Source organism: Dreissena polymorpha, chromosome 9 (genome assembly GCF_020536995.1).
Source record: "Dreissena polymorpha isolate Duluth1 chromosome 9, UMN_Dpol_1.0, whole genome shotgun sequence".
Classification (NCBI taxonomy): Eukaryota; Metazoa; Mollusca; class Bivalvia; order Myida; family Dreissenidae; genus Dreissena; species Dreissena polymorpha.
The window spans coordinates 80687783-80825976 of NC_068363.1; the positions used below are offsets into that span (position 1 = coordinate 80687783).

Consider the following 138194-nt stretch of genomic DNA (forward strand, 5'->3'; position numbering starts at 1 on the left):
CTCTACCTCTCTCTATTTCTTTCTCTCTATCTCTAATCTCTATCTTCTCTCTATATCTCTCTCTCTCTCTCTCTCTCTCTCTGTCTCTCTCTCTCTTTCTCTCTCTCTCTGTCTCTCTATCTCTCTCTACTTTTTATAAAGGTTGTCGCATATTATTCTATTTAAAACATCGTTTATTGTGCAAACTTTGTCATAAACAAATGCTTTACTATATATAAACACATTATTTTGATTTACATTATGTAAGACGATTGTCTTTTTGTCAATGCAATTAAGAGCTTTAAGAACAAATCAAGCGTTTGTTGTCATTTCTGCATTACTATCACCAAATAAGGTTCGTAAAGATTCATGTCAGCAAATGAATGTTCGCGAAAAGATTCGCTATGTAAAGCTGTTTATGATATAACTTGTAAATAAAGCATATTACTTGAGACAGTGATGATTAAATATTTATCATATTTTCCGAAGTCGTCGATAAAATATTAATTACTTAATAGTACATTAAAGAATATATGCCTAATTGCCCTTCGAAATACCGAAAAGACATGAGCTTAAAACCTTATACTTAAATAATATTTTATTGAAACCATTGTGATCGTTGGTTTCCTGTCATTCACAAAAGTATATCTTTATGTTATGTGCTAATTTGATCCCGTGTTTACAAATATTTGTTTAGCAAATTTAAATGTAAAAGTTTCATAGCATGACAAAATTCATAGATTACGATGTGCTATAGGCATAATGCGCTCTGAACATAATTAACTGTCTGTATTGTCAGAAAAGTTCATGTTGTATTTTACATATACAGATTTAAATTATAATTTAATCAATATGTTACATCTAGTTTTCATGTGTATTTTATGTCAGAAGTTGGAGGCATGTGATATCATACTTATCACTGGCACTATTAAACGTGAACTGTTTAACCTATTGAAATTCACAGATACATATTTATATACTGATTATAACTTTTTCCGGGTGTATTTACTCTTAGAAACTAGAGGGCTGAGTTTGTTTACCGCTGACACTATTAATTTTGTGCAAGTGCTTCGTCAACTATTGTTCAAGAGAAATTTTGTATTGGTAACTTTATAAAAGTGTTAACTTTAAGAGGACATATGTATGATATATTTTTATAAAGAGGCACATAATAAAATAAAACATTTCCCTTTTAAAATGCAACATGTAATACAAGTAATCTGTTTTGAGGCTTGTATTCATATTCAACGTATTAATCAGTTGTTTAGAAATGTTACAGACATTCAGGGTAGAAATATAACAATGTAAATCTAACTATTTCTTTAAGTGTTGAAATAAAATATTCTTAAAGTGTTGAACTTTAACAAATGAAGTTGACGTTTTATTTATTTATTTTCTACATCCACAGGAATACCATATGCATCATTCCCCAAATGGAAAAAATAATACAATTAATAATGTATTAAATTGTATGTTTTCTTATAGCCTAAGATTAAATAAAGTGTGATTTTATTTTTCGTTACATTTGAAAGTTTGTTTTTGTTATAATTAAATGCAGTCAACTATATGATTTCATTTTCAGTGAAAGTTCTTGTTTGTGAGAGGTGTCTTCCAATGTGAATTGGAAACGTCGCAGTCATTTTAAAATTATATTGCCTGTTTCGAAGTTTACTTTGTAAAGGAACTTTGCAAATTTAAATAGTATTAATTATTTTCTCGTTTCTTATAGTTTTCCAAGGTTCTCGATGATGTGTTGACGTTGTATTATATTCAATCACAATAATCAATTCAAACTTCTTCACTGGATACGTTTATTCTCTTTCCACTCTGCTATATTTCTTTGTCCGTTTTTTAATTATTTTTAGAAAATTCTAAATCAGTTTTTTTAATTATTATAAAAATCAAATACATGCATAAAAGGGGATCTATTAACGTTAAAATATAAATCAAATGCGCATTCATATTAAAATGATATGAGTGAATGACACCTACGTCTTGAATAGGAGAATGGTTGATAATGTGCGATATACAATTTCAGTGCCAACTGAGGAGCAGATTCAAGGAATGCCTCCGTCATACTGAACATGCAACAATCCCGATGTAAACGGAGGACTTCTAGATGGATTTCTGTTGTGCTTGTTGAAGCCAGTTCTGGTTTTATCCCGAATATGATGTATTGGAAAGTCCTGTAGAAGAAAACACAATATGTCACTACTTTTGAAGATTTTAGTTATTTGTCATGCTTAATAATAAAAAAAAAACATGTAGGTTGTTTTCCAAATATTGTGTAAAGTGTACATGTATGTGTTTTGTTGAAACCCTGTGTGACTGTCTGAAATTACTAACGTATTTGTATCGATGAAATGAACAGTTCCTTCTAAACATAGTTAAATTGTTTTTCAACATTGATTAACATGTTAATTATATGTATATTATTTTAGTTCTCATTCTCGGTATTAACTTTGTTATGGTGACATATAGTCCGTTGTCAGGGCTTTGTCTTAGATAGTTACTAAAGTCAGCGTGTTTAGTATGCCAAATTATAGACACGCCACATCAACGATATGTAATGAATCCGTTTTAAATTTTCTGTTTATTTCTGTTTAAATATCTTCCTTATTGTAAAACAAGTATATTAACATATGTTAATAACTACTTGTGTTCAATTTAATTAGCAGATACTTGTCTTTGAGAACTCTTGTCAATGCTGACATTTATAACACATTTATCTATTATATATAGTAAACGCGAGCGGAGCATACAGATGTAAGTTTAACGTCATCGATGTCTAAAGCCCAGCAACGTTATCCGAGAAAGAACCAGTACACGAGACACGAGCCCAAAGCACACGGATTTTCTCTTCGTAGACAACAGATTGCCGTTGGTCTATTTTATCATTGATATTTATTTGTATCTGAGTTAATAATTGTTATTTAGTGTTAACGTCAATATACAGTTCACTCTCATCATCTAAAAAGAAGCTCTTTAAAGCATAAAGTACAACCCGACAAAGTTTCTGGACAAGTGGCTTGACGCCACCATGAATCAAGAAGAATATGGGATTAAGGAGCATGGCTTAAAGAACATAAAACAGTCATCGCCACTAGGCCAGTTAAACATATAAATGTCTCTGAATGGCCTTTACCCGACAAATATCTAGATTCTTATGCTATATGAGGGCTTAACAACTACAATCGAGTCCCATGAGCCGGTAATCATCCCGCACCTCCAATGTTGGCTAAACCTCCTCCAAGTTATCGAGGCATGGGCATTAATACCACATATGGAAAACTCTAGCTACTTCTGTCGTCATCGGTATAGGAGTTTAAGCTGGTAAAACTGAAGTCATCATGACACTAAAACAATTTCGCTATCAGTATATCAATTCACTCGGGATAAAGCTGATGAAAAAGATGACGTCGTAAATAAGCAAAGCAGTAGAGATGTCGCAGATCAGATTAGTGTATCAAGATATAATTGCCATCACAACTAGAGTCAGACGAAGGGCAAAGGCTCAAAGCAAGAGATAGTTGGAATAGTGCTTTCGTCCAAAGGCAAAAACGGAAAGAAGTAGAATTGGGCGTCGCAGATGGTCTAGCTTGTTAGTCAAGCAGCAACACACGATGAAATGTACAGACAATATAACTCACAGTCCCGTGAGAAGAACGATGTATCGCGACCCACGAAAGTATGCAAAGCTGATTGAATAAGGTTTGGAAGGTCAGGACGCGTTTGAGTACCTGGGTCCGGTTTAATGAGAGCGACCATGGTCGGGCGACTATGGTTGTACCAGCGAATAATCGTCGTGCGACGATAGCCGTGTTTAATGGAGAGCGACGGTCGTCAATCGACCGCGCGTTGTTCGACATAATGTCGAGCGACCGCAGTCTACCCCTCACACCACGACTGCTCGTCGCTTGACGCTTTGTCGGCATTGAAAACCCGTGCAAAATAAACGCGGATAGTTTCGAGTTTAATAATGGCGGCCTCCATGCGACTTGTTCATCGAATGCGAAGACATTTTCGAAGAGAACGAGTTTTTAGAGATAGGTCGAATCCATTAGACATGTACAATGATGTTGAACTTTTCCGTCGATTTCGCTTACCAAGGAGAGAGCTGTTGGAGCTCATAGACACCTTTGCTGTAGATCAAGAATACGTTTCCGAAATTTATACAATATTATATCATCAATATGCGTATTTCCCATCCAATACACGGATGTCTCGAGCAAGGGAAAGTAATACATATCAGTAGATTAGAAGAAATGCACTTAATTGATTTACCTTCATAACAATGGGATAAATATGTTTTATGATGCTAAACGTCGCGTCATTTATTTTTCTCCCGGCTTATAAAGAGTAGTATTAATACAAGAGAGGAGTGCAAACTGTTCACTGAAAGTTAAAGGTTAGTCCCACAGGAAGGCAATGCGCAAATAATCCCGGGTTTATGTGCACCAATATCATTCAATAAACTGCTCATTAAGGGCAACTTTCTTTGGAACTTATCTTGGCCTATAATTCGCAAATTGTACACGTACGTTGAGATGAATTCAGTTGAAGGCACTGATTTTACATTCAACGTGTCCCGTTGACGCATTACTCTACATATGGTCCGTGCTCTGTAAAAAGGGGGTTTAATCCATGTGCGTAAAGTAGCGTCCACTATTAGCCTGTGTAGTCCGCACAGGCTAATCAGGGACGACTATGTGTGCCTAAAATAGACTTTTGTTAAGGAGGCACTTTCTTTAAACGAACAATATCATAAAATCGGAAAATATCGTCCCTAATTAGCCTGTGCGGACTGCCTAGGCTAATATGGGACGACACTTTACGCACATGCAATTAACCCACTTTTGACAGAGTACGGCTCATATATATGCTGAACTATATGGAATGACAACATACATGTATATTGATAGCATTCTTTTAAAATTGTAAAAATACACCATGGTATAAGAAACGGCAATACTTATACCATACGCACAAATGATTTATACATGCAGTAAAGTGTAAAGTAAAATGGTGTCGATACTTAGTTACATGTGCACAACTTTAATGTTACTCCAACAATAGCTTCATCACTTCGTGTTTATATATAAGAAACAGTACCAATTTAATTTTGTAATAACAATATTGATTGAGTCATATAACCTACATCAATATTAATAATGAATAATGGCTTTTAGAAGAAAGAATTTGTGGTTACAACGAATGAAGGGAAAAACAGAAACAAATATCAACAAATAAAGGATAAGTATTTTCCCTCATGAAACATTACGTCATTTTTGTAGGTTGAGAAATAAAATGATATATTGATAAAGACATCAATAATAAAATTAAATCACAAAAATAATGCTAAAAAACACTCGGATTACTAGATCAGTTTCGAGCCATCAATAACCAGACTAATATCTTAAATACTGACAACATAAGTGTAAGTAAACTTTTTTTTAATACTGACAGATGCTTCAAATATTCATTTGATTAATCTCCTAGTACCGACAGTACGAATTCATGACGTTTTTCTTCAGATCAGATGTGAAATATATCCTGTATAAAAATACCGTTTACTTTAGACAAAACAGCATGGTATCAATAAAGCAAATCTCAGATATGTTGACAGTATTATAAAATATGCAGGAACGAACTCCCCGAAATACAATTTTCTCAGCACCATGTACCTAGATTTATTTAGAAGAGTCCCATACATATTATTCGAGTATGTGTATCAAGTTGAAGTGAAATTTACAATGAAATATGAATAATTAACAAAACGATCATTGCCCAGATAAAGTGTCATAAGTTCAATCCTATAAAATAGAAATATCAACCTTATTTAGATAGATTCTCATTAATATGAATTTTGCAGACGATAATGCAATGTATCAAACCTTTAAGCGCAATAATTATTGGGCAGATTAAGAAGCCAGATATAAAAGAACATTTTAACAAAAATGTCTCAGCAGTATGTCCATAATCATTAGTGAATTGCAGAGCTGATTGCAAACCCGTTATTTGGTTTTAAAGACTTCCGTAGACATCCAGACTCCACAATGCAGTTTTTGCACGCGTTTTCCTCGATCTACGAGCATTATTCAGTCGATCCTTCCTTCCGTCCGATTTGTTGAGCGCACTAATTCATATTGGTATATGGTGAATATTCATATAAATGTACGGTCTTTAGAACCAACATCTTGAAACTGCGTTGGCAAGTATGTTTTAGGTTCTGCAATTTTGACACGCGAAAGGACATTGTCCAGAGACACGTGAACCATAGTGGTAGATTTTATTTCATTGCGTCAGATTTTGTATTTGAACTTTTAACACTTAATGAATATTATTACAAACACACCTTTGACGAAGAATCCGCAAGCAAATTCTGTTTAAACAAATAATATCATATTATTTTAACAAATTTAAGATTTACTTTTCGTGATATGAGTTTTCGCACAATAAATAAAAAAATGTTGATGGCGGAAGTGATAATTTTCTAAAAATAGCGACTACAACGACCGCAGTCGACTGACCACACAGTCATGCGACCACAGTCGCGGCAAATTTCTCCGTGAACGCGACAATTTGTCAGTTGGCGGCCGACAACCGTCGGTCGACCGCACAGTCGCGCGACTACAGTCGTGTTTTGTAGTTTTTTATTAAACCGGACCCTGGTGGTTAGCTGTAGAAGTATGGTTCAGCTATCCGAGCAGTGAACAATTCGTCAAGATAGATATGGCTCCACATGAACCACACGAGCTAGAGCTAGCTGCCAAAACTGATCCTGACAGAGTGCTTCACAAGCCTAGGATGTTCGGGGTTTTAAGAACAAAATACTCGATGATGGATGGCACTCATCTAATTATGTGTTATTTTTAGTACGGACACTGTATTGTTTACTTGATAAACATGTGTGTGCCTCTTCATAACTGCCGCTCTTTACTGCTGCATTTTGACAGAGAATAAGTCCACTAACGCTTTTGTTTTTATAATAACAGGTATTGTAATATTTCATCTTTTTATATCGCATAATTATTGTCGTTCCTCATTATTTCAAAGAAACTTTATCACATAACCTTGAATAATTCGAATTGTATTTATAAAAAAGAATAGCAAAAGCGGATGAAATATTATTGTTTATTTGCGATACTTGTAATGTAAATGTAATCGCTGTCGTTGCAACCAATGAAAATATGTGTCGTGTTCTGACAAAACTGGGCATAATGCATGTGCGTCAAGTGTCGTCCCAGATTAGCCTGTGCAGTCCGCACAGGCTAATCAGGGACGACACTTTCCGCCTAAACTTGATTTTCGGTAAGGAGGGACTTCCTTGAAACTAAAAATACCATTAAAGCGGAAAGTGTCGTCCTTGATTAGCCTGTGCGGACTGCACAGGCTAATCTGGGATGACACTTTACGCACATGCATTATGCCCAGTTTTCTCAGAACGCGGCTCAAATAGTCATAAGAACTATCTACTTACCGACAAACAACACCTAGTGTTCCCAAAGATATTACACTGAGCATCACTCTCATCTACCAACGGAACCCAGATTGATCGCACCATGATGTATCTATGTAGTACCAGGAGACATCCATACACATGATAATGAAAGCTGGTATGCACAGGAATGCAACTGTTAGGTAAAAAAACTCCTCTTCTCCTGAAATTATTATATAAACCTCGATTTATCTAAGGAACTTGTACTCTTAATACGAGTCTTTATAACTGATTACATACATATACATGCAAAAGGCGTGCTACAAGTCGATCTCCAACATCGGTCTACGATGGACAGTAACAATTTCATAAATTGACAAATTTAAATGAAACTTTGGTGTACGAAGTCATGTTTAATAAGGAACAACAAATATACAACATCATGCAAACTCAAATATAATGACAACATAAACACATTATAACCTATTTTCGAAACATAGTTGTAATTTGCGAAAAACAAATGTGGGAATTTTTCAAACCGTATATAGGAAGGCAATTTTTATCCTACAGCTAAATTATTTTATAGAACAAATACGACTCATAAAGAAAAGAAGGATTTCTTTATTGCTATTTTTAGATCCGGTTTATAGCATAGGGACTACTTTTTTGGCCTTTCACCACTGGTTAAAGGTCAAATGCAGTTAAGACTAGTAGACGATTTTACTTGTTAAATGTATCATATTTAATTATCATTGTATTGACCAAATAAAAAAAAGAAAAATGTAAAAAAAATAATATTTTATTAAATTGTTATCAATGACAATAATCATAAGACTAAAATAAATAAATAAATCAATCACTATTACACACTATTACACACAGAAGTACTGTCGTCTGCTTCAAAAAAAGTATTGAGCAAATGAAAATTCTAAACAGAAAAATAACATGTCAGATAATATTAATAATATAACATTTAACATTTTATGGGATGATATTATGAAAAATGACATGGAAGATGACTCACTTAAAACTACAAACAAAACAGCGAAAATGAAAATTGAAGAAAACGGAACGATAAAATCACAAAGTGCAGATCAAATTGTTCAAAAGGTATCATTTGAAGATTTCATTAAATTGTATGGATTTGATGCAAGGGCTCTGGACCATAAATTTGAAAATGTAACTTCTAATGAAGTAGCCAGCATTCCGATTCCTGAACTAAATAACGAATTTAAGGACATTTGCACGGTTAAAAAACGTATTTTAGAACAAGAAAACAAAGCAACATTTCAAAAACCAAAAAATGATGTTGAAAAATTTAGACGATTCCTAAAATTAAAAGGCGAGAGCAGAGAACTGCATGTACTTAATGTTGACATTTTAGATGAATATGTGGCAAATTTCATTCTTTCATGCAATACTAAGTCGGGAAAAGATTACGAACCCTCTAGTATTCGAAACATCATGTCAAGCATAGATAGGGAACTAAAACACCACAAATATCCATATCTGATCATGTCGAACACTGGCCCCGAGTTCAGTCTATCGAGGGATGCCTTCGCTGCTAAGTCCAAGAGTCTTAAGAGACAAGGCAAAGGTAACAAACCAAAAGCTGCTTCTCCGTTGACTGACGACGAGATTGAGGCTTTATACCAGAAACAGATTCTTGGTTGTCAGACTCCCAGTTCCTTGCTGAATACCATGTGGTATAACAACTGTGTCCACTTTGGACTTCGGGGAACCACGGAGCAGTATAATCTATGGTTTGAGTGATTTATAATCGTTAAGCCATTTCCTTTGAGTTTTCTATATGTCCTGAAATAAAAAAAAACATTAAAGTAACATTGAGAGATTATTCTAAACAAATAGTAAAAAATAAAACACCAAATAAGTCTGCAAAGTACTATTTTTTATTGAACACGGTAGAGCACAAAGTTTTGAAATTTATTATTTTAACAAGAATTTTCCAAATGATAATTTTCCCCATAGGTGCAAACAGGCACCATCTGCCATTTCAGTGACACATTGTACTTTTTGGCACCAATGAGGCGATATTCAACTAATATTTGTTTTTATTTCTTAAAAAACTAAATTGTCTCACTTTTCAAGGTTTCTAATGTTCATTATTTTTAGCTGGGAAGACGTTACTCTCAGAACGGCAGCAGATGGCACGGAGTTCCTTGAACTGGATGAGCGCCAGACCAAAACAAGGACAGGGGGTGACATTTCAAACATCAGGAAAGTGCCACCTAGGATGTATGCGACACAAGACGACAGATGCCCCATCGCAGCCTACAAGTTGTTTGCCTCCAAGCGACCCAGTGGATATTGTCAACCAGGAAGTCCATTCTACATTGCGCCTAGGACTCGGGCTTTGACAGGACCAGATGACCAGTGGTTTATTATGCAGAGGGTCGGCCTCAATCAACTTGGACACATGGTTCAAAGGATGGCTGAGCAGTGCGGGCTGGACCGTCAGCGCCTGACTAACCAATCTGTTCGCAAGCGAATGGTCCAAATGCTTAGGGACGAAAACGTCGCACCAACTGACATTATGCATTTCACTGGTCACAAAAACATCCAATCTGTATTGAATTACAGTGCGATTTCTGAATCCACACAGAAGGCCGGATCACATATCCTGTCTGGGAAACGACGGTATCCAGTCATTACAACTGTAACGTCCCCACCATCACCATCAAGGCTTGAAAATCACGATGATCGCGATGCAGCACCATCTCTCACGTCTAGCGCTTTCAAACCAACACCCGAACCTCGACCCGTCAATATTCCAAACATTGATGTTCATTCTTTCCCCACGCACTCGGAACAGCATCACGTGTCCGTCTCATCTTCGATGAATCTCCTTCAGACACACTCTCAGTTTAATGGGGCAGTTTTCAATGTTACCAATTTCAACTTCTACAGCAATTAAATCCAACGCTCTGTGTAATTCGCGTGATATTTGTTTAATTTTTCGTTCCAGTTCCATTCGTTGTGTAGTAACACTGCCACATGTGCTGTACATGATTCATTTATGATTGCAAATGGCGACCTTCACCTTTTATGACGGAAAATTATTTGTTAATTCTCAGTTAATACTTAATATTTAAAAATAAAAATGTGTATTGCAATAAATTGAATAAATTTGAGAGGTATATGATGTTTAATCCCTTTTTTTCAGCAATCGTACGTTTAACTTTCGAACTATTTCGCGTTTCTGCGCAAGAAGATCGACATGTTTGTAAATTAATACGCGAGTAAAAATAGGTTAAAAACTTAAAGGTACAGCCCCGATTTTTGTTTCATTATCGTTTCATATACATTCGTAACATTTTTAAAATTATTTTGTAGGATAAATAGAATACTATGTTTGTGTGTTTGTGTACTTAAATTTATCCCACTTGTCTCAGAAAGGCTTACAAGGCTCGGCAAGCCTCGCCATGTAAACCTTTCTTCACTCGTGGGATAAATTTAAGTACACAATCACACTAACATAGTATTCTCTATATATATACTGGCGTCAGGCGTTTTCAGATCTTATCTCGCGTAATTAAATGTATTCATTTTTATAAAGCATAACAATCTAATTAAATTTAACTTCTTGTTTGTAGTTATCTAGCTTTCATTCATATTAAGGCCAAAGGCACATGTGTTTCCACTCACGATAACCGACTTACGTAATTTAAAACCAGTGTATAAAAATCCAATATCTTGTATAAATATCAAGCTAGGTTTAATAGGTACATTCTGATTTGTTGACAAAGAAACGAAAACGAGCACAATCAAATGGCTTAGCATGTTAGAAATAAGTGAAAAAGTTCTGAATCGACTAAATCTTTTTTGCATGCACTTCGTTTTTCAAAGCAACAACTGCTGACTTAAAATGTATTAGTAAAGACTAAAACACAAGAGGGCAATATGTAAATATTACAACTCTGGGTATGATCGCTAAAAACAAGTAATACAATTTTTTGTCCAGAGAACAGCTAAATCACGTTGCCTGTTTTGACTAAGGGTCACAGTTTTAACATGCTTTATGAAACCCCCTAAATGATGTTACAAACCAAGCCCGACACCACTGGACATGTCTTTCAGTGAAGACCTTTTTATTTTGCAAAGCAAGGTATATTGTGATCCTGGGTAATGCCCGATTCTCACTACAGATAATTTGACAAACGTTGTATACATATACTATTCGATGCCATTTAAATCAAAGTTCTTGAATTTTTAAGTTTAGTTTATAACACTACAGTAATACCTATCGTGTATTATTTGTCAGCTTTGTTTCAACGTTCTCATATAGCTGACTACAATTATCGAACAATTTGGAAAGAATGTCACCCGGGATTAATATGCCGTTTGGTGAAAGGCTTCCTTGCAATTAAAACTATGATCAGTAGCCGGTTTCTTTTGAGGAAGATTGTTAATGAAGGTCGAAATGCGACGACGGTCAAACAAGCAACGCAAAATTGACAACAATATTATTAGTGTTCAAATGCTTATTTGGATTTGAATGCAAATACATTTAAGTCAGTAGCCGGTTAAGGCATTGCACAAGTATATCCTTTGTATTATTGTTACATGACTTAATAGTATCAAATACCCAATATTTAATACAGATGAATTGAAATGGCGAAATAATGTGTCCGAAACTTTCAAAGCAAGCAAAGACCATGTCATTTTATTGAAATATATTGCAATGGCGACATAATATGTTTGAAACTTTCAAATCAAGCAAAGACATTGTCATTGTATTGAAAAATAGTACCGACTGACGCTAGAACTAATCCATTAACAATTTACTTAATTTATGATTATGTGAACACATTTTAAAACATTAAATAGGTTTTAATAAAATTGATTTCATAAACAACATATACTTTATTTCGTAAACACTGCTGAGCGAGTCATAATTATATCGTGCAATATTATGCATTTGTATAAATATACAATATAGAAATTCACTTTCTCACCGCACTGTATGTTTAAAATGAGCATATGTTAATAAGAATTATATTTTTGCTGCACCGACTTTGAAAGCGTGACAAACTGCGTTGTTCATAACATTAAAATAAAGTGTTTACCTTCGTTTTTGTATTTTATTGCTAGCATATTATCCGTATAAATGTCAGCTCCATATAAAATCAAACCACATAAAGGCAGACCAATTTTCTTCAAATATTCCGATGTCGAATTCATATCTTCTTCTACCTGAAGCGAGTAACTCACATTTACAGGTAGTCTTTCACACATTACAACTATAACCATGCTTATATGTGAACTTCAATCTGAAACAATGTCGTCCCGACCAGATCAGTGAGTCTCATGCTTTTCGAACATTATCTCAATATTATGATACTTGAATAGGATTTGTTGTATGTATAGTTTAATGATTGATAATAAAACAAGATGATATAGACATTTATTGACGTTGTAAACACATTAATTCAGTAAAAAATCTTTTATTGTCATTGAGGCGTTTTATACGTTTACTGTATGATATTATGTCAAGAGCGTGCTTTTGTATAAAGTGTTTTAAGTATTGTGTTGAATTCTTTTTAAGGATGTTTAATATCTTCTTTTTAATATGTGTATCCTTACCTTTTCGCGTGTTTTATAACTAGGACAAACACTGAATATCTATGAAAACAGTATTTCTTGATAAACTTTATCTTGTTTCTACCAGACCGGAAGCCGGAATTAACTTATAATAATATCTCATTTTGATATCGTCGTTATTAAGTGAGTTCAACATCTAATCCATCAGTTACATATTTAAGCATACGCACAATTGAACTACTACATGGAAACTATGCAATTTCAATAATAAGGTAAGCTATATGAATGGAACATTTTTAACTATTTCGGGTCGAATTGCTTACGATTACAAATGAGTTTCTACACGCTATTCATACGTGTAAGCAATTTATATTATTGTATATAAATATGATACCATTTGTGTACATTATTACATTACTGCAACATCGAACTGTCTCAGTTGGAGCATGGTTACGGCAAATCCATTTGTACAAATGAGGTTACCCTTGCAATTGAAACTTTTACTTAAAATTTGTGTAGTGAAACTAACACAAGTTTCCATTTCTCCAACAAAAGCTAATCGGACAAAATTACTATGCTCAAACTTGTATTTCACTCCTGCGTTTATTTTATTTTTTTTAGAAATTATTTTAAGAATTTCTTACGTCTAGGGATTGCTATTTTTCTGTTTTTCTACGGGGATATAACCACACGTATGTGGTTATATTTTCTTTATTTCACTTGTTACACCTCATTTGATATCAATTATATATATCAGTTGTAGTTATATACGTAAAATGTAATGATCCAGATCATGAATATTGTATAATAAAAGTAAAACCACGTTTCTGGAATTTTAAATATATATTGATATAGCCAACCCGTATAACAAATAATTAGTTTTTAATCAATATTTCATAAGACTGACTTTTTAATTCTAATTAAATGGTTATCAACAAAATAGGGGGGGGGATTGAGGTTTGGTAATTCTGAATTTCTGAGATTTTTTAATTATATAATAGTTTTTTCTTAACCTTTTTTGGGTGCAGAAAACCCTCGCAATAAGAAATCTGCAAATAACCAACAAGAAAATAAAAATGTCGTATAAGAGTTCAAACACTTAACTGTTAAACATGTATTATTGCAATATTTTTACTAAATAAGTGAGCGCTCACTAAAGTTCAATGTACTCATATACTTGAACGACATCCTAACGTACCATTGAAGTTGGCAAGCTAAACATCAACGTTGAGTAGTTATAAATGTTACTTCTAACGTGTCACAGATTTGACCTGGTGACCTTTTATTCAGACATAAATAACCCGGATTCTAACGTAGACTATATATTGTCAATACAAACATTAACAGTTAGTAATCTTTGTGAACAAGCTTCATCAAGGATGATTAAACAGTCTGTCATTTAAATAGGTAACGAGATTACAATGCAGTTACAATATCTTTTCCAAGAGTGCAATAGTAAAGTAGTTTTTAGCCCCACTTTTAAACATAGATTAGATATATTAAAGATAATCATTATGCAGACGTTTCATTCAGATTTAGTCATCAATGTTCCCTATAGAAAGGTAGCAAGGACTACAAAAAGACATTGCGACATTGTATTTGAAAAGACTGGAGTGCTGACCATATTCCATTAACAGTTAGTAATCTTTGACGTAATTTAAAATGTTATAACTTTTGTCTAGGATTCGACCTTAAAACCTTGTTTTTTTTTAATTCAGCTAAACTCAAATTTGATATTAATAGTGTAAAGATAAAAAATATGACCAAGTTTGCTCAAGCTTTAGTCCTGAATGTTTGTTCTAGAATGGTAGCAAAGTTCTGGGATTTGACAATGTTTCTGAACATCCGTGACACACATTTAAACTTAGCCGTGGTATTGTCGAGGTAAACATTATGAACATCGTTTATCAAAATTTAATCATAGATGCGGCTCCCGGGACTGGTAACAAGGTTGTTTTAAGTTTTGACATATTGACATTGTTTGAATACACTTGATCCATATTTTAAGTTTGCCTTCATGTTGTCAAATTAATAATTCTCAAAACATTATTAAGATTGAGTCATACGTATGACTGTTAAAGCGGTTAACATGCTTTTGAAGATTTGTATAGGAGTTAAATATTCCAATATGCAACGTATGTCTATTGTGCAGGAATTGTCCTGCTCTTGTTGATGACAAAAATGATCAAAATTATGATGAATGTGTGTTTGTATGCACGTTCTGGTTTTAAACCGTATTTCCGGTTTATCTGGTGTATAATATAAAAGCGCAATACATAAACTGTGCCGTATAAATTTGAGCTTTTAAAGGGGCCTTTTCACAGATTTTGGCATTTTTTTAACTTATTCATTAAATGCTATATATTTATAAATGTAAACATTGGATCATAAAAGCTCCAGTAAAAAATCAAGAAAAAAATTAAAAAAAGGAAAAGAACATTGCCCGGAGCAGGTTTCGAACCAGTGACCCCTGGAGTCCTGCCAGAGTCCAGAAGTAAAAACGCTTTAGCCTACTGAGCTATTCCACCGAGTACACATTCGTGTCGTATTTTATACCTTATATAAGCAATCTTCGTAGTTTCACAAAATTTAACGACAAAAACAGAACTCTCCAAATTATTCAATCGTTTCGCGTTGCAACGCTTTATATTTTTTAGGTTTTAAAATCGTCAAAAGATACATATAATGGCTATATTAGAGCATGGTTAATGTTCAGTATTACTGTTTCCTCACACATATCATAACTAAAACGAAAACTTACGGATCTGAAACAACTTTTTTCAATTTTGTCAATTTACCAAAGCGTGAAAAGATCCCTTTAATATAAAATATTAAAATCTTTCAACAATAAACTCTGATTCCGGATATATAATACACAATCTGATACTGAGCTATTTTAACTTCATAAACACTTTGTACACAGTGTGTATATGGAAAATCTTCATTCATATAATTATTACATCAAATAAACAAGTTTTTAAAAATGAGAACGTTAACATATTTTAATGAAACTCTTCTTATAAAGTACACTTGCTTTTAAGGTAAAGGTTTCTTGAGTATTTTGAAACCAAATATTCATCTACCAAGACTTCTTTTGAATAAGATTTTACATAAATCCAAAATATATTTCCTCTTAGATTGTAAGTAATGAATTCCAATTTCTTATGCGAACGAACACATACGACTCCTTCCAAATAACCCGAAAATTAACGAGTTAATGGTGCGTCAGATTTGCTCAATACATTTGATTCAGATTCGAAATTCATAAAGGTATTCACAAGATAACATTCATCCAGATTAAATCATAAATGTGGTATCTAGCGTCTAGACAAAGTTTTGCTAGGATTTGAACTACGCCGACGCCGGACATGGGGTCATGACAATAGCATTCCATTAGCACTTTTTGTCCATTTAAATAATAAATAGGCTATTGGTATACTCATATTTTTCAATATATGTCAAAGTATTTTATCCTTAGACAACTGTGCGAAAAGAAATGATATGTTTTCTTGAATAATTGTTGACTGTTTTATACTTGCGGAAAATAATACGATGATTGAATGAACTAATTTAGGAGTGTTATTCTTATTTCTGACTGATAACCCTTGGCAAATCCCTGAAGATTTTTCCCGCAATATGTCATTTGACCACAATCATTTATAGTACAAATGTGTTCTTATTTTATTGAAATGTTTCTTTTGATCTGTGCATATTTCGATAAAAGTATTTTCTTGATGCTTATAGTGTGTATCATTAGTACGTGATTTGTGTTAAGTGGCTTGCGTATATTTTGATTGAGGTCAATCATGTCATGTAACAGCTTATAACATATCGTTTATTCTTATGAGTTTATTCTTATGACGGAAATTAATAAGGGGATATTTCAATAATATGTATAGGCAATGATAAGATGAAGTTTGAGAATTTAATAATACACCTTGGGAGGTATTTGCAAAACTAAGACCTGATTTAAGATTTATTTAAAGTCAGAACGCAAATATGTTTACACTCAGGTGGGGTATAATTGGAATCAATAAAATGGAAAGTCAGACCTTATTTAAGATTAAATCCAAATAAGAACACAATGAGTCCAGAGTCAGCATATAGATACGAGATTGTAAGTAACACACATGGTCAACAAACAGCACAGATGAAAAGGTCACCTATTGTCTGGGGTACAAAAGTTATAGTACTGACGAACGTAACGGGATTACTCTAAACCAATATAAATTGATTAGATTTTAGTGCATTTGGCAAGCAAGTAAATAGATTGTTCCTTCTAGAACGTTCTAATAAGTCAACCAATCCGTAATAAGCCCAGACCTTGATGACCAATGAAATTACAAGTAGATTTTATGTAAATTATCCTGGGGATAAAATGCAGTGTTTTAGTTAATAAGAAAGGTCTGCGGTTAGAGATTTGTCACGTCTTCTTGACGTGGTGGCCATGTCGGCCGCCGCGCTGTAAAATTGTACTTCATGAACATTAGAAGCGTTGTGTTAGAAATTATTAATCAGAAATAAATCTCGATGAAAACAGAAATGAACTTTGTTTGTTACTGTGTGTTCTCCACGAACAATGTGTAATTACGCGACACAGTACATTTTATGGTTGCCGTGACTTCAGGACGAACATTGAAAAACATTGGGAAACGGAGTACAAACAACACTATACGGAATCACAGGCCAACGGATCAAAAAAACAACGCGACATGGAAAACGGTCAGTTTTTTCATAAATTATGGCAAACAGGGGTTTATTTAAAATGTTATCAAGTAAGAAATACAAAGTAAAAGGCGTTATGACAACGAAATTTTTAAGAATTGTTTTAAAGAATTTTACGTAGATAGGTGTTTAAGAAATGATTAATCATGTACGGAAAAATTATGCAAGTATCAAAATCAATACAGTTTTTCATTGATCAGTATTTTTTCTAAAATATCGGTAAATTGAGAATAAAATAAATGAATAAGAAAGTATTTGAAATTTACATAATTATATGAGTTATAGAAATACTGAAATTAGATGCGCACAAATAATTGAGGGTATTTAAAGAGTTTTCTATATTTTTTGTATTATTGGAATATATAATTATGTACGGACACATTTTGGCATAAATAAGATTTATAAGATACATTTGTAATTGATGGTATTTTTTTAATTTTTGATATTTTTGCAAGTTTTCATGAAATTTGAACGTATGAGGAAATTAGAATATTTGAAGAATGTTTCATTAATTTGACATTATAGGAATACAGATATATGAGGCATATACATTTTTATAATTAAGGAATTTTGAAGGCAGTTTAATATTTTGATATTATAATGTAAATGTATTTATAAGATTTTAAGATACGAACGCGATATGTCTGTTTAAAGTGCAATACCCTAGGTAAATAAAGTAGCCCATACCTGTCACAAATTTACTGATAGCACGTACGTAAAATATCGAACTGTTATGTAATGTTTAAAGGAGTGTTTCGATAGTAATTGGTGTAATAAAGGTTGTATTTACAAAGGCGTTCTATTAAGTTGTCATGACGGTATTTAAGAGGAACTTAAGGGGATATTTATAAATGTTTGCCATGATTTTGAACAACTGATACTTGTATCACCACAACGCAGATGAAATATCGAGATTTGAAGACAACGCCGAAGAAGAGCGACTTCGTTAGACAACGCCTTCCAGAACGAATAGAAGAAACAAACAACATGATTAGGATGGAACATCACGGTGTTTACTCTCAAAGTGAATACCTGGTTCTATTGCTAAAAGAAGACCCAACGCCAGACGTTTTCGAAGGACAACAAGTGACGCAACACTGGACACAATACCTGTGACGTTAAACACTATAGGGTAGATGCAGCCGTTCAACTGTTTGACGTGCGTAGATAACGCATTTGGAATGATACTTCCGAGGCCTAAGACATCAAGGAGAACACTGCTATAGTTAATACCTCGTGAGCATTATGGCCAATAGAAGATCTTAATGTCCCGAGAGAAATGAAGACGCTGGGACCATCAACAAACGACAACGAAAACAACAACAACGATGAATACAACGGAAACGACGATCGACGACGCAAGTTAAACAGCGGAAAGCAGAGCTGAATCAACAAACGCATTACAATTTTCACGGACGAACCTACAATCGGCTTATCTTCAGGACGGCGGCAATGACATTAAATAAACATCGTATTCGCCACGTGACGACTTCAACACTACATGGACGACACCAGACGTATTGAAGGCCAACGACCAACAGATGATGTACTCCGCTACATACCGATTGACATTTATATTGTGTAACAATAACTTATGTTATCTATTTCAGCAGAGACGCTTGTAAAATAAAAATAATAATAATAATAATTTTTTAATATCATAAATATTTTTTTAATATCATAAAATATTTAAAAAAATTAAAATAAGGGAAAAGTTGTGTCATGTAACAGCTTATAACATATCGTTTATTCTTATGAGTTTATTCTTATGACGGAAATTAATAAGGGGATATTTCAATAATATGTATAGGCAATGATAAGATGAAGTTTGAGAATTTAATAATACACCTTGGGAGGTATTTGCAAAACTAAGACCTGATTTAAGATTTATTTAAAGTCAGAACGCAAATATGTTTACACTCAGGTGGGGTATAATTGGAATCAATAAAATGGAAAGTCAGACCTTATTTAAGATTAAATCCAAATAAGAACACAATGAGTCCAGAGTCAGCATATAGATACGAGATTGTAAGTAACACACATGGTCAACAAACAGCACAGATGAAAAGGTCACCTATTGTCTGGGGTACAAAAGTTATAGTACTGACGAACGTAACGGGATTACTCTAAACCAATATGAATTGATTAGATTTTAGTGCATTTGGCAAGCAAGTAAATAGATTGTTCCTTCTAGAACATTCTAATAAGTCAACCAATCCGTAATAAGCCCAGACCTTGATGACCAATGAAATTACAAGTAGATTTTATGTAAATTATCCTGGGGATAAAATGCAGTGTTTTAGTTAATAAGAAAGGTCTGCGGTTAGAGATTTGTCACGTCTTCTTGACGTGGTGGCCATGTCGGCCGCCGCGCTGTAAAATTGTACTTCATGAACATTAGAAGCGTTGTGTTAGAAATTATTAATCAGAAATAAATCTCGATGAAAACAGAAATGAACTTTGTTTGTTACTGTGTGTTCTCCACGAACAATGTGTAATTACGCGACAATCAATAGAGAAATCGTAAAATGTAGATTACTTGCTTTAGGTGAGGTTAGTTGGGACTTACTTTTAAGGTGGCGTCGTTTTCGTGCTTTTTCCTGCAAGTGAAGTGGATATTTTAACCTGGTAAGCCACTTTATATTTATATTTCTTTAAAACGGAGACGCCCGTTCGGCTCAATGATATTTGTACATCCAATATCTCGAACGTCACGTAAGGAGACAACAGATTTATGGACGGTTTTCTTTCAATAACCTTTGTATCCCAACGGCTTCGATATTGAAACAAACAGCCGAGTGAAGCACAAACACCGTACGTAGAGCCAAAAGGGTACATTCATTTAAATGAAATATATATGAAGTGCCTTATTACTCGGACTAGTACAACCATTTTTCTGGTCCGTTAACAAATATGGCCGCCATGAGTGGGACAGACTTTCTTATATCGATTTTGCTAAACCATATTGCAATGGTTATGAAACATTATTTCAAATCTTTCTTAAACTCGCTGAGTGAAATTGTAAACAACCAATATTAAGTTCCGTTGAAAACTCGGCTGCCACGGACGCGGGATAGTATTCCTAAATCGTTTTAATGCAAGGTGTTCTTCGAATCGTTATGAAAATGTATCTCATGACTTGTTTTAACAATTCTAAGCTCTATAGTTTCGGACCCGTGAAAAAAGCACCCAGAAGGTAGGACGATTTTCTCGATATGGATGTAGTGAAACATAATGAACACTGTTAAAGTCGGATGATATGCCTACTTATGATGCAATTGTCTATAAATATTTGCTCCTATGATGTCGTGGCTTGATATTTCGAACGACTTCTTCAAGGCTGTATGTATTAAAAATGCCAAAAGATGGTCAATTGGTCATCACGGTCCAGATTTTTCAGTTCTTAATTAAGCGACCTATGTCATTCGGTCATATAGACCCGAATAAATAATTGGAAGTGTTGAATTGTTTAAATAATACGTTCACTGGACAAATAAGAATTGTTGTGTGCTATGTTATCAATGCAAAAAGTAATCATGTATGTATTTTGGAGAAAATAAATTGATTGCTAGGAAATCGCCAGTGTGCCTATTTGTTAATTGGGCCTGTCATTGGAATGCGGCAGTTTATATGGAATTATATTTTTGTTCATCCACTTGAGGGGGAAGTTTTTTGTGTATTAATTATAACAGTTTTTGTCGAAGTTACTATTTTTTCCACATTTAAATAATTAAATAATTATTGCAGTGGAAATGCTACTGTGTTTATTCATGGTCTTTTTGAAGAAACGCAACTTATTATAACCTTTGCTCAAGATTTACTACAGTCGAATCAGTATAATATCAGTATAACTTATCTTATCGCCCGAAACATGTACCGAGAGCCGTTCAGGGTACGTATGCTTCATATAAGCTTTCGGCTTAATGATAACAAATTCTATCACACTGATTTGTACTATAAAAATGCGATTATTATTTAAAACGTGTTATCTAATCTGATATAATTTATTTTTAAGATCTCCCAGTAATTATTCTCACAACACAAACCTGAACAATTACCTATGTTTTTGTTTTCTCACAGTATGCCGCATTTATTATATCAAATGCACGTACAGCAATTATATTATTTAACCGCATAATAGACGGTATGACGTCAGAAGTGAGAGTAAAAACAACGCAAATCGATTTGAGTGTTAATTTTTCGCAACTCGATTTGACTGCATCATGACCGCATAACACAGATTCAAAAAGCGCTCGCGATGTGATATATACTGGCCGCTTACGGCAGTTGAAAGCTTAACTCCTGTAACAAAGACTGATTTTCGTCGTGGAGGGGGGGGGGGGGGGGGGTATAAGCTGACCACAAACGTCGTATGACCGCTCTACTAAGGTGACCTCTAAGTCAGGTTTAACTACACTTGCAAAAAAAACAGTCGATTAGTCACTTATACATAAACTTCCTATGTTACCATTCTGTCAACTTCTTAAGGATTTCATTATGTTTCGTAACTCGTGTGAAATGAAAACAGGCGATAATAATGCATATTTTAGTTAAAAATGGACAACACAATTTGTTTATCTGTAACATTCAATTTGATAAAACGTATCGGTATCGGCGTCATGATATCAAACTCGTCGTTATGAATATCACGGGGCATTTAGTGTGCATACTTGTTTTAATAAGCAGTTAAAATATAATATTATTCATGTTAACATACAGTTTTGATATGAAAGTAATTTCCGTGTTTTATATGATAAAAAAGCGAAGCGCATTCATATCAACACATGGCAAAAAGTCGCTTGTTACCTCTGAGATTGTACATAAAAACTTCATTTTCCTAACTTGTTTACCATTCAACAATTTCATGAGCATTGACGTGCACATGTCATTAAAACCTCTACATAGCATTTGTTTATTGATTGTCAAAGTTAAGTTAGCAAATAAGATCAAATTCAGCAGTTGTTGTTGCACACTTTACAATCGGTTGAAAGAATATGATCGCATTTTGCAAGTGATCGAAAACTCACCATTCAGTACAAAAAAACGAATCACGGGTCAAATCCAAAACTAAGTGTTGGTCGGTTTCGAACAATTAAACCACATTTATTTTACGCCCTTGAACTAGGCCTGAAATTCGAGAACAATACTGTGGAAAATCTTTATTTGTACGATGAGCTAACCTCTATCTACAGACTGTATTTAATTGTTTCTTACAAAAATTGTAAGTTATAGTTTTCTGTATTTGAAAATAAATACTCGAAGGAGTATGAGCAAATTTGTTGGCTTTGAGAGACTGTTGATTTTTATTTTTATTTGTATTCTTCTTTCATGATCTTGTCTAAAATTAAAGTCACTTTCAATAATGAAAATTGCTGAAATACCAGGTAAACGAAAACAATTACTATCCCTATTGCTAGGAAACTATGATAAAAGCGAACATGTCGTCAATCTCTAAACGAAGCTTTATATTTCTTCACATAATTTTATAAGAAAGCATTTCTCATATAAATAGTGGTAAATATAATTAATCCAAACTTACTTGTTATGTATCTGTGACCCGAATATAACTGTTAGCGCATTCAACAAGCGTACTGCTTTACACTACAAAATTACGATCGTAATCAGTTAATCGAGATTTTATTTGCAGGTTTTTATATATTATCATTTATTCAAGGTCATCGTATTTTGAGCGGGTGGATTGTGAGAAGAGAGATTATTTGAATTTCAGCTTGACAGAAAAGGCGATGGAATACTACGCCTTGTTGATGAATGTAGAGCTTACCGCGAACAACTTAAACCTCAGAGGTAACTGGTGTAAGTAGGGGTTGAAGAGTCTTTGGATAACTGGGCAGAGGGGTTGTTGAGACTCGCTGGGTAGGCATTTTGGGAAAAGCTAGAAGAATCGATATGTTGCAGGTTAACAAACTGAGTTGTGCATTAATGCGAGAGAGAAGGCATATTAGTGGGTGATTAATCCCAGGCCTTAATTCAAAGAACAGACCAAAGGCAATGTGACGCCATATACAGTTGCGACTTGATGTTTAAAGATGTCACACATGGAGATCAGGTGTGAGCAAATTGAACCTTTTAACGTCACCTGTTGTAAGTCGTCAACATTTATCTTCATTAAAATCTTAAGGAATACAATGCCACGTTGGAAATTTGTTCTAATTGGAACAAAAACTAGGTCCTGTGGTAAAATTTTAGAAAGTGCTTGTTATTGCGCTTATGGCCTAACACAATCATAACACAATCTTCATAACCATTTGTTAAAATTTTGTTGTTTTTAATATACGTCCAATTTAAAACATGGGCTTCAAATCTATGTAGCTAGGTTAAATCTTACACAAATGTATGAACACGTTAAAGGTCGCTTATTTACCATAAATCTTGACGAGCTTGATCACAAAGTTTGTCTCGTTAAAATCTAGGTGGCATGGGCACCTTTTTATCCGTTTGATTTACACTTCGAAGTTGGTTCCTTTTTCCTAGTTCCTTATTTCTTTTTCGAATAAGGAATAAGGAACTGTTCCTTATTCCTTATTCACGCGTAACATATTTGTTATAGGGTTTTAAAGAACAAAAAATGCAATCATTTCTGAAGTAAATTTAAACAAAATAACTCGAATACATGTACTTTATGTATTACGTTACATATTCATGTTTCTTCTTTGCGCTTACATAGGATTTCTTGTTTAAACTGAACCGATATTTACTTATTCGAATACTAATTTTACATCAACAAAACCTCCAGCATATACTATTATTTTACATGAATGTGATAAAAAAATAAATCTTATAAATTTAAACATGTTTGTTTTTATTTATAATCCAGTTTCTTATTCGAGGCTAAATAAGGAAAAAGGAACCAGTTCCTTATTCCTTATTCAAGTCGAATAAGGAACTGACATTTTCTAACTTAAACATCACTGAAATTGATCCAAAATTAACCACATATAAATGAACATATTGTCTATATATGAGTTGTATATGTAAAATTATAACTGCAATACATTTCTACTATGATTTAAGTGATGATTATCCAGTTCCTTATTCAGTGTGAATAAGGAATAAGGATCTGGTCCCTTATTCCTTATTCAAATCGAATAAGGAACTCGAATTATCTGTCTATAAATTATAAGTCAAAATGAACCAACGAGACGAATAACTCAACGAAAATTATTGTAAATGGAGGTCGGGTGTAACAAATGTTAATTGCAGTACATTTCAACTTTGTTTCATTTAATAATAACATAGTTCCTAATTCGGTTTGAATAAGGAACTTGAATTTTCATACTAAACAAAATATTAAAATGAACCAAAGGGACCAATAAATCAATGAAAATCATTGTAAATGGAGGTTGGATATCGAAAAACATTAATTGCAGCACAGCTCTATTAAGTTTCATTTAATTATAATATAGTTCCTTATTCGGATTGAAACAGGAAAAAGGAACTGGTTCCTTATTCCTTATTTAAATCGAATAAGGAACTGGAATTTTTCTTATAAACAAACTATAAAAAATGAACCAAAGAGACCAATAAATCAATTAAAATCATTTTTAATGTAGGTTGGGTATAAAAACATTATTTGCAGTACATCTCTAATAAGTTTAATTTAATAACATAGTTTCTTGAAAAAGGAATAAGGAACTGGTTGACCCATTGAAATCGCTTTGCATCCTTAATCATATCCCCTTGTAACTGTTTAGGTATAAGAACGGAATGCGATAGCTAAATTATGACTGGGATTCAGCAATAGGAAAGTCTTCTCTAGATTAAGGGTCAGACAAAACTTCAAGAAATGTATCAGACATATAAATTTTAAAAAAATCTTACATTAAAAATAGCCAATAATTACGAATATATAGATATGCTTTTCTAGAATGCTCCGAATTTAAACATCCGAAAGTATGGCCTTTAAATAAGGAATTGGCGTAAAGTAAGTTCCTTATTCGGAAGCCTGTATTTCGGAAAATCACTTTCGGATATGGTATATTTAAGATGTAGTGTGGGTTATTTAAGCATGATTATGTGATATGGACGTATTCTGTCACATTTTTTTTTATATTCTATGTCACTATACACGCTAAAAACAAGTATTATGAAGAGGATAATTAGGAAATGGTTTTGCCTTTCTCAAACATAAATTAACATTAACCAGATAATATAAAATGTCGATGAAAATCATGGTTTATGTAGGTTCGAAGTTAAACATATTTATTGCAATATATTACTTACAAGTAGTATTTAAGAATAACACAGTTCCTTATTCAGTGCGAATAAGGAATAAGGAACTGGTTCCTTATTCCTTATTCAAATCGAATAAGAAACTGGCTTTTTCATACTAAACAAACTATTAAAATGAACCAAAGAGACCAATAAATCAATGAAAATTATTGTAAATTTATATTGGGTATCAAAAACATTAATTGCAGTACATCACTACTATGTTTCATTTAATGATAATTTGTTCCTTATTCGGATTGAAAAACAAACAAGGAACTGGTTCCTTATTCCTTATTCAAATCGAATAAGGAACTGGTAAGTTCATACTAAACAAACTATTAAAATGAACCAAAGAAACCAATACATCAATGAAAATCATTGTACATTTAGGTTGGGTATCAAAAACATTTTATTGCAGTACATCTCTAGTATGTTTCATTTAATGATAACATAGTTCCTTATTCGGATTGAAAAAGGAATAAGGAACTGGTTCCTTATTCCTTATTTAAATCGAATAAAAAACTGACATTTTCATACTAAAAAAACTATTAAAATGAACCAAAGACACCAATAAATCCATGAAAATAATTGTAAACTCAGGTTGGGTATCAAAAAACATTAATTGCATCACATCTCTATTAAGTTTCATATAATGATAGCCTAGTTCCTTATTCGGAATATATTCAAATCGAATAAGGAACTGACATTTTCATACTAAATAAAATATTAAAATGAACCAAAAGACCTACAAATCAATGAAAATCATTGTAAATTTAGATTTGGTATCAAAAACATTAAATGTAGTACATCTCTACTATGTTTCATTTAAAGCGAGATTATACTATTTTTTATATGTGTTAAATTGTAATATATTGATAAAATATGTTACAATAACACAAAATAGGCGAGAAAAATTATTTCATAAAATGCAGCAAAGACAAATTAGCGCCCCGAGCCGATTGTGACGAAGATATTGCGTGCATATTTTCCAACAATAACACAAGCATTCGTCTTTTTAGTCAGTGTTCGTGTTTCGTATGAATAGATATCGTTGCAGGAATTTAAAATAAACCGTTAAACTAACTTTAGATTTACAGCGTACATGCATGATATACACGCTGGCGAATTCGACTGTACAGTCATTTTTTATTTTAGAAATAAATATCTGGCTTATTTCGCATTTTTGGACACATGTTCTTCTTAATTTTTATTTGTATTTATATTGAAATATATGTTTAATAAGTTTTTTAAACATTTTATATAAATTAATAAATATTCGACAAAATCGTATCATCTCGCTTTTATCAAAACCTAGTTCCTTATTCGGATTGAAAAAGGAATAAGGAACTGGCTACTTATTCCCTTTTCAATCCGAATAAGGAACTGGCATTTTCTTACTTAAACATCAATGCAATTGATCCAATATTAACCACATATAAATGAACATATTATTTATATATTGGTTGTATATGTAAAATTCTAATTGCAATTCATTTCTACTAAGTTTTAAGTGATGATTATCCTTATTCCTTATTCAAATCAAATAAGGAATTGGAAAGTTCTTTCTATAAATTATAAATCAAAATGAACCAACGAGACGAATAACTCAACGAAAATTATTGAATATATTGGACGGGTATAAATTTATTAATTGCCGTGCATTTCTACTTTGTTGTATTTAATTCTCACATAGTTACTTTTTCGATTTGAATAATGAATAAGGAATTGGTTCCTTATTCATTATTGAAATCGAATAAGGAACTGGTATTTTCTTACTTAACAAATAAAATAATATGAATTAAGAGACGCATAAATCAAGGAAAATCACTGTATATGTAGGTTGGGAATAAATAATATGTATTTATTTCAGTACATTTCTTTATAGTATTCTTGTTTAATGATAACCTAGTGCCGTTTTCGCGGCTGAGTAAGGAAAGAGTAACCAGTTGCAATATCTAAAGATATCACTTATAATCACCGAAAACAGTGCCATTTTGTCGGTTCTCACGACGTTTAATCGTGCGCCAATGTTGAAGGTGGCCGGATGTAACGTAGGCATCCTAGAGCGAGGAAGCGCGCTTTCGGCGATAGAAAATCTATTGAACTAAAAGCTACCAATTTCAGCTATGTACGTTTTGGTTTTTAATTGAAAAAAAATAATAGCAACAACGAAATACAGAGGAATTTCGATTAAACTTTCCAGTCTAATAGAGGAACCGTGGCCGCTGCTTCCGGTTCAGTCTCGCTTTATTGTGACATCAGTGACGTCGCACTGATGACAACTCTGTCCGAAACATTGGCATTCGTCTTGTGCCGAGGTTGAGTCGCCAAATGTACCCACGGTTGGCATGAACGAGAAAACGCGTATTCGCACTAAACTATTTCAGAAGAAAACACACTTTTACAGCTAGGATGCGCGCTTTTTTCGTTTCAATTATAAAATAAAATATTGAGGCATTTCGATGAAACTTTTCAGTCTTAGTTTCGAGGCACTTGGGCCGCTGCTTCCGGTGCAGTCTTCCTTTTTATGGAGACGTGTTAAAATCATTTTGCATTCTTAATCACATCCCTTCGTTACAGTTTTCGTATGAAAAAGGAACAAGATATCTAAAACATTTAGTTTTCAGCTATTATATAGTCTTGACCAAAGTTCAGGGTCAGATAAGACTTCAAGAACTGTACCAGAGATATAAGTAGCAAACCTTACACAAAAAGTCGCCAATAAAAACGAATATAAAGCTGTGCTATCCTAAAATGATCCGAATGAAAGTATCTGAAATTATGGCCTCTGAATAAGGAATTGGGCGTAAAAATACAAAATTGCTTTTGCTGGTGAAGTTATAAATGTTGCTTTCCCAGGTTTAGTTATAAGTATTGCATTCCCCACTGAAGTTATAAGGCTACTTTACTCCGTTGATATAATAATGTTTCTTTTCCCGATGCAGTCATTAGAGGTTCTCTCACCGTTGAAGTTTAACGGATTGCTTAAGGATAGATTTCCTCGGTGAAGCTATAATGGATACTCTCTCCGTTGACGTTATAAGGGTAAATTATAAGGGATCCTTTTTCCATTGAACTCATAATGGCTGCGTTTCCTGTTAAATGATAACGGTTGGTTTCCCCGGTGATATTTTAAGCAATGCTTTTCCAAACGAACAACTTTATAGTAACGATGCATGGCGATGATGAGTTATTTATGAAAAATGTTTACCACGTCTAACACATTTTACAAGTTTTAAAAAGGACCATCTACCACACATTTATGGGAGCTGCTGTTAGAAATCTTTATATTAAAAAGTCAGTTATAATTTCTTGATAAATACCAAGACTAACAATTTGAAGATTTTTATCGGATGAAAAAATTAGGAGTTTTGGATAGTCAACAATACACAACACTCTTAAAATGTGTGATGGTTTTAGTGCAAAACCCTTGTGTCAAATCATCGTAAAAAAATACAAGTAGTACAATCTTCTTAATTAACCACAAGTCAATTAGACAGTTTTGCGATTGTTAATTGGAATGTTTATTACATGCAATAATTTTACTGTTTAGAATAAGAGGATGCCTAAAAATGTTTACTCACAACTCAGGGAAACTGTGTTTTTTCGTTTATTTTCACGCGGGACTATAGCAAATAACATAAATCTATGTTTTGTCATTCACTCTACAGTGAGCACACATATGTTCTTTATTTGTGAATATTCGTGTGAACAATATATTTAACAGTAAACCGAGTTCCAAAAGAGGTCTATGCAAAATTCCGGCTCATTGATGAGAACATCTGTAATTTCGGCGAAATTTCTGGTCAAATTTATCTTATTTTTAAACATCAACAAATCAAAATAAAGGCCATTACTTGAACATGTTAGCGCTGACTTGTTTTAGTTTATCATTGCATTTTGAAATAATGCTGGTTATTGTTCCTGATAATCGCTGCTTCGAGGCGCTAGGCACCAATACTTGTAAACAATAACAGTTTTTAGAAGTTACCTTTTTGCAAAGTGTTGTTTTGGGGATCTGTGGTTACGGACCCTATACCTATAATGTTTTGAGTGTGTTATGGTTTGACTCAATGGATTATGTAAGTGACTTTTCCCCTCATGTTTACTCCTTCAAGCCACAAACTGGTGCAAAAGTTGAGTTATTGGTTTGTTCATCGGTGTGTGTGTGTGTGGGGGGGGAGTTGTATTCTGTATCGGCATTAATTTCATCAAGTAAGCTTCCAAAGATTGTATGACATATATTGAAGCACCGGAGAAAGTATCTTAGTATCAAGTCCCAGATTACCCATAAGCCAGAGTAGGCAACTGCCTATGGGCCCCGCGACTTTTAGGGGCCGCATGAGACCGTACGATTTGTTTTCTTGCTTTGCCTAATAAAATGACTTGACAAAGCCAATCATTTTATATGAATGTTATGTTCCGATGAAAGGCACTTTCAATATTTAAATCTTGCAAGCCTTGGCATTTGGTAGGCTAATTTTAACGATTGAAATCAACTGAACACTGGCGCTCTAGTAATCACTTAGCCGACTACGGGCCTGGGGAGTGAGCCCGACAGTTTCATTGCTTATGGGCCTCCACGGTGAAAATTCAGCACTGTTAGTATCGTGTCATGCGTATGCACATGGCATTTAAAAATACAAATACTACGATGGCTATGTTCAAGGGTGTAAAACGAGTTAAAGGCATTATGTTCAATACGGGATGTGTCTGGCTTTAACACAAAAGGTTTACACGTGCCAATCAATTGGTTTGACCGCCCATATCACCAACGCGTGAATAGAACTATTTAGAATTGAAGTTATCCCTAGGTTAAAGTAATATGTTATTGGTGTGTGCATTTGTGTCACATGAGAATTATATCAAATACCAATAAGAATGAAGGTCACAATAATTTTAATTACTTTACATTACTCCATGGATTAAGGTAATGTGTATATGCACGCGCTGCAAATTTGCAGAATTAAATTGCCACTGTCTGATTCGTGCGTTTTTTTTTGGGAACATAGTTGTCATTTCATCGTCGTGTTTAAAGGTTAGATATATTGGTGTTTAAAGGTCAGAAATATTGAAGTCATTTCTTAACTCTGATTAAATTATCTTAGCGCGAAGTTCGGCACAGTACAAATGGAAGAAAAAACAAGTTTATTTCGAACTAAAGTGTGCAAAGCAATACGATATGTCTGTCGGCATAATATAGAGCCACATTCCAAATAAGCTGGACATTGACATCCAAATTAGACTGCGACTATATACAATGTGCGCATTACTTGTGCGAGACACGCTTTCTCCTCATGTAACCGTTCGTGCTTAATTAGTTCCCTACCGGTTTCACCGGAGGGGACTTATGGTTTGCGCTCTGTCTGTCTGTCTGTCAGTCTGTCCGTCACACATTTCTGGATCCTGCGATAACTTTTAAAGTTCTTAATATTTTTTTCATGAAACTTGAAACATGAATAGATGGCAATATGGACATTATGCACGTCATTTCATTTCGTTCCTACGTCAAAAATTCTGGTTGCTATGGCAACAAATAGACTAGAAATACTGCTGAAAATGGTGGTTTTCTGGATCCTGCGATAACTTTTAAAGTTCTTAATATTTTTTTCATGAAACTTGAAACACGAATAGATATCAATATGGACATTATGCACGTCATTTTATTTTGTTCCTACGTCAAAAATTCTGGTTGCTATGGCAACAAATATATATAAAAAATCTGGAATTTCTGACAATGGTGGAGCCGGTAGGGGACTTATATTGCTTGGCAATAGTCTTGTTCTTTCAAAATTGCACTAGGAAACAGTCCGAATAAGCTGTATAATGCTCGAATATGACATTTGATCTTTAATTATTACCTTGACATTTGAGATAAGGAGACAGGTCGTACAGACGAAAATTCATCTGCATAGGTAAACATTTGTTGTAAGTTGCGATAAAACTGAAATGTCAATGATAAAATGTAAGTCTGGACGATACTCAAATTTCACCTTTGATTTCTAAGCGTCTTGTTTCCACATATTTCAACATTTACTTTATAATTGCTTGCCGAGTGATGGCGTTAGATTTTGCACTTGACCTTTGACCTCTAAATGTGACATTGACCTTTGATATTGGGAGACGAGGATTACACCTGACATGTTGTCTCCTCATTGTTAACATTTTTGTTAAGTGATTTAAACATTGCAAGATGATGAAAAACGAACTTCCAATCAGGACAAGCAGTATTATGAAGAAATTTGATTTCCTTATCTGACAAAGTATTTAGATCGAAATATTTTCACAGGACATGTTGCCTCCTAATGGTGACAATTTGTTGTAAGTTCTTATTATATTGCATGAAGTATGGCAAAGTTGCAGTCCACCCAAGCTAAGACAAACTAACCTCACACATACAATCGACCATTGTGTTCCCTTAATGAGTTTACTACAGGCGTGCTTGACAAAAATGAACCTGTACATTCTTTGAGCTTTCACAAACTAACTGATTACCAGAAATCAAGGACAACACATATAGGCACACACATTTTATTGAGGTAAACATATGAAGCAAATTTGAAGCAAACATATGTGACAAATTTAAAAGATTAGGTTTGAATATGCCCACCATATATTTATCACAAGAAACCTAACAACTCTTTTTTTATTGGTTAATATTAATACAAAACACTTGTTTTACTGGAACAAAACATTTTTATTTGTTAAAATAGAAAGCTTAACAAAATGTTGTAGGGTTGAGGCCTGCTTTAAGGTTAACCTAAGACATAGGTTAACCTAAGACATACACTTTTAAATATTTCTATGTAAAATGTAAATAATTTCAATGAAAATAATACTGGCAGTTGCGTTTTATGTTCATGTCTTAGATCAGTTAATCATTTTAAACCAACACCGTTCAATGAAAGGTAATACAAACAGTGAATCACATTAACAATTCTGTATTACCATGTGCTTCCATAACTGTATATGTGTCCATCTGTCATGCAGTATGCCACTGGTTTAGACTTCATTTACCAGTAATGTACCATCTTTAACCTTTTCTGCGCACTACTTATAACCCATTCTTTTGGGAATGTTTCCAATTTTCATCAGCCAAGATGACAAAAGCAAACTCATTTCTTTCCTGCACATTTGCCCTATTGTTGTTCTATTGATTTGGACACACGCCAGCTAGCCTGCAATACAATAATTCGTCTACAGTCCATGAGTTTTAAATGATATTCACATCCTTAACACCCAACATGCTGATGTTAGTTCAGCCCTCTGGCTTCTGAGGAGAGACAAACAGTTGACCACAGTCCCTTATGATCTTGTCCTCATACTTTTTCCCGCGATTAAAAATACCCATTCCATGATCGCCCTCGTGCGACACCATGCTCAATAGATTCTCAAACCTATTCCTCTCATCCTCCAGGCTCAGGTTCTTGGGCTCCTTAAGACTCATCCTCAAACTCTTCTTTATCATCTGAAGTGAAAGGAACTGGCATTTGAAAACATTTATGAATTTAAGGCATAATTTCTTACAAACATGTCTTCTGGAAATTGGGAAAATAATCTGAAATTAATCTAAAATTATGTCAAAATCCTCCTTATCATAAAAATACCTAGTAGTACAAACGTAAATAAAAGTTCATAACCTTTGAACTTAAATTATGACTTTGACCTTTATATAAGGTGCCCTAAGAATGGACCTTAACATTCTTGTCGTGGCAAATAATAATCCCAAGTAACACATTGGCATTAACATCCTCTGAGGCATTAACATTTAACAGGTCAAACCAAATTATTTCAGACCTTTGACCTAGGAGCATGGAAGTTCAACATGATACAGGAGAATAATAATCTGAAGTTAAAATTCACCAAGGCATCGAAAAGTTATATTGCACAAACAAAATCTCGATAGGAAAACAAGATGTGTTTGTGAAACACTATGTGCCCCCATATATTTTACCATTGACCTTTGACCTTGAGGGATGACCGTGACCTTTCACCACTAACAAGAGCATCGATAACGGGTGCCAGGCTCGGCTGCGAAAGCTTGTCAGATTTTTTTTGTTTTTAGAGGTCAGTGACCTTGACCTTTGACCTAGTGACCCAAAAATGGGTGTGGCATGTAGAACTCATCAAGGTGCATCTACATATGAAGTTTAAAAGTAGTAGGTGGAAGCACTTTGATTTTAGAGCCAATGTTAAGGTTTTAGCATGACGCCAGCGGACAAAACGACACGACAACAACACGACACGACGAGCTGGCTATGACAATAGCTTGGGTTTTCTCCAAAAACAGCCTTGCTAAAAATGTGCAGCTCCATCAGATACACATGCATGCCAAATATCAAGTTGCTATCTTCAATGTTGAAACAAATTTACCTTGATATTTAAGGATGACCTTGACCTTGACCATTCACCACTCAAAACGTGCAGCTCCATGAGATACATATGCATGCCAAATATCAAGTTGCTATCTTTAATAGTAAGAAAGTTATGACCAAATTTAACGAAGGTTAAAGTTTGAGGAAAGAACAATACAATGATGTTTGACCTTTGACCTTGAAGGATGACCTTGACCTTGACTTTTCACCGCTCCAAATGTGCAGCTCCGTGAGATACACGTGCATGCTAAATATAAAGTTTCTATCTTTAATAATGAAAAAGTTATCAAACTTGACTGACTGACTGACTGACATACTGACTGACTGACTGACAGACAGACAGACACAGACAGACAGACACAGACAGACAGACAGACAGACAGACAGACAGACAGACAGACAGACAGACAGACAGACAGACAGACAGACAGACAGACAGACAGACAGACAGACAGACAGACAGACAGACAGACAGACAGACAGACAGACAGACAGACAGACAGACAGACAGACAGACAGACAGACAAGCAGACAGACAGACAGCCAGGCAGGCAGGCAGGCAGACAGACAGACAGACAGACAGACAGACAGACAGACAGACAATATACCCCCGATCTTTTAATCCGGGGGCATAAAAAATCAAAAGATTGGAAAGAAACACATACTTCATCTGTACAAGAGGGCCTGAAAGGCCCAAAGTCGCTCACCTGAGATAAAAAAATGACCTGTTTTTTGCAGCCCAAGATATCAATGGAACAAATGTTCTAACCTAGTTTTATTTAGAATGAACAACAAATGGCCCCCTGGCGGCCATGTTTTTCAACAGACCTGAACCATTTTTGAACTCATCCAAGATATCATTGGGATAAATCTTCTGACAAAGTTTCATGAAGGTCCGACGATAAATGTGGCCGCTACAGTATTAACAAGGCAAATATTCATGACGCACAGCAGAAGACAGAAATGACAAAAAGTGATCACAAAAGTTCACCATGAGCAAAAAATATTATGCTCATAAAGATTGTCACCATGTTTGAAGATGATATTATTAAAACTAATTGAGTAAACTAAATCAAGATATGATAACATTTGCACTCAGCAAGTGTCATTCAGATTGAACTAAAATGTGACCAAAAGTATTCACAATGTTTCACTTATCAACAACAGTAGAAACACAAAAAAATACCACCCCACTGAGAGCCTAGTTTATAAACAATAATGAACTATTTTCAAACTCACCATGAAATTATATTTCCAATTAAAAACTCAATAATTCCGTTTTAAAACACAAATCTTTGATAATGTGGGTTATTGTATTAAACAATAAAACCCAGTTTATTTTAGCAGAAATGTTGATCCTTCAAGGGAGAGTATCTTGAGCATACTAATATGTTGATAAACAAAGAGTTCTCTCAAATTCCTGAGTAAGAGTTACTGCCCATTCTATAAAAAAAGAAAGTTCTAAGATCACTTCCCTTCTGGCATTGGAGTCCAAGGATTAAACCTACAGAAAAAATCGAAATTAAAAAATCTACATTAATCTGCAGAAATATTTCTTAGTTATATAACAAAAGCATCACAAAATGTCTGGAAGAGGTAAACCAGCAGGAAGGAAGAGGAAAGCTCAGACAAAACTGCCAGAAAATCAGGAAACTAGTGTTCACAAGCTTTTTTATTATATAAATATAAGGGAAAAGACCCCCCCCTGGTGGCCATGTTTTTTTACTGATCCAAACCATTTTCGAACTCAACTGTCGTATCCAGAAAACAAATGTTCTGACCGAATTTCATGAAGATTGGGCAAAAAATGTGTCTTCTAGACTGTTCACATGTTTTCACTATACACATATAGAGAAAACTGCCCCACCCCATGGTGGCCATGTTTTTCCACCCATCATGACCCTTTTCGAACTCGTCAGATATTTATCAAATCGATGTTTAGAAAAAATTATGATGATTAGGCAAAAAATGTGACTTCTAGTGTTCACAAGCTTTTTTTTACTATATAAATATAAGGAAAATGACTCCTCCCTGGTGGCCATGTTTTTTTCTGATCCGAACCATTTGTGAACTTAACCATCTTATCCAGAAAGCACATGTTCTGACCAAATTTCATGAAGATTGGACCAAAAATGTGACTTCTAGAGTGTTCACATGTTTTCACTATATACATATATATAAAACTGCCCCGCCCCATGGCGGCCATGTTTTTTCACCGATCTGGACCATTTTCGAACTCGTCGGAGATATCAATGAAGAAAATGTTTTGACTAAGTTTCATGATGATTGGGCAAAAATTGTGACTTCTAGAGTGTTCACAATGTTTCTCTATAGCCATATAAGGAATACTGCCCTGCCCCCTGGCGGCAATGTTTTTCAACGGACCGGAACCATTTTTGAACTCAACCAACATATCATTTAGACAAACATTTTGACAAAGTATCATGAAGATTGGGCATCAAATGTGACTTCTACAGTGTTCACAAGGTTTTTCTTTTTTTTGACCTAGTGACCTAGTATTTGACTCAGCATGACCCAGTTTCGAACTCAGTCGAGGTATCAATGGGACAAATGTTCTGACCAAGTTTCATGAAGATCGGACAATAAATGTGGCCTCTAGAGTGTTCAAAATTCAAAATGTTGACGCTGTACGACGCACGACAGACGACGGACAAAAGGCAATCACAAAAGCTCAACATGAAAACGTTGTGCTCAGGTGAGCTAAAACATGTAGGTAGACTCACATACCAAAAATCAGCTCAAAACCTGATAGAAACCATCCGAAAACGAAAAATTTCGAAATCCAAGGCAAATAACTTGGCCAAAAATCAATGGACCGGCTGAAACTGTCACTGCCATTTGTAAATCATGTAGGACGACTCACATACTAAAAATCTTCTCAATATCTGAAAGCTTTGGGTAAAAGCCTCCGGAAGAGAGAAAACCAGACGGACTGACGAATTTACGGACAGAGGGACTGCTATACAACACCCTAGCAGGGGCATAAAGGCACTTGAAAACAAGTTATACCTCCTGCAGAGTTTTCTTCTCCGATATCAGAATTTGTTCAGCTTGCTTGAAAGCCTTCCCTATCAGTTGTTGAGCTTCTCGGTCCCTTATTTTGTCTCTGAACTGTTGCGATGGATACAGCATGTTATGTTGATCTCCAGTTGTTTTGGGTGCATGCTCTACTGAATCCTGGCTCTTCTCGTGAATGGATTGGGGCAAAATGCATTGGAGTGCAAAGTCCTTCATTTTATGTAAAGTGTCAACTCCACCTAAAATTATTATAAACGTATGACAATTATCTGTATACACCCATCAAGTAGCTGTACATTAAAACTTTGTGTATGAAATTCTTAATACTATATAAAAAGCTTTGTCTGTCTCTCTGTCTGTATGTATGATTGTATGTATGTACGTCTGTCTGTCTGTCTGTCTGTGTGCTTTCATGCGTGCGTGTGTGCATGCATGCATGCATGCATGAATGTATGTAATTTTCTAATTTCTATACTACGGCAAAAAAAATTCATTGGAAAAAAAATAACAAGAGTTCCGCGGTCGGAGATGACCGCATTGAAGCCGGATTTTTTATTTAAATGACAGGAAAGTACCTTTCGTGTTTTTGTCAATGCAATACTTAAATTACTGAAATATTGTTCAAAGGTCAAAATGAAATGTAAGTACTTTTCAAGGCATGAGCAAACCTTGTGTTATGTTTTGAATGCATGCATATACATGAACAACAATAACATTTAAGGTCACAAATATGAACTTGAATTGACAATTAGGAAAGTTACCTTGACCTTAGAATGAATGACCTTGAAATGACCAGTGGTCATCTAAGTGTGCTTGCAAACCTTCATGTCAAGTTTGAAGACTCTATGTCCAAGCATACCAAAGTTATAACAATTTTAACATTTTAACATTTAAGGTCACAGTGACCTTGACCTTCAAATGAATGACATTGAAATGACCAGTGGTCATCTTCTAGTACTGGCCAATCTTTATTTCAAGTTTGAAGACTCTAGGTACAAGCATACCAAAGTTATAACATGAAATAAGAACTTTAACATTTTTACATTCAAGGTCACAGTGACCTTGACCTTCAAATGAATGACCTTGAAATGTCCAGTGGTTACTTACTAGTTCTGGCCAACCTTCATGTCAAGTTTCAAGACTCTAGGTCCAAGCATACCAAAGTTATAACAACTTTAACATTTTTACATTCAAGGTCACAGTGACCTTGACCTTCAAATGAATGACCTTGAAATGTCCAGTGGTTACTTACTAGTTCTGGCCAACCTTCATGTCAAGTTTCAAGACTCTAGGTCCAAGCATACCAAAGTTATAACAACTTTAACATTTTTATATTGAAGGTCACAGTGACCTTCACCTTCAAATGAATGACCTTGAAATGACCAGTGGTCATCTGTTAATCCTGGCCAACCTTCATGTCAAGTTTGAAGACTCTAGGTCCAAGCATACCAAAGTTATACCATGAAATAAGAACTTTAACATTTTTACATTCAAGGTCACAGTGACCTTGACCTTCAAATGAATGACCTTGAAATGACCAGTGGTTACTAACTAGTTATGGCCAACCTTCATGTCAAGTTTCAAGACTCTAGGTCCAAGCATACCAAAGTTATAACAACTTTAACATTTTTTATATTGAAGGTCACAGTGACCTTGACCTTCAAATGAATGACCTTGAAATGACCAGTGGTCATCTGTTAATCCTGGCCAACCTTCATGTCAAGTTTGAAGACTCTAGGTCCAAGCATACCAAAGTTATACCATGAAATAAGAACTTTAACATTTTCGAGCACGCCGCCACCCCGCCCGCCCCCCCCGCCCGCCCGACAACATCAATCTATAAGCCGAGATTTTTTCGAAAAAAATCCGGCTAATAAAAAAATATATATATATAATAAGCCACATTCTGTGAAAAATGTGCATAATGCATGAGATTAATATTAGTCTGCATATGCTAATCAGGGACAACCCTTTCTGTCTACAATAGATTGCCGTTAAGAAAAGACTAAAATTCCATAAAAGCAGACAGTGTTGTCCTTGATGAGCCTGTGGGGACTGCACAGGCTAATCTTAGATGACACTTGAGGAATATTCGTTAAGCCCAGCTGTCCAACAATGCAGCTCAAATAATTTTGTGGAGAGATGATTCAGATGGATGTCTTCATACTCCACAATGTATCTAGTATGAATTTCACTTGATTTTTTAGTTTGAAATGTTTAATTTAATCTAAAAATAAATACAGTACACACGTGTAGATTTAAGGTATTCTCTGGATTGATAACTCTTCTGCATGAGGTTTTTATCTAAGGTGATTTGTGAATGACTGCAAATGCTTTACATACAAGAATGGAAAAATATTGAATTCTGCACTACTTAGTATAACATACAAATTGTTAAGTTAAATAATCATTGTACTTTAAATGTAAATGCTTTGTTAAAGAGATATGAAAACATGTTGCAAAGAGAATGACTGTAATGTCTGTCATTACATTATGTTTTGAGTGGAAACCTACCCCTTGAGCTTGTGTTGTACATCACCGCCTCTGCAGCCCAGCCCGCAATGTAGTGACACAAAATGTCATCCAAGGTCTCTCGTGAGCAAGTTTGGATTCTCTTATCCATGTGATTATAGAAACCTTGGAAACCAATCCGACTATAATTTTTCTTCTGAAAATGTTAATTTTATGTTTCTAAATAGAATAGCCCCAATACGCATTCATTAACTTAACTGTCAGTTGTTCTAGAATGAGAGAATTGACGTCCTTTATTCTTCTTTTTCCTCTGTCCCATTAAAGGGACCTTTTCACTTTGTTAATTGACAAAATTGGAATAAAATTGTTTCATCTTTGCAAATTTTCGTTGTAGTCATGTATAATTGCAAGGAAACAGTGATACTCATGAGCATTAACCATGCTCTATAATATCCAAAGTATGCATCTTTTTGCAATTTATAAACCTGAAAACCATTAAGTGTTACAAAAGCGAAACGATTGTATAACTCAGAAAGTTCTGTTGTTATTGTTATATTTTTTGACATAACAAGGATTGTTTATATAAAGTATTAAAATCCTCTAGTGCCAGATAAGCACGGTTGACCAAGTGTTTCAGGCGCTAGAGGTTTGCTCCAAGGGTCAATGGTTCAAGCCCAGGCCCGGATAACTGTTTTTCCTTTTTTTAATTTTATGTTTAATTTATACTGGAACTCTTTAGTTCCGATGTTTAAATGTATAAATTTAAAGCATTTAATGACAAACTTCAAAACATGCCAAAATCTGTTGAAAAGGTCCCTTTAAGTGCAGTGCTTGTCAGGAGCATCGACAAACTTTGACTATACAACAAGTATCGGGACCAGGTAAGCACCACTACTTGGTGTCTTAAGGGAGAGATCTAATGAATGCTCACACAGTGGGGATAACAACAGTATCCAGAGCACTAGGCAGACACCATATCGACTAAGCCATTGAGACCTTTATTTATCGCAAGGAAACCATTGCAAAACATTAGGGCACAAAACAAATGTACAAGACACCCATCCAGGTATTGCAAACTAATTGTTGAGACAGAAATTTTCAGATGGACACCTGAAGCAGGATGAAATAACAGACAGTGCTAACGCTATATGCTGCCTGCTTTTTTTCTAGGGCATAAAGGATCTACACTTTCAACATCACACAGGTAAATACCTACAGAAAAGAAAGGTATGAAGTCTGTATTTTTTAGATGAATAGCAACCAGAGCGTGTCCCAATTTGTGGCATGTGATAACTTCATTCAGGTCAGGGTTAGATACCGTGGCCTCAGGTACGCTTGGTAGAATGGGGTTCCCTGAAGTGATACAAGCGAGTCTTGCTCTTGGAAAATGGGTCTTTATGCATGAGCGTTAAGTGTTGGCCCAGATAAGCCTGTGCTTTGCGCATAGGCTATTCAGGGACGACACATTCTGTCTTAACTGGATTTGTGCTATGAAGAGACTTCCTTCTATTAAAAAAATCTATAAAAGAAGAAAAGAGTCGTAACTTATTAGCCTGTGCATACTATTGTCTAATTTGGGACGATATTTTACGCACATGCATGAAACCCCGTTTTCATAAAGCAAGGTTCAAGTAAATTCACTGAGTTTTCGAGTCATTATTAGTTAAAATTTGGAATGAAATGTTGAAAGGTGTAATCAAAATTGAGACTCAAGAACAAGTATTGATTGAAATAGACACATTAGAATATTGCTAGTAAGTGTTTTGTTCATGTTTAAAATTAAACAAAAGTTGAAGAGCAACCACTTTTTTTGTAAATCTTAATAAAGCAAGTTCAATTGGATGAGCACTGTACGGAAAATCCAGGGATTGTTAGTTTCGATACAATCCTTCCAACATCACTTGCCAGCGAACTGTTTTTTATACTGTCATTATTGTCCAAACTCTAATTTAAAACGACAGGTGTTAATTACTTGCATACGTATATGCATCTTTTATTGGTAAACCAACTTGCTGAGAACGCAAAAAAAAGTAGAACAATTGGGTTTAAGTTAACTGACATTCGTTGATAAACCTCATAAATCCTGTTCAAATCGCAAACAGTCAAACACAGAGTAGGTAACAAAGAGTCACACACAGAGTAAGAAACAAAGATTCAAACACAGAGTAGGTATTAACAAGGGACAAAATTGTCACAAAACCAGGTTTTCATTGTGAAAAAAAATGTGATAAAGGGAGAAAACTCAAACTGAACTTTTGAAATGAACAAACAAAATTAACCCCCTTTGTAAGTTTTTTTTTTTTTTAAATCTATTTTTAGTCGTGGCGACCTTGACATTGGAGATATTGACGTGATTCTTTCGTGCGACACACCGTCCCATGATGGTGAACAAATGTGCCAAATGATTTTAAAATCTCACAATGAATGACATAGTTATGGCCAGGACAAGCTCATTTATGGCCATTTTTGACCTTTGAACTCAAAGTGTGACCTTGACCTTGGAGATATCGACGTAATTATTTCGCGCGACACACCGTCCAATGATGGTGAACAAATGTGCCAAATGATTTTAAAATCTGACAATGAACGACATAGCTATGGCCCGGACAAGCTTGTTCCGCCCGCCCGCCAGCCCGCCAGCCAGCCCGCCAGCCAGCCAGCCAGCCCGCCCGCATTCGCCAATCTAATAACCAGTTTTTTCCTTCGGAAAACCTGGTTAAAAAGTCAAACACCGAGTATGTAACAAAAAGTCAAACAGATAGTAGGTAACAAAGAGTCAAACACAGAGTAGGTATCAAAGAGCCAAACACAGAGTAGGTAACAATGATTCAAACACAGAGTAGGTAACAAAGAGTCAAACATAGAGCAGGTAACAAAGAGTCAAACACAGAGTAGGTAACAAAGATTTAAACACAGAGTAGGAAACAAAGAGTCACACAGAGAGTAGGTAACAAAGAGTCAAACAAAGAGAACGTAAAATAAGAGTCAAACACAGAGTAGGCAACAGAGTCAAACACAGAGAAGTTAACAAAGAGTCACACACAGAGTAGGAAACAAAGAGTCAAACACAGAGTAGGTATCAAAGAGCCAAACACAGAGTAGGAAACAAAGAGTCAAACACAGAGAAGTTAACAAAGAGTCACACACAGAGTAGGAAACAAAGAGTCAAACACAGAGTAGGTATCAAAGAGCCAAACACAGAGTATGTAACAAAGAGTCACACACAAAGAATATAAATAAGAGTCAAACACAGAGTTGGTAACAAAAAGTCAAACACAGAGAAGGTAACAAAGAGTCAAACACAGAGAAGGTAACAAAGAGTCAAACACAGAGTTGGTAACAAAAAGTCAAACACAGAGTAGGTAACAAAGAGTCAAACACAGAGTAGGTAACAAAGAGTCAAACACAGAGAAGGTATCAAAGAGTCAAACACAGAGTAGGTAACAAAGAGTCAAAACAGAGTATGTAACAAAGAGTCAAACACAGAGGAGGTAACAAAGATTCAAACACAGAGAAGGTAACAAAGAGTCACACGCAGAGTTGGTAAAAAAGTCAAACACAGAGTAGGTATCAAAGAGTCAAACACAGAGTAGGTAACAAGAGTCAAACTCAGAGTATGTGGCAAAGATTCAAACACAGAGTAGGTAACAACGACTCAAACATAGAGTAGGTAAAAAGAGTCAAACACAGAGTAGGCAACAGAGTCAAACACAGAGAAGTTAACAAAGAGTCACAAATAGAGTGGGAAACAAAGAGTCAAACACATAGTAGGTATCAAAGAGCCAAACACAGTATAGGTAAAAAAGAGTCAAACACAGAGTAGGCAACAGAGAGTTAAACACAGAGTCGGTAACAAAGAGTCAAACACAGAGTAGGTAACAAAGAGTCAAACACAGAGAAGGTAACAAAGATTCAAACACAGAGTAGGTAACACAGAGTCACACACAGTGTAGGTTACAAATAGTCAAACCTATAGTTGGTAACAAAAGTTAAACACAGAGTAGGTAACACAGAGTCAAACACAGAGTAGGTATCAAAGGTCAAACACAGAGTAGGTATCAGAGAAGGAGAAGGTAACAAAGATTCAAACACAGAGTACGTAACAAAGAGTGACACACAGAGTTGGTAACAATAAGTCAAACACAGAGTAGGTAACAAAGAGTTAAACACAGCGTAGCTAACAAAGAGTCAAACACAGAGTAGGTATCAAAGAGTCAAACACGAAGTAGGTTACAAAGAGTCAAACACAGAGTAGGTAATAACAAGTCAAACACAGAGTATGTAACAAATAGTCAAACACAGAGTAGTAATCAAAGAGTCAAACACAGAGAAGGTAACAAAGAGTCAAACATAGAGTAGGTAACAAAAAAGCAAACACAGAGTAGGTATCAAAGAGTCAAACACAGAGTATGTAACAAATAGTCAAACACAGAGTAGGTATCAAAGAGTCAAACACAGAGAAGGTAACAAAGAGTAAAACACAGAGTAGGTAACAACGAGTCAAACACAGAGAAGGTACCAACATTCAAATGCAGAGAAGGTAACAACAAGTCAAACACAGAGTATGTCACAAATAGTCAAACACAGAACAGGTTACAAAGAGTCAAAAACAGAGAAGGTAACAAAGATTCAAACACAGAGTAGGTAACAAAGAGTCACACACTGAGTAGGTAACAAAGAGTCAAAAACAGAGTAGGTAACAAAGAGTCAAACACAGAGTAGGTATCAAGGAGTCAAACACAGAGAAGTTAACAAAGAGTCACAGACAGAGTAGGAAACAAAGAGTCAAACACAGAGTAGGTATCAAAGAGCCAAACACAGAGTAGGTAACAAAGAGTCAAACACAGAGTAGGTAACAAAGAGTTAAACACAGAGTAGGTAACAAAGAGTCAAACACAGAGTAGGTAACAAAGAGTCAAACACAGAGAAGGTAACAAAGAGTAATCACCTGGGCTCAGTCTCTCACATGCATACTGGAAATCAGAAAGGTCATCAGGTCGCAGTTTCAGTCTGGGACTCAATGATTTACTCATTGATATTTGACTGCACAACGAATCAATGTCTTCACCTTAAAACATACATATTGAGGACATTAGTGGTTATTTCTGCAATACAAATATAAGCAAGATATTTTACATCATTATCAAGTGTTTTAATAAAATCAATTAGACAAGAGTTGTACTAAAACATGACTAGTACAATGATAAGTAATGTACATTTAATGTAACTCACCACATAAATTGACGACACAAACAAGTTTGAAGGTCAATATCTGCATTAGTTTTATGGCATATGCGAACTTTCATTTAATATCTCATATGTAACCTTATAGCATAAAAGTTATCAATAAATCTTTTTAAATGAGACCATGCCTAGAAACAAGATTGTCAACTTTTCCCCATTAATTTAGTTGAATTTAATTAACTTTGCAATCAAGGTCCTTAAACTGAACAAAATGTACTTTAGGGAAACTATTTGTCTATTTTTAGTAAGAATGCCCTTGACCACAGTAGTCCAAAAATTCAATCCCAGCCGAAGGCTACATTTAAGCCACCTACAAAACAAAATAATAAATAACATCACAATACCTCCATCCAAAGTAAAGTGATTTAGCAGAAACTATTTTTCTTTTTTTAGCAACAGGGACCATGACTCAACAGTCCCCAAATTCAACCCAATGCTAAGTTTGCATGTCAGCTAGAGATAGGAGTTGTTGCATTATATTTGAAATGTATTTCCTTATTACAAAAAGTGAAAAAAGGGGCATATTGTTGGACTATTTGGTGAATATTTGAGCTAACAATGATGAGATGAATAGAAATAAGGTAAGTTTTAAGCACAGACAAGTTTATTTAATGGCCCAAAAAAGTGAATGACAGACAAAGGCGAATGATTCAGTTTTTTTTAAAGCTTCTTCCAATACCCTTCTGAATTCAGCAACAACTTGAAATACTATATATACTATATATAGTATTACAAAATATCATTTCAATACCAAGATTTGACTTGAAACCACAATAGGATAAGAAGTGTTTAGATTTAAAAAAACATATCAAGGGTTTAGTATTAAACTATTGTGTATCATACACAAATGTTAAGCAGATACAACTCCTTTTAAATGTTGATACAAAATAATGGTATGACTATATCTGTGAGACTGTGATGATATAATAGGTTAAAATGTTCAAGTCAATGCATTGAAAAATATTGAATAACAACATGTGTTTGTGAAACACTATGCCCCCCCCCCCCCCATATATTTGACCTTTGACCTTGAAGGATGACCTTGACCTTGAATTTTACCACTCAAAATGTGCAGCTAAATGAGATACACATGCATGCCAAATATCAAGTTGCACTCTTCAATATTGCAAAAGTTATGGCCAACGTTAAAGTTTGACGCAAACGAACAAACCAACAAACAGACGGCAAAAACAATGACATAAAAAAGACAAACTTGAAAATTAAAAAGATAAAAAATAAAAAAAATTGCCTGATAAAATCAAATGTAAGGGATGAGACTTATCATAAATAAAAATAAAATTTGATAAAATAATTAAAAACCTGTTTTTCCATCCATCAATTGGACCACAGTTTTTACAACATTGTCAGGCAGCTTGGGTGTCACGGTGTATTTACTCAAACACACCTTAGCAATCTCTAGCCTTTCCTCGTAGTTAGGCATTTCGACCTTAATAAGTCGACTAAACATTCCCTTTGAAAATATAAACTGAAAAAAAGATACAAAATCACAACAATGGTCAAATACATTTTGATCTGGTGGACATAATATAACATTTCTAACAGAAATGAGCTTTACAAAATCATGCTAACAAAATAAATTCAACTTTATGAGACACCTAATAAGATAAGAAAAACCAAAATTACTTTCTGCAAATTTTTAAACATAAACATGGATGAACGTAAGGGCATTTTGAGTTCTATATATCCTAGCAACATAATTGTTGAAATCTGCCTTTTAACTTCTACTCTTCACATGATTAATATCATTATCATTTGTGCCAATTAACTTTGAAATCCAATCATGATCAATAAATGTAATGAGAAACAAGAGATGTGTTTGTCAGAAACACAATGCCCCCTTAAAGCGCCGCATTTTTCTTTTTTTTTTTACCTTTGACCTTGAAGGATGACCTTGACCTTGACATTTCACCACTCAAGATGTGTAGCTTCATGAGATACACATGCATGCCAAATATCAAGTTGCTATGTTCAATATTTCAAAAGTTATTGCAAAACTTTACTGTAAGGTTAAAGTTTTGGGACAGAATGACGTAATGACAGACAGAAAGAAAGACAGACAGGCCAAACACAATATACACCCGATCGTCCGGGGGCATAAAAAAGGCACATTTTTTTATTTTCCGCTTTATCCATGTAAGTAGTACGCTGGAAACCATGTTACGGTTAAAACGTTTACTGGTACCAAATATTTCATCTCATATCATCTGGAACATAGGCCACAGACCAGCGTCCACTCTAGCCTCTCCGTTTTGAGTGAATCTCACCAGCTGTCCCCATGTTTGGCCCATCTGATTGGCATCTGCATCTAGGTCTGCGGGCAAAGTTTTTCTAGGCCGCCCTCTATTCCGTTTCCCTTGGGGACGTTAGGTGAGGGATGTAGGCATCCAAAAGTGACCTATCCATTACCAATGTCTCTGATGGATGCCTTTTTAACAGGCTGCTGCTTTGTTCTTCTCCATAGGCCTTCACTGGTGATCTTGTCAGGCCAGATCTTCCTGGGGCAGGTGTTGATAAAGATGTGGGTTTTGTTCATGTAGGGAATAGTAGTCCTTCAGGTATCTTCTCCACAAAGTAGAACTGGCTTCACAATGGCATTGAAGAGTCTGATCTTGGTGTTGAAGCCTATCGCGCAGGATCCCCAATGTTCTTCAGCTCATGAAAGGCTGATATTTCTTAACTGATGCGGGTTCTGACGTCGGCATCTGTTACTCCATGATTGTCCAGAATGCTGTCGAGATAGGTGAAGCTGCCCACCTTCTCCAGTGCCTACCCTTGGATTGTGATAGGTGTGTCATTGCATGCGTTGGTCTTGAACACCTTGCTCTTCCCTGAGTCAATGGCGAGGCCCAGTCTAGCTGATTTCCCTGAATCAATGGCGAGGCCCAGTCTAGCTGATTTCCCTGAGTCAATGGTGAGGCCCAGTCTAGCTGATTTCCCTGAGTCAATGGTGAGGCCCAGTCTAGCTGATTTCCCTGAGTCAATGGTGAGGCCCAGTCTAGCTGATTTCCCTGAGTCAATGGTGAGGCCCAGTCTAGCTGATTTCCCTGAATCAATGGCGAGGCCCAGTCTAGCTGATTTCCCTGAATCAATGGCGAGGCCCAGTCTAGCTGATTTCCCTGAATCAATGGCGAGGCCCAGTCTAGCTGATTTCCCTGAGTCAATGGTGAGGCCCAGTCTAGCTGATTTCCCTGAGTCAATGGCTAGGCCCAGTCTAGCTGATTTCCCTGAGTCAATGGTGAGGCCCAGTCTAGCTGATTTTCTGGCAATAATGTGTTTTTCCCCTGCATCTGTTGTTGGATGTGAGAGAAAAGAGCTCGATTGTCATCAGAATTCAGGTCGTCTTACTGCTTCCAAAGTGACCAAATATCAATACTGGTAGATCTCTTCAAGAATATAATAAAATTTTAGTTCAAAATCTTTAATAGAAGTTAATATATTACCTTCTGCAAATCCTTCTGCGAAACAGTATCATCCTCATTATAAACGCCAAGCTGGACAAAATGACTAGTGTTGCCTATATGTTTCAACCAGAATTCGCGAGATTCAATATATTCGTTCAGATCCCTCTCCCTAAGAATACAATAATATTGGCAAGTATTTAGATACAACATTCAACAAAAACATTGAAATGTGTTTAGATACATTAATTAGCAATAAAATATAGGTATTTTAGCAATGAAGTACATATAAACATTAGAATGTTTTCAGAAACAATAATCCACGATAACATTGAGGTGCATTTAGACACACTAATTATCAATTGCATTGGTATATGTTTATTTACATTAATGGACATTAACTTTGGGATGTATTTGGATACATAAACTGTCAATTACATTGGTAAACATTAAGAAACTTTAATAAAAACAACAACACAGGGATCTTTTTAAGTTACATAAATAAACAATACCATCAGATGTGTTATGATACATTATTTAATAATAATATTGGGATATATTTAGATACATTATTTGATAATAATATTGTTATGTGTTTAGATGCATTATTTAGTAATAACATTGGGATGAGTTTAGAAACATTAATTAATAATAACATCGGATGTGTTTCGATACATTATTTAACAAGCGATGTGTTTGTGAAACACTATGTCCCCATATATATGACCTTTGACCTTGAAGGATGACCTTGACCTTTCACCACTCAAAATGTGCAGCTTCATGAGATACACATGCATGTCAAATATCAAGTTGCTAGCTTCAATATTGCAAAAGTGACATTAAATGATTTTGACCCATATATTTGACCTTTGACCTTGAAGGATGACCATAGACCTTTCACCACTCAAAAAGTGCAGCTCCATGAGATACACATGCATGCCAAATATCAAGTTGCTATATATATTTTGCAGAAGTTATGGCAAATGTTAAAGTTGGGGCAAACAAACAAACCAACAGACAGGGCAAAAACAATATACCCCCACTATAGTGGTTGGGGACATACAATAACATTGGGATGTCTTTAGATACATTATATAAAAATAGCATTGTTATGTGATTTAGATACATAATTTAATAATAACATTGGAATGTCTTTAGACATATAATTTAATAATAACATTGAGATGTGTTCAGATACATTATTTAATAATACCATTGAGATGTGTTTAGATACATTATATAATAATAACATTGAGATGTGTTTAGATACACTATTTAATAATTACATTTGGATGTGTTCAGATACATTACATAATGTTAACATTGGGGTGTGTTTAGATACATTATTTAATAATATTATTTGGGTGTGTTTAGATACATTTTTTTTAAATAACATTGCTGATTGGGGTGTGATTAGATACATTATTTAATAATAACATTGAGATGTGTTTGGATACATTATTTACTAATACCATTGAGATGTGTTTAGAAACATTATTTAATAATAACAGTGGGATGTGTTCAGATACATTATTTAATAATACCATTGAGATGTGTTTAGATTCATTATTTAATATTAACATTGTTATGTGTTTAGATAAATTATATTATAATAACATTTGGATGTGTTTAGATACATTATTTAATAATACCATTGAGATGTGTTCAGATACATTATTTAATAATACCATTGTTATGTGTTTAGATACATTATTTAATAATAACATTTGGATGTGTTCAGATACATTATTTAATAATACCATTGAGATGTGTTTAGATTCATTATTTAATATTAACATTGAGATGTGTTTAGATACATTGTTTAATAATAACACTGGGATGTGTTTAGATACATTATTTAATAATAACACTGGGATGTGTTTAGATACATTATTTAATTATAACATTGGGATATGTTTAGATACATTATTTCAAGCCACACACTTTGCCTCTGACCTTAAAATGAAATACATGTTAATCAATACATATAGGTGCAATTTAAAAGTGTGCAATATTGTCATTAAATCTATATCCTAGTTAGCAAGTAATTTATCATTTTTCAAACGGTACCACTTTTAAAAACCGACAGTAGGATTTCTATACGTATATGTCCATCTCGACAAACTCGATTATTTTTAAGTTTTAAAATACAAAAAGACGGATTTCTACTGTGTAACCACCAGATATATTCTAATTGGCATAGATAAAATTAAATTTATAGCCAAGTTAGCAAGTAATTTATAATTTTTTAACCATACCGCTTTTAAAACAGAAAGAAGGATTTCTATACATAAACGTCCATTTCGACAAACGCGATTATTTTTAAGTTTTAAAGCGCAAAAAGACGGATTTCTACCTTGTTACCACCAGATATATTCTAATTGGCATAGATAAAATTTAATCTATAGCCTAGTTAGCGAGTAATTTATTGTTTTTCAAACGGTTCCGCTTTTAAAACATAGTAGGATTTCTAAACGTATACGTCTATTTCGACAAACATGATTATTTTTAAGTTTTATAAAGCCCAAAAAAGACCAGATATATTCTAATTGGCATAGATAAAATATGTTCCTTATTTATACTTAAATTTACTATGCCAAATAAGTTGTGTGGCTTTAATAATAGCATCAGGATGTTTTTAGATACATTATTTAATAATAACATTGAAATGTGTTTAGATGCATTATTTAATAATAACATTGGGATGTGTTTAGAAACATTATTTAATAATAAAATTGGGACATGTTAGATATATTATTTAACAAGCAAATTTGTTGAATTGATATCCCCCGCCAATATGCTTTTGGACACAAAAGTGTTATATCTGACACTCAAAAAGCATTTTTTCAAGATACAAAGGGCCATAACTCTGTTATTAACAGATGGTGTACAATGCCATTTGGCGTGCACCATCCTATTATACATATATATACTCATACCAAGTTTCAATGAAATCCGCCAAAGCACTTCCAAGATATGGCTCCGGACACAAAAGTGCCTATAGTAAAAAGCATTTTTTCAAGATACAAAGGGCCATAACTCCATTATTAACAGATGGTGTACAATGCCATTTGGCGTGCATCATCCTATTATCCATATATATATACTCATACCAAGTTTCAATGTAATCCGTCAAAGCACTTCCAAGATATGGCTCCGGACACAAAAGTGCCAGGCGGACGGAAAGACGGACGGACAGATGGACGGACAATGCCAAAACAATATCCCTCCGCCTATGGTGGGGGATAATAATCAATGATGAGGATGTCTTCAGATACGTTAATCAACCATTAAATCAGGATTTGTCTTTATGATACACTGTTCCATTGTAACATATAGGTTGTGTGTGATACATAAATAAACTTTAACATAGGAATAAGTTAAAATACACGTACCAACTTAGACATAATAATAACATAAAATATTTGTTATTGCATAACTTATTGTTGGGTGTGTATGATGAAGTATTTAGCTTGAAATGTATGTGCTTAATCTAAAGATCTATCTTCAGTGCATAACATCACTCAGTTTACAATTCATTATTTTGAGTATGTTTTTAAACAATGCACACATGAAGTATTAGAAAACTCTGTTACAATTGCAATACACAAAACTGGTAAATAATGGTAATCAGAGTCACTAAACTGTGTTCATTTAAAACTAAAAACAAACTTACGTCATTCTATTTATGTCTCTCAGCAATCTGACGATGGCATCGACATCAATGTACAAAATGAAGGACTCAGGCCAGGCAAATTTGGTTTCAGCCAAAAAAAGGAGCTTTTCTGTGAGTTCAATGAAATAAAAACAAGTTGATACCTTGCTTATAGGAGATCTAACTTGAACAAAATATATACCCCCCATATGTCAATTTCACAAAGCGATCCCATCTGAGAGTCTGACAGGTTCAAATAAGTTGCACATCATGAACGTGCATGTCAAAAAGGTAATGATTACAAATGATGAATCTTAAATCAATTTTCTAACAAACAATATCATTATAACAAGAGGGCCATGGGCCCTAAGGCGCTCACCTGAGACCCGAAGGAACTAGCTAAAAATGTGACCTAGAGTGTTCACAGGCCATTAACGATCCAAACCATTTTCGAACTCAACCCTCGTATCCAGGAAACAAATGTTCTGACCAAATTTCATGAAGATTGGGCAAAATATGTATCTTCTTGATTTCTTGACTGTTCACATGTTTTTATATTGAGAAAACTGCCCCAACCCCTGGCGGCGATGTTTTTCAAATGATCACGACCATTTTCAAACTCATCTGAGATATCCACAAAACCAATGTTTTGACCAAATTTCATGATGATTAGGCAAAAAATGTGACTTCTAGAGTGCTCACAAGCTTTTTTTCCTAAGTAAATATAAGGGAAATGACCCCCCCGGCGGCCATGTTTTTTTTATGGATCCGAACCCTTTTCAAACTTAACCATCGTATCCAGGAACCAAATGTTCGGACCAAATTTCATGAAGATTGGGCAAACAATGTGCCTTCCTTACTGTTCACATGTTTTCACTATATACATATAGAGAAAACTGACCCACCCCCTGGCGGCCATATTTTTCCACCGATCATGGCCATTTTCGAACTCTTCTGAGATATCTATAAAATCAATGTTTACACAAAATTTCAAGATGATTAGGCAAAAATGTGACTTCTAGAGTGTTCACAAGCTTTTTTTACTATCTAAATATAAGGAAAATGAAATGACCCTCCCCACTTGCAGCTATGTTTTTTTACTGATCCGAACCATTTTCGAACTCAACCGTCATATCCAAGAAACAAGTGTATGTTCTGAACAAATTTCATGAAGATTGGACCAAAAATGTGACTTCTAGTGTTCACATGTTTTCACTACATACATATAAAGAAAACTGCACCGCCCCCTGGCGGCCATGTTTTTTCACCGATCGATACCATTTTCAAACTCGTCCGAAATATCAATAAAACCAATGTTTAGACCAAGTTTCATGAAGATTTGGCAAAAATTGTGACTTCAAGAGTGTTCACAAGGTTTCTCTATAGCCATATAAGGAATACTGCCGTGCCCCCTGGCGGCAATGTTTTTCAGTGGACCGAAAACATTTTCTAACTCAACCAACATATCATAAGGACAAACATTTTGACAAATTAACATGAAGATTGGGCATCAAATGTTACTTCTACAGTGTTCACAAGGTTTTTCTTTTTTGACCAAGTGAGCTAGTTTTTGACCCAGCATGACCCAGTTTTGAACTCAGTCCAGGTATCATTGGGACAAATGTTCTGACCAAGTTTCATGAAGATCAGACAAGAAATGTGGCCTTTAGAGTGTTCGCAAGGCAAAATATTTATAACGCACAATGGATGCACGACGGACGACGGACAAAAGGCGATCCCAAAAGCGTTGTGCTCATGGTGAGGTAAAAATGGTGCAACAAAAGCTGTCCTATGATAAAGCACTTATCTATACTTCCACTCTGTTAATGTAATGTTCATGTTTTGTCAATCACCAGATATTTTGAGCACAATAACTCTTTTTCTCATAACAGTGACCTCGGCCTTATTGGCCTAAACTGCATATAAATAAACATATTGATGCAACTATCCACTTGTGCCCACTGCAATAGCATGCCGACGTTCTTGGCAAAATGCAGGAAAAATGTTATTTTAAACAAAATTCGAAGGCCCGTTACTTCATAAACAAGGGCTGTTTGTAAAACATGCATGCCCCCCATATGGGCTGTCAGTTGTAGTGGCAGCCATTGTGTGAATACGTTTTTGTCACTGTGACCTTGACCTTTGACCTAGTCACCTGAAAATCGTTAGGGGTCATCTGCCAGTCATGATTAATGTACCTATTAAGTTTCATGATCCTAGGCCTAATTATTCTTGAGTCATCATCAGGAAACCATTTAACTGTTGCAAGTCACTGTGACCTTGAACACCTGAAAATTAATAGGTGTCATCTGCCAGTCATGATCAATGTACCTATGAAGTTTCATGATCCTAGGCGTAAGCATTCTTGAGTAATCATCCGGAAACCATCTGGTGGACGGACCGATGGATGGACGGACCGACGGACGGACAGACCGACCGACATGTGCAAAACAATATACCCCCTCTTCTTCGAAGGGGGACATAAAAAATAAATGGACCAAAACAAAACTAACAAGAGCACCGCCTTGCGGGTGCAGACCGCTCATCTATTTTCTTTTTAAAGGTGAAGGGACTCTCATTTTCAATCACAAAGGAGGGAGGAGTGGAGTGAAGAGGGGTGTATAGTGTGGGGTTGTGGACATTTATTACATTATCTTCCAAAAAAGCGAAAAAAAAAAAAAAAAAATCGGGGGGAGGGGGGGGGGGGGTTGGGGGGGGCGGGGGGGGGGGGGGGGGGGGGGTTGGGTGCGATGGTTGGACGGTATTTCAAACATAACAGTTTTAAAAAAGAAATGGGAGGGGGGGGGTATAGTGTGAGGGTGTGGTGGTAATTTGTGAGATGATCTTAAAAAAAAAAAAAAAAAAAAAAAAAAAAAAATGGGGGGGGGTGGGGGGGGGGTGGGGGGGGGTATAGCGTGAGGGTGTGGTGGTCATTTGTGAGATGATCTTAAAAAAAAAAAAAAATAAATAAAAAAAAATAGGGGGGGGGGAGGGGGAGGGCACGGGGGATGGTTTGGGTGGAGTCTATTGTGGTATGTCAGGTAAGAGTAGTTTCATCAAAGTATCAATCAAATCTAATCATAAATAAAGAAGTTATGGCAATTTTAGCAAAATTTAATAATTTGACCTTGAGAGTCAAGGTCATTCAAAGGTCAAAGTAAAATTCAAGTTTCCAGGTACAGTAACCTCATGATAGCATGTAAGTATTTGAAGTTTGAAAGCAATAGCCTTGATACTTAAGAAGTAAAGTGGATCGAAACACAAAATTTAACCATATATTAAAAGTTACTAAGTCAAAAAAGGGCCATAATTCCGTAACAATGACAACCAGAGTTATGCAACTTGTCCTTTTACTGTACCCTTATGATAGTTTGTGAGTGTTCCAAGTATGAAAGCAATATCTATGATACTTTAGGGGTAAAGTGGACCAAAACATAAATCTTAACCAAATTTTCAATTTTCTAAGTATAAAGGGCCCATAATTCCGTCCAAATGCCAGTCAGAGTTACATAACTTTGCCTGCACGGTCCCCTTATGATAGTTCATAAATCTTGCAAGTATGAAAGCAATAGCTTTGATACTGTAGGAATAAAGTGGACCTAAACACAAAACTTAATCAAATTTTCAATTTTCTAAGTATAAAAAGGGCACATAATTCTGTCAAAATGCCAGTCAGAGTTACATTACTTTGCCTGCACAGTCCCCTTATGATAGTTAGTAAGTGTTGCAAGTATGAAAGCAATAGCTTTGATGCTTAAGGAATAAAATGGACCTAAACACAAAACTTAACCAAAATTGTCAATTTTCTAAGTATAAAAAGGGCACATAATTCTGTCAAAATGCATGCCAGAGTTATCTAACTTTGCCTGCCCAGTCCCCTCATGATAGTAAGTAAGTGTACCAAGTTTGAATGCAATAGCATTGATACTTACTGAGAAAAGTGGAACTAAACGCAAAACTTAACCAAAATTTTCAATTTTTTAAGTATAAAAAGGGCACATAATTCTGTCAAAATGCACGCCAGAGTTATCTAACTTTGCCTGCACAGTCCCCTCATGATAGTAAGTAAGTGTACCAAGTTTGAATGCAATAGCATTGATACTTTCTGGGAAAAGTGGACCTAAAGGCAAAACTTAACCGGACGCCGACGCCAACGCCAACGCCGACGCCGACGCCAAGGTGATGACAATAGCTCATAATTTTTTTTCAAAAAATAGATGAGCTAAAAAGGTATCTGTTACTACTTTAGTTACACTCACATGCTGGATCATCCCGGATATGAACCATGTGTAACGGGCATCTGCATGGGACTGGGGCTTTACCTAGTTCCTCATGAATGCTTTAGGCTTTATATTATATGTACATAATATGCACAGCTCAAAATTCTGTCTGATAAAAGCTTTTTACATTAAAAAAAATACGTCCCAAGAATGTCTCTTAAATCAAGTTCAATCAACCCAATACATCGTTACAAATAAACTACATGTTGCCATCGACATCAATGTGTGTGTCATTTCTGGAGAAATGCTCAAAACATGAACGTGATAAAAATCTGTTATCAAACACAAAGCTAAAGTTTTAAATTGACGATTTGATGTATCTAACTGAGGTTCTAGAGATAGACCATGTATTCCGATTGGTTGTTTACAAGACCTATCTCGCAGAAGATTCCTAAGATAGTTGTTGTCATATTTTCAAATTCGGAATACTCTACGCAGTCTATTTCAAAACTTTTCACATTTTCATGCACCACCCAGGGTTCATTCAGAAATTCTCCAATGAAATTCAAGCACTTTTTAAGCACTTTTCAAGGGAAAACAAGAGATGTGTTTGTCAGAAACACAATGCCCCCTATTGTGCCACTTTGAAGCCATAAATTTGACCTTTGACCTTGAAGGATGACCTTGACCTTTCACCACTCAAAATGTGTCGCTCCATGAGATACACATGCATGCCAAATATCAAGTTGCTATCTTCAATATTGCAAAAGTTATTGCAAAACTTTAACCTTGGTTAAAGTTTTGGGACACACTATGACACAATGACAGACAGACAGGCCAAAACAATATACCCCCGATCTTTCGATCCGGGGGCATAAAAATCCAAATTCAAGCACTTTTTAGTCCGACCAACTAAAAACTGTATATTATTGTGTCCAATACTGACAACCTTTTTCGTTAAATTGGTATCTTCTTGCTTAACATTCTAAGTGACTTACAACAGTCTGCACTACCCTGCTAAAGTAACACTGTTTAACTAAAAGTAAGATATTTCATTATGATATAGTATTTGACCAAAGGCATTACACATACCAAAACAAAACCTGTTATTTGTATTGAATATGTATTCTAAATGTTCTATATGCACTCTTATGTGGCCTTCCAGTATAAACAGATCAGAACTGTCATATAAAATTGTGAAAAAAAACAACGAATTTGGACTAATGAAAAATATATGAAATTATATATTTTTACCCTTGGTACTTTTTTCAAGCACTTTTGAAGCCCAAAATAAGCACTTTTCAAGCATTTTTAAGTTTATATGCAAATAAGCACTTTTTAAGCACTCCACAGCCTTTATAAGCACTTTTCAAGGAGAACATTGAAATTCAGGCACTTTTCAAGGTCTGTGCGTACCCTGCCACCGAAGTGTTTGAAACTTGGATTAATATCATTATTATGTGAGCCAACCATATCAAATTATTTGTTCTTATTCGCTTTTAAGGGATATATTTATGAATTGTGTCTATTTATGCAAGAGCATAGTAAATGTTTCTGATATTACCAATTGAAGTGCCGCCTGGATATCCAGGCTGCGAGCTGACATTGAAAAAACCTTTTAAATTTGCATCTCCCAGCGACCCGGAGGGTCAATACCTGGGATTTGGATTATTGCAACTTCACATTTACCTTACCTAGAGCAATTGACCAACACCGACATCTGGGTGAGTTGTATTGTTAATAATAGTGAATAGTGAATTCACTAAATACTCAAGCATATTAATTGCAATTTAACGTTTTAAAAGCTAGTTTTATTTGGATGTCGTAAAGATATAAATTCCAAACAACAATCAGAATCACAATATTGAAAAATTACCTTTACTATTTAAATCCAGATAGAAGTCCAGCAAATGCATGAAAATCTGCAGTTCCGATATCAGTGGGACTTGACATTCCGAAGCAAGGGCCCTTATAAGAGATCTCTTTCCTGTGCCAGCTGTCCCTGTCACTAAGATGTTCCTCGATGCTTGGAAAACCTTAAACAACATTGTACAGGTCTTCACACACAGAAACAGCTATTCTGGTCTTAAAATCAAAATCTCCCACATTGTATGTGATTTTTTTGGTCAATTTAGAAAAGTACCGGCAGCACCCCAATTGGAAAAAATATGCACGAAAACCCCTTACATTGGGAATATTCGCCTCTTGAAGTCTTTATATATATGGTGTATTTTATTTTTTGCTCCCAAATACTTAAAATTGATAACTAAGTGTTGTCAAGTTGTCAATAGTATATTTACTTGGGATCAAGCCATAGAACTGCATAGGGAAACTAACTAAATGTGACTTAAAAAAAAAAAAAATTCAAACCTTCAATTGGATTTTTTTACAGCAATAATTGACTTTTCATAATTGGGAAAGTGCCGTTTTCAGGTACTTTGTCAAGAGGGGAAAAAAGTGCTGAATTGTACTTATGAAATATCAAATGAATCAGTCAGACACCCCCTTGACACATGTTGGTATTTGTAGCTCAACAAATGGTCCTATTTCATATGCAATGAAATTAGCAGGTATTCAAAAAAATCTTAGCCTCTCTCTGTAAAAACCAACCTCAATGCGTGTGTTATATAGTGTCATCCAATATAAGCCTGTGAAGGCAACACAGGCTCAATGCGTGTGTTATATTGTGTCATCCAATATAAGCCTGTGTAGGCAACACAGGCTCAATGCATGTGTTATATTGTGTCATCCAATATAAGCCTGTGTAGGCAACACAGGCTCAATGCATGTGTTATATTGTGTCATCCAATATAAGCCTGTGAAGGCAACACAGGCTCAATGCGTGTGTTATATTGTGTCATCCAATATAAGTCTGTGTAGGCAACACAGGCTCAATGCATGTGTTATATTGTGTCATCCAATATAAGCCTGTGTAGGCAACACAGGCTCAATGCATGTGTTATATTGTGTCATCCAATATAAGCCTGTGAAGGCAACACAGGCTCAATGCGTGTGTTATATTGTGTCATCCAATATAAGCCTATGAAGGCAACACAGGCTCAATGCGTGTGTTATATTGTGTCATCCAATATAAGCCTATGAAGGCAACACAGGCTCAATGCATGTGTTATATTGTGTCATCCAATATAAGCCTGTGAAGGCAACACAGGCTCAATGCGTGTGTTATATTGTGTCATCCAATATAAGCCTGTGAAGGCAACACAGAGTAATAAGGGACTAGGATAACAATAAGCTTTTATGGAATATTTGATTTCAAGGGATTCCCTTCTAAAGCAAACTCCAGTAAAGATGGAGTGTTATCCCTGATAAGCCTGTGCAGACCACACTTTAAATTATGCACATGCATTTAACCCATTTATGCCAAGTGCACTCTCCCATCCTTCAAAATTGGATCAATTTATTTCCAAAATAAGGGATGTCTAGTATATTTATTTCTATATTTAGAATATTTCTTACAGAAATTCCTTTAAGCAAACAGCGCAGACCCTGATGAGACGCCACATCATGCGGCGTCTCATCTGGGTCTATGCTGTTTGCCAAGGCATTTTTTCTAGACGCTAGACATAAATGGGTTAACCCTGTTGTCCTAAGATGCAGTTCATTTTCAATACACATAAACAGCAGATCCAGTGAGATTTGGATTTTTCTGATAGCAAGTGTTGATTTCAAAGTTATAAAATGACTGAACTCTAGAGACAGCGTTTCCAACAGAACATTAAATTTAATTGAATGTACATACCGGTACATGTATATTTAATTAAATTCAAAATCAAAGTCGCACCTTACATATATTTACAAAATTAACATTGTTACATTTAAAGTTCAAAACAAGGTGTGTCACTAGATATGACATTTTAATGTTTGTTAAACTTGTTCTGTACAAGGAGCTTATAACAGGTACATGAAATAACAAAAAAACAAGAGTGCCAAACTGTCACAAGATACGCCCATTTAAAGGTTTTGAACAACTTGATAACTTTACCATGGCCCATATTTGAACTTGACCTACATATCATCTAGACACAACTTCTGACCAAATTTGGTGAAGATGGGATGAAAACTACTTCAATTAGAGAGTGGACACCATATTTAATGCTTGAAATGTACTACCGTAAGTGACCTCATGACCTAGATTTTGACCCGGCATGACCAATATTTGTACTTGACCTAGTTATCATTTAGACACAACTTCTGACCAAATTAGGTGAAGATTGGATGAAAACTACTTTAATTAGAGAGCTGACACCATGCTAAATGCTTGAAATGCACTAAGTGACCCTGTTACCTAGTTTTTTGAGCCAGCATGACCCATATTCGAACTTGACCTAGATATTGTCTAGATACAACTTCTGACCAAGTTTGGTCAAGATCGGATGATTCCTTCTTCAATTAGAGAGCTGACACCATGCGTAATCCTTGAAATGCACTTAGTGACCCCGTGACCTAGTTTTTTAACCGATATGACCCATATTTGAACATGACCTAGATATTGTCTAAACACAACTCCTTACCAAGTTTGGTGAAGATCAGATGAAAACTACTTCAATTAGAGAGCGGACACCATGCTAAATCCTTGAATGCACTAATTGACCCCGTGACCTAGTTTTTGACATGACATGACCCATATTCGAACATGACCTAGATATTGTCTAGATACAACTTCTGGCCAAGTTTGGTGAAGATCAGATGAAAATTACTTCAATTACAGAGCGGATCCCAATCTAAATCCTTGAAATGCACTTAGTGAGCCCATGACCTAGTTTTTGACCCGGCATGCCCTATATTTGAACATGACCTAGATATTGTCTAGATACAACTTCTGACTCAGTTTGGTGAAGATCTGATGAAAGCTATTTTAATTAGAGAGCAGACACTGCTGTGGACGCCGCCTGCCCGCCTAGAAACGGTGAAACTATAATATTGGGCGTATAAAAAGGAACTGGAAAAAAGGAGCATGGGGATGGTATAAAACAAATTGTACAAAAATTGGGAAAAACATGTATATTTATATTGTCTCACCCATTTAAATTATTTATAATTCATTACTTTTGACCATGTATTTTGACACCTTTACATATCACTGAGGAGCATGATAGTTGAACAAGATACTCCATCTGGCCCAAGCATCTTGTTAAAAATCATAGGAGTTGGGCACGTGGCCAATTCACTGAAAAACTATCAATTTGTCATAAAACAACATTTTTCATTGGCCACACGCCCAACACTTGTGGTTAAAAACCATTTTATAATATTTAAACCGTTGCAGACATTGAAAAGTTACTGAGTCTAAAGGAAACAAGGGACAAAATTGTCACAAAACCAGGTTTTCAGTTGAAAAAAAGTCTGATAAAGGGAGACAATTCAAAATGTGTATTGTTAACCCCCTTGTGTAAAATTGACCTTGATTTCAATTAGAAAAAAAAAGTCTGATAAAGAGAGACAACTCAAAATCAAAATGTGCATTGTTACTGATTGCTCATAGTTACATAGTTGTTTCAAAATCAATCTATTTTTAGTTGTGGCGACCTTGACCTTGGATATATTAACGTAATTCTTTCGCGCGACACACTGTCCAATAATGGTGAACAAATATGCCAAATGATTTTAAAATGTCACAATAAATGACATAGTAATGGCCCAGACAAGCTCATTTATGGCTATTTTTGACCTTCAAACTCAAATTGTGACCTTGACCTTGGAGATATCGACGTGATTCTTGTCTAATGATGGTGAACAAATGTGCCAAATGATTTAAAAATCTCACAATGAATCACAAAATAATGGCCCGGACAAGCTCATTTATGGCTATTTTTGACCTTCAAACTCAAATTGTGACCTTGACCTTGGAGATATTGACGTAATTCTTTCGCGTGACACACTGTCTAATGATGGTGAACACATGTGCCAAATGATTTTTAAAATCTGACAATGAACGCCAAAGTTATGGCCCGAACAAGCTAATTTATGGCCATTTTTGACCTTCAAACTTAATTGTGACCTTGACCTTGGAGATATCAACGTAATTCTTTCGCGCGACACACCGTCTAATCATGGCGAACAAATGTGCCAAATGATTTTAAAATCTGACAATGAACTACAAAGTTATGGCCCGGACAGGCTTGTTCCGCCCGCCCGCCCGCCTGCCCGCCCGCCCGCCCGCCGACATCGCCAATCTAATAACCAGTATTTTCCTTCGGAAAACCTGGTTAAAATTTTTTAAAAGTCATGAACTTTGACTTTATTTGATACCCTGACCATCCACTAAGGAGAACTACAGTAAATCTAAAACATTTTCCAGCCATACAGAAAAATAATCTGAATTTTAAAATCCTTCAAGGTAGGATCACAATGTAACTGACCAGAAAATTTGTAATACCCGACACACACCTTACCTTCTATGGGGCATAAAACACACTACAATTGGCAATAGATTATTTTTGGGTCATGTAAATTTTGCATTAAATAGATGCTGTTGATCGCTGTCTTTAAAAAAAATGTCATTTACGTCAACTGTAACTTTTGGTGCGAATGTCACACATGAAATACATCTATTTGGGACATGTTCTTGGAAAACAGGGCTTAATGTATGTATGTAAAGTGTTTTCCCAAATTAGCCTGTACTGACTGCATTTTCTGCCAATACTGGATATTCACTAGGAACAGACTTCCTTTAACCCTTTGCATGCTGGGAAATTTGTCGTCTGCTAAAATGTTGTCTGCTGAATTTCTAAAATTAGCATTTTCTTCGATTTTTTTCAAAGAATATTATCAGAATAGCAAACAGTTTGGATCCTGATGAGACGCCACGTTCTGTGGCGTCTCATCTGGATCCAAACTGTTTGCAAAGGCCTTCAAAATTCGGTTCCCGCACTGAAAGGGTTAAAAGAAAAATAACTTTAAAGTGGAAAGTGTAGTCTCTGATAAGCTGGTGCTATGATGACATTTTCAGTGTGTTTCTCTACCATTTTGGGAATGGGGTTAGCTCCCTTTGGATTGGGAAAATTTGCGGCGTTTAAACTAAAATTGGGAAATTAGTGCTGTTGTTGGTTTGCTAAAAAATGCTTCACAATTTAGAATACAAGTGTTTTCAGTATTATATTTACTAAGGTAGAACTACTATGGATGAGAGATGAACAAAATATTGAGATCTAAACTGAAACAAAATGTTTCTTTGTGTTGTTGTTTTTTAAACCTTCTATTGGGAATTTTTAACGCTCATTTGGGAAAAATTCTTTTTTCAATTGGGAATGGGGCCGATTACCAGACCTGATTTTCAATGAAAACAAAACAAACACAATGCCCCCTACTGCGCTTTACACTCATATATTTGACTTTTGACCTTGAAGGATGACCTTGACCTTTCACCACTCAAAATGTGCAGCTCCATGAGATACACATGCATGCCAAATATGAAGTTGCTATCTTCCATATTGCACGAGTTATTACCAAGGTTAAAGTTTTGGGACAGACACACACATACAATGACAGACAGGCCAAAAACAATATACCCCCGATCATTCGATATGGGGGCATAAAAAATGTACCCACTGATTATATACACACATGAATGAACTTTTTCAGTGCTGGAACCAAATTTTGAAGGCCTTTGCAAACAGTTTTGATCCAGATGAGGCGCCACAGAACATGGCGTCTCATCAGGATCAAAACTGTTTGCTATTCTGATAGTATTCTTTGATAAAAAATCAAGGAAAATGCTAATTTTAGAAATTCCGCAGACAACATTTTAGCAGACGACAAATTTCCCAGCATGCAAAGGGTTATGCCCCGTTTACTCAGAGTGAGACAAAATTAATGAACTTAGGACTTGAACTAGTTTTCACCTACCATGTTCATGGAGGGATTTTTGAAGTAGTTTACAACCTTCTGAAGCTCGGCCTTGGCATCATGCAAACCACCGATGTCTTTCAGAAAAACCTTAAACGTAAACATTAAATTGGAAAACATATCACATTTGTACAATGCTATTTAATTTAAAACATTAGCGAATGTGATAAAATGCAACCATATATGCTGGACTACTTGCGACATTTTTTTTTGCTACATGCTACATGACACAGATTGCTCTGTTTCCGTGTTGCAAACTCAGTACTTAATTGACCATTTGAAATAACAAATTGTTAACCAGTTGAAATATTATTAATTTAACACCACACGATTTAGGTCATACAGAGTGTGCTCGGATTTTAATTATCAATGTAAATGAAAACTGTTCACACCAGTGACTCATAAATCCAAATGCAGTAGTTATATTTTATAAGTAAATAAAAAAAGGAAACCATAGGCAATTTCACTCTTGACCAAAGGGGGAATTTTTTTAAACAATAAAAGGTCATTCAAAGGTCAAAGTAAAATTCAACTTGCCAGGTACAGTACCCTCATGATAGCATGAAAGTATTTGAAGTTTGAAAGCAATAGCCTTGATACTTTAGAAGTAAAGTGGATCTAAACACAAAATGTAACCATATATTCAAAGTTACTAAGTAAAAAAAAGGCCATAATTCCATCAAAATGACAACCAGAGTTATGCAACTTGTCCTGTACTGTCCCCTTATGATAGTTTGCGAGTGTTCGAAGTATGAAAGCAATATCTATGATACTTTAGGAGTAAAGTGGACCAAAACACAAAACTTATATCGAATTTTAGTTTTTATATCAAAACTGTAAGGGGTAAGGGAACGAGAAACGGAGGGGGGGGGGGGGGGTGGGGGGTGAAGTTCCATGGCTGGGATCAGTTCCAAAATGGCTGGGTTAGCACAGACTTGTGATGACTTACCAAAAGCCAAGGTAAGCGAAAGCATAGATTTGTTCCCTTTGATGGAGCTAAAAGAAAGTTTCTTATTATCAAAGATGTAGATGAGAAAATCTGCTAAGCTTCTAGCACAGGGATTGAGGGGATCAATTTGCACTCGAATACACCAGTCAGAGAAGAGTTTGCAATTGGTGGGGGATAAGCGTAAGCGTCTAGTTGGAACCAAAGAGCATCTACTGGCCACGCTGCTGGGTCGTAAACTGGACTCATGTAGAGAGGACATCTGTAGATGCCTATGGTCGCAAACAGGTCAACCAGTGGATGACCGAACGTGAGAACAATTTGGTTGGCCACTTCCTGATGAAGTGTCCACTCCGACGAAAGAACCGGTAACTGGTGTTTGCGAGACAAACCATCAGCCAGGGTGTTAAGACGACCTGGTATTTGTTTGGACGAGAGAGAGATGTTGAAGCTCTTGCAAAGAATGAGTTAGTTCCTGGTTTCCAGATACTGGGAGTGACAGTGTGTTCCCCTCCCCTGTGCCTGGATGTAAGCCATGAATGATGTGTTGTCTGTTGACACCATCACATAGGAGTACCGAAGATGTTATTGGAAATAAGATACAGCTCGAAAGACTGCTTGCATTTCGAGATTTTTGATGTGCAGGTGAGACTTCTGAGAAGACCACATTCCTGAGATTATCAGGCTGAGTGGTTCCAGGTGAGCGCCCCAACTTTCCTTGCTCGCATCCGTTATGAGATATAAGGAAGGTTGCGGGTAAAGAAGCGGTGCTCCTGCCAAGAGAGTCTCCTTGTCTAGCCACCACTGAAGGTGGAGGCTAAGGACAGAAGGAAGGGAATCTGTGTAAGCAGATTATCCTGAGATAATTCTCAACAAGCTGAGAGATAGTGATAGTGCTGAATAGGAAGAAACATCCCAGCTGCACAAAGTCGGTTACAGAGCTCAGGATGCTGTTGAGGCACTGAAATTCTTGAGCTGTGATGTGAGATTGGGACAGAGCCAATTTGACCCATAGGAGGAGGTCTATAACAAATTAACGCGAGATCCTGACCCGATTGATGTGGGTAAAACAATTCATTCCCACGAAGGTGAAATCCTGAGAAGGAATGAGGTCTGATTTTACATCATTGAGAAGGAGCCCTTACGAGAGGAGTTCCGTTCAGGAGAAATCTAAGTTCAGCAGAAGCAGTTGACGATCAAGTTGGTGTAAGAGCCAGTCAACGAAATACTGAAGAAGTAGAGTTCTGTGTATTTGGAGGTATGGGCCGACTGCGGCTAGAGTGTGGTAAAAACTCGTGGGGCTGTAGCCAACCCAAAGGACATGGCCTGAAACTGGTAGACCTGGCCTCGAAAGGCCAAGCGCAGGTACTTCCTGTAGTTGTGAGGGATAGGAACATGGAAGAATGCATCTTCCAGGTCCAAGGACAATCCCCAGTTCATGAGTTTGATGGAGTTTCGTATGAAGGCAGGAGTCTCCATCTTGAAAGTCTGTTTGACAAGAAAAAAGTGTTGAACACTTTTAAGTCTATGACCTGTCTCCAGGAGCCTCTTTTCTTTTGAACCAGGAATAGGTGACTGTAAAATCCTGCTGAATAAGGGTCGTGAACCCTTTCTACCGCCTGTTTTTCCAAGAGTCCGAGAATGGAATCTGGAATTTGTGGATTCGGCGATATCAGATCTATGGAGACGCGGGAAATTGGAGGCCTTTTTTCAAATTGAAAAGTTAGGCCTTTTGTAACAAGGGAATGAACCAACGCATCCAAAGTTATTTGGAGCCATATATTTGCGAAGTGCAGAAGTCTGGCCCCGTTGAAGGCTTGAAAGTCTTCTGATCCGGCTTCGGTTTGCCCTTTTCCAAGAGTCCTTACCAGAAAACTTATAGGAAGACGGCCTGTTTTGATAGAAAGACGGCCTGTTTGGGGCCGGAGGCAGAATAGAAGAACAGCTAGGGAAAAAGTTGTTTTTCTTAGCATTCTTGGCCGGCAGGGCTGCCAGGGACTTAGACACTGGACGCTTAAAAGCCCCTTGGCGCTGGCTAGAGTTGTTTCTCGCTAAAGAAGCATGGATCTGGTCTTCACAGTCAGCCGTAATTGCCGCCTGTATCCTGCCTCCAAAAAGGGAATCAACTGTGAAAGGAGCAGTTCTGAGCGAGTTCACAACTGGTTCCAACAGGATATTTGGAGGCCGCGAGAGGATGCATTCTCTCCGGAACCTTAGCATTTCAGACATTGAAGAAGCAGAATTATGTGACAAAAACTGCGTCGTCCGCGAAAGATGAATTAATAAGGCCCGGTGTTCCTCTGGAACTGATTCCAACAGCTCCCAAGCCATATCCAAGGCAGTGGCCGCCATGAGGTCTAGCTGGTTAGCCAGACCTATGGATCTGCGCTCTCTTAGTTCCCAATTCTCCAACATGGAATAAAGAACTGAGATCTGGGTATAAGCAACTGGCATAGTAAGAGAAAGCTTGTTTATGTCAGGATCCAGAGCCGGCAGTTTGGAAAGGTCCAAAACGGTGGTTGGGTCAGGTACCCGGGACTTGTAGCTTTTACCGCCTTCAAGAGGTTTAGACTCAGCCAGGTCCTTAGGGTCTTTCCATGGTGATGGAGTAGGCTTATTTGTGTATTCCAGTGACTCGAAGACAGACATTGTTGTCAAGCCGATTGGAAGGCGGAAGTTGCCTCGAGACGTCGCCTTGCTTATCCTGTCGGGCTCATGTCTTCAGGCCACCAGTTCCGTGATGGTGACCCCAGAGCCTGTAGCCGACAGGGAAGGGCGAGGGCAAAAGTCATCATCTAGGGTCTTGAACATAAGTTTACAGACCTGATGAATAGAGGCCAAATAGTAATGTTCAGCCTCAACGTTAGCCTCCAAGTCCGCTTCAGCCGAACCGTCAACAAACCCAGTGGTTTGCATGTAGCTGGCGAAGACAGTAGGAGGAATACCCGAGGGAGGTATTTCACGACCTTCTAGCATCAATGGATCATTTGCCGGCACCAGAATGAAAAGAGCTGGGAAGGAAGGCCGACCAGAGACCAAGTCAGCGGACTGACTTTGGAAACCACCGGTTGTCGGCAGAGAATCAGTAGTAAAGGGCACAAAGTGTCCTGAAGACTGCTGAATCCAAAATGTATTTTGATTCAATGGGGTAGCATCCAGGGGTATACATCTAGGCAACGTAGAAGACACCCATGGGGCTGAAAAGGTAGCTGTGGTGGCGAGGTGAACCCCTGACCCTGGAGCCTGAGAGTTAAACAAACTTGTGTTCATAGACAAAATAGGTCCAGTGGCTGTAGAAGCTGCTGAAATGTGTGTGGAGGACATTTTGGAGACTGCGCACGTGGAAGGGAGCCCTGAGATTCCATCAAGGAACCAGAGGAGGACTGCCAAGGGGACTGGGGGGTCCAAGAGTGACTATGTGAGGAGGGGCCGAGACACTGTTCGGCTACGCTGGGAATGAGGTCTCCTGGAGTAGCATCTCCCCAAGCGTTGGTGTGATTGCCTGCGAAAGGATCGACGCCGAGAACTGCTCGGAGAAGGACAGCGTGCCCGATGTCCACTTCGGTAGTGATAAGGGCTCATCAAAGCAGACGATAAGTCCTTCGACGAGTCTGAGGAGGAGGAATGGCCAGAGACATCTGACGCTTCACGTCTGCGTCTGTGGCAAAGAGTAGGAACGCGACTGAGCCTACGGGTGTGAAGTGCCGACAATGTCGTGTCAATGTCTAGCCGGATGTTGTAATACGGTTGAACAGAGCGTGACACAAGTGCAGCGACTCTTTTCCTCAAGGAAGGGCTTGCATGACCAGTGATATGGCCTGGCAAAATGGAAAGACCAGTGGTAGCGCCAAACACAGAGTGACGGGACAGGCCACAGTATGACCGGTGACCGGACAGGTCATAAGCTGACCAGTGACCAGACTGGTAAAGGACTGACTGGAGTCTGGACCTTTAATTGACTGATCGGTGACCGGACCAGTCATTAGCTGACCAGTGACCGGACCAGTCATAGGCTGACTAGTGACCGGACCGGTCAAAGGCTGTTCGGTGACCAGACCGGTAATAAGCTGACCGGTGAATGGACCAATCAAAGGCCGACCAGTTGCCGGAGCCACGTGGTCGAGGACGGGTGGGGAAAAGTCATGGCAAGCCAGACTTTCCCAACTCCAACCAGATGCCAAAGAGCAACTCGAGCAAGATCTAGATGATCTGTTTCCACGCTTTTGGCTCTGAAACGTCCTACATATCCTAGCCTTACGCCAGATCACATCTGACCATTCTCCGCAGAATGAGCATTTGCGACCCGGCATGCAGCGGTCACATGAAAGGCAAGAAGGGTGTGTATCCTACTCTCCCTTCACGTGACCGTAAGAACCGTGTTTGGGGCATAATTACACAAAAGGCCAAACAATACAATGAAAATAACACAGATAATGATTTGCAGAAAAATCATTAAAATTCTCTGAACAAAACCCGACTTATACACAATGAACAAATCGATTTTCTGAGAATATCAAAATGGTGTTGTTGATGTCATAGTATCCGGAAGTAGAATGATTCTTGGTGAAATCGGTTTAGCTAAGCCATGTGACATAATGTGTTCTGGGTCAGTCTAAATCTTGGGCAATGTCAGTGTCGGCTCCAGAAAATTCCGGATAACTAACCCACCTTCGGAGGAAATAGCTATAGTGATAGCCAGTAAGGTATTCATGACATTAAAATAGTTATAAATTAAATCAATTTATAAGACATTATTCAGTATTATTTAATATAAATTATTTATTTTACTATGCTTAGTTATCGGCAATTAGCCTTTGTTTTACTCTGAGTGCAAACGACTGGGTGGGGTAACAATGCAGCAATACTACAAACTGAGCAAACATCTAAAAAGTGGTGATTCGAGAATAGCAGTCACTCGTCGACAACTGTCACTTTGGCCATTTTCCTTGACTGACCGCTGTTCTCAGTTTTGACAGTAGTTTCTGAGATATAGCCCTAAAAGTTTTGTGACAAACGGATGGACTGACAGAGTGACAGACGAACAAGCCCAATTCTATATCCATCCGCATTTGACGGGGGATAAAAAGTTTAGGTGAACATCTAAGGTCTTGTTTGTGTCTATTCACGGAGAGACATACAGATGTTAGATCAGAAAACCAGTCTTATAGATGTTCATAGCGATTCCATTATACCTCCTTTACTTGGTAAAAGGGACAATAAAAAAACATTAACAAGGCGTTCAAATAGTGAGTATCTTTATGATTAAATCTAAAATATTATCATTTTGAAAAGAGATATAATATTACTAGGGCTTTTCATTTATCATCAAATTCACTATCTCTGACTAAAATAACAGATAAAAGAAGGGAACTGCAATCATTTAACCGCATTGCAACAGTCAACAACACAAACAAAAATATTTGAACATGTACAATTCAGACAAATTATATTACTGAAGTCGGGCTTCTTCAATATTAAACGAACAAGACTATTGCCAAGCAATATTTGTCCCCTACCGGCTCCAACATTGTCAGACAGAATTTATTTTTATTTTTTTATTTTTTGCCATAGTAACCAGAATTTTTGACGTAGGAACCAAAAGAAATGACGTGAATAATGTCCATATTGCCATCTATCAATGTTTTAAGTTTCATGAAAAAAATATTAAGAACTTTTAAAGTTATCGCAGGATCCACAAAAGTGTGCAGGATCCACCATTTTCATAAGTATTTCTAGTCTATTTGTTGCCGTAGCAACCAAAATTCTTGACGTAGGAACAAAATGAAATGACGTGCATAATCTCTATTGCAGGATCCAGAAAAGTGGGACAGACTCACAGAGCGCAAAACATAAGTCCCCTCCGGTGAAACTGGTAGGGGACAATAAGCAAGAGCTGTCAGAAGACAGCGCGCTCGACTATTCGAGTGCTTGACAGTATAACGCAAGCCAACAAGGGGAAATTGTTCATATTCAATAAGGTCAAGGTAATATAGTCATATTCTAAGTTGAAGAGGACAATAATTGAAACATATTGATTGGTTATGTTTTAAAGAAATTGTACTTTATAGACGATTCTGAGTTTAGGTATATTTTCCACAATCTATTGAAAATTTGTAGACATAAAACTAATTAATCAGATTTTATTTCAAGTTTGATAGCAATAGCTTGGGTGGGATGGTGGAACGGACCTTCAACAAGAGCACCGCCTTGCGGGTGCAGACCGCTCATCTATTTTCTTTTAAAAGGTGAAGGGACTCTCAATTTAAATCACAAAGGAGGGAGGGGTGGAGTGAACAGGGGTGTATAGTGTGGGGGTGTGGACATTTATTACATTATCTTCCAAAAATGCGGAAAAAAAATGCAAAAAATAATAATAAAAAAATTTGGGGGTGGGGGTGGCCGGGGTGGGGGGGGATTCTTTGGTGCGATGGTTGGACGGTATTTCAAAAATAAAATAATAAAAATAAATATATTGGGGGGGGGGGGGTAAAGTGTGAGGGTGTGGTGGTCATTTGTGAGATGATCTTAAAAAAAAACAAAAAAAAAATTAGGGGGGGGGGGGGGGGAATTCGGGGGGGGGGGGGGAGGGCACGGGGGATGGTTTGGGTGGAGTCTATTGTGGTATGTCAGGTAAGAGTAGTTTTGTCAAAGTATCAATCAAATCTAATCATAAATAAAGAAGTTATGGCAAGGTCAAGGTCAAATTCAACTTGCCAGGTTCAGTAACCTCATGATAGTATGAAAGTATTTGAAGTTTGAAAGCAATAGCCTTAGAAGTAAAGTGGATCGAAACACAAAATTTAACCATATATTCAAAGTTACTAAGTCAAAAAAGGGCCATAATTCCTTCCGTCAAAATGCCAGTCAGAGTTACATAACTTTGCCTGCACAGTCCCCTTATGATAGTTAATAAGTGTTGCAAGTATGAAAGCAATAGCTTTGATACTGTGGGAATAAAGTGGACCTAAACACAAAACTTAACCAAATTTTCAATTTGCTGAGTATAAAGGGCCCATAATTCAGTCCAAATGCCAGTCAGAGTTACATAACTTTGCCTGCACAGTCCCCTTATGATAGTTAATAAGTGTTGCAAGTATGAAAGCAATAGCTTTGATACTGTAGGAATAAAGTGGACCTCAACACAAAACTTAACCAAATTTTCAATTTTCTAAGTATAAAAAGGGCACATAATTCTGTCAAAATGCCAGTCAGAGTTACATAACTTTGCCTGCACAGTCCGCTTATGACAGTTAGTAAGTGTTGCAAGTATGAAAGCAATAGCTTTGATACTAAAGGAATAAAATGGACCTAAACACAAAACTTAACCAAAATTTTCAATTTTCTAAGTATAAAAAGGGCACATAATTCTGTCAAAATGCACGCCAGAGTTATCTAACTTTGCCTTCCCAGTCCCCTCATGATAGTAAGTAAGTGTACCAAGTTTGAATGCAATAGCATTGATACTTTCTGAGAAAAGTGGACCTAAACGCAAAACTTAACCGGACGCCGACGCCGACACGAGGTGATGACAATAGCTCATTTTTTTTTTTCAAAAAATAGATGAGCTATAAATTAAATAACAAAATATTTGTTGTTAGTTTTTTTACCATGTTTCAAACAAGACTCGTTTAAGAAACACAATGTCCCCCTATATGACATTTGACCTTGAAGGATGACCTTGACCTCGACCCTTCACTACTCAAAATGTGCAGCTCCATGAGATACACATGCATTTCAAATATAAAATTGCTAGCTTCAATATTGCAGAAGTGACATTACATGAGAAATTTTGACCCATATATTTGACCTTGAAAGATGACCTCGACCTTGACCTTTCACCACTCAAAATGTGCAGCTCCATGAGATACACATGCTTGCCAACTATCAAGTTGCTATCTTCAATATTGCAAAAGTATTCATAAAATAAGCGATTTGGGCCACATATATTTGACCTCTGACCTTGAAGATTGACCTTGACCTTTCAACACTCAAAATGTGCAGTTCCATTAGATACACATGCATGCCCAATATCAAGTTGCTATCTTCAAGATTGCAAAAGTATTCATAAAATAAGCGATTCAGGCCACATATATTTGACCTCTGGCCTTGAAGGATGTCCTTGACCTTGACCTTTCACCACTCAAAATGTGCAGCTCCATGAGATACACATGCATGCCAAATATCAAGTTGCTATCTTCAATATTGCAAAAGTATTCATAAAATGAGCGATTTTGGCCACATATATTGACCTCTGACTTGAAGGATGACCTTGACCTTTCACCACTCAAAATGTGCAGCTCCATGAGATTCATATGTATGCCAAATATCAAGTTGCTATATTCAATATAGCAAAAGTAATGGCAAAATGTTAAAGTTGGCGCAAACAGACCAACCAACCAACCAACCAACCAACAGACAAACCAACAGACAGGGCAAAAACAATATGTCCCCCACAACTATAGTGGGGGACATAAAAATATATATTTTTGGGTGGGGGGATGGGGAGGGGGTGGAGAGGGGAGTGTAATGTGGGGGTGTGGTCATTCATTTCATGAACATTCAAAAATAAGAGAAAAATTTGAAAAAAATTGACCTTGACCTTTCACCACTCAAAATGTGCAGCTCCATGAGATAAGCATGCATGCCGATTATCGAGTTGCTATCTTCAATATTGCAAAATTTGACCTTTGACCTTGACCTTTGACCTTGAAGGATGACCTTGACCTTTCACCATTCAAAATGTGCAGCTCCATGAGATACGCATGCATGCCAAATATTTAGTTGCTATCGTCAATATTGCAAAATTTACCTTTGACCTTGACCTTTCACCTTGAAGGATGACCTTGACCTTTCACCACTCAAAATGTGCTGCTCCGTAAGATACACATGCATGCCAAATATCGAGTTGCTATCTTCAATATTGCAAAAGTTATGACCAATGTTAAAGTTTTCGGACGGACGGACAGACGACATATATTTGATCTTTGACCTTGAAAGAAAACCTTGGCCTTCCACCACTCAAAATGTGCAGCTCCATGAGATACACATCCATGCCAAATATCAAGTTGCTATCTTCAATATTGCAAAAGTTATGGCCTATGTTAAAGTTTTCGGACAGACGCACAGACTGATGGACAGTTCAATTGCTACCAGGGGCATAAGAAAAAGGGGGGGGATTCTGGGGTAGGGCCTGGGGGATGGTTTGGGTGGAGTCCATCGTGGTATGTCAGATAAGCGTTGTTTTGTAAAAGTAGTATGGCAATTTAAGCAAAATTTATTTATTTGACCTTGAGAGTCAAGGTCATTCAAAGGTCAAGGTCAAATTCAACTTGCCAGGTACAATCCCCTCATGACAGTAAGAAAGTATTGAAAGTTTGAAATCAATAGCCTTAATACTTTAGAAGTAAAGTGCATCTAAACACAAAATTTAACAAAATATTCAAAGTTACTAATTCAAAAAGGGCCACAATTCCATCAAAATGCCAACCATGTCCTGTACAGTCCCCTTATGATAGTTAGCGAGTGTTCCAAATCTAAAAGCAATAGCTATGATACTTAAGGAGTAAAATGGACCAAAATACAAAACTTAACCAAATTTTTAATTTTCTAGGTATAAAAGGGGCCATAATTCTGTCAAAATGCCAGTCAGAGTTACATAACTTTGCCTGCACAGTCCCCTTATGATAGTTAGTAGGTGCTGCAAGTATGAAATAGCTTTAATACTTTAGGAATAAAGTGGACCTAAACACAAAACTTAACCAACTTTGCATTCAATTTTCTAAGTATAAAAAGGGGCATAACTCTTAAAATAATGCTGACAGAGTTATGCAACTTGACATTCACAATTGTCTTGTTGCCATAAAGAAGTATTTCAAGTTTAAGTTAATTATCTTTGAAAGTGTTTAAGTTATTTGACTTTATAAAAAACCTTTCACCAACGCTGATGCCGACCCCAGGGCGAGTAGTATAGCTCTCATTTTTCTTCGAAAAGTCGAGCTAAAAAGGGAACATAAATCAATTTCTTACAAAATGCTTGATACAGTTGTCGGCTCTTGTTTATAGATTGGGGTCATGATGGTAAAAAAGTATGCAAAATATAAAAGAAATATGACAAGGTACATAGAAAATATTTGAGGTGGTACGCAAACTTTAACATAGATTTATCAATTATATGCATATTCTAAGTGGAAAAAGGGCCATAATTCTTACAAAATGCTTGTTACAGTTGTCAGCTCTTGTTTATAGATTGGAGTCATGTTGGTAAAGAAGTATGCAAAATATTAATAAAATATGAAAGCAATATGTCTAGGGAAATAGAAAATATTTGAGTTGGTACGCAAACTTTAACATTCAAATGCTCACGCTCATGCAAACGCTCACACCGATGCCGGGGTGAGTAGGATAGCTCCACTATATATATTTAATATATAAAAGTCGAGCTAAAAACAACAAATGTGTCCACACGACACAAATGCCCCCATCTGTAATTTTGTCACTACATAAAAGCATAACTGTTTGACTGTAAAGGTCACAGTGACCTTGACCATTGACTAGTGACCTCAAACCATGTTTGATTGTAGATCTCAATGAGATGCATGCACATATGAAGTTTAAAGAACAAAGACCCAAGAGTTTTCATTTTATTAGCAAGGGACAGACACACACATACAATGACAGACAGACAGACAGCCAGGCCAAAAACAATATACCCCCTGATCATTCGATCTGGGGGCATAAAAACAGCATGCATACAGATTCCTCGAAGACATTTTCTCATGGACAAACATATAATAACCTCCAAGGATAAACATATAATTTGGCTCATGACTTAAGAACAATGACGTATGCATCGTAAATCTTTTGAAGTGGGCGGAGGCTCAAAGGTATGTTAAAAGATAAATAATACTGTACCTGTTTCCTATCCGCAAACATCTCTGCCTTCAAAGGTTCTTCTACTGTCTTTTTGAGTGAGGCTAAAGCAAGTTCAAACTTCTCTTTTTTCCGCAGCTGCCTAGTCATGCCGGAGCCCAACAGCACACAACACAGGAACACAGCGTATGCGAAGTAAAGCCTGAACATTCATACATAATGTATTTAACTTAACCCTTTACCACTTAGATACCTATTTTAACCCATTTGAAGTCCCTTAGTAAGTTAAATTTAATTAAAGACCTTTCCTACTAGATTAAAGTTGTAAAGGTTTCCATTCCAACCCTTAGATACTGATGAGTAGCAAACAGTATTAAACCTGAACAGACTGAGAGTTACTCACAGGAAGTTCTGGTTTTATGCTCTTTGCACATAGCCATTTTCACTTTGCTTCTGAGTGGGAAAGGGTTAAAGGCACATATAGACAGCAAATGCAGCATTTATGTACCAAAAATACAACTTTTTTAACAAGTATACACAGATTTCATTCCAGTTTTTATTTAAGTAGGTAGATGACAACCATAAAAAGGATGGGAATTTCATTTTATTTTTATAAAAGCTCCAAGCCGTCAGGTGATGCTAAATATTTTGGTCAAAACAGGGTTAAGCAGGGTGATTAATGCTCTTTCAGGGTCTTCATCAAAAAGGTCCCTCTATGAAAGTATTTATTGTGAGGTAGCCCAAAGTCATGCATATACATTTCTTCCGTAAGAAGCAAAGTGCAAATGGCTTTTGCAAACAGCATAAAACCAGAACAGCCTGCGAGTAACTGCTGCTCATCAGTAACTAAGGGCTGGAAATGAAGCCTTTAAAACTTGAATTTAGTAAGAAGGGTATTTAATTAAATGTAACTTTCTACAAATGCGTCAAAAAGCGTATCTTTGTGGGAAAGGGATATACAATATTAAACATGAACAGTAGTGAAGTCCAATCTTACTTATTGAACATTGAAAAAACTTGGATTGGCTGGCCTGGTGGAATAACTCCCCGTGTCTGGCAGTCCTGTAGCAGTTCTCTAAAGCTTTCATCACCGCAAATCCTCACTACTACTTGTACCTTCACCTGAATTTTGGGAAAACAGGCTATTTCAGTAAGATCCAATAGTTGTTATGAACTGAGTTATAATTATTTTATTTTTTTTTTAAATTAAGTTTTTAAACACTTGCCTAAATCTTAAGGATAATGAAATGTCATTTTAATGACAGTGATCTAAAAAATTGTTTATCACTAGGGATAAATTACCTATTTATAATATCTGAATGTGGTCCATACATGAAATAGCAAACCTAATATTGTCCTTGCAAATTAGTTTACTTTATGTCTTGCTGTCACACAATGAAATAAATAGTCGATTTCCTATTTCACCTGGTTATAAATCTAAGCCTTTTTCATGCAAATTATGCATCAGTCATTTTTATTGATTTTTTTTTAATACTATGCACTTAGCACTAAATTGCAAAAATGAAACATTTTGTATCTTACATTGCTGCCATCAATATTGTGTAATTCTTGTCCATCTTTGGTCTTTATGTGACGAGGTATGGCACCATTTTCCAAAGACTCCTGAAAAAGATTATGAATGTGAATAAAAAGCATTCAAATAAATGATTTTTTTATCTCAATAACTATGCGATTACCAAATGTTTTATAAATGCTGAGTGCTTGCCATATACAGCAAGGCTCTTACATCTTAATGTTTATAACATAGGTGCTCAATGGCAAAGTTTTATTTATTTATTTTTAATATTGTTTTAGTTTCCCGTTTTTTATTATAATGCATACACATACTAAATCAAAAAAAATCTTCAAACAAAACGTTTTCTTAAAAAAAGATAGTTCAACTATGTACATAGATATTGACAATGCAACTCATATGTTTACAGATCCAGCAAATTTAATAACGATTTGTAAAATAACTTTGACATTGAATCAGCTAAAAGGAGGAGGAATCACATCCTTGAACTGACTCATTTCTTCAGAAATTTCACGAACTGACTAAAAAAATGCTTTCTGTCATTTCATATGATTCCTAAAAGAACTTCAGCGTGATATGCATTTGTTAACTGTTCAATAAAATTATTTCAACTAAAATTCAATAATTACTTTATTCAGGTAATTGAACATCTTTGAAAACATACATCTATACTAACTCTATACACATGTGCCATCATTAAAAAAACTAGACATCATTTAGATACAACATCTGACCAAAGTTGGTGAAGATCGGGTGAAAACAACTTGAATTAGAGAGAACACATTTAATACGGACCGACCGAATGACAAACCGACAGACAGACTAACAGACCGACAGACAGACAAGCTCACTCCTATATACCCCCCTAAACTTCATTTGTGGGGGTATAATTACAGCAAACTAAAGGCAATGTTGATATTAACAAGAGATGTTATTGCGCCGCTTTGAAGCCATCAATTTGACCTTTGACCTTGAACGATGACCTTGACCTTTAGCCACTCAAAATGTGCAGCTTCATGAGATACACATGCAAGCCAAATATCAAGTTGCTATCTGCAATATTCAAAAAGTTATGACCAAACTTTAACGACTGTTAAAGTTTTAGTAACGAACAATAGCTGTCACCATAGGATGACTTATGCCCCCTATAAACGCTTGATAGAAGTTATGAGCTTTTTTCGAAACCTAAACGCAGATTTCGAAACCTAAACGCAGACCCTTAGTTCAAGGTAAAGGTCACAGTGGTCAATATTTGTGTGCGTATGGAAAGGCCTTGTCCATATACACATGCATACCAAATATGAAGGTTATATCTCAAGGGACATAGAAGTTATGAGCATTTATTAAAACCTAAACTAAGATTTCATAACCTTAACGCAGACCCTAAGTTCAAGGTCAAGGTCACAGGGGTAGAAAAAAAATTGTGCTTATGAAAAGGCCTTGTCCATATTCACATGCATACCAAATATGAAGGTTATATCTCAAGGGACATAGAAGTTATGAGCATTTTTCGAAACCTAAACGCAAAGTGTGACAGAAAGACGGACAGACAGACAGTCCGATCACTATATGCCCCCTTTTCTTCGAAAGGGGGCATAAAAATACATTGATATTTGACCTTTGACTTTGAAGGATGACCTTGACCTGGACTTTTCACCACTCAAAATGTGCAGCTCCATGAGATACACATGCATGCCAAATATGAAGTTGCTATCTTCAATATTGCAAAAAGAATAAAAATTAACCAAGGTTAAAGGTTTGTGACACACACAAACAATGACTGACTGACTGATACAATGACAGACAGACAGGCCAAAAACAATATACCCCTGATCTTCCGATCCGGGGGCATAAAAACGATTAAAAACGAATTAAATCCCTACCACTTTTTATTGATCTTTAAATCAAGAAATATTATGTACCTACACAAATTATACTTACTTTCACTTTTTCAGGATCAAGCTTTATATAAACATATTTCATTATTTTGTTTTTTCCAGAATTGTCATCAGATTCAGGAAAGAAACTCTCACAAATGACAGCTGACAAAACCTGAAAAAATGGGGAAAACATAAGTAAATTATTGTAGTATAACTTGTGTGGAAGTTATAACAAGAGCAACGCTTTGCGGGTGAAGACCGCTCATCTATTTTTCTTTTGAAGGTGAAGGGACCTATCTCAATACTTCAATCACAAAGGAGGGAGGGATGGGGTGGAGAGGGCTGTATGGTGTGGGTGTGTGGTCATTATTACATTATCTTCCAAAAATAAGCAAAAAAAATGCAACAAAAAAGTTTTTTTTTTTGGGGGGGGGAGGAGTATACTTGGGTGGGATGTTTTTTTTTTGTTTTTTAACCATGTTTCAAAAAATCAAAAAAATAACAAGGGCTGTTGGTAAAACATGCATGCCCCCCATATGGGCTGTCTGTTGTAGTGGCAGCCATTGTGTGAATACGTTTTTTGTCACTGTGACCTTGACCTTTGACCTAGTGACCTGAAAATCAATAGGGGTCATCTGCGAGTCACGACCAATGTACCTATGAAGTGTCATGATCCTAGGCAAAAGCGTTCTTGAGTTATCATCCGAAAATCATTTTACTGTTTAGGGTCACCGTGACCTTGACCTTTGACCTTGTGACCTCAAAATCAATAGGGGTCATCTGCGAGTCATGATCAATCTACCTATGAAGTTTCATGATCCTAGGCATATGGGTTCTTGAGTTATCATCCGAAAACCATTATACTATTTCGGGTCACCGTGACCTTTGACCTAGTGACCTCAAAATCGATAGGGGTCATTTGCGAGTCATGATCAATCTACCCATGAAGTTTCATGATCCTAGGCGTATGCATTCTTGAGTTATCATCCGGAAACCATTTTACTATTTCGGGTCACCGTGACCTTGACCTTTGACCTAGTGACCTCAAAATCAATAGGGGTCACCTGCAAGTCATGATCAATGTACCTATGAAGTTTCATGATCCTAGGCCCAAGCGTTCTTGAGTTATCGTCTGACAACCACCTGGTGGACCGACCGACCTACCGACCGACATGAGCAAAGCAATATACCCCCTCTTTTTTTCGAAGGGGGGCATAAATATATATAATTTGGGGTGGGCGGTGGGGGGAGGGGGGTATAGTGTGAGGGTGTAGTCATTTATTAGATTATCTTTAAAAAATGAAAAAAAAATTTAAAAAATGGGGGGGGGGGCATTCTGGGATGGGGTGGGGGGGGGGGGGGCATGAGGGGTGGTTTGAGTGGAGTCTATTGTGGTATGTCAGGTAAGAGTTGTTATGTCAAAGTATCAATCAAATCTAATAAATAAAGAAGTTATGGCAATTTAGCAACATTTAATAATTTGACCTTGATAGTCAAGGTCATTCAAAGGTCAGGGTAAAATTCAACTTGCAAGGAACAGTACCCTCCTGATAGCATGAAAGTATTTGAAGTTTGAAAGCAATAGCCTTGATAATTTAGAAGTAAAGTGGATCTTTACACAAAATGTAACCATATATTCAAAGTTACTAAGTCAAAAAAGGGCCATAATTCCATCAAAATGACAACCAGAGTTATGCAACTTGTCCTGTACTGTTCCCTTATGATAGTTTGCGAGGTTTCCAAGTATGAAAGCAATATCTATGATACTTTAGGAGTAAAGTGGACCAAACCACAAAACTTAATCAAATTTTCAATTTCTAAGTATAAAGGGCCTATAATTCTGTCAAAATGCCAGTCAGAGTTACATAGCTTTTCCTGCACAGTCCCCTTATGATAGTTAGTAAGTGTTGCAAGTAGGAAAGCAAAACCTTTGATACTTAAGGAATAAAATGGACCACACAAACACAAAACGTAACAAAATTTTCAATTTTCTTATTATAAAAAGGGCACATAATTCTGTCAAAATGCACACCAGAGTTATCTAACTTTGCCTGCCCAGTCCCATCATGATAGTTAGTAAGTGTACCAAGTTTGAATGCAATAATGTTGATACTTTCTGAGAAAAGTGGACCTAAACACAAAACTTAACCGGACGCCGACGCTGACGACGACGCCAAGGTGATGACAATAGCTTATTTATTTATATTTAAATAGATGAGCTTAAAATGGTTGTGAGATATTACGAACTTTAAGATAGGCAAATAATTGTGTAATTCACTTTCATGTTTCAAGCATGGTCATCATCTCTGTTTACACCTGAATTATGTCGAACAAAGGATGGTTGCTGACTCTCTATTAGGTGTTAAAACACAAGTCGGTCAAATATCCAAATAATTGCATCATTATCCTTTAAATCGCTTTTTGTATCAACACAAGTTGAGAAAAAAACGATCAATTTGTTGAATTAATTTCCCCCACAAAATAAATGTTGTTTATGGATGCTTGCAAATCCCTTGATATATGGTATAATCCCTTGCTATATGGTATAATCCCTTGCTATATGGTATAATCCCTTGATATATGGTATAATCCTAAAACAAGAGAGCCTGAAAGGCCCAAAGTCGCTCACCTGAGATTCAAAGGAACTGACCTGTTCTGTGCAGCCCAAGATGTCATTAGAACAAAATGTTCTTACCAACTTTCATGACTAGTGAACACCCTGGCAGCCACATTTTTCAACAGACCACAACCATTTTCATACACATCCAAGATATCATTTAAACAAATATACTGACAAAGTTTCATGAAGATTCATAAGTCCATATAAGGAAAAATGCCCAGTCCACTGGTGGCCATGTTTTTCAAGCAACTGAAACCATTTTCGAACTTGTCCAAAATATCATTGGGACAAATCTTCTGACATAGTTTTATGATGAACGTACAATAAATACGGCTTCTAGAGTGTTAACAAGGTTTAACTATAGCTATATAAGGAAAAATGCCACGCCCTTTTGGCGGCCATGTTTTTCCACCAACCAGAACCATTTTCGAACTCATCCAAGATATCATTGGGACAAATTGTCTAACCAAGTTTCATGATGATTGGACAATAAATGTGGCTTCTAGTGCTAACTAGGTTTTACAAAAGCATGATATATAGCCATATTAGGAAAAATGCCCCGCCCTCTGGTGGCCATATTTTTTAAGCAACCGAAACCATTTTCAAACTCATCCAAGATATCATTAGGACAAATCTTCGGACCAAATTTCATGAAGATCGGAAAATAAATGTGGCCTCTAGAGTGTTAACAAGGTTTTCCTATAGCCATATAAGGAAAAATGTGCCGCCCCCAGGCGGCCATGTTTTTCAACCAACGGGCATCATTTTTTAACTTGTCCAAGACATTATTGGGATGAATCTTCTGACCAAGTTTCATGAAGATCGGACAATAAATGTGGACTAAGGAAAAATGCCCCATCCCTTGGCAGCCATGTTTTTCAAGCAAACGTAACCATTTTCGAACTCATCTAAGATATCATTAACACCAATTTTCTGACCAAATTTCATGAAGATTGGACAATAAATGTGGCATCTAGAGTGTTCACAAGAATTTACTAAAGCCATACATAGCCATATAAGGAAAAATGCCCCGCACCTTGGCAGCCATGTTTTTCAAGCAAACGTTACCATTTTCGAGCTCATCCAAGATATCATACAGACCAATCTTCTGACCAAATTTCATGAAGATTGGACAATAAATGTGGCCCCCAAGAGTGTTAACAAGATTTTACTATAGCCATAATAGGAAAACTGCCCCGCCCCCTGGCGGCCATGTTTTTCACCGATCTGGACCATTTTGGAACTCGTCTGAAATATCAATGAAACCAATGTTTTGACCAAGTTTCATGATGATTGGGCAAAAATTATGACTTATAGAGTGTTCATAAGGTTTCTTTATAGCCATATTATGAATACTGCCCGCCCCCTGGCGGCCATGTTTTTCAACTGACCGAAACCATTCTTGAACTCAACCAACATATCATTTAGACAAACATTTTGACAAAGTAACATGAAGATTGGGCATCAAATGTGAGTTCTACAGTGTTCACAAGGTTTTTCTTTTTTTTTGACCTAGTGACCTAGTTTTTGACCCAGCATGACCCAATTTCGAACTCAGTGGAGGTATCAATGGGACAAATGTTCTGACCAAATTTCATGAAGATCAGACAATAAATGTGGCCTCTAGAGTGTTCAAAGGCAAAATGTAATGTTGACGACGCACTACAGACGACGCACGACGGACAAAAGGCAATCACAAAAGCTCACAATGAGCACATTGTGCTCAGGTGAGCTAAAACAAGAGTGCAAAATATTTGTTTTTATGTATTACATGTTGAAATCTTGTATGGTAGGTGAGACATCGCTTAGAAAAGTTGCAACATAAAACAAGAGATGTGTTTGTAAGAAACACAATGCCCTGTATTGCGCTGCTTTGAAGCCATAAATTTGACATTTGACCTTGAAGGATGACCTTGACCTTTATCCACTTAAAATGTGCAGCTCCATAAGATACACATGCATGCCAAATATAAAGTTGCTATCTTCAATATTGCAAAATGTATGACCAAGGTTAAAGTTTTGACGTCGCTTTGAAGCCATATATTTGACCTTTGACCTTGAAGGATGACCTTGACCTTTCACCACTCAAAATGTTCAGCTCCATGAGATACACATGCATGCCAAATATGAAGTTGCTATCTTCAATATTGCAAAAGTTATTCAATATTGCAAAACTTTAACTAAGGTTTTCCACAGACAGACAGACAGGCCAAAAATAATATACCCCGATCATTCGATCCGGGGGGCATACAAACAACAAAGGGAAATATCTCTTCTTTAAGAAACTGTAGGTTTATGGTTCAAGTGCAAGAAATTAATTCTTGTCCATATCTATACACCAATGAAGTTTCGTGTTGAAATATTGCATTGAATCCGAATTAAAGCCCTTCAAAGTTATATCACGCTAAAACAACAAAGGGCAATAACTCTTATTTACTAAAGTTTTGGGCGATGGTTCTTGTACATGGCACTTTTCCTCATTTATATGTATACACCCATGAAGTTTCATGTTGACATCTTATATAGTTTCTGAGATACCGCCCTGAAAAGTTTGTGACAGCTGGGCAGACAGAATGACTGAGGGACAGACAGACAGACAACACCAATTCTATATTCCTCCGCCTTTGGTGCCGGATAAAAGGAAAAAAAAAAAACCACTGCAGTTGTTCAAGGTACACTTTGTGTCAATTTGTATAACCATGTTGCCACTGCATATATTTTTGTAAATGAAAGATATGGATTTCATGAGTTTAATAAATTAGGTAAGTACATGAATGTGTGCTATCAAATATGAAAGGCCCAAAGACACTCACCTAAGATACAAAGAACTGACAAGATCTGTGCAGCCCAAGATATCATAAGAACAAATGTTCTGACCAAGTTTCATGAAGAGTGAACTATAATATGACTTTAAGAGTGCTAACAAGGTTTTACTAGTAGAGCCATATAAGCAAAACTTCCCCACCCTCTGGTGGCCATGTTTTTCAACAGACCGGAACCATCCAAGATATCATTAAAACAAATGTTCTGACCAAGTTTCATGATGACTGAACAATAAATATTACTTTTAGAGTGTTAACAAGTTTTTACTTAAGACATATAAGGAAAAATGCCCAACCCCTGCCCCTGGTAGCCATGTATTTCAACCAACATGAACTTTTTTATAACTCGTTCAAGATATTATTGGGACAAATCTTCTGACCAACTTTCATGGGACAATACATTTGGACTCTAGAGTGTTAATAAGGTTTTACTGTAGCCGTATAAGAAAACAAGAGCACCGCCTTGCAGGTGCAGACCGCTCATCTATTTTCTTTTTAAAGGTGAAGGGACTCTCATTTTCAATCACAAAGGAGGGAGGGGTGGAGTGAAGAGGGGTGTATAGTGTGGACATTTATTACATTATCTTCCAAAAATGTGAAAAAAAAATGCAAAAAAAAAAAAAATTCGGGGGTAGGGGGGGATTCTTGGGTGCGATGGTTGGACGGTATTTCAAACATAAAATAATAAAAATAAATAAAAATTGGGGGGGATGGGGTGGGGAGGGTATAGTGTGAGGGTGTGGTGGTCATTTGTGAGATGATCTTAAAAAAAAATTAAAAAAAATACAAATAAAAAATTAAGGGGGGGGGGAAATTCGGGGGAGGGGGGGGAGGGGTATTCTTGGGTGCGATGGTTGGACGGTATTTCAAACATAAAATTAAATAATAAAAATAAATATTTTTGTTTTTTAACCGTTTAAAAAAAAAATTGGGGGGGGTGGGGTGGAGGGGGTATAGTATAATGTGAGGGTGTGGTGGTCATTTGTGAGATGATCTTAAAAAAAAAAAAAATTAAAGGGGGGGGGGGGGAATTCGGGGGGGGGGGGGGAGGAGGGGTATTCTTGGGTGGGATGGTTGGACAGTATTTCAAACATAAAATAATAAAAATAAATATTTGTGTTTTTTAACAGTTTCAAAAAAATATAGTATAGTGTGAGGGTGTGGTGGTCATTTGTGAGATGATCTAAAAAAAAAAAAAAAATGGGGGGGGGGTGTGGGGTTCGGCGGGGGGGGGGGGGGGGTGGTATAGTATAGTGTGAGGGTGTGGTGGTCATTTGTGAGATGATCTTAAAAAGAAAAAAAAATTAGGGGGGGGATTCGGGGGGGTTGGGTGGTGGTATAGTATAGTGTGAGGGTGTGGTGGTCATTTGTGAGATGATCTTAAAAAGAAAAAAAAAATTAGGGGGGGTGGGAATTCGGGGGGGGGAGGGTGGGGGGGCGGGGGGTATTCTTAGTCGCGATGTTTGGACGGTATTACAAACATAAAATAATAAAAATAAATATTTTAGTTCTTTAACCGTTTCCAAAAAAAACAATTTGGGGATGGGGTGGGGTCATTTGTGAGATGATCTTAAAAAAAAAAAAAAAATAGGGGGGGGGGGGGTGGGGGGGGTGTGGATTGTTCGGGGGGGGGGGGGGAGGGCACGGGCACGGGGGATGGTTTGGGTGGAGTCTATTGTGGTATGTCAGGTAAGAGTAGTTTTGTCAAAGTATCAATCAAATCTAATCATAAATAAAGAAGTTATGGCATTTTTAGCAAAATTTAATAATTTGACCTTGAGAGTCAAGGTCATTCAAAGGTCAAGGTAAAATTCAACTTGCCAGGTACAGTAACCTCATGATAGCATGAAAGTATTTGAAGTTTGAAAGCAATAGCCATGATACTTCAGAAGTAAAGTGGATCGAAACACAAAATTTAACCATATATTCAAAGTAACTAAGTCAAAAAAGGGCCATAATTCCGTAAAAATGACAACCAGAGTTATGCAACTTGTCCTTGTACTGTACCCTTATGATAGTTTGCGAGTGTTCCAAGTATGAAAGCAATATCTATGACACTTTAGGGGTAAAGTGGACCAACACACAAAACTTAACCAAATTTTTTAAGTATAAAAAGGGCACATAATTCTGTCAAAATGCCAGTCAGAGTTACATTACTTTGCCTGCACAGTCCGCTTATGATAGTTAGTAAGTGTTGCAAGTATGAAAGCAATAGCTTTGATACTTACGGAATAAAATGGACCAAAACACAAAACTTAACAAAATTTTAAATTTTCTAAGTATAAAAAGGGCACATAATTCTGTCAAAATGCACGCCAGAGTTATCTAACTTTGCCTGCCCAGTCCCCTCATGATAGTAAGTAAGTGTACCAAGTTTGAATGCAATAGCATTGATACTTTCTGAGAAAAGTGGACCTAAACGCAAAACTTAACCAAAATTTTCAATTTTCTAAGTATAAAAAGGGCACATAATTCTGTCAAATTGCATGCCAGAGTTATCTAACTTTGCCTGCCCAGTCCTCTCATGATAGTAAGTAAGTGTACCAAGTTTGAATGCAATAGCACTGATACTTTCTGAGGAAAGTGGACCTAAACGCAAAACTTAACCGGACGCCAACGCCGATGCCGACGCCGACGCCAAGGTGATGACAATAGCTCATAATTTTTTTTCAAAAAATAGATGAGCTAAAAAATGGACCTAAACACAAAACTTAACCAAAATCAGTCAAAATGCACGCCAGAGTTATCTAACTTTGCCTGCCCAGTCCCCTCATGATAGTAAGTAAGTGTACCAAGTTTGAATACAATAGCATTGATACTTTCTGAGAAAAGTGGACCTAAACGCAAAACTTAACCGGACGCCGACGCCAAGGTGATGACAATAGCTCTTTTTTTTTTTTCAAAAAATAGATGAGCTAAAAAAATGCCTGTCCCCTGGCGACCATGTTTTTCAAGCAACTGAAACTATTTTGAAATTCGTCCAAGATATCATTGAGACAAATCTGACCAAGTGTCATGATGATCTGCCAATAAATTTGGCATCTAGAGTGTTAACAAGGTTTTACTATAGCCATATAATGAAAAATACCCCACCCCCTGGTGGCCATGTTTTCCAACAGACCAGAACCATTTCCCAACACATCCAAGATATCATGAGACCAAATGTTCTGAACATGTTTCATGATGATTGGACTATAAATGAGACTTTTAGAGTGTTAACAAGTTTTTACTATAGCCATACAAGGAAAAAGCCTAGCTCTCTGGCGGCCATGACTTTAAACTTAACTGGACCATTTATTCAAACTTCTCCAAGATATCATTGAGACAAAATTTCTGACCAAGTTTCATAAAGATTGCACAATAAATGTGGATTCTAAAGGAGTATTGACAAGGTTTAACTAAAGCCATATAAGTAAAAATTGCCCGTCCCCTGGCGGCCATATTTTACAAGCAACTATAACCATTTTCAAACTCGTCTAAGATATCATTGCGACAAATCTTCTGACCAAGTTTAATGATGATCAGACAATAAATGTGGCTTCAAGAGTGTTAACAAGGTTTTACTAAAGCCATATAAGGAAAAATGGCCTGCCCCCTGGTGGTCATGTTTTTCAACAAACCTGAACCATTTTCAAAACTCATCCAAGTTTCATGAAGATTGGACTATAAATGTGAGTTTTAGAGTGTAAACATGTTTTTACTATAGTCTTATAAGGAAAAATGCCCCATCCCCTGGTGGCCATGTATTTCAATCAACCAAACTATTTTCCAACTCGTCCAACTGAAAGATATCATTGGGACAAATATTCTTACCAAGTTTAATGAAAATTGGACAATAAATGAGGTCTCTACAGTGTAAACAAGATTTCACTCTAGCCATATAAGGAAACATTACCCGCCCCCTGGCGGCCATGTTTTTCAAGCAACTTAAACCTATTTCAAACTTGTTGAAGATATTATTCGGACAAATCTTCTGACCCAGTTTCATGATGATCGGACAATAAACGTGGACTCTAGATTGATAACAAGGTTTTACAAAAGCCATATAAGGAAAAATTCCCCGCCGTTGGCGGCAATGTTTTTCAACAGACCACAGCCACTTTAAACTTATCCAAGATATCATTAGAGCAAATTTTCGGTACCAAGTTACATTAAGATTGGACTATAAATTTGAAATAAAAAGTGTTTACAAGTTTTTACTATAGCCATATTAGGAAAATACTACCCCCACCTGCGGTGGCCATGTTTTTCAACATACTGGAACTTTTTTCAAAGTCGTGCAAGATATTATTGGGACAAATCTTCTGACCAAGTTTCATGAAGATCTGACAATAAATGTGGATGTTAAAAAGGTTTTACTTCAGCCAAATATATCCATATAAGGAAAAATGCCCGCCCCCTGGCAGCCATGTTTTCAACCTTCCGGAACCATTTTTGACCCTGTCCAAGATATCATTGGGACAAATCTTGTGACCAAATGTCATGAAGAATGGACAAGTAATGTGGCTTCTAGAGTGCTAAGAAGGCAAATGTTGATGACACACAAGGCACGATGGACAAAAGGCGATAACAAAAGCTCACCACGAGCAAATTGTGCTCTGTGAGCTATTAAATAACCAAGAGGGAAAATCAAATATCCAAATATCTTACCATTCCTTTTGAAAGAAACAGTTCAACAAATTCATCCCAGGATATGTAGTTTTTCTTCAAAGAAGTCTGATCTGTATAAACTATAAAAATACATTTTTCTCTATACAATGACAAGTTTTTGTTTCGTGAAGAAAAAAACATTTATTAGGTAAATTATGTATATGGTTATCACTTATGTAAACAAGAGCACCCCATTACGGGTGCCACGCTCGGCTACAGGTGCAGTTTTGATAAATGAAAGCTTGCCAGATTTTAAGTTTTTAAAGGTCACAGTGACCTTGACCTTTGACCTAGTGACCCAAAAATGGGTGTGGCATGTAGAACTCATCAAGGTGCATCTACATATGAAGTTTCAAAGTCTTAGGTGGAAACAATTTGATTTTAGAGCCTATGTTCAAAACCTCAACAAAATGTTATGGTTTTAGCACGACGCGGATGGCAGACGGCGGACGACATGACAAGCTGGCTATGACAATACCTCGGGTTTTCACTGAAAACGCCGAGCTAACAATACTATGGAATTTTATAGAAGCCCATAGCAACAAGGTTCATTTCGTTTGGGCAACATGAGAGATATTGCCTGTCAAAAGTATGAATATAAGAGACCTTCCTCAATCCTGTTGACTATTTATGGTATTTAATACTTTCCAAAGGAAGTCTGGACAGCAACTTTAAATAAGGATAAGACATATATGACAAACGTTAATTGCTCATGCAATTTCTCATTACATATAAATGTTGTTATATAAACAAGAGGGCCTAAAAGGCACAAAGTCGCTCACATGAGATACAAAGGAATGGACTTGCTCTGTGCAGCCCCAAGATATCATTTGAACAAATGTTCTGACCAAGTTTCATGATGAGTGAACTAAAAAGGTACTTTTAGAGTGCTAACAAGGTTTTACTATAGCCATATAAGAATAAATTCCTCGACCACTGGTGGCCATGTTTTTCAACAGACCGGAATTATTTTCTAATTATCCAAGATAGCTTTTAAACAAATGTCCTGACCAAGATTGGACAATACATGTGACCTTTAGGGTGTTAACAAGTTTTATCTATAGCCATATAAGACAAGAAACCGTCGGAGACGGGTGATGCTCCCCAAAGTTTTTTGGTCACAATATTGCACTATATATTTAGATAAAAGGAAACGTCTTGAGGGGCATAACTTTGGACAAAAATCAAACGATGGATGATTTAGCAACTTAAAAATTTCAAAAGCCATAAGTCTTTTAATAAATCATCTAACCAGAACCCACAAATAACATGCACATCTCCTCAAGGTAGTTAAGCTTCCCATGAAGCTTCATTGAATTCCAGTCAGTAGTTGGGGAGAAATAGCCCAGACAAGAATTGCACTATATGTACAGTTTATAGAAATTTTCAAAGGGCCATAACTCTGTGAAAAATCATCCGACCATAAGCGGCTGATAATATGCACATCTCCTGTTGGTAATGAAGCTTCCCAAAAAGTTTCATTGAATTACCGTAATAAGTTGCTGAGAAATAGCTCGGACAAGAATTGCACTATATGTAAAATGAAAAATTTCAAAGAGAAATAACTATGTGAAAAATCATCCGACGAGAACCGGCTGATAATATGCACATCTCCTTTTGGTAGTGAAGCTTCCCATAAAGTTTCATTGAATTGCAGTCATTAGTTGCTGAGAAATAGCCCGGACAAGAATTGCACTATATGTACAATGGAAAATTTCAAAGGGCCATAACTCTGTGAAAAATCATCCCATTATAACCGGCTGGTAGTATGCACATCTCCTCTTAGTAGTGAAGCTTCCTATAAAGTTTCATTGAATTTCAGTCATTAGTTGCTGAGATATAGCCCTGACAAGAATTGCACTATATGTACAGTTTATGGAAAATTTCAAAGGGCCATAACTCTGTGAAAAATGATCCGACAAGAACTGGCTGATAATATGCACATCTCCTTTTGATAGTGAAGCTTCCCATAAAGTTTCATTGAATTCTGGTCATTAGTTGCTGAGAAATAGCCCGGACAAGAATTGCACTATATGTACAGTTAATGGAAAATTTCAAAGGGCCATAACTCTGTGAAAAATCATCCGACCAGAACACGCTGATAATGTGCACATCTCCTCTTGGTAGTGAAGCTTCCCATAAAGTTTCATTGAATTCCGGTCATTAGTTGCTGAGAAATAGCCTGGACAAAAATTGTTCACGGACGGACACATGGAAGGACAGACGAAGCGGCGACAATATGCTCCCCACAAAATAATTTTTGGGGGAGCAAAAAAAAATGCCAACCTCCCTGGCTGCCACGTTTTTCAACCAACCAGAAACATTTTCGATATCATTGGGTCATATCTTATGACCAAGTTTTATAAAGATCAGACAATAAATGTGGCCTCTATAGAGTGTTAACAAGGTTTAACTATAGCACCTTGTGCTCGGGTGAGCTAAAAATAATCCAATGGTTCTGGAGTTACTGTTAATTAACTGTTTTCTAAGTTTTGAATGTTTAATTTTAAATTTAACATGAGCTGTCCCAACAAAAACTGCTGGACTTCTTCTTTGGTTGCATAATTTACATGTTATCCTTTTCATTTCATTGGCAAATGAATTTGATTTCTAGAGCATTAACAAAGTTTTACAATAGCAATTTAAAGAAACTTTTTCCACCCCTTTGGGACCATGTTTTTCATCAAAACAGAACAAGTTTAAAATCAGCCTAGTTATAATTAGAACAAATGTTCTGACCATGTTTCAACAAGATTGGAAAATAAATGTGACTTCTTGAGTGCTAACTAAAGCTGTAACGATTCAGTTCGATGCATTGAAAAACCGGTTCAACGCCAATGATTCGATTTCGATTCAAATACGGCCAATTTCGATTTGATTCACTGTATTTCCAATTGATTTGCATTTTAAACCTTACTTTCCAAATCCGTCGTCTAAACTTTCTTGCCATTTGTAATACATCTTGTGATTGGTCAATAGCCAATATGGCATCAAATGAATGAATGAATAACATGCTAAGCATAACATCAGCCGGTAAAATGGCTTTTTCAAACATGCTGAAAGACGAACCATCAAAATTAAAATCAAAAGTATGGGAACATTTCGAATTTCCCGAAGGTTCTGATGCAAAGGAAACTTGCAGAACGTGTTTTGTTTACCTAAGTTACCCTTAAGCTGGAAGCCCTACAAATTTAAGGCAACATTTAAAGAGAACACTGAATATTTCAGATGTGATTTGTACCACATTATATTTTGATAACAGAAAGTTACTGTTACTAAAATATATCCATGTGATGTTATTATCTCATTTTTTTCCTCTATACATATGCTTTGTTTACTAAATTGTGTGCATTCTGTTAAGAAGTCAACTGGAAGTTTTTCATATACTTACATGTTTTTTTTGTTAAATACATGTGATACATTGTGCATTTTATGTTATTTAAGAATAACTCAACAGGAAATTCTGTTCAATAAACTTATAAAACACTGTTGCGTTTTTAATTGTATTAAAAAATAAATACTTTAAAAGTACAACATAATTAGTTAATGACAAATACCAAACATATTAAGTCATGCCCTGGACAAGCCAAACATGAAATAGCAAAATAAGCAGCAAATAGTTTAATTTGAATCAAATTGTTTTTAACCAATTTGAACCATTTTTTCAATTAAGCTTAGGTATCATAAACTAAATTTTTCTGACCAAGTGTCATAAAGAGTGTACTTTAAATGTGCCTTCTAGAGTGTTAACAATTTTTTATTATTTAACCTAGTAACCTACATGTATTGATGAGCAGCAAACAGCAAGCTATTCTGGTTTTATGCTGTTTGCACATAGTCATTTTCACTTTGCTTCTGAGTGGGAAAGGGTGAAGTGAAAGAGTTACATGTACATGCACATCTACATTGATTCATTTAAATAACTGTGTGTTATGTGAATAAGAGTATCCATATAAGCTTCCTACACACAAATTTCAGCGCAAAACCTCCATAGATACTTTAGTAATTGAGCAGAAATTGTTTTTTGCTTGTTAAGTAACAGTGACCTTGACCTGACCTGCCACAAATGCAAGCCCAAGCTAGGTCTGAATAATATCTGCACATAAATTTCAGCTTTATATCACTGATGGTTAGCGTGTGGCTATGATATTAATTAGTAAAAACATCATTTCAAATGAAAACAGGGTGCATCGCTTTAAACAGCCATAACTTCATCAATTGTGCAGCGATTCCCATGAAATCTGTCTTATTCAACGCAGAAATTATCAGCAAATAGTAAACATAGCCTTTATTTATAAGTACAGTATATGTTCTTCCAAATAGCGGGCCAGTGAAAATATATAATGTCAGATCAATAATGCATACATAATTTTAAAATTAAATACATGAAATTAGGTAAAACATGTTTAAATGATTGCATTTATTGCAGTCCACCTGAAAACTTAAATAAGAACATTTTTGCAAGTTTTTGTTTCAAAGCTTAAGTTATTAATAAATGTATATGTTTTCAAGTAACTGGTAAATTCATTCATGACTAACTAGCTTTATGAAAACTTAATCTTAAGAGAACTTCCAAAGTTAAAAAACAAAGTGGAATAGCTTGCCTTTATTTTTAAAGTCATGCTTGAAGTGCTTAAAGTAACACATTTATTTAAAATCAACAAACATTTCGCAAAATAATGTAAACCCATAAAAAATCAGTGTTCCTAATAGCAATAGCCAAAATTTCAACGCTAGATGTGGTATGGTTACATAGCTTTAACATGATACAAAATGCTTGTTTTCACTTTTTTGTGTCACAATATATTCCATTTTAATTTCCCGAAAATGATATCTATTCATAAGACACACAAACACTTACATGTTTCATGAACATTTGTTGAATATATTGTTCCACAAAAAAAGCATTTTGTATCTTGTCAAATCACCAGACCACATCTAGTGTTGAAATTTTGACTATTGCTATAAGGAACATTGATCTTATATGTGTTAACAATATTTTTTCGAAATAGAGTATGAAATATTTTTTTATTTTGAGTGTTTATTTGCTTTTAATAAACTTTAATTATGACCTAACCTTATAGCAAAGAAGACACATAATTATGAAGTTGTTGTAGTAAAAATACAGTAACAGATATGGAGTTATTACATGCAAACCTTCTCCCTAGCATTCAGCAGAATGGGTAAGAGGTATACAGTATCTCAACTATTTTATATATTGGTTTAGTAACAAAATACATAATGGAAACAAGCACCTAGCACTTATTTACACCTTTGCATACATACCTGTCTTTAATACTTCATATGCGCCATAAAGAAGCAATGTCCCCCACATTATACCAAGCATTATACGAAGATGCTGGTAAGGTACCCCTATTGTCCTAAAGCACATGGCGTTATTTCGAACGTCTGACTTTGGTTGTTTGGCTCCCTGTCTCATCACTAAAAACATTACTAAAATGAAGACAAATGCATATAAAAAATACATGGATTGAAAAAAAATGCGAAGACAAATCTTAAATGCCATAATCATGGTTGGGTCATGCACAAAGAAATATTTCCAGAGATAAGTCTGGTGCATTAACACATTTTGGGTCAAACTTTTCAGTATTTGTCAGCAAACAAACAAACAAAACAAAATTCCCAATTGTAGCCAAAGCAACATGATTTTTCCCAAGCCAAAGGACTTTGGCCCCAATCCCAATATAACGCAAAAAACAACACTGATATACATATGCAGAATGTATGATACTAAGGCATACAAGACATCTTTTTAGAATAAAATAATAATTAAATTGAGCAATCCAGATGGCTGACTGTTGAGCCCATGCATGGAAGTGTTGTTAAAGTGTTTAAGTGTTTTTCATTGTTCATGTGGGCAAAGGCCCATTACACAAGGCGACGACCATTAACTGTGATTGTTATCACTTTTCTGAAAAAAAATATAGACATACCTATGCAACTAGAAATGTTTCTTACCATGTCATCTATTTTTCTGTGATGCAATATCTTAACCACTTGAGAATATTGACACCTTGACAAATGCTTTATCACACATATGCGACCTCAAGAAAACAATATGACAAGAAAGTACTTGCAAGAACGTAGAGTACACTCTCCCTAAAAAATATGATTTTCACCGCAAAAATACGATTTTTTGCTCTAGTTTGTTGTGCTTCCTATTTCCCGGCCTTAAGGGAACAAGTCATATTACACAGACTGGTGAACAACAACTCACCGTAACTTTTTCCTGACACAATTTTTTTGGTAAATAGAACAAGCATGAATACCTATTTTTTTCGGATGAATTTGCTTCGATCTATTTGATATCTTATTGTTATTATAATCTTTTCAAATCAATTAACGATTGTTTAAGAAAATTGATTTGTTCAAAACATCAGTATTTGTATTTTTGCAGTACTACCATCCCCTAAGTGCTGTCTACATGTCAGAGTTGTGACCCAACTTCCATTCCATATCAGAAAGCAGTTTTACCTGTGGTCCTGAGTAATATTCTTAGGCTGTGTTTGCAATCATTCAGAAACACGTTTATTCACCAAATTTAACAATATTCTGATCTAACTTTTCAGTCCTTTAGCTGCAGGGACTTCAATAGTTTTTGAAAGCCAGGAGTCAAATGACACTGTGCTTGAAATTTTCAGGGGTCAAATGAATATTTCAGGGGTCAAAATACTAAAAACTAGAGCTTTGTCACAGACATGACATATACCCCCACATGCTGCATTGACACAGAATGACTGTGAACAAAATAAATGTACAGAGTCATTTAAAAATCTTACAATGAACAAGAAAATGGAATTTAATGGAGGTATAATTAAAGATTGGCAATATAAGGTTTGACAATGTAAATGTATGTTAAAGACATTGAAGGAAGGTTTTGCATTATTATTATTATTATTATCATTATGAAGCAATTTTGTTTTATGACTAATCTATCTATGTAACAGCTGCTGCAGAGGTATGGCCATCTGAACATGGAGGAGGTCTGTGTAGTGGACAGGTGTGGTTGATAAAATAGAGTCAGGCACTAGTCTGTTGATATAGATGTGATCTAGTAGGCTTCCACTTCGATGTGTTGGGATTGTGATATTGTGGGAAAGTCCAAAGTATTTTGTGACTTTTTGCAGTTCAGTGCACCTATGGTTGTTCACAAGGTAGTTTATGTTGAAGTATCCTGCGAGAATTGTAGTGCCATGACGTACTGGGAGGGTTGACAGGAGATTATGCAAGGCAAGGATAAACGTTGTGAACTTTGTAATTGGACTGTTGTAGACACAAATAAGCAGCACCCTATTTAGCGTAGCTCGGTGTTCTAGCAAGATAATGATTTAGTCTTATTTATAAGAGGCGCAAAGAATTTAGAGATACTTTAGTCTTTTACTATGGGCTAAATTCTTTAGAACGTCTTATTGGCTAAGGACCAATAATGGGGTGGAAACCAGAAAGTTTAAATTTTCATCAATTTGCGTAAAATTGCAAATTAACATTACCAACTTATAATGTGTTAGTTCAGGAGTCCATTTTTACCTCAAATATCATCGAATTGAAGTTAGAAAGTCATTAATTCTTCAGTTTAACTTTTGCTTAAATCGCAATACAATCACTGACCTCTCGCCATGTCATGAAACAGATTTAAATATGAACCAATCAGAAGAAGGCATTACGGTGTAACATGTACGCGTAATTTTATTTAACATGAGCTTTTAACACCGACTTTTACCTAAGTAAATCCATCTAGGGAATTTTTTTTCTATTTCTGTATGATCTGATATTAACTGGTGGCAACAGTGTGAATCAGATATGCGTCACTATCAATCAATAATTTCAGGGGTTTATTGTAGTCTTATGACTTTGTTTTACCTACATGTACCACATTAATTGATACGAACAGTGTAATTCTCCGCAATAAAATCATGGCAAGTTACGTAAAAGACTGATGATAGACAACTGATGTTATCCTCCTGAAAATTGTGCTTTTAATATTATCATAACATTTTTTTCGACACGTAAAGCGTTTAAACAATATTTAATTCATAACAAATATAACACAAGTATAAATGTTCTGTTAAATTCCCAAATGAGAATAATAATTTGTAATCCAAAACACACTTCTGATTTTTTAATGTTAACACGACATTTACAAATGCTTCCAATATAGTCATCATGTGTATTCCCCAACAAAAGAGCCCGAAAATTAAGCGGCAATGTACAAGGTTAGGGTAATACGCATGGAAAGTGCGCATGTATTGATTTTTTTATACAAACTTTGTAGCGCAGAGAAGATTGAATTCTGTTGATTTCGATTAAGTTTATTTGGTATTTTTTAACACAATTATATCGCGAATAATTTAATATTTCCTCTAAATTAATTTCAAATCAAACACGCCTAATCTTTATCGTTACAGTCTTTTAGTCGAGTAATTATTGACACAGTAATTGTACTGTATACTGATTCAAGAGAACATCTGGACGGAACTGAATTAAGTGTTGGGCGTTATGAGAACATGCACAGCACGTCTACTGACCTATTGTGTAGACTGCTGTCTGCGGTGTTTGGACAAAAGAGATTAACATGTGTGAATGCAACTCTGCAGATTTGATCCATAATTACCGGTAATACATTGTTTTGAATGTCATTATTTTAGTCAATACATATGCGGTCTAAATTGCAGCCGAATAGTGTCAAACACAATTTTTTTTATTTTTTTTTATTGTATAAAATAATCTCAGTCAGGGGTAAGCTGACAGGGTCGGTCCGGTAACATGAAACAAACTTGTTTTTTTCTTAGGCCTTAGCATAATTATGTTCAAAACAGATATGGTGCAGTTTCTATTCACTCTTCTTAGTTTCAGCAACTTTTATGCATGTCTTTTTCACACCTCTGTCTGTGTTGTTATTTGTACTTACATTTTACCTTACATAGGACGGTATACTGTACAATCTGTATCACCATTATTTATGTACCGTATAAAAATAAAAGATGTTATTTATTTCAGAACTTGCAAATTTTTAATTGTCTCTTTAGAAAAAAAAAGGGACAAAATTGTCACAAAACCAGGTTTTCATTGTGAAAAAAAATCTGATTAAGGGAGACAACTCAAACTGAACTTTTGAAATGAACAAACAAAATTAACCCCCTTTGTAAGTTTGTTTCAAAATAAATCTATTTTAAGTTGTGGTGACCTTGACATTGGAGATATTGACGTGATTCTTTCGTGCGACACACCGTCCCATGATGGTGAACAAATGTGCCAAATAATTGTAAAATCTCACAATGAATGACATAGTTATGACCCAGACAAGCTCATTTATTGCCAATTTTGACCTTTGAACTCAAAGTGTGACCTTGACCTTGGAGATATCGACGTAATTATTTCGCGCGACACACCGTCCAATGATGGTGAACAAATGTGCCAAATGATTTTAAAATATGACAATGAACGACATAGTTATGGCCCGGACAAGCTTGTTCCGCCCGCCCGCCAGCCAGCCCGCCCGCATTCGCCAATCTAATAACCAGTTTTTTCCTTCGGAAAACCTGGTTAAAAACAATGCTCAATTTATCCAGAAAAGTATAATCACATCGCTTTACTATATAACGCTCGGCGCCACAACAGAGAAGACAAACGCAAACTGTGTTTTCCGCCGTTTATTCTTCACATTTAAACCACATGGTTTACATGGAGGCTGCGTTATCAATAAATATCTACACAGCAAGCAAATCGAGAGATATCGAAAATTTGAATAGTGGTTAGATTCAGCGTTTTTCCTCACCACTTTGAGACTGGTGCCGATACCGGTCACATTGGGAAAATTAGCATCGTTTTCATCAAAATTGGAAAATTTATTAATTATGCTCAAATCTTAATAAAGCATAATAATAAACTTACAAAACTGTGTGATTTCTTGTTTATTTTATATTTATTATTGAAGAATAATATATGGACAGAATAAAATACTTGCATTTGCCACCCAGTCAAATATGACATTCCTGTATTTGAATTCATACTTAGAATTCAGAAATCAAAAGTAAACGCTGCTTTGTAGCAATGATTAACACTTTTAATATCAGAATTGTATCCAATATCATGTTTAATAGACATCTAAAAACATCTGAACAATCAAGGATTGTTCATGTTATGTGACATCAATTGCATTCATTTAATATATTAAATAATCAAGAATGAATAATGGTGTTATAACAGCAAAATGATTCATCCAAGTGATGTCTGCAACAAATAAAATTAAAATCACATTTTAAATTTCAACTATTTGTAAAAACTTTACAAGATCATAATCTCGATTTGGAACAACAGCCATTCCACTTCACATGCATGTACATGTGTCTTGAAAAGGTTCAGTAGCACAGACCTTACAAAAGGAATTACCAGGTTTGAGAATAATTCAACTTTTAACTGCAGAGAACACAGGAATTCTCTTGTTCAAACATGGTCTGCTTGCTCAATTTATCAGAATGTAAAATATTTGAAATATCAAAAATCTACAACTTCAATGATCAAAACATCAGTTTTCTTTCTGCAAAACAGTTGCAACAAATTACTATAACATTACTATAACTGCATACAATTAAATAATTAAACCCAGTTGAACAATTTGGCTAGCGATACATTTAAATTAAAATCTCGTCTTTCTTTGCAAATTAAACTCACAATGCAATCAACAACCTTCTGAATTATGCGATGCCATCATTGCTGGTAATTCGCGAAAATGTGTTGCGTTTTGATTAAGGTTTCCCTTATCGAGTACAGGAGTATTCAGACAAAGGGAACCAATCGATATATCGTCATCAACAGTTGCTGGGGTTACTTCCCCTGTTGGTTAACCACCACTGATTTTAGTTTTACTGGATTTTTGCGGTAAAACAAGAGGAAACATCGCCGATTTTTTTCCTGTGAATTGGGAATTTTTTATTTTGAATTGGGAATTTTCATTTTGAAATTGGGAAAAAATGGTTGCATTGGGAATGGTGCCGATTAACGGTACTAAGTTTACAAAGAGGAAAAACGCTGAGATTAAAATTGCTCAGACGTGCAATATTCAAAGCGTCATTACATAATTATTGTGAAATGAATTATCTACACAGGTATGTAAATATTAATGCAATCTGTTGATATTAACTGTCTGATATTGGGGCTTGAATGTTGCGCACAAATTACTTGCGCAACAATAAAGACAAAGAAGGAAAACTTTCCACCATTGTTTTGGTCTTTCACCGGTTGTACACTCCAAATTGTACCCAATAAAAAAGGTAGCTTTATATTTGAGAGTGTCAACAATTTGGACTACCCTGCAATAAGCTTTTGCACATAAATTAGGCAGCACCTATTATAATATTATTTATCATAATACAAACCAGCTGTCAGTTTTGTACGCCTAGGAATGGTAAACCATTTTTGCATTGATCCAATACTCCATACATTATGTCGCTTTGTCTGAAAATACAATACAGCAGAACAAGCTTTTCAAAATGTCATACAGCAGAACAAGCTTTTTAAAATGTCCGATTTCAAATTCATCCGAATTATGCTATTTTTGTTAAATAGTTATATACAACAAATAACAGTAAACTGTTTATTCATTAAAAGTCATGCTGTCAACACTTATAAAAAAAAATACCTTTACTAACAGTAGTATAGAGTGCTGTTTGGAAAATATACGACAAACACATATATTTTTTCTCAACAAGGATAATGTTGAGCAGTACGCCATGTTTGATTTTAGGTTAAAATCCACTACATAAATGATAAGTTCGTCTTCTTCTTCCATGTAATGGCCACCTTCAACTGACTGAAGATTATTGCCATGGAGCGCATAAGAGTTAAAGAAAAGGTGAGAGTAAAGGTATGCAGTATATACAGTGTGAGATAATAACAAAGGGGAAGTTAGATAAAGTGTTTGCATGGCTAGATGAAATCTGAAGGTTCCAACTGAGCCAGCTGACAGGATGTCCGGTGGAAGGTTGTTCCATTCCCTAATGGTTCTCGGGAAGAATGCCTGTTGGCGATAGAGCGTTCTGCAGTATGGGATGTGGAAGTAGAATATATTGTTTGTTAGTTCCGACCTGTTCAGATTTGGTTAGAGTCGATTTTCGGTTGGTATATGTACTTGGTTGTTTACAATTTTATAAACAATATTAGTCGTGCTTCTTTGCGTCGATCTTGGGGTGATTTCCGCTGAAGGTCTTTTAGCATATCCGTAACGCTTGAGTGATTATGGTATCTGTTTTGACATATCTGGCGCCTCGGCATTGGATCATTTCCAGCCTATCTGTATCTCCCTTTTCATATGGGTTCCAGATGGTGCAGGCATATTCCAATGATTGGCGGACGAGCGACATATATACATGTATGCTTGTTCCTTGATGGCTGTGGACGCAATGTTCAGGTTTCTTCGGATGAAGCTTAAGTTTCTGCTGGCTTTACTGCAAATTTTGTCAATGTGTTCGCCCCAATCTAGCTTTTCATTCAGTGTACATCCAAGGTATTTTGTTGATTTGACATATTCTAAAATGTGGTGATGGGGTTTATATTGATGGGTGATGGTTTTGCGTTGCGGGTTATTGAAATGACTTGATATTTTTCAGGATGAAATTCCATTTTCCATTTATTTTCCCACAAAGCTAATGTGTTTATATTTTCTTGTAATCTTATGCAGTCTGTGTCTCCTGATTTGGTGAGGTATGCAATGGTGTCATCGGCGAAAAGTCGAACCGTAGATTTAAGGCCGTCTGGGATGTCATTTATGTAGTAGAGAAAAAGGGATGGACCGAGGACAGATCCCTGGGGGACGCCAGAGTCGACTTGTACTGTGTCTGAGCATTCTCCTTCTAGACGACCTTCTGCGTTCTGTTTGTAAGGAATGCTTGGATCCAGGCTAGGGTCTTTCCTTGTATGCCATAGTGTTCGAGCTTGTGAAGGAGGAGGCTGTGGTGTACCTTGTCGAAGGCTTTCGAGAAGTCCATTACGAGGACATCGGCTTGGTGGCCATTCTCCATGTTTTGGGTCACGTCGTCGGTGAACTCAAAGAGCTCGGTTTCGCAAGATCTGCCCTTTCGAAATCCGTGTTGTAGTGGGTAAAGTAAATTGTTTGCGTCTGCATGTTTCATGATGTTGCTGGTAGTAATGTGTGTTCAAGGAGTTTTTAGCAGATGCAAGACAGAGATATTGGTCTGTAGTTAGCTGGGTCAGTTTTGCTTCCTTTTTTGTAAACTGGAGTTACTTTTGTTTTTCGCCAATCGTCTGGGATGGTGCTGGTGTCTATAGAGAGTTGGAATATGCTTGCAAGAATAGGTGATATTTCTTTTGATAGTCTTTTTCAGGACTCGTGGGTTGATGTTTTTTGAACCTGCAGCTTTGAAGGGGTTGAGTGAGTTGAGGAGTTTTTCTATTCCGACGTTGGATATAGTGATATCAGGAGCAGGTGGAAATTGGAAATTTCATGCTGGTCATTTATTAGTTGATCTTGAATTCTTCAGCGGAAATATTGGGACTTTTGGTGAATACCGCAATTGGAACCGCTTGTTGAGGATGTTGACTTTGGGTTTTTCCTTCGGAGTAGAGTTGGTCCTTTTCACGAAGTCCTGTCATAGAGGGGTTGTCTTTTTTCTTATGTTTGATAAATGTCCAGAGTCGTTTGCTGGTAGAGCGGTTTCCGGGGTCTATAATTCTTATAAAGTTACTATGTTGTCTATGAAGGCCCAGTCGGACTTCTTAGCTTCTTCTGCAAGAGTTGTTTATGTTTCTTGTAATTGACAATATGTGTTGCATCTTTCGATTTTTTCATCTTTGTATAGTGCTTGTCTCTCCTTCTCATTAGTTTCTTAATTTCAGTGGTTATCCATGGCATTGAGTCTCTTGGGCTAGCAATTTAATGTTAGATATGGGTAGCAATACTGGTCTGAATAGATCAGCATAATTTGTCCCAGATGGTATTGATGTTGCATTTGTTGCCAATAATAGATTTGATGGTGGAATGTAGGTTTAACGCATCAGATTTCAATGCTTCCCATCGTGCTTTTCTGTATAGGGGTATTTGTCGGGGCTTCTGGTCCAGTTTGACTTGCTGTGCAGAGAATTCAACATATACAGCATGGTGGTCCGTGATGCCTGGGATTGTATTTATCCGCTGAACTTTGTTCGGAAGATTGGTGATGATAAGGTCTAAGGTGCTGGTATTCCTTTTTGTCTCCTCGACTCTCTGTGTGAGTCCATTGTCGTCCAGGCAGTCTGAGAGGATATAGTGCATTCGTGCGTGCTGAGTGTTAGGTGTTAGATATTTTTTCTTCCAGTCCCATCCAGGCAGGTTCCTATGATGATCACTGGTTCACCAGAGGAGCTTGCTCGATTTACAGAGTCCCTGAATTGACAAAGAACTGGTTCATTTGAAGTTTTCGGATTATAGTATGAGCAGAGTAATAATGTCTCGGATCCCTCTAGTTGGAGTTTAGCCCAAACTATTTTGCAGTCAGTTTGTAGTTCTGGGATGTATGTGCTAAGGTATGTGTCCTTGACAGCAATAAGGACACCACCACCTGGTCCTGATTTTCGGTCATTACGCCATAGTTTATAGTTTGATGGGAATATTTCGTTATCATTGATGGAATGGTCTAGCCAGGTTTCTGTGGCACGAATAACATCGGGCTTTACGCTTCTATCATGTGTTCAATGCGCTTCTGCTTTTTCTTAATAGATTGACAGTTAATGTTCAATATTCTTAGTGGAGGTAATTTCTTGGTGGATTGCCGGGCATTTTGTCTGTCAGGTGTTGATGCATGTATGTGAGTCGCTTGATTATGGCGGCATGAGATTTTCGCGCTGAGTAAAAATGAACAAAAATAGTGTTAAACAGTGTTTAACATAATGGGTATCGACATTATTCAGTGGCGATGTAAAATAGGATGTTTCTCTCAACCGAGTAAGTGTAAACGAAGGCTTAAAAAGCCTATAGTGAGATGTAGTAATGAACTGAAGTTGACAGTTAGAATAGCTACATTACTGGCAGCCATATTGGTCAGATAAGGAGATATTTAGTCAAACCCAGGGCTCCCCAAAAAGTTGCTGATGGGCCACGCAGAGCTACTTCGGTTAGAAATAATTCGATTGCGGACCATGCTACTCAGAGTCCCTACCGGGACTATGACAGGAACACCAATGTCCCCTCAGTCCAACCCCCACAAGGCCCGATTACAAGACAAGGTCAAAGAAGCATTGCTACCACTACAAACACGTACCAGTCAGTCCACAACCATCTACCCCATTGAAGATCACATACCAGTCAGTCCACAACCATAAACCCCATTGACGTATTGAAGATCACATACCAGTCAGTCCACAATCATCTACCCCATTGAAGATCACATACCAGTCAGTCCACAACCATCTACCCCATTGAAGATCACGCACCAGTCAGTCCACAACCATCTACCCCATTGAAGATCACATACCAGTAAGTCCACAACCATATACCCCATTGAAAATCACATACCAGTCAGTCCACAACCATCTACCCCATTGACGTATTGAAGATCACATACCAGTCAGTCCACAACCATATACCCCATTGAAGATCACATATCAGTCAGTCCACAACCATATACCCCATTGACGATCACATACCAGTAAGTCCACAACCATATACCCCATTGAAGATCACATACCAGTCAGTCCACAACCATATACCCCATTAAAGATCACATACCAGTCAGTCCACAACCATCTACCCCATTGAAGAGCACATACCAGTCAGTCCAAAACCATCTACCCGATTGAAGATCACAAACCAGTCAGTCCACAACCATATACCCCATTGAAGATCACATACCAGTCAGTCCACAACCGTATACCTCATTGAAGATCACATACCAGTCAGTCCACAACCATCTACCCCATTGAAGATCACATACCAGTCAGTCCACAACCATCTACTCCATTGAAGATCACATACCATTCAGTCCACAACCATCTACCCCATTGAAGATCACAAACCAGTCAGTCCACAACCATCTACCCCATTGAAGATCACATACCAGTCAGTCCACAACCATCTTCCCCATTGAAGATCACATATAAGTCAGTCCACAACCATCTACCCCATTGAAGATCACATACCAGTCAGTCCACAACCATATACCCCATTGAAGATCACATACCGGTAAGTCCACAACCATCTACACCATTGAAGATCACATACCAGTCAGTCCACAACCATCTACACCATTGAAGATCACATACAAGTCAGTCCACAACCATCTACCCCATTGAAGATCACATACCAGTCAGTCCAGAACCATCTTCCCCATTGAAGATCACATATAAGTCAGTCCACAACCATCTTCCCCATTGAAGATCACATACCAGTCAGTCCACAACCATCTACCCTATTGAAGATCACATACCAGTCAGTCCACAACCATCTACCCCATTGAAGATCACATACCAGTCAGTCCACAACCATCAACCCCATTGAAGATCACATACCAGTCAGTCCACATCCATCTACCCAATTGAAGATCACATATAAGTCAGTCCACAACTATCTACCCCATTGAAGATCACATACCAGTCAGTCCACAACCATCTACCCCATTGACGATCACATACCAGTCAGTCCACAACCATCTACCCCATTGAAGATCACATACCAGTCAGTCCAGAACCATCTTCCCCATTGAAGATCACATATAAGTCAGTCCACAACCATCTTCCCCATTGAAGATCACATACCAGTCAGTCCACAACCATCTACCCTATTGAAGATCACATACCAGTCAGTCCACAACCATCTACCCCATTGAAGATCACATACCAGTCAGTCCACAACCATCAACCCCATTGAAGATCACATACCAGTCAGTCCACATCCATCTACCCAATTGAAGATCACATATAAGTCAGTCCACAACTATCTACCCCATTGAAGATCACATACCACTCAGTCCACAACCATCTACCCCATTGACGATCACATACCAGTCAGTCCACAACCATCTACCCCATTGAAGATCACAAACCAGTCAGTCCACAACCATCTACCCCATTGAAGATCACATACCAGTCAGTCCACAACCATCTACCCAATTGAAGATCACAAACCAGTCAGTCCACAACCATCTACCCGATTGAAGATCACATACCAGTCAGTCCACAACCATCTACCCCATTGAAGATCACATACCAGTCAGTCCACAACCATCTAACCCATTGAAGATCACATACAAGTCAGTCCACAACCATCTACCCCATTGAAGATCACATACCAGTGAGTCCACAACCATCTACCCCATTGAAGATCACATACCAGTCAGTCCACAACCATCTACCCCATTGAAGATCACATACCAGTCAGTACACAACCATCTACCCCATTGACAACACGTACCAGTCAGTCCACAACCATCTACCCCATTGACAACACGTACCAGTCAGTCCACAACCATCTACCCCATTGACGTCGCACCAGTCAGTCCACAACCATCTACCCCATTGACAACAAGTACCAGTCAGTCCACAACCATCTACCTCATTGACAACACGTACCAGTCAGTCCACAACCATCTACCCCATTGACGTCGCATGCTCGAAACACCACGATCATTGACCAGCAGAGTAACGATGGAAACGGAAGTAATAACGGTAATGATTACCTTTTTGAATACATTCGTTCTATGAAGCAGGACTTATTAATGCAAAACAACAATGTTTCCGCTGAAATAAACTCAATTTACTCTAAATTTTACTCACTCCTGTCCAGTATTAACGATATTAAAACTGACTGTGACGTCCTTAGGCAAGATACATCACTTCGTGAACATGTTGCGAAATTGGAAATTAAACTAGACCAGTACGAAAACAACTCTCGTCGAAATAATCTTCGTTTTAATGGAATTCCTGGCAATGTAAATGAAGATTGGTCATCGACAAAAAACAAGCAAAGGTCATTTCTAAAATCTGAATTGCAATTGGGCGATCAAGCGGAACAAATTGAAATCGACAGAGCACACCGAATTAAATCCAGGGGCGATCAAAAATGTACGATAATTGCTCGTTTTGTTCGCAATAAATATTGTCAAAAGATCCTCTCAAAAGCAAATGATGTATTAAAATCAGGAAGAGACTTTTCTGTTCAACAAGTCTACTCGGAACGTATCCGTCGGCACTGAAAAATACTAGGTGATCGCATGATTGAAGAACGCAGAAAAGGCAATTACTCATCGATACGCTACGATAAACTAATCATAAACAATTGCATGTACAAATATGATGAGTTTACACAGCAGATAGTAAACATTGGTCAACGCCGTACTACAACTCAGTCTAGCGATCTTGGGAATGTACATGGCAGAAGCAGACGATTGGGTAATGACATGCGCGGGAACAATGACGTAGACCCACAACTAATCAGCGCCTCTCAAGAACACGTGGAAAGCGACAGAGACATTGACACATAGGGACTAGGCCGAGGCTATATACAGAACGGCACGCCTTCTGAAGATATAAATATCCTCACGTGGAACGTAAACGGGTTACACAAGTTTGTTGACAATTGTGAAGTGAAAACATTTCTCCAATCTCTTGCACGACGGTTACATTACATTCACCTCTGTGTTGGGCTCAGAACGGACTATTGTTATGAAAGCGTCTCATTTATGTCATGATCATTCCAAGCGTTCATCATTGAGGTTACAGAATAATAAACAATCTCTTGCACGACGGTTACATTGCATTCACTGCATTAAAGAAAACCATCTCATACCATGATATCTTATATCAGTCTTAATTCATTATTATAAAATTGATATGGTTTTTTATGTTAAGACACCAACATACATACACACGTCGAAGCAATTCCTAACGTCACTCAAAATAAATATGTTCAATTGTTTACATTTGTGAAGTGCGTGGAATGATTCCATCTGCGTAAATGGGCAATAAATTAGCTCAAAAGAGTTGCATTAAAACTCGCAAGTTTTTGCACGATTAATCGTACATTTAAAAGTCATATTTCTTAATTTAATGCATGCGATCTAAAATAACCAATCAAATATACGTTGAATGTGTTTGTTCGGTTTTATCTATTTTATAGACAAAATGGAGGGCTGAGCCTTTCGCAGAGTTGTATGTGAGAGCAAGGAACGACAACTCTGCGTGGAGATTGAACATTTCTCCAATCTCTTGCACGACGGTAACATTACATTCACCTCTGTGTTGGGCTCAGAACGGACTATTGTTATGAAAGCGTTGTATGTGAGAGCAAGAAACGACAACTCTGCGTGGAGATTGACATTTCTCTACAACTATGGTATAATTGAACTAAATCTTACTAAGTCTTACATCCTCTTTGATTTTGTAAGAAATATGAAAAATACATCTATAAGGAATAGTGGAAGTATTAGCGTGTACATTTAAAGCTTTCTTGCTAAACGGGTCAATTTTCGCCGTATATTTGATACATTTTATAATTGCATTGTCTTATACTGTGACTTTTCAGCCTTTTTTAATGTAAAGATATTATTATGTATTTTACCTATATTTCACCAAAAGGATCATGTTATTACAATGATAAGGAACAACAGGATGGTATTATAAATATGGTCTCACGCTTAGAATGTATTCGAACAGAATTTTTTGCATGAGATATGAATAGCAGATGTAAAGATTACCTAGACTTTATACCTGATGATACATTGTCTCATATTTTTGGTAATAATGAATACGAAGGTAGCTATTTTGATTTACCTCGTTCTTACAGAAATAACCTTCGTGCAAATAATTTTGGCAAGTCTTTAGTCAACCTATGTTGAATTTTTTATGATAACTTCCTAAATGGGCGATTTTTTTGTGATATTGATGGTAATTTTACTTGTATCTCAAATGATGGTGCCAGTGTAGTGGATGACATGTTAGCGTCTTCCGGTTTATTTAATTACATAAAGGATTTTTATGTAATCGATCGAGATGAATCTGACCATTTCCCTATCTCATGTTTGCTTAAACTTAACCAACTACCTAACCCAACACCTGTTAATATAATGGCAGGGAATCTTCTACCTTCAACATCTGTAAATTTAATGGCAGGGAATCTTCTACCTTCAACATTTGTTAATATAATGACAGGGAATCTTCTACCTTCAACATCTGTTAATATAATCACTACCTCCAACATCTGTTTATATAATGACAGGGAATCTTCTACCTTCAACACCTATTAATATAATGACAGGGAATCTTCTACCTTCAATACCTGTTAATATAATGACAGGGAATCTTCCTACCTTCAACACCTGTTAATATAATGACAGGGAATCTTCTACCTTCAATACCTGTTACTATAATGACAGGGAATCTTCTACCTTCAACATCTGTTAATATAATGACAGGGAATCTTCCTACCTTCAACATCTGTTAATATAATGACAGGGAATCTTCTACCTTCAACATCTGTTAATATAATGATAGGGAATCTTCCTACCTTCAACACCTTCTAATATAATGACAGGGAATTTTCCTACCTTCAATACCTGTTAATATAATGACAGGGAATCTTCTACCTTCAACATCTGTTAATATAATGACAGGTAATCTTCTACCTTCAACATCTGTTAATATAATGGCAGGGAATCTTCCTACCTTCAACACCTGTTAATATAATGACAGGGAATCTTCTACCTTCAACACCTGTTAATATAATGACAGGGAATCTTCCTACCTTCAACACCTGTTAATATAATGAGTGGGAATTTTCCTACCTTCAACACCTGTTAATATAATGACAGGGAATCTTCATACCTTCAACATCTGTTAATATAATGACAGGGAATCTTCTACCTTCAACACCTGTTAATATAATGACAGGGAATCTTCTACCTTCAACACCTGTTAATATAATGACAGGGAATCTTATCTTCAACATCTGTTAATATAATGACAGGGAATCTTCTACCCTTCTACCTTCAACATCTGTTAATATAATGGCAGGAAATCTTCTACCTTCAACATCTGTTAATATAATGACAGGGAATCTTCTACCTTCAACATCTGTTAATATATTCACTACCTTCAACATCTGTTAATTTAATGACAGGGAATCTTCTACCTTCAACACCTGTAAATATAATGACAGGGAATCTTTTACCTTCAACACCTGTTAATATAATGATAGGGAATCATCTACCTTCAACATCTGTTAATATAATGACAGGAAATCTTCTACCTTCAACACCTGTTAATATAATGACAGGGAATCTTCTACCTTCAGCACCTGTTAATATAATGACAGGGAATCTTCCTACCTTCAACACCTGTTAATATAATGACAGGGAATCTTCTACCTTCAACACCTGTTCATATAATGACAGGGAATTTTCCTACCTTCAACACCTGTTAATATAATGACAGGGAATCTTCTGCCTTCAACATCTGTTAATATAATGACAGGGAATCTTCTACCTTCAACACCTGTTAGTTTAATGACAGGGAATTTTCTACCTTCAACACCTGTTAATATAATGACAGGGAATCTTCTACCTTCAACACCTGTTAATATAATGACAGGGAATCTTTCTACCTTTAACATCTGTTAATATAATGACACGGAATCTTCTACCTTCAACACCTGTTAATATAATGACAGGGAATCTTCCTATCTTCAACACCTGTTAATATAATGAGAGGGAATCTTCTACCTTTAACACCTGTTAATATAATGACAGGGAACCTTCAACCTTCAACATCTGTTAATATAATGGCAGGGAATCTTCTACCTCCAACACCAGTTAATATAATGACAGGGAATCTTCTACCTTCAACACCTGTTAATATAATGACAGGGAATCTTCTACCTTCAACACCACTTAATATAATGACAGGGAATCTTCTACCTTCAACACCTGTTAATATAATGACAGGGAATCTTCTACCTTCAACACCTGTAAATATAATGACAGAATATCTTCCTACCTTCAACACCTGTTAATATAATGACCGGGAATCTTCTACCTTCAACATCTGTTAATATAATGACAGGGAATCTTCTACCTTCAACACCTTTTAATATAATGACAGGGAATCTTCCTACCTTCAACACCTGTAAATATAATGACAGGGAATCTTCTACCTTCAACATCTGTAAATATAATGACAGGGAATCTTCTACCTTCAACACCAGTTAATATAATAACAGGGAATCTTCTACCTTCAACACCTGTTAATATAATGACAGGGAATCTTCTACCTTCAACACCTGTTAATATAATGACAGGGAATCTTCCTACCTTCAACATCTGTTGATATAATGACAGGGAATCTTCTACCTTCAACATCTGTTAATATAATGACAGGGAATCTTCTACCTTCAGCACCTTTTAATATATTGACAGGGAATCTTCTACATTCAACACCTGTTAATATAATGACAGGGAATCTTCTACCTTCAACACCTGTTAATATAATGACAGGGAATTTTCTACCTTCAACACCTGTTAATATAATGACAGGGAATCTTCTACCTTCAACACCTGTTAATATAATGACAGGGAATCTTCCTACCTTCAACATCTGTTAATATAATGACAGGGAATCTTCTACCTTCAACACCTGTTAATATAATGACAGGAAATCTTCCTACCTTCGACACCTGTTAATATAATGACAGGGAATCTTCTACCTTCAACATCAGTTAATATAATGACAGGGAATCTTCTACATTCAGCACCTGTTAATATAATTACAGGGAATCTTCCTACCTTCAACACCTGTAAATATAATGACAGGGAATCTTCTACCTTAAACACCTGTTAATATAATGACAGGGAATCTTCTACCTTCAACACCTGTTAATATAATGGCAGGGAATCTTCCTACCTTTAACACCTGTTAATATAATGACAGGGAATCTTCTACCTTCAACATCTGTTAATATAATGACAGGGAATCTTCTACCTTCAACATCTGTTAATATAATGACAGGGAATCTTCTACCTTCAACATCTGTTAATATAATGACAGGGAATCTTCTACCTTCAGCACCTTTTAATATATTGACAGGGAATCTTCCTACCTTCAACACCTGTAAATATAATGACAGGGAATCTTCTACCTTCAACACCTGTTAATATAATGACAGGGAATCTTCTACCTTCAACACCTGTTAATATAATGACAGGGAATTTTCTACCTTCAACACCTGTTTATATAATCACTACATTCAACATCATTTAATATAATGACAGGGAATCTTCTACCGTCAACACCAGTTAATATAATGACAGGGAATCTTCTACCTTCAACACCTGTTAATATAATGACTGGGAATCTTCTACCATCAACATCTGTTAATATAATGACAGGGAATCTTCTACCTTCAACATCTGTTAATATAATCACTACCTTCAACATCTGTGAATATAATGACAGGGAATCTTCTTTCTTCAACACCTGTTAATATAATGACAGGGAATCTTCTACCTTCAACACCACTTAATATAATGACAGGGAATCTTCTACCTTCAACACCTGTTAATATAATGACAGGGAATCTTCCTACCTTCAACATCTGTTAATATAATGACAGGGAATTTTCTACCTTCAACATCTGTTAATATAATGACAGGGAATCTTCTACATTCAGCACCTGTTAATATAATGACAGGGAATCTTCCTACCTTCAACACCTGTAAATATAATGACAGGGAATCTTCTACCTTAAACACCTGTTAATATAATGACAGGGAATCTTCTATCTTCAACACCTGTTAATATAATGACAGGGAATTTTCTACCTTCAACACCTGTTAATATAATGACAGGGAATCTTCTACCTTCAACACCTGTTAATATAATGACAGGGAATCTTCCTACCTTCAACATCTGTTAATATAATGACAGGGAATCTTCTACCTTCAACACCTGTTAATATAATGACAGGGAATCTTCCTACCTTCGACACCTGTTAATATAATGACAGGGAATCTTCTACCTTCAACACCTGTCAATATAATGACAGAGAATCTTCTACCTTCAACATCTGTTAATATAATGACAGGGAATCTTCTACCTTCAACATCTGTTAATAGAATGACAGGGAATCTTCTACCTTCAACATCTGTTAATATAATGGCAGGGAATCTTCCTACCTTCAACACCTGTTAATATAATGACAGGGAATCTTCTACCTTTAACACCTGTTAATATAATGACAGGGAATCTTCTACCTTCAACATCTGTTAATATAATGACAGGGAATCTTCTACCTTCAACATCTGTTAATATAATGACAGGGAATCTTCCACCTTCAACATCTGTTAATATAATGACAGGGAATCTTCTACCTTCAACATCTGTTAATATAATGACAGGAAATCTTCTACCTTCAACACCTGTTAATATAATGACAGGGAATCTTCTACCTTCAGCACCTGTTAATATAATGACAGGGAATCTTCCTACCTTCAACACCTGTTAATATAATGACAGGGAATCTTCCTACCTTCAACATCTGTTAATATAATGACAGGGAATCTTCTACCTTCAACACCTGTTAATATAATGACAGGGAATCTTCCTACCTTCGACACCTGTTAATATAATGACAGGGAATCTTCTACCTTCAACACCTGTCAATATAATGACAGAGAATCTTCTACCTTCAACATCTGTTAATATAATGACAGGGAATCTTCTACCTTCAACATCTGTTAATAGAATGACAGGGAATCTTCTACCTTCAACATCTGTTAATATAATGGCAGGGAATCTTCCTACCTTCAACACCTGTTAATATAATGACAGGGAATCTTCTACCTTTAACACCTGTTAATATAATGACAGGGAATCTTCTACCTTCAACATCTGTTAATATAATGACAGGGAATCTTCTACCTTCAACATCTGTTAATATAATGACAGGGAATCTTCCACCTTCAACATCTGTTAATATAATGACAGGGAATCTTCTACCTTCAACATCTGTTAATATAATGACAGGAAATCTTCTACCTTCAACACCTGTTAATATAATGACAGGGAATCTTCTACCTTCAGCACCTGTTAATATAATGACAGGGAATCTTCCTACCTTCAACACCTGTTAATATAATGACAGTGAATCTTCTACCTACAACACCTGTTCATATAATGACAGGGAATTTTCCTACCTTCAACACCTGTTAATATAATGACAGGGAATCTTCTGCCTTCAACATCTGTTAATATAATGACAGGGAATCTTCTACCTTCAACACCTGTTAGTATAATGACAGGGAATCTTCTACCTTCAACACCTGTTAATATAATGACAGGGAATCTTCCTACCTTTAACATCTGTTAATATAATGACACGGAATCTTCTACCTTCAACACCTGTTAATATAATGACAGGGAATCTTCCTATCTTCAACACCTGTTAATATAATGAGAGGGAATCTTCTACCTTTAACACCTGTTAATATAATGACAGGGAACCTTCAACCTTCAACATCTGTTAATATAATGGCAGGGAATCTTCTACCTCCAACACCAGTTAATATAATGACAGGGAATCTTCTACCTTCAACACCTGTTAATATAATGACAGGGAATCTTCTACCTTCAACACCACTTAATATAATGACAGGGAATCTTCTACCTTCAACACCTGTTAATATAATGACAGGGAATCTTCTACCTTCAACACCTGTAAATATAATGACAGAATATCTTCCTACCTTCAACACCTGTTAATATAATGACCGGGAATCTTCTACCTTCAACATCTGTTAATATAATGACAGGGAATCTTCTACCTTCAACACCTTTTAATATAATGACAGGGAATCTTCCTACCTTCAACACCTGTAAATATAATGACAGGGAATCTTCTACCTTCAACACCTGTAAATATAATGACAGGGAATCTTCTACCTTCAACATCTGTAAATATAATGACAGGGAATCTTCTACCTTCAACACCAGTTAATATAATAACAGGGAATCTTCTACCTTCAACACCTGTTAATATAATGACAGGGAATCTTCTACCTTCAACACCTGTTAATATAATGACAGGGAATCTTCCTACCTTCAACATCTGTTGATATAATGACAGGGAATCTTCTACCTTCAACATCTGTTAATATAATGACAGGGAATCTTCTACCTTCAGCACCTTTTAATATATTGACAGGGAATCTTCTACATTCAACACCTGTTAATATAATGACAGGGAATCTTCTACCTTCAACACCTGTTAATATAATGACAGGGAATTTTCTACCTTCAACACCTGTTAATATAATGACAGGGAATCTTCTACCTTCAACACCTGTTAATATAATGACAGGGAATCTACCTACCTTCAACATCTGTTAATATAATGACAGGGAATCTTCTACCTTCAACACCTGTTAATATAATGACAGGAAATCTTCCTACCTTCGACACCTGTTAATATAATGACAGGGAATCTTCTACCTTCAACATCTGTTAATATAATGACAGGGAATCTTCTACATTCAGCACCTGTTAATATAATTACAGGGAATCTTCCTACCTTCAACACCTGTAAATATAATGACAGGGAATCTTCTACCTTAAACACCTGTTAATATAATGACAGGGAATCTTCTACCTTCAACACCTGTTAATATAATGGCAGGGAATCTTCCTACCTTTAACACCTGTTAATATAATGACAGGGAATCTTCTACCTTCAACATCTGTTAATATAATGACAGGGAATCTTCTACCTTCAACATCTGTTAATATAATGACAGGGAATCTTCTACCTTCAACATCTGTTAATATAATGACAGGGAATCTTCTACCTTCAGCACCTTTTAATATATTGACAGGGAATCTTCCTACCTTCAACACCTGTAAATATAATGACAGGGAATCTTCTACCTTCAACACCTGTTAATATAATGACAGGGAATCTTCTACCTTCAACACCTGTTAATATAATGACAGGGAATTTTCTACCTTCAACACCTGTTTATATAATCACTACATTCAACATCATTTAATATAATGACAGGGAATCTTCTACCGTCAACACCAGTTAATATAATGACAGGGAATCTTCTACCTTCAACACCTGTTAGTTTAATGACTGGGAATCTTCTACCATCAACATCTGTTAATATAATGACAGGGAATCTTCTACCTTCAACATCTGTTAATATAATCACTACCTTCAACATCTGTGAATATAATGACAGGGAATCTTCTTTCTTCAACACCTGTTAATATAATGACAGGGAATCTTCTACCTTCAACACCACTTAATATAATGACAGGGAATCTTCTACCTTCAACACCTGTTAATATAATGACAGGGAATCTTCCTACCTTCAACATCTGTTAATATAATGACAGGGAATTTTCTACCTTCAACATCTGTTAATATAATGACAGGGAATCTTCTACATTCAGCACCTGTTAATATAATGACAGGGAATCTTCCTACCTTCAACACCTGTAAATATAATGACAGGGAATCTTCTACCTTAAACACCTGTTAATATAATGACAGGAAATCTTCTACCTTCAACACCTGTTAATATAATGACAGGGAATTTTCTACCTTCAACACCTGTTAATATAATGACAGGGAATCTTCTACCTTCAACACCTGTTAATATAATGACAGGGAATCTTCCTACCTTCAACATCTGTTAATATAATGACAGGGAATCTTCTACCTTCAACACCTGTTAATATAATGACAGTGAATCTTCCTACCTTCGACACCTGTTAATATAATGACAGGGAATCTTCTACCTTCAACACCTGTCAATATAATGACAGAGAATCTTCTACCTTCAACATCTGTTAATATAATGACAGGGAATCTTCTACCTTCAACATCTGTTAATAGAATGACAGGGAATCTTCTACCTTCAACATCTGTTAATATAATGGCAGGGAATCTTCCTACCTTCAACACCTGTTAATATAATGACAGGGAATCTTCTACCTTTAACACCTGTTAATATAATGACAGGGAATCTTCTACCTTCAACATCTGTTAATATAATGACAGGGAATCTTCTACCTTCAACATCTGTTAATATAATGACAGGGAATCTTCCACCTTCAACATCTGTTAATATAATGACAGGGAATCTTCTACCTTCAACATCTGTTAATATAATGGCAGGGAATCTTCCTACATTCAACACCTGTTAATAAAATGACAGGGAATCTTCTACCTTCAACACCTGTTTATATAATGACAGGGAATCTTCTACCTTCAACATCTGTTAATATAATGACAGGGAATCTTCTACCTTCAACATTTGTTAATAAAATGGCAGTGAATCTTCTACCTTCAACATCTGTTAATATAATGGCAGGAAATCTTCTACCTTCAACACCTGTTAATATAATGACAGGGAATCTTCAACCTTCAACATCTGTAAATATAATGGCAGGGAATCTTCTACCTTCAACACCTGTTAATATAATGACAGGGAATCTTCCTACCTTTAACACCTGTTAATATAATGACAGGGAATCTTCTACCTTCAACATCTGTTAATATAATGACAGTGAATCTTCTACCTTCAACACCTGTTAATATAATGACAGGGAATCTTCTACCTTCAACATCTGTTAATATAATGACAGGGAATCTTCTACCTTCAACATCTGTTAATATAATGACAGGGAATCTTCTACCTTCAACACCTGTTTATATAATGACAGGGAATCTTCCTACCTTCAACACCTGTTAATATAATGGCAGGGAATCTTCCTACCTTCAACATCTGTTGATATAATGACAGGGAATCTTCTACCTTCAACATCTGTTAATTTAATGGCAGGGAATCTTCTACCTTCAACATCTGTTAATATAATTACAGGGAATCTTCTACCTTCAACATCTGTTAATATAATCACTACCTTCAACATCTGTTAATATAATGACAGGGAATCTTCTACCTTCAACACCTGTTAATATAATGACAGGGAATCTTCTACCTTCAACACCTGTTAATATAATAACAGGGAATCTTCTACCTTCAACACCTGTTAATATAATGACAGGGAATCTTCTACCTTCAACACCTGTTAATATAATGACAGGGAATCTTCCTACCTTCAACATCTGTTGATATAATGACAGGGAATCTTCTACCTTCAACATCTGTTAATATAATGACAGGGAATCTTCTACCTTCAGCACCTTTTAATATATTGACATGGAATCTTCCTACCTTCAACACCTGTAAATATAATGACAGGGAATCTTCTACCTTCAACACCTGTTAATATAATGACAGGGAATCTTCTACCTTCAACACCTGTTAATATAATGACAGGGAATCTTCATACCTTCAACACCTGTTAATATAATGACAGGGAATCTTCTACCTTCAACATCTGTTAATATAATGACAGGGAATCTTCTACCTTCAACACCTTTTAATATAATGACAGGGAATCTTCCTACCTTCAACACCTGTAAATATAATGGCAGGGAATCTTCTACCTTCAACATCTGTTAATATAATGACAGGGAATATTCTACCTTCTACACCTGTTAATATAATGAAAGGGAATTTTCTACCTTCAACACCTGTTAATATAATGACAGGGAATCTTCTACCTTCAACACCTGTTAATATAATGACAGGGAATCTTCCTACCTTCAATACCTGTTAATATAATGACAGGGAATCTTCTACCTTCAACACCTGTTAATATAATGACAGGGATTCTTCAATCTTCAACATCTGTTAATATAATGGCAGGGAATCTTCTACCTTCAACACCTGTTAATATAATGACAGGCAATCTTCCTACCTTTAACACCTGTTAATATAATGACAGGGAATCTTCTACCTTCAACATCTGTTAATATAATGACAGTGAATCTTCTACCTTCAACATCTGTTAATATAATGGCAGGGAATCTTCTACATTCAACACCTGTTAATATAATGACAGGGAATCTTCCTTCCTTTAACACCTGTTAATATAATGACAGGGAATCTTCCTACCTTCAACACCTGTTAATATAATGACAGGGAATCTTTTACCTTCAACACCTGTTAATATAATGGCAGGGAATCTTCTACCTTCAAATTGTTAATATAATGACAGGGAATCTTCTACCTTCAACATCTGTTAATATAATGACAGGGAATCTTCCTACCTTCAATACCTGTTAATATAATGACAGGGAATCTTCTACCTTCAACACCTGTTAATTTAATGACAGGGAATCTTCAATCTTCAACATCTGTTAATATAATGGCAGGGAATCTTCTTCCTTCAACACCTGTTAATATAATGACAGGCAATCTTCCTACCTTTAACACCTGTTAATATAATGACAGGGAATCTTCTACCTTCAACATCTGTTAATATAATGACAGTGAATCTTCTACCTTCAACATCTGTTAATATAATGGCAGGGAATCTTCTACATTCAACACCTGTTAATATAATGACAGGGAATCTTCCTTCCTTTAACACCTGTTAATATAATGACAGGGAATCTTCCTACCTTCAACACCTGTTAATATAATGACAGGGAATCTTTTACCTTCAACACCTGTTAATATAATGGCAGGGAATCTTCTACCTTCAAATTGTTAATATAATGACAGGGAATCTTCTACCTTCAACATCTGTTAATATAATGGCAGGGAATCTTCTACCTTCAACACCTGTTAATATAATGACAGGGAATCTTCAACCTTCAACATCTGTTAATATAATGGCAGAGAATCTTCTACCTTCAACACCTGTTAATATAATGACAGGGAATCTTCCTACCTTTAACACCTGTTAATATAATGACAGGGAATCTTCAACCTTCAACACCTGTTAATATAATGACAGGGAATCTTCTACCTTCAACACCTGTTAATATAATGACAGGGAATCTTCCTACCTTTAAAACCTTTTAATATAATGACAGGGAATCTTCTACCTTCAACACCTGTTAATATAAAGACAGGGAATCTTCTACCTTCAACACCTGTTAATATAATGGCAGGAAATCTTCTACCTTCAACATCTGTTAATATAATGGCAGGGAATCGTCTACCTTCAACATCTGTTAATATAATGACAGGGAATCTTCTACCTTCAACACCTGTTAATATAATGACAGGGAATCTTCAACCTTCAACATCTGTTAATATAATGGCGGGGAATCTTCTACCTTCAACACCTGTTAATATAATGACAGGGAATCTTCCTACCTTTAACACCTGTTAATATAATGACAGGGAATCTTCTACCTTCAACATCTGTTAATATAATGACAGGGAATCTTCTACCTTCAACACCTGTTAATATAATGACAGGGAATCTTCTACCTTCAACACCTGTTAATATAATGACAGGGAATCTTCCTACCTTCAACATCTTTTAATATAATGACAGGGAATCTTCTACCTTTAACACCTGTTAATATAATGACAGGGAATCTTCTACCTTCAACATCTGTTAATATAATGGCAGGGAATCTTCTACCTTCAACACCTGTTAGTATAATGACATGGAATCTTCTACCTTCAACACCTGTTAATATAATGACAGGGAATCTTCTACCTTCAACACCTGTTAATATAATGACAGGGAATCTTCTACCTTCAACATCTGTTAATATAATGACAGGGAATCTTCTACCTTCAACATCTGGTAATATAATGGCAGGGAATCTTCTACCTTCAACATCTATTAATATAATGACAGGGAATCTTCTACCTTCAACATCTGTTAATATAATCACTACCTTCAACATCTGTTAATATAATGACAGGGAATCTTCTACCTTCAACACCTGTTAATATAATGACAGGGAATCTTCTACCTACAGTACCTGTTAATATAATGACAGGGAATCTTCTACCTTCAACACCTGTTAATATAATGACAGGGAATCTTCTACCTTCAACACCTGTTAATATAATGACAGGGAATCTTCTACCTATTAAAAGATTTAAATTGAAACAGGATATACTTACACAATTTACCGATGATTTTAAACAGTTGCTACCAACCATATATGACTCACTGCGAGAAAGTATTTCTCAGGATGTAAATTCAGCAGTTGAAACTATAACTTCTTTGTACTATAACGCAGCTCAGTGTATGCTGGTCAAACATTTTAGTAAACACTCCTTTTCCAAGCCCCCGTGGTTGAATTCGATATGTGATACCCTCAAGCAGATAAAATATAAAGCATTAAGAAAATTTCGAGAAACAAATTCTCCTTTTGACCTACGGACATAAAAAGATAAGCGAAATGATTTCAAAAATTATTGCCGATCGTCGGTTAATAAATTTCAGGAATCCAACAGAAAATTATTCTTTGACAGTAGAAACGATCCCTGCTCATTTTGGAAAGATCTAAAAAAAAGTTAAAACGATTACGACTTTAGATGATAGTATTTCACCGTCTGAATGGTATCAGTACTTTTTCAGACGTTGTATGATAAAATCGTTACTATTGTAGACCCATTTACTGATAATTCACATAATCTCGCTGATCCTACCGCCATTGTCTTAAACGAACCGATCACAATTGAGGAGATTCAAAGGTCTATTTCTAGCTTATCTTTTGGAAAAAGTAGCGGTATTGATGGTATACCGGCAGAATTTTTCAAATATACCACGGATGACATATCTCCCATCTTTTTACTTCTATTTAATGAGATATTATAAACCGGTAGTATCCCTTTATCTTGGGGTTCTAGTGTCATAACTTCTATTCACAAATCTGGTCCGACAAACATTCCTGGCAATTACAGAGGTATATCTATTACTACCACATTATACAAAATATTTTCTGGCATTATAAATAATCGATTGCACAATTGGGCTGAAGATAACAACACGATTGATGAATCACAATCTTGTTTTCGAAAGGGCTATTCAACTGTCGATAATATTTTCTGTATACAAAATTGGTACAAACTTTTGTATACAGAAAATATACATTGGTACAAAATTATCTTTCTAAGAAAGGTGGTCGTTTCTACTGCATCTACATGGATTTTCGTAAGGCATTTGATTAAATAAATCATAGCAAGTTATTTATCTCTTTAGAGATGAAAGGCGTGCATGGTAACTTTCTTCGAATTCTTAGAACTCTATATGCAAATCTTAAGTCATGTATCAAGGTTCAAAATCATATCACTGATTTTTTTCCCGTGTAACATCGGAACGCGTCAAGGTGATGAATTATCTGCCCTTTTACGCAACAGGTGTAGCACAGGTATATTTATAACTGAAGATATCCCAGACAGTCTTGGTTTAATGTTGGCAGACGATGTGGCCGGATGTGCTGAAACTGCTGCAACACTTCAGCAACAAATCAATATTAGTGACCAATTTTGTTATGAATCTGTTATGGAAATTAATTTGGACAAAACTGAGAAACCGTTTTTCGAAATGGCGGTTCTCTTCGCAAATACGAACACTGGTTTTAGCGCGGAAATGAAATCAAAGTGTCTTCCGTTTGTAAATATTTGGGTATATTGCTTACATCAAGTCTCTCATGGTCGTCTGCCCACTCAAAACTAATACCACAAGCTCAAAGAGCTCTATTTTTTATCAAAACATTCAAAACCCTTTTGGCTATTTTTCAACGCCATACTCGTTAAAAAAATGACTCTATGGTGAAGCCAATTCTTTATTATATGTCCCAAATTTGGGGCTATGAATACGTTGATTCTATTGAAGCTGTTCAAAACAAATATTGCATCCATATACTACACGTTTTAAAAACCACAAAGACGTGTATGGTTCTAGGGGAATGCGGTAGATTACCTTTATGCACGACATACTTTATCAATTGTATTCGATACTGGTGTACTTTATTAACCATGCCATCAAACAGATACCCTAAACAATAGTACAACATGTTAACATCGCTTGACGATGTAGGCAGAACATGTTGGGTAACCAACGTTAAAACTCTCTAATACAAATACGGCTTCGGGTTCATATGGATAAGTCAAGATTTCGGAAACATAAATAACTTTATTAGAATGTTTAGACCGCGTGTTATAAATTGCTGTACGCTAGACTGGTACGCTTCTGTTGAAAATTCGAGTAGATGTTATCACTATAGTCACTTTAAGTCTTTTAAATACTGAGAAATACTTGTCATTAGACATTTATTCCAAATACCGCACAGCCATGTTAAGATTATCAAATCATAAATTCAATATTGAACTCGGTAGACATAGTGGTATATTCAAACAAAACCGTATATGTAGTTATGGTGTACACAATTTAAACACATTAGTTATTGATTGTGAATTTCATGCCTTATTAAATGGCATAAATATGATGATGTTAGAAATTCATATTTGTTTAACTGGTATACACATGGTACTGATCCTCAAGATTTCTATGTACTGATGTCATCTCAAGATGCTGATATTGTTAGGAAAGTCTCTCTTTATGTGTACCACTTAATGTTATTTATATCTCATGAACATTGAAATTTGACACAACTCAAACTCTTATAACTGTATTAATGACATGTATTTTGGGTCGGAGGCCTTTATTAACAAATAAAGAATTATGTTATGTTCTGTTCTATGTGATTCAATGTTTTTGAAGGATCTGGACTTTGTAGACTTGTGGAGCTGCTTGATAGGGCACTTTAATAGTTTTCTGTTGTCAGTGAGTGATGGTCATAGCAAGTTTGAACGGCTACAGGTTATAGTGGCCTGGCTCTAAGAGTCTTCAGTTGTATATGAGCAATTATTGTGGTAGAAATGGAACCACGCATATTAGGAGGCCGTATACAGTTTTTAACCCTATTTGCGCATTTGCCCCTTAATTTAAGGTGTATGGCCTACTCCAGAAGCTGAAATGTAAGGATAAATTGTCAGTATTCTAGTAATTTCACTTGTTTTCAGTAATTCGAAACAAAGTGACATGGATTTTAGTCAACATTCTGCACATGCTTAGTGAGAAGTCAACACATGCACTTCCTGCTTGAAGCAGCCGACATTTGACAGATTTCAACAGTGGGTTTAAATAAGTTAGCAGTGCAAAAAGTTTAATGGTAATGACCCATTATGTTTTGCTCAGTTTGAAAGCATTTGCTGTGATAGTGCATATCATGTTGTCGACTGTGTGCGTAATCTTACGGAGGTTATGGAGGTTTTACGGGCAAGTTCCGAGACCCACGAAAAGGTCTATTTTACCCCAGGTATCAATTTAAAGAGCATTTTCTGCATTGTTTTGTGCTTTATTTTCAAGCTTTTGATGAGCTGCACTGAATATTGTCTGAATCGTTTTTAGGCTGTGACTGGAGGCCTTGTTTTGAGAGTGTTTTTCAGACCAGTGGTTGCCGGCCTGGGGATTTTCAAGAAAAACTGTAGACTGCCTCCTTTTTTCTATAGGTAACATATATGCAAAATAAAACATCAAACTACACCTATTTGTGTTGTCAAACATGTTAATTTTTATTTATTTTATTTATATTAATCATTTTTATTTATTTAACTTATTTATTTTAGTTTTCATTGGTTTGATCGTCCGTTTGACAGTCCGCCCTTCCATCCCTTCCTCCCTCCCTCCCTCCCTCCTTCCCTGCCTGCCTCCCTGCCTGCCTCCCTCCCTGCCTCCCTCCCTCCCTGCCTCCCTGCCTCCCTCCCTCCCTCCCTCCCTCCCTCCCTCCCTCCCTCCCTCCCTCCCTCCCTCCCTCCCTCCCTCCCTCCCTCCCTCCCTCCCTCCCTCCATCCATCCATCCATCCATCCATCCATCCATCCATCCATCCATCCATCCATCCATCTGTCTGTCTATCCATCTATACATCCATCTATCCATTCATCTATCTATCCGTCCATCCATACACCTATTAATTATCATTTACCTATACATGTATTCATGTATTAATGTTTTATTGTATTCATTTATTTATTTTCTTCGCATGTCTTTATACTGCAGGGTCGGCATAGAGTCAAATTTAAGGGAGAAGTCACTTCTCTCTTGACAGGAAATTAGGGAGAGGTCAGGACGGATCTGGTAGAAGTGAGGTGTGACATTTGCCGACTACCGGTAGTTATACAAGACTATTATTTCATTGTTATATGTTTGCCTTCTAAAAGTACTTCATATGTTCATTATTCATCCAATTAATACAAATAAAATAATATAATCTTAAGTGTTTTTATTGTTTATTATTGCTTCATAGTCGTCAAATAAAAATTGTTCAAGCATGCACATACATATTGATACAAACTAAACTGTCCAAGCATACACATACATACTGATAATAAATACAAGGCAATCAGGTGTAGGATTTCACATAAATAAAAGTTAACACGCACACACCCACACGCACACACACACACGCACCCCACACACGCACCCCACACACAAACGCACGCACGCACACACAAACACACCCACACACACACACGCGCGCACACACACGCACACACATGACTTTGTCTTAATAAACTCGAACGGTGGTGAGTGTCAATCACATTAAAATAAAATTTAACGTTCCCCCAAGTAGCTGTCTTAGACAGGATCTGATGATTTCACTTAAGAAGTTACGTTCGGTTGTGGTTTACAAAGGTATGGATTTCAACCAAATAATTATCTCGTTATGAGCAGCGATTTTGCAACCACCGAGCAGAGATTTTACTGGAACCATCATAGCCTAAGAAAATCGCCGCCGTTATAACTAATAACGTGATTATAACCAAGCCACGTGGTAAAATAAGGTTCCTTTTGATATTTTAAGTTTTTTATTTATTTAGATAATTTATTTTTATTAAGAAAATTATTTACTATTTTCAAATGTTAAAGAAAATGTTACTTCGTTTCAGACTATAATTTTTAAACAAAAAATATTACATTCTTCTAAATCTGGACGTTTTATCTCGTGATAGCGGAGATTCTATGTGAGAGCATTGAAAGACATCTTTTCGTGGAGATTTTCACTCTGGCTATCCTTACATATGACCATACCAAAGACATATGACGAAGACGATTTTTTATTTAAAATTCACATGAACGTGACCTCTTATAAGATCTAGTTGGCTTAGAAGCGTGAGCCTACAAACCAAATGTTTTTTAATGACATTGTTTATATAAAACGCGGATGATATACACTCAAATATAAGTTTTGAACAAGTTGTCAGGATAATAAACATAACTTCAGTTTTTCACAATGGCAAATAAGTTTCTGCTGTATAGCAGCATGCTGTACATACTAATAGGAAATCAGGCTCATTTATACAACAAATGTATCCATTCTTACATACTTGTTTTCCAATACTGGTGCATGTGTTATGCCATTAACTACGTTTAAACTAAGGGGCATATTTGTTGCTCCAATTGTACACTCGGAGATGGTGAATTTATGGTCGGAGATCTGAACGCACAAATTCTGCCAGAACTGTACACTGATGACCACATTCTGGTCAAAACTCTGGTCTCATCTGTTCAGAACTGTACACTGATGACTACATTCCGGTCAAAACTCTGGTCTCATCTGTTCAGAACTGTACACTGATGACTACATTCCGGTCAAAACTCTGGTCTCAACTGTTCAGAACTGTTCACTGATGACTACATTCCGGTCAAAACTCTGGTCTCATCTGTTCAGAACTGTACACTGATGACTTCATTCCGTTCAAAACTCTGGTCTTAAATGTTCAGAACTGTACACTGATGACTACATTCCGGTCAAAACTCTGGTCTCATCTGTTCAGAACTGTACACTGATGACTACATTCCGTTAAAAACTCTGGTCTCATCTGTTCAGAACTGTACACTGATGACTACATTCCGTTTAAAACTCTGGTCTCATCTGTTCAGAACTGTACACTGATGACTACATTCCGGTCAAACCTCTGGTCTCATCTGTTCAGAACTGTACACTGATGACTACATTCCGTTCTAAACTCTGGTCTCATCTGTTTCTTTAAATGTAGCCTCGTTCTGGAAAAAATGTGCTTAATGCATGTGTGTGTAAAGTGACGTCCAATTTGCAGTCTACACAGGCTGATCAGGGACGACACTATTCAAATCATCTGGATTTTCGTTTGGAAGAGACTTCCTTTAAATGAAAAAGACATTAACAGCAAACTGCACGGGCTAATCTGGGACGACCCTTTACGCACAAGCATTAAAGCCAGATTTCCGAGAACAAAGCTTCTCCCATTGCAGTGTTTTTCCCACAGGGCGCGGGTGAGTTTGCAGTTGTTTATTGTGTGGGCGGCCTAAATACCCTCGTACTGACGGAACTCGACTCGATATTCTTGTCCAAACTCGCCTCCCAATGGCTGTTCGTGTTCGGTATTGAATACTATTTCCATGCGAACACGTGCCAGATTGAGCAAGAAATGGACATGTACTTCAAAGTTTTTCATTTTGTAAGATTAATTTTGAATTTATCTAAAAAGAACCAAACCTACTGTTTCTACATAAAGGTTCACCATCAGCCAAACATACGACAGTTCGAGTTTGTAATTGTGCAACTTCAAAAACATGATTTGTAAGTTGACGGATTTAGAATTGAATTCGAATAAACTTTTAAATATAATACAAAAGTGATGTTGCCCTTTGTTCATAGAATATGTTCAACAAAATGTAGTTGCACACACCGGTCTCATCTTATTCGGCAGATTAGAATCGACTATGCCTTTGCACTAGTGATTTTGGAATTGTAAGATAACAGTTAAAAAATAAATACCGTTCACACAAAATTATAAACGATATTGTTGTTATATTTAATGGTATACACAGTCCTTATAATGAATTTAACATATTTTGAATTGTAACAATTATTACAAGTGTCGACTGCAAACATATAATTTAAAGGAATTTCAATGGGTTTGCGAATATTAACATTTAGATCTAATTAAATTGAATTTCAATTCGTTTTTAAACATATTGAAGTGCCTTGCGTGCATGCGTATTTCGCTTCAAGCGGATACGTTGTGTCCAAATGAAACTGCAATCAGCATTTTGACATTGTACTATATACAAAAATACACATGTGTGCATAAAATTATGCTGACGGTATAAAAGTTAAAGCGAGACTATACGATTTTGTCAAATATTTATTAATTTATGTAAAAAGTATCAAAAAATTATTAAACATAAATTTCAATATAAATTAAAATAAAAGTAAAGAAGACCATGTGTGGAAAAATGCGAAATAAGCTAGATATTTAATTCTGAAATCGAAAATGGCTGTACAGTCGAATTCGCCAGCATGTAAATCATGCACGTTCAATGTGAATCTAAATTTAGTTTAACGGTTCATTTTAAATTCCTGCAACGATATATATTCATTAGAGACACAAACACTAACTAAAAAGACGAATGTTTCGGTTATTGTAGGAAAATATGCACGCAATATCTTCGTCACAATCGGCTCGGGGCGCTAATTTGTCTTTGCTGCATTTTATGAAATTCGTCTTAAATGTAGAATTTTGCTTGCCTATTTTGTGTTTTGTAACATATTTTATCAATATATTACAATTTAACACATATAAAAAATCGTATAATCTCGCTTTAACATACCTTTATGTAGTATCACGTTGTTATGTCTGTACGCGTAGTTGTATTATAATAAGAATAGCCTTATACACGTTAACAATCAAAGTACGTGACATGCATACGTCCAGTTAAAACAATGCATGGTCAACAAAACTATGGGCGTTCCAAGATGGGACAACACATGATTGTTGTGTCATTCCACCGGATGTGACGACACACTCAGAATGATCGAATCGAGGCGATTTCCGTTTCAGACTATTGGCTTCTTAAACTTAATATACTCAAGATCACAACAACAACGCGTATATGTACCTAGGTAAGCGGAAGGCTTTGTTTCATTTGGTCTCACTATATGTGTGAATGGCTAGAAAAACTATATTTGATGGCACAGCAGTATGATAAATAACATACCGAAAAGTAATGTATATTCGTCGAAAAGAAAAGTCCTGATTTTAATAACTTTTTAGACACGCAAAGTCGTGGATGTCTGATCTTGGATAAACCAATAGGAATGTGTGTCGGTCATATTTCGCAATGTTTGTGTTAAAATTGATCGGCAAACCCTCGAAACCAACGAAGATGTATGTCCAATTAATATTATTGCTTCATGTTTCTGTGCCAAGCAAAGCTGAAATCCATGCTGTTATGTTGAAATAAGGGTTGAAAACGCGCTCATATTTATACACTCTTTATAGTACCCATGTGATAAAACATGTTATTTTCTGTAATACTCATCATGCTAATTTCATTCCTGTGTATTCCTGAAAGCTGTCAGCACTCTAGCACATGCCGCTGTGTAGCGTAAAAAATTAAACATTATATTAAATATTAGTATACAAAATATTATACGCATTGATAAATTATAAACAACCGAAATTCAATTGGCAAAAATTCCTACATATGCTTTGGAGCAGTGTCAATATTTAATAAATACCGATCTAATTATGAAATGGTAAAGCTAATACATGTTGGAGAGCGATGCCAGATGATAATACAGAAGAACACACAAAGTTAATTACTCACTGCTTATCGTCAGTAGAGGGAGGTTAGTAAGAGAGCAAGAGACCGCCGAACATTACGGTCACACAATTTGTTACTGTCATGGGGCCAATAGGGCATTACATTTAACTAAAAGTTTAGAATATTTTACGAACAATGGAAAACGTTGTGTTGAAATTAAATCAAAAGAAATAAATCGTTATGAACATTGAAAATGACTTTGTGTATGTTTATTACTATGTGTGTCAAAGATTATGTAACAGCTGCTAGCTTGAACAACACCATTCCTACCCTTATGTACGCAACTCAACTGGCGTACAAAGGTGTGCCGACCTGTAACATCAAAGGGTTAGGCTTTGAGAAGTTATACAGCTTATGGGCGTGCCCGAGAATAAAAATGGAGATAAACGAAAGGCATTTTTACGGATCAAGTACATCATATATTACGTAAATTATTAGTTTCATATGTTTTCATATGGTTATGTGCTTGATTTTCTAACCATAATCATATTTTGAATTTTGTATAAAAGTGTCATTATGCGTTCCTATTCATCATTACACATGTTATGAAGGCCAAAGTGACCGAAACGTTGTTTAAGATTAATTTAATATAACATTACAAGAGATGTTTGTAAAACATATATTTGCAACCTCCCATCCCCTCCTTAACGTTCATGACTCGAAATGAAATCATCCTGACAGTTATAAATCAACCTACAAAGCTATATGCGGTAAAATAAACTGCTTTTGTATAACAAAATTACATTTTAGTAGTTGAACACTCAGAATGACGTCTATAGACGCAGATTAACTTACATAATTGAAATTCACATCCATTATTAAAGTCATATCATTGCTGCCATTACCCTAATTTATCCAATACTTATGGAAGACAGTCGAATATTCAGTTGGTGTTTTTACAGTTGAATGTCTTCATAAGGGAAACTTTAAGGGTATTGACGGTACTTAAAGTTATTATTGTACGTTTTTATGTTCATATCACAGACCCTTTTACCTTGACCTTAGACCTGTTAACGTCAAAATCGACAGGTAAATTCTTTTCATCCCAAGTAACCTACCTACCAATTAAGACGATGACATGTCTTAGCGTTCAGAAACGAAATTGTCTACAGAACAACCATGCGATAGACTGAAAGAAGGGCAATTGTAAAGCAATATATTCCGCTTCTTGAGTGGGTACATAATACTTTCTAATTGAAGTTTGCAATATTTATCATCTTTTATTCATTATTAAAAAAACAGAAGTGTTATTTCCGTCATCAACGTGCATACGTACGCGTCAACACCCGAACTAAATTGGGTCGACCTTTAGAGTGACTTTCAATAACAAGAATTCTTACACAATTTAATTCCTTTCCAATTTGACATTTTTTAACCTGCGACTCAAGTTTACATTAAATTGATACGAGAGGTAACCGCTGTGACATATTTTGCAATCTGTAATTAAAAGTGACCTCCCTTTTAGGAAAATAATTTAACACTTAGCTGAATATGTGTTAATCATATTTATATTCTATTTCATATATGATTTTTTGTGCCGGGTCCCTATGGTGCTAATATCAATAGGAAACGAATATATGCAGGATGCTATGTCGTCAACTTTAATGTAGTTATTTATTGTATTCGTCATGCCGATTGTGAGTACAATGATATAATAGACACAGCGTGCTCTATGACTGTTCAATGATTCGTAAGATTATGACAAATGTGAACACAAAGGCGAGCGGGAATAACAACAAAGTCAAGTGGTTATTTGATCTTGTTTGTGCTAGTTTACAGCTGGTGAAACTTTATTGTTTTTCGCCTCTACATCTATTGGTATAAAGCTGAAAATGGACTCGAGAAACTTAATAAACGTTCCTAGTTTTTAATTATGTTTTGTATGTGTATTTCCTTGTGATTGTTGGGCAATGTTGTAATAAACAGAAATCAATGCAATACTCACTGTATAATGGGAAGGGTTTAACCTGCATGTAGCCCTGAATAATTGTCGCTTATCATTTTACTGTCGCTTATTATTTGACATTGTATATAAGTCGCTCTCCTGGAAAACGGGGCTTAAGGCATATGCGTAAGTGTTGATCCAAATAAGCTTGTGAAGTCAGCATTAATTGGATATTCGCTAAGAAGAGACTTCCTTTAACCGCAAAGTACCATACAAGTGGAAATATCCGCCCGTGATAAGTCCGTGCAAAGTGAAAAGGCTTATCTAAAACGAAACTTGCACATTGAATAAGCCCCGTTATTGAAGAGTGAGGCTGATGTTGATAAGTCTAGCCAACGCAGATAAATAGCGCAATATCAGGCAACTTGCTATGTGACGGCAGAATGGATCAGCGTAGGTTTATTCGTGCACGCCAGTTGAAAACCCTTAACAGACGCTGTCGGGGTTTTTTCTCGACGTAGTCTGTATTATATGAGCATTCCATTATGCAGCTCATCAAACGGTAAATTTAGAGATCAAACGAGAAGCCATGCGATGAGTATTTGTTTAATGCACTTACATATTGTATTGTTCATACATACATATGTATTTTATGTTTTTTAGGATGCAAAGTTTAAACTTATTTAGTGGTGCAAAGTTGTGGTATTATGTTATTGTATAGCACGTACATTTCAGAATGAACGTGTTAACCTAATTAATGTTCAAATGTTAGGTGGTATTTAATTGAATGGGGTGTTCATTTCGGGTACTAGTACCCGCAAACAAGATAGCTTCCGGTTATGTACAATATCTTTGTCCTAGGGGCTAGCACCGTCGGTCTGTCCACCGCCGTGTTCTTCCCGTCGACGTAGCTCTCGGCAAATATATTGTATGGTTCGTGTGAAGGGACTGTAATAACAACGCATAACAATATATCAAAGATATGTAAGATGTTTATGTTCTGGCGGTCAAGTGGCAAATGCCGACATTAATCACCATTATTTAACAACAATAACAGTAATAACATTCATAAAAACATGGCAATATTGTTTTACAATAAATACAATTAATACAGTTAATACAATACATACAATAAATAACTTACGTTGCATTTAATTAGAACAGAGATTATAACAATACAATGGTAAAAGTTTATAAATTGATTTATCACTTACCTGTAATAACAACGCAGAACAATATATCAAAGATATATAAGATGTTCATGTTCTGGCGAACCCAACCCCGCGAACCAGTCATAATGCGTGTAATAGGTTTAGGTGATACAAACTGGTTAGGTTGTTAGCTGAACTGTAGTTACTGTTTGGATAGAATTAAGGTTAATAGTAAAATAGATAGATATTGATGATGAGATTTTGTAAATAAATAATGATTTGTTTATTTACTCTATGACATTCCAAAGGGAACTTCCGGGCCTACACTGACCATAATCGCCCACAAATACACTTCGGATACGACCAACCATTTTTGTAAACGGCAGCGAATTCGCTTGAACAGTTTAAGTTTGAAGGAATAGTGTTTTTATTGAGACACATTCAGTAATTAAACTGGACTAAATATTTCTTAAAATATGTAAGAAAGTTAATATTTGTATAAATCTCACCAAATTGTCCGAAATAGAGGTTACAATTGGATTTCAATAAAACACGATAAGTTAAAAAAAAAGTTTAAATCTGAAGTATCGTATGTTTTCACTATAGAAAATACATGTTTTCATATGTATTTCATAACCTATTTTATACCGAAACCACCAAATACACTCTATACAGCGTATATAAATCAAGTCATTTGTAAATAATGAACATTAAATCAAACAAAACAATACTTGAAAACCAACATGAATACCAATGTAAGATAATAACATTTATTTTGACATTGTGTGTGGCTGCACTTAGATTCAAGTGAAATGTCATGAAACATATGCCATAAATTTATTTTCGAAAAGTATATTAAAGATCTAAGTTATGAGCATATAGGATCTAAGGTTTGAATAAAACGGGGCGCCGAATATACCTGATAAAGTAATAAACTTGGCTCTGTTTCATCTTAAACTCTAAGTAATAAGGTTCTAATTCAATCCCTTACGGAATCCGGTTAGGGCCAAGTTGATTGTCGCGTGTCGACCTTCATGGTCGACGCACGACATTCAAGCGACATTCTCTCGACGCACGATACGACGCGCGACAATCATGCGACAATCAAGATTTGAGTGTCGCATATCGCGTTGGGTTTAAGAAAAAAAATATTGCAGAAAATCTTGACTGTCGACTGCATTGTCGCGCGTCGTATCGTGCGTCGAGAGAATGTCGCTTGTATGTCGCTTAAATGTCGTGTGTCGACCTTCGAGCGCGACACTCGACATTCTCTCGACGCACGATACGACGCGCGACATTCGATATGATATATCGCGAAAATGTCGCCTGTCGACCTAAAACTCGCTAGGTCGACACGCGACATTTTCTCGACGCACGATACGACGCGCGACATTCTCTCGACGCACGATATGACACTCGACACTATATCGAGCAAATATCGCGCAAGTTTCGCATATCGACCTAAAAATCACTAGGTCGACACACGACATTCTCTCGACGCACGATACGACGCGCGACATTCTCTCGAAGTACGATATGACATTCGCGCGATATATCGAGCAAATATCGCGCAAGTGTCGCAGGTTGACCGGTATGGGAGTATTTTTTTCATCTGCAAGCAAGGTGTTATTGTAACTTTTTCAGCTAAAGTAAAAATAGCGGCATCTAGTAGCAGCAATAACAGCAGCAGCAGTAGCAGCAGCAGTAGCAGTAGCAGTAGCAGCAGCAACAGTAGCAGCGGCAGCAGCAGTAGCAGCAGTAGCAGTAGCAGCAGTAGCAGCAGTAGCAGCAGTAGCAGCAGTAGCAGCAGTAGCAGCAGTAGCAGCAGTAGCAGCAGTAGCAGGAGTAGCAGTAGTATCAAAAGTAGCAGCAGTAGTAGTAGAAGTAGTAGCAGTAGTAGTAGTAGCAGTAGTAGTAGTAGTATTAGCAGTAGTAGTAGAAGAAGTAGTAGTAGTAGTAGTAGTAGTAGTAATAGTAGTAGTAGTAGTAGTAGTAGTAGTAGTAGTAGTAGTAGTAGTAGTAGTAGTAGTAGTAGTAGTAGTAGTAGTAGTAGAAGCGGTAGTGGTAGTGAGACTGGTAGTATTGGTAGTGGTTGTGAGACTGGTGGTAGTGGAAGAAGTAGTTGTAGTAGTAGCAGAATCAGGAGTGGTGATAGTAGCAGTAGCAGTAGCAGTGTAGTAGCAGTACCAGCATCACCAGCAGTAGCAATAGTAGTAGTTGTTGTAGTAGTAGTAGTAGATGCAGTAGAAGCAGTAGCAGAAGCAAAACCAGTAGCAGCAGTAACAGCAGTAGCAGCAGCAGAAGCAGTAGTAGTTGTTTTGGTAGTAGTAGTAGCTGCAGTAGCAGCAGCAGCAGTAGCAGCATTAGCGTGTGTAGCAGCAGCAGCAGTAGCAGTAGTTGTTGTAGTAGTAGTGTAAGATGCAGTTGCAGCAGCAGCAGTAGCAGCAACAGTAGCAGTAGCAACAACAGTAACAGCAGTAGCAGCAGTAGAAGTAGTAGCAGCTGCAGCAGTAGCAGCAGTAGCAGCAGTAGCAGTAGTAGTAGTAGTAGTAGTAGTAGTAGTAGTAGTAGTAGTAGTAGTAGTAGTAGTAGTAGTAGTAGTAGAAGTAGTAGTAGTAGTAGTAGTAGTAGTAGTAGTAGCAGTATCAGCAGTAGCAACAGTAGCAGCAGCAACAGCAGTAGCAGCTGTAACAGCAGCAGCAGCAGTAGCGGCTGTAGAAGCGGTAGTCGCAGAAGCAGCAGTAACAGCAGTACCAAGAGTAGCAGCAATAGCAGCAGTAGTAGCATTAGCAGCAGCAGTAGCAGGAGTACCTTCAGTAGCAGTAGTAGTAGTAGTAGTAGAAGTAGTAGTAGTAGTAGTAGTAGTAGTAGTAGTAGTAGTAGTAGTAGTAGTAGTAGTAGTAGTAATAGTAGTAGTAGTAGTAGTAGAAGTAGTAGTAGTAGTAGTAGAAGTAGTAGCAGCAGCAGCAGCAGCAGTAGCAGTAGTAATAGCTGTTGTAGTAGAAGAAATAGCTGCAGTAAAGGCAGAAGCAGCAGTAGAAGCAGTAGCAGCAGTAGAAGCAGTAGAAGCAGTAGAAGCAGTAGCAGCAGTAAAAGCAGTAGCAGCAGTAGCCACAGAAGCAGCAGTAGCAGCAGTAGCAGTAGAAGCAGTGGTAGCAGCAGCAGTAGTAGTAATAGTAGTAGTAGTAGTAGTAGTAGTAGTAGCAGTAGCAGGAGTAGCTGCAGTAGCAGTAGTAGCAGCTGTAGAAGCAGTAGTAGCAGTAGTAGCAGTAGTAGCAGCAGTAGTAGTAGTAGTATTAGTAGTAGTAGTAGTAGAAGCAGTAGCAGGAGTAGCTGCAGTAGCAGTAGTACCAGTAGTAGCAGCATTAGTAGTAGTAGTAGTAGCAGTAGTAGTAGTAGTAGTAGCATAAGCGGGTGCAGCTGCAGTAGCAGTAGTAGCAGTAGTAGCAGTAGTAGCAGTAGTAGCAGCAGTAGTAGTAGTAGTAGTAGCAGTAGTAGTAGCAATAGTAGTAGCAGTAGTAGTAGTAGTAGTAGCAGTAGTAGCAGGAGTAGCTGCAGTAGCAGTAGTAGCAGGAGTAGCAGTTGTAGCAGCAGTAGTAGTAGTAGTAGTAGTAGTAGTAGTAGTAGTAGTAGTAGTAGTAGTAGTAGTAGTAGTAGTAATAGTAGTAGTAGTAGTAGTAGTAGTAGTAGTAGTAGTAGTAGTAGTAGCAGAAGTAGTAGTAGTAGTGGTGGTAGTAGTAGTAGCAGTAGTAGTAGTAGTAGTAGCAGCAGCAGAAGCAGCAGTAGCAGCAGTTGCAAATAACTGCTTAACCATTGGGCTATGCATTTTCAAGATTTTTCATCAAGAGTCAATTACATGAACTGGAATTGTTGACTCTTTTAGGCCTATATAACACAACAAAACAGAACTGCAAGAATGTTGAGTGGACACATTATTAAAATAAAAGTTTCGTTCAACACAGTACAATAAAATATGCATCATTTAAAATGAAAAAATCATAAATTATTAAATGTAACTGTGTCGTGAATTTAAAGTAGAGAGCATTTAGACGGCTATAATGATGAGTATAATCTAATTAATACATATGCGTACATTGTTTTACCAGATTGCATGTTCAGTCCACACTAATCAGGGAGACACTTTCCGTTTTTGTCGTATTTTTCGTATGAGCAAAATCCAGTTATGGCAGATTGTATCGCACCTGATAAGCCTGTTTGGACTACACAGCCTAATCTGGGACAACACTATGTACATGCATTAAAACCTCTTTTTACAGAGCGAGCCTCAAGTATTTTTATTAAATGATTAATTAAGTCTTCTTACATTTTTTTAAACACTCAGAAAACTCTCCATAAAACATGTTTATTTGATAGCAGGCGCAGGAAAATTAGTTGACTTGAAGTAAAATTATTCAGACAATGTACATGAAGTTCCAAGCTTAACTAAACAGCACTGTCATTTCAAGCAATATATCGAATAAATGTCTTGTTACTCGATAGTGTGCACGAAAATCGTCGATATTTTCTGGTATTACCATGTAATTTGTTACTGTATGATGTTCTTGTTTTGAGAAAGTGTACTCAAAATAGTTAGTTTACTGTATTCTTAAATAACCCATCCAAGCTAAAGCGCATTCCACCACTTACCCTTCCAAACATGCGTATTACAACTTCCGTTTCCAGACTAAAGTGCGCGATCGATGTCGACCCTAGTTTACTGTAAAGATGGTATAGTTTTGCGGCAAACAAAGTTGAACACCTTGTCTCTATTTTAGATAATAGCATATAAAAAATAAAAAAAATACAAAAAATATGGGCTTCCATCCTGAGCTTAGAACCAGAAAAAAGCATGTGTGTTGATTGCATGGAATTTCAGCCGAATAAACATCTTAATGTGACATGAACACTTACACGTGGGTGTAAAATAGCGTGAACCAAAACGACCATACTCGCAACAATCACGCACCAATATCGGAATTTTGACTACTACTCTAGTAGTGCTACTAGTACTGCTGTAGCTACTACTACTACAACAACTACTTCTACTGCTACTGCTTGTGGTGCTGGTGCTGCT

At 36.3% G+C, this 138194-nt stretch overlaps 1 protein-coding gene and 1 long non-coding RNA gene across 4 annotated transcripts; both read right to left on the minus strand.

The window, feature by feature from the left end:
• Nucleotides 1-1773: 1773 nt before the first annotated feature.
• Nucleotides 1774-23307, minus strand: LOC127846394 (uncharacterized). Its single transcript, XR_008033493.1, has 3 exons — nucleotides 23244-23307; nucleotides 7460-7640; nucleotides 1774-2165 (listed from the first exon to the last, which is right to left on the minus strand). It is a non-coding gene; the product is annotated as an uncharacterized LOC127846394 (long non-coding RNA).
• Nucleotides 23308-32450: 9143 nt separating this feature from the next.
• Nucleotides 32451-101352, minus strand: LOC127844291 (ATP-dependent zinc metalloprotease FtsH-like). Of its 3 annotated transcripts, none has more exons than XM_052374382.1 (18): nucleotides 101214-101352; nucleotides 100941-101019; nucleotides 94831-94986; nucleotides 89545-89624; nucleotides 79514-79624; nucleotides 77581-77661; nucleotides 77036-77160; nucleotides 76081-76240; nucleotides 64224-64313; nucleotides 58234-58393; nucleotides 52159-52267; nucleotides 48525-48654; nucleotides 46384-46549; nucleotides 44768-44887; nucleotides 41036-41172; nucleotides 39862-40015; nucleotides 37339-37586; nucleotides 32451-33401 (listed from the first exon to the last, which is right to left on the minus strand). In XM_052374382.1, the coding sequence occupies exons 1-18, from the start codon at nucleotides 101253-101255 to the stop codon at nucleotides 33192-33194; spliced, it is 2358 nt and encodes a 785-aa protein (XP_052230342.1). In that variant the 5' UTR covers nucleotides 101256-101352; the 3' UTR covers nucleotides 32451-33191. The 3 variants fall into 3 exon arrangements, with proteins under 3 accessions (XP_052230342.1, XP_052230341.1, XP_052230340.1); XM_052374381.1 differs by having other exon boundaries at nucleotides 89545-89615; nucleotides 101204-101324; XM_052374380.1 differs by having other exon boundaries at nucleotides 101204-101324.
• Between the last annotated feature and the right edge of the window lie 36842 nt (nucleotides 101353-138194).

Bases quoted from the DNA above. Each gene is read 5' to 3' on its own strand.
- LOC127844291 (XM_052374380.1), bottom strand. From the start codon at position 101,296: ATGGCGTACTGCTCAACATTATCCTTGTTGAGAAAAAATATATGTGTT. The intron at 77,662-79,513 runs GTAAGTATAATT...AATCTTTTTCAG, and splicing joins TTGATCCTGAAAAAGTGAAA to GAGTCTTTGGAAAATGGTGC. The intron at 44,888-46,383 runs GTTTTTAATTAT...GTATGTTTTAAG, and splicing joins ATTGATGGATGGAAAAACAG to GTGAAGACATTGATTCGTTG.